This window comes from Plecotus auritus, assembly GCF_963455305.1.
Source record: "Plecotus auritus genome assembly, chromosome: 7".
NCBI lineage: Eukaryota > Metazoa > Chordata > Mammalia > Chiroptera > Vespertilionidae > Plecotus > Plecotus auritus.
Window position 1 is genome coordinate 121,000,400 of NC_137774.1, and position 144,179 is coordinate 121,144,578.

General features: G+C 41.3%; 1 protein-coding gene across 1 annotated transcript; it reads left to right on the plus strand.

Annotated features, from left to right (window-relative positions):
* The first annotated feature begins 15,295 nt into the window (after positions 1-15,295).
* On the plus strand, positions 15,296-108,623 carry ELL2 (elongation factor for RNA polymerase II 2). The gene is made up of 12 exons (XM_080682706.1): positions 15,296-15,603; positions 38,154-38,201; positions 75,641-75,762; positions 81,948-82,111; positions 88,121-88,380; positions 92,489-92,613; positions 92,759-92,846; positions 94,744-95,311; positions 100,245-100,311; positions 103,269-103,440; positions 107,858-107,902; positions 107,995-108,623. Exons 1-12 carry the CDS (start codon positions 15,457-15,459, stop codon positions 108,109-108,111), a joined length of 1,923 nt encoding a protein of 640 aa, XP_080538832.1. The 5' UTR covers positions 15,296-15,456; the 3' UTR covers positions 108,112-108,623.
* Positions 108,624-144,179: the final 35,556 nt, after the last annotated feature.

Sequence of the window (144,179 nt, forward strand, 5' to 3'; positions counted from 1 at the left end):
CACCATGCACGAATTTTGTGCACCAGGCCTCTAGTCTACACTAATAAAAGAGAAAGATGCAAATTGACCATACCTTCGTGACACCCACCAGCCAATCAGGAGTGAGTATGCAAATTAACCGAACAAAGCTGGAAGGTTAATTTGCACACACAGGTGCCAAGCGGCCGGGGGTGGGATGCTTGCATCGTTGCCATGGTGATGATGCACCACCCCAGCTGCTCAGGGCCATGTTCTGCACCACCCCAGCCACTCAGGGCCTCTGGGAAGTATGGGAAGGCAGAAAGGCGGCTCCAGCCAGAGTGAAGGCGGTGCCGGCAGCCAGGGGAAGGAAGGCTCATTCTTTTTTTTTTTTTTTTTTTTTTAATATATTTTATTGATTTTTTTACAGAGAGGAAGGGAGAGGGACAGAGAGTTAGAAACATCGATGGGAGAGAAACATCGATCAGCTGCCTCCTGCACACCTCCCACTGGGGATGTGCCCGCAACCAAGGTACATGCCCCTGACCGGAATCGAACCTGAGACCCCTCAGTCCGCAGGCCGACGCTCTATCCACTGAGCCAAACCGGTTTCGGCGGAAGGCTCATTCTTGCACAAATTTTCGTGCATTGGGCCTCTAGTCCTATTAATAAAAGCCTAATATGCTAAGTGTCTGGTTGTCAGGTCGGCCATTCAACCAATCAAAGTGTAATATGCTAATGATATGCTAAGGCTGCTCAACCTCTCACTATGACGTGCACTGACCACCAGGGGGAAGACACTCCGACCGGTAGGTTAGCTTGCTGATCTGGACTGATCCAGACAGATCAGACATGCCCTGGAGCCCTCCCATGGTCCCTCCCCGGCTGGCCAACCTCCCGCATCCCTCCCTGGCCCCAATTGTACACCAGTGGGGTCCCCTGGCCTGGCCTGCATCCTCTCACAATCAGGGCTAAGGGACCCCCCACCCCAGCCGAGTGCACGAATTTTGTGCACCAGGCTTCTAGTGTAAACATAATTATCACACATGTACACACGTGTATTCATATGCAAATTTTGAGATAGTATTTTTAAGGTAACACATGATTATGAAGAAAATTCAAATAATATAGAAACATAAAAAATGGAATGATTGATATTCACATACAGTTTTTGTGGGGGTATTTGAAAGTAAAGTTAACACATGGTTATAGAGAAAACACAAATTTTGGTAAAATACAAATTGTAAAATCTAAAGTGAAATCTTCCTTATTCCACATTCCCACTACCCAAAAGTGACAACAAATGTCCAAAGATCTTTTGTATATGAGTGTGTATCCTTTGTAAAATTGGCTATGAATGCAGAGATTATATATCTGCTTAATCCTACATAATAAAAACCTAATATGAAAATTATCCCATCAGGCAGTCATATGACCAGGAGTTCGACCAACTCACTATGATGTGTTCTGACCACCAGGGGGCAGTGCAGAACATGGCGGGTGTTGGCGATGCGATGCTGGCAGCAGGTAGCAGTGGAGGCGCTGTCAGCCCCAATGGACCCCGACAAGAGCGGGACCACATCGGGATGGTGGAGCAGGTGAGCGGGCGGTGCCAGGCTAAGGTTGGTGCAAGCGGGGGCTGATTGCCCTGCCGATCACCCCACAGATGGCAACCACTTATGTGACAGAACATTTTTAAAAAAGTGAGACTTTGGAATAAGTCTGGAAAGAAAAAGAAAGGATTTAAAATTTTAGGAACCATGTTTATATTCCTACTAGAGGCCCGGTGCATGAAATTCATGCACGGATAGGGTCCCTAGGCCTGGCTGGTGATCAGGGCCGATCTGTGGGGCATCCAGCGGGGCAATTGGGGCCCCCATTCACACCCACCTTGGCCTGCTGCCGCCCACCCACCTGCTCCACCATCCCGCCGTGGTCCCGCTCTCAGGGCCCATTGGGGCCAGCAGCGCCTCCACTGCCACCCACGGCCAGCGGCTTGTCGCCAACGCCCGCCATGCTCCACGTCACCCCTGGTGGTCAGCACACATCTAACTCCCTGTGGTCGAACTGTCGCCCGTGGGGACAATTTGCATGTTTTATTATATAGGATGTATTTAGCGCTTCCTTAATCCATTCCTACACTAATTATTCATTGAGCCACTCCCAAAAAGATTACTGGTGAACTTAACCCAGTTTTCTCTGAAGCAGCTTTAAGATCCTACACTTTTTCTATATTTTAAATCTCTGCCTTTCTCAACTCTTTCCCATAAATAATTTATTATTGACTAAAAAATTACACAGATTATTTATTCTTCATTGCTTGTTTCTCTACCTTGAGTAATGTCAATCATCCTTTTATTTACATCCTTTATCTTGAATTTATCAATATTTAGCTTATCTCATGTATAACTGAGGAGAAAGCAAAAGTGTAAAAGTTATTTTGTCTTGCAAGGTGCTCTCAGTGAGTTTGTTTAATGGGATAAATACAAAGTTTTATCTGTACTATGACCCCATTTTAATCTCATTAACATATAGGGCAGTGGTTCTCAACCTTTCTAATGCCGCAACCCTTTAATACAGTTCCTCATGTTGTGGTGACCCCCAACCACAAAATTATTTTCGTTGCTACTTCATAACTGTAATTTTGCTACTGTTATGAATCGTAATGTAAACATCTGTGTTTTCTGATGGTCTTAGGAGACCCTGCTAGCGGTTCTCAACCTGTGGGTCGCGATCCACAGGTTAAGAGCCACTGTTGTAGAGCCTAAGACCATCAGCATTAGGAAGGTTGAGAAACACTGATATAGGGTGTCCCCAAAAATGTATACACTCACTTTGAATAATTATTAAGGCAGTGTTTATTAAAATACATTTCAAAATTGAGCTATCAGCTGTTAAAGTACATATACATTTTTTGGGGGGACACCCTGTATATAATTGTGGCTAGGATTAGCTAATACATAAAGTTCTTAGTATTGGTTGTTTTAGGGAATGGAATTATGGGTGATTTTTGTTTACTTCTGTTTCTCTATACTTTCCTAGTTTGTCCACAGTGAATATTAAGGGGACATTAGCAACATTATATGATAGGGCCCTAATGCCTCTGATACTCATTATTCTTTAGTATGAACTACTTGGATTTTTTTCAGAAATGTAAATATATATATGTAATTTCAGAAAGGAAGGGAGAGGGAGAGATAGAAACATCAATGATGAGAGAGAATCATTCATCAGCTGCCTCTTGCATGCCTCCGACTAGGGATGGAGCCCACAACCGGGGCATGTGCCCTTGACCAGAATCGAACCTGGGACCCTTCAGTCCGCAGGCTGACGCTCTATCCACTGAGCCAAACCGGTTTCAGCGGCTAGGGCTAATTTGATCTTTTGGATACTGCTACCAGTTCACTGACAAGATTGATAAAGCCAAGTGTGAACTTCCCACATTTAAGGGGTGTTAATTCATTCAATAACCCAATTAAGTAACTACCTGATAAGCCAATTCATTAGAACGTATCAGATTCAAAACACATGCAATTAATTTACTCTTCTGCTCTACATGAGCATACATATCCTGTCTTTGTTAACTGAATCATGAAGTTTGATATATATTGATTTCAGAGAAGAAGGGAGAGGAAGACAGACAGAAGCATCAATGATCTGACAAAAAATATAGGTATAATTTTGATTACTTCACACCAGACAGCTATTGTTGTATCAGCTGTTGTCATCTTTTAATTTGACAATCTAAGGGGAAAATGGTCAGTGTTCCTGACTAAATAGTCAGGTATTGCTTATTTTAAAAAATTCTTTCGGTATACCGGTTGACATTGCTGATCTAGTCTAGTGGTTCTCAATCCTTACTGCACATGAGAGTCCTGTAGAGAGGTTTTTTTTCCCCCTCCAAATTACAAGGAAAATTTATTTAGAAAGTTACAGAGGTAGTAGAAGTGAGCCAACTGGGCTGTGTAGGCTTAGGAAACAAGTTACAGAAGCAAAAGAAAGGTCCTCTGAGCTGAGGAGAGAGAAAGGCAAAGGTAAAGAGCCTGAGGGGAAGAAGGGGAAGGGAAAGGCGAGAGCTTACTCCCCAGAGGGAGAGCTCTAGAGTTCTTTAAATATACTGAAGCCTGAGCCCCACCCAGATCAATTAAATCAGAATGTTAGGGTGGGGCTTGGGCATGGTATCTATTTTATGTATTAGTCACCATCCTGAGTGCCTTTACATATGTTAAATCATTTAATACTATACCTCATGACAAGTACTATTATTTTCTATGTTTTACCTGTAAGGAATTGAGGTTTATTGAGGTAAGTTGAAGTAAGTGGCAGATCTAGGATCACACCAGGCTGCATCACAGCCTGTATAATGATATACAATCTCACAACCCTTCAAACTATCATTCCAGAGCCTGCCATACAATTATTGGTACTGCAGAATTCTACTGGACAAGATATAGCCAGGAATAAATAATGCACAGAATGCAGACTGGTTTTAGGGAGAGCTAACGGCACCAATGCAAATTGGAGAGATGACAGCAATCTTGTAAGATATACTGAAATTGTTAAAATTAAGATAGCATGGTCAGGCTGGTGATGATAAGGTCATGCTATCATTTGTTGAGTGCTATTTTATAGAAAAGAAAACTAAGGCACAGAGAGGTTAAGTAACTTGCCCAGGGCCACATAACTAGTAAGTGAGTGACAGACAGGGCAAACATCTGAACTGAGGAAATGTGACAGCCAAACCTATGCAACTGGAAAATAGCGAATGAGAAAAGATCTGCCAACTTGACAATCAAATTCCCCAATCTTTACTTAGGTAAAGTCAACGTAAGAAACGTCCAAATCTGCAGAGAATTTTTATGCGTTTATTTGAGCCAAACTGATGATATATGCTGGGAAGCAAGATCTCAGATGCACCAGAGAATAACAGTTATGTACTTTCTTTTATGCATTTAAAATTAGGAAGGAACTAAGAAAGATTACATGAGGGTAGGAGAAATGGAGGTGGGGATCAGATTACAGGGTAGTTAAGGTTATGTGCTCTATGCTTTAGAAGGAGGGGTCTGAAAGGGGGCATTTCAACAGTATGTTAACCTAGGTGCACAGATGGGGCTTGCTTAAGACAAAGATAAGCCTTTTATAAAGAAGTTATATGCCTGGGGCATGACTACCACCATGACAAGTCCCATTAGGAATTTATGATCAAATCACTCTGAGTTTACCATCCATGGAACCCCTTTTGTTGTCCACAATCAATTATGCAAAATAAAGCCATCTTCCTAAAGAAACTGAACTTTATTAGTATAATCTTATGGTAATTAAAAAATGCATATTAGTAATATAGAAATAGCTGACAATTAAGTGAGAGAGTTAAAGTAGAAGCAAGATGAGATTTAAAAATTAGGTAAGTGGCCCTGGCAGGGTGGCTCAGTTGGTTGGAGCATCATCCTGTATATCAAAAGGTTTCAGGTTTGATTCCCAATCAGGGCACATACCTAGTATGTGAATTAGATCCTGGTTGGGGCACATATGGGAGATAACTGGTCTATGTTTCTCTCTCACATCAATGTTTTGCTCTCAAATCAATAAACATATCCTCAGGTGAGGATTTTAAAAATATTAGATAAGTGGTGAGATTGGATGTTCTTTAAAGTACCTTCCAACTCTGGCAGATTCTATGAATGTCTTTGCTTTGTCAAGTTTTGCTTTGAAAAGTTAGAAAAGTTTCATAAGGTACATACATGAACCACCAGCACAAGACTTCCAAGGAGGGAAAAATAACCTCTGCCCTAGCTTGTGTGGCTCAGTTGGTTGTGTGTTATCCTGTGCACTGAAAGGTTGCCAGTCCCATTCCCGGTCAGGGCTCATGACTAGGTTGTGGGCTTGATCCCTGATAGGGTGCGTGCAGGAGGCAGCTGATTAATGTTCCTCTCTTTTCCCCTCTTCTTTCCTCGATCTCTAAAAATTTAAAAGTAATCTGTCTTGGGTGTTCTAATTCTGCAAGCTTCAGAACTTTGTCTGAATTTGAACACTAGGTCAATTAATCTTATTTCCTTTGTTCCATACAGGAAAGCCAATTTACATCCTATCATTTTCATTTATGGAGCTGCTCTGTGTCCAGAAACTAGAAAAGCTCCATTTACCTAAGTATCAACAAAAAGAAGGAGAAACTCTTGTTCAAAATATATTTAAGCTATTGGTGTGGACAGATCTACAGAATACCTGGAGGAGAATCTGGATTTGATTATTTGCATTTGATGGGATTTTTAGATTACATTTAAAAGTAGGTCATAAGTGCCTGCCTAAATCAGAGAACTCTCTAGGGACTCCTGTTGTCCTAGAGAGAAATCTCTTAAGAAATCTCCTTTGGAACACAGGTGTCTTGTCCTCAGACAGGAAAGTACCCTTTGAAGATTACAGGCAACAATTTCTATCTTGTCTCCAATATGACCAGAATGGAATGAAGCTACAGGATTAGACACTCCTTGGCTATTGTCAAGGGATCAATTACAGCTAACTTAATGGGATCCTGAGTAACATCATTAAGGGCACAGCAGGCTATAAATGATTATAAAGAACCTCGAAAAATTCCCCAGGTATCTATGCCTAGTCCACCTCCCTTATCTAATACCATCTGTGGCATAGATGACCTGGAAATGGAAATTGTGTAACTAATAACTTCTAATTGAAAGAAATCTAACTTAAGTCTCTGTATACTGCTCATTGCATAAATATCTTAGTTAGATACCTTTGGTATCTAAACTATTTATTGCTAACCTCTTTGGAACTCTGAAGCTCAATCATCATTAAGTTTAATAACACCTACTTGTGCTAAGTGAAATAGTATTTTAAAAATTCAGTTGAGAGACAACAGTTTTTGTTTGGAGAATTCTGCAACTTCTTTAGAGATGACTCAGGGTCTGAAGTGAAGTTGTTATTAAAATGCAGATTCTTGGCCATTCACTACTAGACCTACTAAATCCAAACCTTTTAGGGCTGAAGCCCAGGGACCTATATTTTAACAAGCTCCCCAGGGGATTCTTATGTACTTTTGAGAACTTTTGCACTAGAATATCACAAACCCAAACCTAAAAATTACTTGTTATTACCAAATGTTATAAAATGTTCAACTTCTGCCCACCTGTTGTGGTACAGTGAGCACTGACATAGGAACCAGGAGGTCATGGTACCATTCCCGGTCAGGACACATGCCCAGGTTGCAGGCTTGATCCCCAGTGGGGAGTGTGCAGGAGGAGGCTGATTAATGATTCTCTCTCATTACTGATGTATCTATCTCTCTCTCCCTCTCTCTATGAAATCAATAAAAATATATATTTTAAAAAATCAATAGAAATATTTAAATTTTTTTCTTATATTGTTCTTTCTAGTGTATTTATTGACTGATTGGCACAAAAACTTGTCCTGATAGTTGCAAACTTCTTTGATCTCCTAACAGATATTCTGCTTTGAAGTAATATTCATAAGTCTGTCTGAACTAACATAATTGCAAAAAAAGTGTGTGTGTATGTGTGGGGGGGGGGGGGTGGCAAGGTGAAATTGGCTTCAACAGCCCAAGAGAAAGACCATATCCCTAAGGTATAGGAGGTAAGGCTATCCTCTCAGGTGCTCGAGAACCCTTCACCAAATCCAAAATGGAATAAGTCATAAATATTTTGGTCAGAGAATATTTCAGCTTATAAAACTATTAAAGAATTGGTATTTCAGGAACTTTTTTTTTTATAAGTTTCCATGCATATTTGTTTTTCAGGAAGAAGTAACAGCCAGTACAAACACTTGATGAAAACAACATTTATATATCTAATTGAGCTGACACAGACACTGGAAATTGGAACATACTGGTTAAAAATGAAAAGTCCAATTGCTGAAGCACTAGAAATCTTTCAAAAAGGAAATTCTCCCAACCAGACACAATTCGGACTGGCTTTATTAGCATCACTTCTCAAAAGGCAGCAATCTGAAGTGGGATGAATCATAACATCTCTAGTTAAATGCCATAGTTCACAGGGATCCCTTTCTACCCAGAGCTATGGCCCATTCTGAGTTTATAATCAATATGTAAATTGAATAAAGATAGAAGACATTAAAATTGTTGAGAAATAATACATTTGCTTGGATAAGAAGATTGAAAAGGAAATTGACTAGACTGCCATAGAGAACTTGTTTCTACCAGAGATGTTTAAAGTTAATTCTACTCTAAAGCTATAATAATCATGACAATGTGCATTATTAGTGAAAGGATAGACACAAAAATCTTCTATGTTCATATGTGTGACATGTTTATTTTCTACTTTTTGCCATATCATGTTTTAGAAACCATGTTATAAAGTGAGTGGTATTTTCCCATGGGAACGAATACTCATTATCAAATAAATCATAGATATAAACAACATGCAATAAAAGCAAAGTTACAACTGTAAACCCTTATAATTTAAAGTGATATGGACATTTTCAAATGGGCATCTCTGACTGTATATGTGTTATATCAAGCATTCTAATATATCATAAATTATCTATGCCACCTATAAAAATAAAATTAGCTTTCATAAATCTCACTAAAGTCAATATGCTAGCTATAATAAACCAGTGCTGAATGGATGGTTTTATTTGCCTTCTTATTATTTAATTGTATATCTGATGTTTGTGTAGAGGAAGTGATTCAAATGACTTTAGTCTGGCTTTCAACACCGACAATAAACCAACTCCCAAGCTGCCCAAAAAGATAGAACCAACCATTTCCTCTTTATTAATTTTACTGTGACAACCTGACATGTTCGGTATAATTTCTCAGAACTTAGAGCCATGTTCAAAGATAGAAGGGCTACATGGGGAAAAGGAAATCTTAGGATCTGACTACACTCTGTCACCAATGGGTGATATAAAGCCTCTGTGAGCCTCATTTACCGCAAAGGTAAAATGAGTACAAAACAATGGCCACCTCACAGAGAGAACATTCAAGGAGACATGTGACTTGATTGCTTTTAAACTGCAAAACCCCATAAAGAATAAGCTATTATTAATTACCAATGTTATTCTTGATGTTGGAGTTTGACCCACTATTGATATATTTAAAAGTGAAAAGCTGGAGTTGAAAAGTCATTTTGCCCCCTTTTAGTCTTCCTACCTTCTCAGTTTATTCAGAAATACATGTGCTCCTTTTCAGTACAAAACAACATGGAAATAATAAAAGTTGTAAAGTCACTCTTTATCATTCTTCTCATTCTCAGAGTTTGACACTTTTCAAGGCACTTTGCAATATGCTAAAAAGCCATAAAAACAATTATATGGGAGAAAAGGCCACTTTGGTCACTATATTGTGCAATTCTGTAGACCGGATATTTTTTCAGCCTTTTCAAATTACTGTGGTGGACTCATAAATATAGAGAATAAATTGAGGGGCTCCAGACGCCGAGGGAGGTTGGGGGGATGAGTGAAAAAGATAAAAAAGGATTAAGAAATACAAATGACCAATTATAAAAATAGTCACGGAGATGTAAAGTACAGCATAGGGAATATAGTCAATAATATTGTAATAATCATGTTATGATGTCCTGTCTTACTGGGGTGATCACTTCATAAGGTATATAAATGTCTAACCGTTAAGTTGTACTGATATAATATTGTATGTTAACTGTAACTGTAAAAGAAAAGAAACAAAAAAGAAAAGAAACCTTAAAGGAAAAAGGGGATTTGAACTGGAGGTAGGGGAATGTCAGGAGGATGGAGGGTACTTTACTTACTCCCAGATCACATTATTTGAAATGAACCAGACTGTTCCTAAGAGGGGGAAAGCACTTTGGATATTAAAGAGTACAGAGGTGGAAGTATAAGGGTAGGATAGTTTCCCCCAAAATTGGAAAGGGGCAGAAACTGCCAATCCCAGGAAGGGTGCAGCCCAAGCTCACTGTCCTTTCAGCTCCTCAAGAAAACACACATCTGAAACTGGTGATTGGACCTGGTATCGCAATGCTGCCAGTCTCAGCAAAGTTCTCAGATGAGCTATACCTTTCAAGAAATCATGTAGACCATCCTCACGTATGTTTTGGTGCCAATAGTGGCTAGGGAGAGTTTCAGCCTCCCTTCTCATAATCCCTATCAGTTCTACCCTCAATCCCACCACCAAATAAATGTACAATCTAAGTAAAGCTGGTATGTTTGCTATACAAACCCAGTTTCAATTCAGATGGTCTGGTTCCTTCCATCTAAATTGTACCCAATTCCAAACCCTTCCTAAAGAGAAATTCTTGAACTTCTAATGGATTAAAGCAGCAGTGATGGGCATAGATCAGAGAGACCTCCCCATCTAGGACCTTTGTAAGAACTGTGGATTTATTGTTCTACTACACAGTGAGATGGGAGGGGAGGGGATTCCTCAGAGCCAGATTTAGCAATGGTGATGATGATGATAATGTGATATTTCTTACACTTAAATGGAGAAGAATAAAAATAATAGCCATACATAATGCAAAAATTGTACAGCTTAAAATTTGTGTGTAGGCAGCATATATTTATGTGCCTCCTATAGATATTTCACTTTTACTCTCTGTAACCACTTGGTGAAGTTTTTGTTTGTTTGTTTGTTTGTTTGTTTGTTAATCCTCACCCAAGGATATTTTTTCCATTGATTTTTAGAGAGAGTGGAAGCGAGAGGGAGGGAGGGAGACAGAAAGAGAGAGAGATCTGATGTGAGAGAAATACATCGATTGGTTGCTTCCTGAAAGATAGAAGACTGGGATCAAACCCGAAACCCAGGTATGTGCCCTTAACTAGAAATCTAACACCTAGCAACACCAGCCAGGGCTTTAGTGAAGTTCTTTTAAAACTATCAAGCTCCTACTTCAGTTGTGTATAAGGAAAGAAGATTTTTGCACAGAACTGAGCAAAGTCTTGACAGGAGAGCAGTGTAATGGTGTGGAATCAAACACAATGGGGCAGGGGGCATTAGGGAAAATTCTAAGGGAAAAAAGTTTCCACCTGGAAATTCTTCTTCCAGAGAGCTTCTGTGCTATCCTATATAATAAAACCCTAATATGCAAAGCGACGCGTGTTAGAACAACCAGCGGAATGACCAGTTGCTATAACATGCACTGATCACCAGGGGGGCAATTGCTCAATGCAAGAGGGAGCACCGCTCAGCCAGAAGCTGGGCTAATGGCTGGCTAGCACAGCGGCAGTGGTGGGAGCCTCTCCCGCCACAGCTGCTGGTGGGTGGTAAGGAGCGAGGGGTCCCGGACTGTGAGAAGGATGTCTGACTGCTGGCTTAGGCCCTAAGCCAGCAGGTGGGCATCCCCCAAGGGGTCCTGAACTGCAAGAGGGTACAGGCCGGGCTGAAGGACCCTCCCTTCCACCCCACCCCACCCCCACCGCCTTCCAGTGCACGAATTTCATGCACTGGGCCTCTAGTAACTCTATATAACTGTGTTTTCTTATCATAACAGAGGCCATTGCCTTGTATTAAGACATTAGTACAAACTTTTTTATAAGTGGCTTTAAGAACTAACTCACAAAACTATTAAGACCAGTATAAGACAGAATGACCTTTTGTACTGGACATTGCTAAAGTAAAGGTTGAAAACTAGAAAGCTGTGGGCTAACTAGGCCCAAAAACTTTTAATGCCCACAAAATGTTTATTGAAACTTTTAGTTAGCCAATGAATAAGAATCAAATAAATCTGTAATTCCCAGCTTTTCTTGAAAAATGAGAAGATTGGACAACACTGGACCCCTGCATCTTCTTCTGGCAACAATCAGTTACACCTGAAAACCACTGAGCCCTTCAAACATCTCCAGTTCACAGTCCAGCACCCTCTGTTCTTGAGGCATTGTGTATGGCCTGCTTCAATCACTTTGGGTACCTACTGGCCTCTAAAGGCATCTGAATTGGTGACCTCAGCTCCAAAGGATAAGTGAGAAATGGTCTATAAGTATGTAGCAACCAGGAATGAGGGGTGGCCCAGCATTTGAAGGCCAGCAAAGGCCTTGATGTTCACACATCCTCCTGCCTTCATTGTCTACTAAACATCAGAGATAGAACAGGCCCTGCATCAGATTACTTGTTTTTTGCCTTTTCCTTGCATTGAATTACTATGTAAGACATATTTTTCTCAGTTATTAAATCCAAATAGCAGCCACTCGGTTAATATAGTGACTAGAAGGACACTTAAACAGCTGATTTAGACTCTACCTCTCCTGGTTGTAATAAGTTATGTAGTATGAAAATGAATGGAGAAAACATTCAAATTGGAGTCAGGAAAGTATGAAGGGAGAGCTCTGATACACTAACACTCATGGAAGCTTAAATAGCCAGCAAGATGAAAGATTTCTTCCCTGCTTGCCTCAGCATCAGTAACTGCTCTCCACTTGCTGCTAATAAAAAACTGCCACGACCTTGAATTCTCCTTTTCCACCAATAGGCTCCTGTTCAAAACAACTCTCCCTAATTTGAAACCCAATAAAAGCTGACCTCCATTATCTCTTTGTACTTGCCTATGGTTCGCCATAGTTTGTAAGTCCCAAATTGCAATTCCTTTGCTATTCTCAAATAAACTCACTCGCTGCTTGAATAACCTTTGCTATTTAAATTTAAAGTTTGACAACTAGTTGCTTTTAAATTAATGGTGTCTCAATTTCCTCATTCAAAACATGAATGGGTTCACTTAGGATGACCATTAAGATCAATTTTAGTTGGCCTCTCCCCATCTATACCACCTCCACTTATCTAGAATCTACTCTGCACTTGAGAGATGTTTAAGTTTCACCACCTCCAAAAAACCTCTCCAGACTTCTCTTTTCTTTGAATTTTTGAGCTTATCACCATTACCACCCATATTAGCATTTACTAATTCTCTACTTGCTTTGCTTTGAGTATTTTCATTCATTGGCTATATTAAACAGAAAATTACTTTAAATAAAAGACTACATCATTTTAAAAAGACTATATCATTTAATTTTTAACACCTACAGCATTTTACAATTAATTGGCATTCAATCATTATTTGTTAATTATTTAAACTGAATAATAATACAGAAAATATCTACAACATGGCGAGCTTCCCAAAGAGCAACTTTCATTAGCCCTCTCAAAAGGAATTATCCTTGTATCTCAACTTGACCATCTGATTCAGGCAGTTATAATGTGTACTATGCAACACTACTAGATTATCGTATGACTTTGTATATGATCATTGCTTCCTTCCATAGTGGAAAAGCTCAAAAGAGGAAAACTACAAACAATAACCTCCGACAATAATTTATTACCCAATGAAAGATTGTTACCCGTAAAATAGGGAATGATATGAGAAAATTTCTTCTACTAAAATTAAGAAAATAAAATCAATTACTAGAAAGTGACTGCAGGTCAGACATTTGAAAACTGCAGTGAAAACCACCCTTGCTCCTCCCCCACCCCGGATGTCATCAGAAGTTCTGAGAAACAGAAGGCCATATTAAGATGCCATGTGGGAGGGGATTTACCCACCCTCACAGGAAAAGCAGTGGGATACAGGTTTTACTTGTTCTGGTCAAACTCCTCCCCCTGACAAATAATTAAGGCTTTAGATTTGTCAAAGTAAATAGTTGCCTACCAAAGTAAAGCAAACACAAGAAAAAAATTCGAGTATAAACTTATTTTTTAAATTTTTTTTCTGATTCCCTTAATTTCTCTATTCAATGAATTTAAGATCATTAACACTCTAGTAAACTAAATCAACAAGTGCCAGTCATGTCTTAACAGCTAGCCAATGCTAGTGGTTTGAAATTAAGTCAATTTTTAAAATGCTCTCCTGTGATGTAACCAACACTTAATACGGGTGTTTCTACTTAACCCATACTCTATAAATGAAGAATTAGTTCTGTAATTCATATTGTACACATACAATGCTTGAGATTCTGAATCAAGAGGTAGTGTACCTGTGGGCTGAGGAAGGAATTTATTCAGGTACGGGGACGGGGAGCGAGGGGACTGGGGCGGTAAATCATGAAAAATTCCCACTTGGACCTTTGTGGAAAATCTAGCCCTATCCAATTTAAAAGGACGGGAAACACTGCCTGTAAATTTTTCTGGGGAATCCCTGTAAAACGCAACAAGGTTTTACAATCTGAGAGAAACAACAAGCGTCCCAATATTTTTTTTTTTCAGAAGTAATCTTTAGAAACTGCTTCTCAACATTTCCAAGCCTTTCAATGGTTTGTTTTTTTTATCTGGTGTTTCTGATCACCCTGTTAATTCATCCTCTGACGCGAAGCCTGTCAGTCTATCCACACACAGCCTCAAGAGGGCTCCTCATTAGGTTCCTCCTCTAGCCACGCCCACACACGGAGCGGCGTGAGGAATGGAAAATATGCCCGGCCTTCGCACACCCTCACACCCCATCTTCCCTACTTCACTTCAACAGCTTAAACCCCAGCTAGGCTTTCCCACACCCCTGTCAAATAAGATGGACAGAACTCAAAGCCGGATCATGAGAGGTGTCCAAGTTTCTTTTGATTTAGGTGGAGGCTAGTTCTCCTCTTCCAGGATCCTTTAAAAGGAGGTAACCACCCCAGCCAAGAACACCCGCCCCCCCGCCCCGTGAAAAGGCACACACAACCCTGCCCCCCACGGCGAGCTCCAGAGGCACGGAACATGTTCCTATGGGATCCCAAGCGGGCATGGCGTGGGAAAGACACTGAAGTTCTATTTTCTGTAATTCTATACCCACCACACCGAAGGCATTTAAGCCTTAGTCATGATATTGTACTTAAGCTGTTCCACACAGTCTAACACAAACCTGAAGTCTAGGGTCGACTCTCGAATTTCAAGTTGAGAGTGAAAAGTCTAAGAAAGCGTCCTCCCCAATTCCATCTGCTCCACAGTGCCAAACTGAGTTTTGAGGAGTAGCCCTCCAGTGACTCCGCCCACTGCATCCTCCCTCAAACGTACACACACCCCAATCTCGAAAAGCTTCCCGTGGCCGTCGGGGGACCAAGTCCTTACTCAGGCACACTTTTGGGGTTGAGGGCCCTCCTCTCTCAGGACTCTGACTCCAAGTAAACGGACCAGGCTACTTGGACACCCAATTAGCAAGGGACCCCCAATCCAGCCTGCCCAATCGTGGCCGAGGAGCCTAGACAACCAGACGTGACGTAAGATGTGATTAAGTTTGCGCGTCACCTCGACGTCAGCCTCTCACCTCTTGGATGTCCCGTCCTGCGAGCAAAACTCCAGCGACTTTGGGCTCCGCCCCTGTGAGGGTGGCGGCCAATGAGGGCGGCTCTGCGGGGAACCGGGCCAGTGAGACTAGCTGGGGGCGGGGCCCGGGGCAGGAGGTGGGGCGGCGGCGGCGGTGGCAGCCCGAGGTCTAGCTGCGCGCAGTATATGACAGTACGTCAGCTGCGGGATGGCCGTAGCTGTGGCGGCGGCTGCAGAAGCCCGAGCAGCCGCGGCCGCAGTGGAGACTAGAGCCGGAGCGGCGTCGGCGGCGGCACCCCGGGGAGTTTAAGATGGCGGCAGGGGGGGCGGCGGGCCTGCGGGAAGAGCAGCGCTATGGACTGTCGTGCGGACGGCTGGGGCAGGACAACATCACCGTACTGCATGTGAAGCTCACCGAGACGGCGATCCGGGCGCTCGAGACCTACCAGAGCCACAAGGTGAGCTGGCCGGGCTCGGGGAGGGAGAGGGCGCCCCTCACAGCCTGGCCGCGCCTCCCCCCGCCCCCGGCTCCCGTCGCGGGACTGGGGGCGCTGTGACTCGCCGCCGCTGCCGTCAGCGCCCGTGGCGGCAGGGCCGGGCAGGGTCGCAGAAGACGCCGTCCTGGGCCAGCCGGGCGCTGGGGCGTTGAGAGGCAGGCGGGCGGGCGGCCCCTGGCGGCGGGGCCGAGGCAACCGCTGCTCTACCTTGGCTGCGCCGCCGCTGCGGGACTTTCCGACGGCGCCCGCGGGTTTCCTGGCTTTTTCTGTCCCAGTGAGGGAGCGAGGTACCAGGAGTCAAGTGAGGAAACCACATTGCTTACGGCCGGGGGTGGGAGTGGGGGTGGGGGTGGGGGTGGGGGTGGGGTGGGTGCAGCGTAATGAACTCCTGAGGACCCGCGGGCACAAGCCGTCTGCGTTTGGGGGTAACAGGCACCGTAGACCCGTAGAGACAGGACATAGGCGGTCCGCTTATGGAGATGGGACACACCTTGTACTCGCAGGGACTTGGGGACATAGGCGCTTCGTGTATGGCGGGGCACACCGCGTACTCGCAGAGATGGGGGCACAGGCACTCCGCATATGCGGGGTGGGGGGGAAGACATACATCCTGTACTCGCAAAGGCTGGGACACAGGCGCTCCACGTACGAGTGGGGAGGGGAACACATTCGTGCCCTGCACTCCCAGGGACTTGGGGACAAGGCGCTTTGGGTTCCCGAGACGCACGAACACCGCGATCCAGGGAGCTACACACCCAGCGCTCTCCCAGGAGCTAGGCATCGGTTACTGGGGACAGATTCGTGGAGGCTCCTCGTACCCGAAAGATGCCCCGCATCTCCGGGGGGAGGAAGGGGGCTCAAGGACGCAGAGACCGAGCGAGATTAAGGGTGGGGGGAGGATATACCGCATCCAGTGTCTTACCCCGCACCGAGTTCTGTACACAACTCGAGTACAGCGAAGGCTCTTGTAGACACACACGCCGCAATTGGAGTACAAATCTCACGTTAAAAAAAAAAAAAGTGAGGGACAGAGAAGAGACACTGCAATCTGGGTGCATGGAGAAGCCGTTTATGGACATGTGTGGATGAGGGAGACCGGAGTGGACACATCGCATAAGGGGAGGTATCTACCATATGTGGACGGGTAACACTTACTCCCAGAGGAGAGACAGTTGGAGGGAGATATAACTCACAGCGCATCCTAACAAATAGCTCAGTCCAACAAATAGCTCAGTCCATTATCAAGGAAACACGCTCTAGTTAACTGATGTCATAAAACAGGCACAGAAGGACACTCAGATGCAGACTCAGTTATTCAGATAAAAGTGGAAATTGAACATCTGTTGAGCTCCCACTAGTGCCAGGCACTTTAAATGCATACAAGGAAGACAGAGGTAGAGAGCCACAGGAGAGGTGTGAACCCTGATTCTCCGGGAGCATGTGAACCTGAGCCAAGGGAGACTTACATTCAGAGAGGCCCCCTACATAAACATGCACACAGCGGGAGGTATTCAATTGTGCACTGCTTGGGGAGTACATGAACTCACACGACAGTGTAGGTGTAAATATCAGGAGAGAGAGAGGTGAGCATGGTCTCAGGAGGGCACTCACAGAATTGACACATGGATGTACACATCAGGGCACATATGTTACCCTCCAGAGAGGCATAAAATGAGAAACACTCAGACTTGGGAGGGGCGGGAGGAGTGCATGCAGAGCGAGAAAGTTACCTTTACCATGAAATCTCAGGGAAAATGTCTGTGTGGCTGAGAGGTCAGTGTACACCCAGCAATAGGAATGCAATGAGAGACAAGAAATACAATACTGCATGTGTTAGTAGCTACTCCCAGACAGGTGCACCTGCAGAGAATAGACCAGCACCAGCATGGAGTGTGGAGGCCTATATGGGGGAAGCCAGATAGGCAGGCTGAGGGACAGAGGCAGGCAGACAGGAGAGAGAAACTCAGCCCTGCAAGATGGAGATAAGCTTGCCTGTTCCGAGGGGAGGACGTGGGAAGGAATGACAGTGGGAAGAAGGTAGGTCAGGGGATGTAAAGAGAAAAACACAAAGGCCGGAGACGAAGAAGCCAGCAGGAAGAGGCTAACCTCCAGTCAGAAACAGATCCAGGGAGCAAAGAAAGACTGACACACAGGGTGGAGAGGCATCTCTGGGGACAGTTGATCAACTTTGGGAGAACAACAGGTAAACTATACAGTTGATTACAGCAAGACTGACAGACATTATACACTTGGCAAGGATGAGGTGCATGAGGAGGCCCATAGGGGAAAGGGATGATATCCAAGGAGAGTGAGGTGACAGGCCCTCAATGCTCACTGATGTGTATGACCACTGGGGCTCAGGAAGGGGATGAGAATGTTAATTCCTAATGGTTGAAAAGTAGGAAGAAACTGGAGAAAAAGAAATGAGGGACCCTTCAGGTGACTATCATCCTGTTGGTACTATTGCAGGGTCCTCTGGCACGTTCAGATAACAGTTGCCAGCATTAGGCTTCAGGCTGAGCTTTTATCATCCAGTAGAAGGATACTTATTTGGTATTTTACACCTTCCACCCTTATCAGAAGAAGGGCTCTTGACTTTAAATTGTAGCTGCTGTTTGGAAATATGTTGGCATGTGTTAGGTAATTGGGAAGAAGTTTCTGATGATCAAGCCTATTCTCTCGGGGGGGTGGGAGAGTGGGGGGAGGGCGGGAATGACTTTAATTTCTTACATAAAACTGCCCTTATTATTCCTGTGTTTGGGAAGGTTCATAATGCTTGACAAGTGGCCTCCAAGTGGCTTTGGCCTGTACAAGATTATCACTATTACTCCTCTTCTAATGACTTTCTGAGAGCCAGAAATTTCAACAGGTTAATTTCCTAAATTAAGCATCAGAGAGTTATTTTTATCCAGATTATTTTTGTCCATTGGGTTTTGTATTCTAAATTAATCCACTGACCTAAGGTTTCAGGGAGGTACATTCAGGAATTTTAGGAAACTGTGTTTTAGACAAAATACAGTAGTTCTTTAGATATAATTGAGCAAGTATATGAAATTATTAAGGTTCATGAAAACAATCTTTAATTGGAAACAAAACAAACAAACCTAATTGACCTTCATTATTTAAGTTTTCTATTTTCAGACAAGAAATGAAGAATGCTAATTTGGGAACCTTTTTAAGTAGGGATTGGGGTGGGGGAGAGAGACATTATGAGTGCAGGAATGGTAGCTACAGTTGGAGTAACTATCTCCTAAAGGTTGTTTTTCCACTCAGTTTGAATACAGAAATAGTTTCAAATTGATTTTATATAAAACATGTTAACTGGAACATTATTTTCATAGTTTGCAGAATAAATTTAGACATACTGATACTGATGTGGATATATTGCAGTTACTTTCTTTTTTTACTATAGATTATTTTGGATGAAGGAACAAGTTGCTATAAAAAAATAAATAAAATCACAAATTATAACTTTATAGTCATCCTAAATTGATGTCTGTGATTGTGTGGTCTATATAAGTTCTACATTTTTAAAATGAGCATATATTACTGTAATTACATATTTCTCCAAAACGTATCCTAAAACTATAGTTAAAATTAAAACCTAAAATTCTAAAATATATCTTAGCTAAATTTTTTCAGTAATGTAGCTGGCTTTATTTTGACATTTGAGTAACTTATTGGTAGTAATATAAATCTTATCAAGATAGTCTAAGAAGATTCTAACATCACTGAGCCTGTCAATGTATTTTTTTTTATGTTTACCTAAAGCTTCAAATGTGGTGGTTAAAATAATATCATGTTTATCCAACTATTACATAAAAAAAATCTTGCATAGATGCATTAGAGGATAGGGGCTTGACCATTCATTCTCTGTGTCTGAGTATCAGAAAGTAAATGCCTTTAATAAGGATTCTGTTAACACATTCTCTTGTCAACTCTATTGGCTTAGTTTTCTTGCCTTGATTAGTGTCTTTTAGGAAAATAATCGTGTTTTTGAAAGTTCCTACAAAAATACTTACATTTAATTTTGCATGAGGAACTCAATCTCTCTCAGTTGCCAGATACTATTATTTACTATCAAAGCATAAAGTCTTATTTAAACCTTCATAGTAATGTCCTTCATAGTACCTCCCTTTAATGTGTTACTTGATCTTTTAAAATCACTGATCTCACAGATCATGGGGGGTAGGTGATTTCCTCTCCTTAGCCTTTCATTCTACCAGGATAACTTTTGAACATTTCATTAATTGTGGTTTAAGGCAGAGAAAAGACTCATACCTTATTTTCCCCTTACCTCTTCCTTTTTTCGCTTGTCCTCAATTGTGTGTGTATGTGTGTTGTGTGTTCAATAATCTACCTTATAAATACTACAGAAGACCCTGTTCTCCCAAAGGCACCATTCTAGCATCCGGACCTGCCAGCACAGAGCTGCCACTGTCATCTGACATGTAATTAATTAAAACAATGAGGCCTGCATTAGCACATTCCTTTTGTTGCACTTTTTAAATGTAGCCAGGTTTAATTTAAATAAGTTAATCTTACTGACTTTTAACTTAGACCTATCTTCAAGCTGAACTTGATCTTAAAATGCTTTTTATCAAGTAAAGTCAAGTTTGTGCCCCATGTTGCAGTATGATTGAAAGTTTATTCAAATGATCAGGTGCTCAGGGCAAAGGAGGGGCCCCCTCCCAGTGAAAAGCAGTAGCCAGATTGACTAAAAAGATAGACTGGGGATCTTGGCACCAGAGTTGGGAGAAGAAAGAAAGAACATATGTGAAGGATTGGAACATGTTCAAGAAAAGAATTTAAAAGGAAAGGGGCGTAGAATTCTTGGAATGATTTACAGAAAAGCTTACTGGAGGACAATCACCAGATCTGCCTTTCCATTTGCTTTGTTTGCACTGTGGAAGTTGTGCTCAGAGCACGTATTAGGTAATTTGTGATAAAGCCAGCAGAGGGAGGAAAATGAGAATTTCAGCTAAACCAATGCTGGGTCATTTTTAATAATTGGCAGACCACAGTGAGGCTCAGACCTGGCACCAGAGTTTAATCACACTTATTTGCCAGTTTGGGCCAAATATATTTGGAGTACTTGAGAAGATGTCCCTAAAATGTGCTTTTGGGGGCATTTATGCATATAAGATGAGCTAAATTTTAGAATAAAGAAAACAATATATATATAACCCCACATTTGACTCTCCTGCATACCTTTAACTCCATATGACATTTCCTATGACTTAAGCAAAAATCTAGAAAAATGGGCCTGGAATAGAATACAATAATTTAATGGCCGTGTCTCCATAGCCAAATTGAAGCTGAAATCAATACATGGCATAACTCAGGTTAAATTTACAAGAATTGTTCTGTTGTTGTTTTTTTTTCTTTTCCTCCCTCCCTCCCTTCTAGTTTATTTACCTATCTATAAATATACTTGCTCAATTATATCTAAATTAATTAGGATATGCTCCTTAAAGATTCATGAATCAAATTACCGCCTTGAATAGTCTCTACAGTCAGAGCTTTTGGCTACTAGTTGCATAGAGCTAGATTGTTAGACAAATGCCATAGTTTGTTTCCTTTGGGGGATCCTGTATGTTATTGGTCTACAGATCTGGGGTCTTAAAGGATTTTATTTTAGCAAGATTTCAGCAGGCAGAGACTAGATGGGGGACCACATTTCCAACAAAGGGAATGGCACAAGCATGGAAAAGCTATAACAGACTTCGAGAATTGTAAGGAAGACCCTGTTCCACTTAATCTGGAGAGAAGGAGAAAAATGTAATTGGATTTAAAGAGGAAAGGCAGATTGGAGCAGGTTAGATTTTATTTTGTCAAGACTGGGGTGACTGAGTAGAAATTTAAGGTGATTTGAGCTATGCTTTCAGATTATTCTAGCCTCAGTGTACATGATGAATATAAGGTAAATCTGGAAGGAAATAGACAAGTTATAAACAAGTATGTGGTTCAGACCAGAGATAATTTTGGTCTAAAGTAGATGCTTGTGGGAGGCATTAGAGATAAATAGAATCTATAGAATTTAACAACAGGTTTTAAAGGAATAGGGTTGAATTGAGATTTCTAGCCATCAGCACTAGCAGGAGTAGGTACCCTTAGTAGAAAAAGGAAAATCAGAAGCAGTTGGGAGAGTAGGGTGGGGTTGGAGATAAAAAGATGATGTGTACCAGGTTAATGAACATTCACCCTGTATTTTGTTTGGTGATTAAGAGACTTAGGTTTGATTAGATGTTTTATATTTGAGAAGTATATTTCAGGGTTTGAGGCTAGTCTAGAACAATACTATATTGTTTACATGTTTTATATAAACTTACATTGGATGAAAATTTGAGGGAAAATTGGAATTATTATGTGGAAGAAATTTATGGTTTTAAGCAGGAATTTTTAAAGTTTTGTTTGTATTTTTATGGACTTCCTTTATTCAATAACCTTCTCTATAAATTGCACTTAAAACCATCATAGAACACAGATAATATGAAAAGCAAATTTGATTTTAACGTGAAGATCAGACCTGTGGTTTCTGTCCCTGTCGATTATTGAAATGTTAACTAACTCTCTATAATATACCTGGATGTACATTTCAAGCATCATTTTGAAATGATTTCTAAAGGTTTTGAAAGGGTCAATGTTTTCCCTTCACTATTTCTACATTAACTCCATTTCTGTTTTAGTGTTTTCATTATCTTCTTTCTTTTTTGATTGGCAGTTTCATTGTGAAAAACAAAATGAAAGATCATCATGAATACATAATACTTTTGTCATACATACACATTGTCATGGACTAGTTATGGGTGCTTGGTTCATGGTCCATGAGATAATCTTGGCTAGAAGACTTTTTCACTGAACAGTGAGCTTGTTCAAGGGTGAAGCCAGGCTTGTCCTTTCTAATAAGATTCACTGAGATACATTAGAATCTAAATATGCTTACCTGGAAACTTAAGTGTTAGCATATTTTAGAATAACATTTACTTAGTATCATTGCTTTTGGTTTCAATTATTGGAAATCCTTTTGCCTCAGAGAACCAGAAAACATGTCCTGTAATAAAAACTCAGGTGCGTATTTTAAGATGTTTTTTCTTTAATAAAAGATTAAGAGGTAGGAGTCAGAATTATAACTACCAAATACTCATTGATTCATTTAGTAAACATTTATTAATCTTCTGACATGTGCCAGGCATAGAACTAGGCACTGGAGATGTAAAGATTAATGTTATGGGCAGTCCCTGCCATCAAGAAAGTATAGACATATGGAAAAAAATTCAATAAACTCTTTCCTCAAGGGGGACATCTATAAAGAGAATAATTATGTTTGAGGATGTGCCTGAGAAGCAGTGTCTGCTTCTTCACTTCCCATCCTCTGCTCAGCCCACTCCAGTTGGGTTGTCTCCACCACACTCCTAAGACTGCAACTGACTAGGTCCCGTGTTACCAAGTACGATGTCATCTTTCTGTGCCTGTCTTACCCAACCTCAGCAGTATTCCATCCTGTTGTCCAACCTCTCCAGTTAGAAACTATCCTGATTTTCCTCCTACCTCCTAGCCCAATCTCTCTCACTCTGTTCTGCTGACTAGCCTCTGCTTGACTAGCCCCTGAATGCTAGAGGTTCCAGCTCCCTTCTCTTTATTCACTCTCCTTAAGTAAGCTCATCTAGCCCTATGAATTTAAATGCATTTATGTTAATGATTTCCAAATACTATCTCTAACTCTGATCTCCCTCCAACTCCAGGCATTTACTTCCAACACCTCATCTCCTTATTAAAGTTTAATAGGTACCCCAGACTTAGCAGATCCAAACACAAGTCTTGATTTCACTGCTCAAACTTATATTTTCCTGAGTGTTTCGCATTTTTGTAAGTGGGATTAACTAGTAATCCTTTTGTGTCTCTTTTTTGACTGATCCATCCGCAAGTCCTGTCAGTCTTCAGTCATCTAAAATCTAACTCCATCATCCCCATCACCAAGCAAATGAAGACCAGCTTCTTAGCCTAATATACTGCCCCTTATATTCAGGCTCCTGCCTTCTAGACACAGCTCTCATTAAGTTCCTCAGAGCACATTGTACTCCAGTTCTAACCAATTATAACCATGTTGTTTTGTATTTCTGCCCTTTTTCAATGTGCTCTATACCAGAAATGTCTTTCCCCCAAACTAGCCCACACTCATATCTGACTGTTGTCTGCTTGGCAAATTCCTACTTATCTTTCAGATCTCACTCACTCCCCAAAACGAATTGACTACCCCGTTCTTTTCTCATGACACTAAATCACTTCATTGTAATTGCTTGCTTACATATCTGCCTCTTCCTTACCCAATTAAATTTTATTTTTTTAATTTGTGGTTGCACACCATCTGACATTTTGCCTGGCACATAGTATATATACTCGATAAATGTTTGTGGAATAAAAAAAATAAAAATAAAATAAATAAAACCTAACTCCATCAATCACCACCACTCACATCCCAGGCACCATCATTTCTCTTGAGGACCACTGCCATAGACTTCCAGCTAGTTTCCAAGTTTCCACTCTTCCTCCCATAATTTGTTCTCCACACAGGAACCAGAGTGATCTTTTTAAAACATTAAGTGTAATTATGTAGTTTTCTGATTTTTACCTTTCTAACAGCTCCCTTGTAAAAGTGTTTTTAATGCTTCATTTTAGAAACTTCCAGTATTTTAATAATAATCTCCATCTTTGAATCCAAGCTTATTTTATTACTCCTCCTTAACACTTCTGCTCTAGAGATTATGATCCCAGGGGATAAATCTTCATTTACATTTATAGTCAGATTTGACATGTAAGGTTATTATACAATTACTAGAGGCCCAGTGTACAAAATTTGTGCATGGCGGGGCGGGGGGTGGGGAGGCGGGCGCCTCAGCCTGGCCTGCACGCAATCCAGAACCCCTCAGGGGGTATCGGGCCTAAACTGGCCGTCAGACATCCTTCTCTCAATCCCGGGCACTGCATGCAGCAGTGACCGTACTTTTCATACAGGTGAAAGGCATCTTGCTGTTGTATGGACAGCTACATTTTTTTTTTTTTTTGCCCTCATTATAAAAAGTAGTAGATAACATGATCCTTCTGAGGCAGTTGTACCATTTTCCCCATCTTATGGGTGGAAAAACTGAAGCAGAGAGAAGTTAAGTAATTGGCTTTATCACACAGTTATAAGTGTCAGAATCAGGGCTGACCACAAAATGTGCAAGCCAGAGTCCATGCATGTCATCGCTGCATCATCCTGTTTTTTCAGTGTTAGAGTAGCCTTGCCAGGTTTTAATTTTTAAATCTAAGAGACTGTTCCCAATATATAGCATAGGGTCCCTAGGCCTGGCTGGCGATCAGGGCCATCTGTTGGGCAACCGACGGGCGGGGTGATAGGGCGGTTCCCACTGGCACCCATGTTGGCTGGCGGCCTGACGCCGCCCACTGTCCGGCCCCACCCCCCGCCACCACTGCGAGTCGTAGCCTCACTCTGCAGGCAACTGGCGGGTGGGGCCATGGGGGGGAGGGGGCCCTGGCACTCACTTTGGCTGGCGACCTGGTGCCCCCACTGTACGGCTCTGCCCCCCTGATTGCCGCCGCTGGTCACCTCCCTCTTGGAGGGCAGACGCTCAGTGCTCTTGCATTGAGCGACCGGTCGTTCTGCCATTAGGTCGATTTGCATGTTAGGGTTTTATTATATACTAGAGGCCCAGTGCACGAAATTCGTGTATGGGGGGTCTGTGTGTGTGTCCCTCAAGCCAGCCTGCACCCTCTCCAATCTGGGACCCCTTGAGGGATGTCCGACTGCCCGGGATTGGGCCTAAATGGGCAGTCGGACATACCTCTCACAATCCAGGACTGCTGGCTCCCAACCGCTCACCTGCCTGCCTGCCTGATTGCCCCTAACCACTTCTGCCTCCCAGCCTGATCACCCCTAACCACTCCCCTGCCAGCCTGATTGATGCCTAACTGCTCCCTGCCAGCCCGATTGTCCCTAACTGCCCTCCCCTACCAGCCTGGTCGCCCCTAACTGTCCTCCCCTGCAGACCCGGTAACCCCTAATTGCTCTCCCTTCCCAGCCTGGTTGCCCCTAACTGCCCTCCCCTGCAGGCCTGGTCACCCCCAACTGCCCTCCCCTGTAGGCCTGGTCCCTCCCAACTTCCCTCCCCTGCAGGCCTGGTTGCCCCCAACTGCCCTCCCCTGCAGGCCTGGGTCCCCCCCCAACTGTCCTCCCCTGCAGGCCTGGTCACCCCCAACTGCCCTCCTCTGCCAGCCCAGTCACCACTAACTGCCCTCCCCTGCAGGCCTGATCACCCCCAACTGCCCTCCCCTATAGGCCTGGTCCCTCCCAACTTCCCTCCCCTGCAGGCCTGGTTGCCCCCAACTGCCCTCCCCTGCAGGCCTGGGTCCCCCCCCAACTGTCCTCCCCTGCAGGCCTGGTCACCCCCAACTGCCCTCCTCTGCCAGCCCAGTCACCCCTAACTGCCCTCTCTTGCAGGCCTGGTCCCTCCCAACTGCCCTCCCCTGCTGGCCTGATCACCCACAACTGCCCTCCCCTGCCAGCCATCTTGTGTCCACATGGGGGCATTCATCTTTGACCACATTGGGGCGGCCATCTTGTGTGTTTGAGTGATAGTCAATTTGCATATTACTCTTTTATTAGATAGGAGGATAAAGCCCACATTAAGCTCTGTTTTGGAAAAAAAGTGATAGGATGTTATACTTCAAGTATTATTGGTTTAAAGTCTGGTTCACAGTAACTAACTTTTTAGCTGGTTATTCAGATTAGATTTTTGCCTTCTATGTTCCTTTAAGAGCTATTTGAAATAGAAAGATTTAAGACATCAGTAATGTTTGTAAAAATTTGGCCTGCATCAGCTACAGTTTGCCAGAAGCTATCTTTCGAAACAAGGATTGTGTTAACTATATTAAGTTTTTGACCTCTTCTCACTACTGTTTTGGTAAGCCTTTTTATATTTCACTCTTTTCAATGCTATGATGGCCAGAAAAAGTTTAGATTGACTCACAAAGCAAAATACTAGATTTTGTGGAGCTTAATGACTCTTTTTTAGGGGATGGGTATCTAATAAAAGATTGGGGGCACAGAAGGAGGCAGCCTTTATTAAGGCAGCTTTGGATTATCTCTAAATTTCACATCCATGCTATCATTCTAAACATATTACCAGTTTCTGACAAGAGCTGAGTATATTTGATTTCTTCATGAACAACAATCTGATTTTCTGTGCTGTTTCCTGCTTTAGCTCCAATTTTCTTTCTCTTCTCTCCCTACCTAGATTATTTTTTGTTGTTGTTATAGCAGTTAAAATATAATAATTGTGTAGTTTTTGCTTTCTCTATCAGGAGATATTTTAAATAACAGAATAAAATAACTTTTTAATAAGTAATAAGACATAAGCATAAGTTATTAAAATGGTATTGTACTTCTTTTAGGAAAGAAATATAGTCTATCTTATACAAATTGTATACCAGGGAAATAAATACTTTTTGCTGTTTACTTGCACAGGTGGAAACAAATTTAGGTGTCTGATATTTTCCTTAAGCTATAGTGCAAAACCAAAACAAGTGATCCCCTCAAAGGCTCTCAGTTCTCATCTGTTATTAATATCCAGCTTTCAGATGTTTCACTTTTTATTTTTATTTTTTAAAATACATTTTTATTGGTTTCAGAGAGGAAGAGAGAGGGAGAGAAAGATAGAAACATCAGTGATGAGAGAGAATCATTGATTGGCTGCCACCTGTATGCCCTTTATGGAGCTGGAACCTGCAACCTAGGCATGTGCCCTGACCGGGAATCAAACTGAGACTTTCTGGTTCATAGGTTGATACTCAACCACTGAGCTACACTGGGCGGTTAGATCTTTCACATTTTATATAACTGCTAGTGGCCCAGTGCATGAATTCGTGCACATTGAAAGGAAATTAATGAGAAGAAATATTTTAATATTGCTATTTGCCGTTTCTCTATAGTAGAAGTGTTAACCAAATTCACGATCGACAATGACAGATTGAAACACACGCGTGTGATTGGTGCCAGTGAGAGCTTTATATGTATCACGCATGTGCGAGTCAACTTAGCCTTTTATATATATAGAATGAACTTGCTTAATTAGACCTGCTTTCTAATCTAGATAAACTTTTTCCAGCCCATTGAAGCACCCCAACTTCTTTTTCAGGTAATTGTCAGCAACACAGCAGTAAATATCAATATGAAGCAAATTATTATTGTAGATCACGCAGGGAGAACAAAGGGTAAAATATTTAACTGCAGCAGTGTTTGACTATATTCTGCACAGTGAGAAAACCTGAAGTCATTTTCAAGGTACACCATTTCTTACTCTTTTCAGTTTCTAAGCTTTCTAAATCTCCATTTTCTGGCTAATGAAAAGAAAATAGGATTCCATCGAATCTCCTATCTACCTACTCCAGGACTTCTGTGAGGATCAAATGAGATGAGGCATGGGAAAACGCTTCACAGACATTTAGTTAAAGTGTGAAATGTTTGTACCTGGCAATAAAGCAAACCGTGTTCCTGGGCTGAAGAAACTCCAAGGAGGCTAGTCGCTATGGAGAGGAAGCCAGGCCTTGCTACCTGACGTCATTACCCGGCACCCACAGCCACCGTTTCAGGGCTGGACTGGGCTGTGGGCCTCATTTTGCGCCATGGGGTCTCAGCAGCAGCAACTGCAATTTCATGGTGTGTCGATCCGGGGTGGTGGTGGGACCTGTGTCCACTTGGTGGAAGCTGAGTGTTGCTTTGTGGGCGCCAGGTCCACGTTGCCGTTTCTCTGTAAATGGCCAGTGCACATCATGGCAGCTCCTGCATTGAGCATCTGCCTCCTGGTGGTCAGTGCACATCATAGCGACTGGTTGGATGGACACTTAGCATATTAGCATTTTTTATGTATAGATATTAACTATTTTAAGGAGGGGCAAGAGAGGCTAGCTGTATAAAGTGTGGGTGGAACACAGTTCTTAAAGTGAGACAGGCCAGGGTTTAAATCTCAGGTAACTTATTAGCTATGTAACCTCTGGTAATTCATTAGATTTACCCAAGAAGTGGAAATAATAGTATCTACCCCATAAGAGTGTTCTGAGAATTCCCAGAAGTGTTAATAAAAAATGATTGTAGTGCCTGGCACATTTTAAGCCCTCAATAAATATGACTAGGTAGCTATAATTGTTTCTTAAAACAACCCCACTTAATGCACTCACTATTTATAGAGTTTTCTGGTTTTGGTAAAGTTCCAAAACTATTTTTGACTTTGGAATTTTTTTTAGCACTGTCTTTATCATAACTTATAAGGCAGTTTAAGTATTCAGGTAAATATTCGATATTTACTAGTAATAGATGCTTGTTTGTTGATTTGAAATAATTTAAGAATTCTTAATTAGTTCAAGAATAATTCAAGAGTTAACTGAGTTAAGACAAAGTTCCATGATGGGTTCAAAAGGGATGTGGAAGGTATTTTGAGTACATCTCTAACCTTAAGAAATAAAGTTAGAAAAAATCTCTATAATGATTTTCTTAGAGAAATCATGCTTTTTTAGACCAAGAATGCCATTTCTTATGTTTGTATATTCACAAAAACAATGGTAGTTGATAGAGTAAAAGTAACCATAGATTTAATTTGTCTACATGTAAGTAATATATAAACAAACAAGAGATGGTTATAACAACTTTTATAGGATAACTTTCTTTTGTTCAACTCCAAAGAAACCTGAGCTTTGCTCCTACTCTTTCACCCTAAAAGAATTATGTCAGAAATTAATATTACTCAGTAAAATTAAGATTACTTAGCAAATTACTTACTATTTTTATAGTCCTGATATATTTGAGGAATAGTCCCTGAAAATAAGTGGACATAGAACAATTTTTTGTTGCAGTGGAATTGGCTTGTAACAGCACATGTCAAGAGTATAATCAAACTTTTGAGCATTTTAGCATTGCCTACACCAAGCATGTCAAACTTGTGGCCTGTGGGCCGCATGTGGCCCACAACGAATATTTTTGCAGCCCAGCCAATATAAAGATATGTAAGAAACATTTTAATAAAAATTTTGTAACTTAATTTTTACAATATCCTGTTATACATAATTATTAATAACGAACTACAACATTTGCTAATGACTGATTACTGTAATTGTGTTGCATTCTTTACCCTTACATGCCTTACGCGCAGGCGAACCATTTCTCTCCATTAATACTAGCAGCGAATATTTTAGAGCCGATTGCCATGCCATTAGTCTTGGACTGACTTGTTTGGTATGTGCAACAGGAAATATTTTGCTTTCGGGGAACAAGAAAAATAGATTTATTTGCATTACGCTTATTTGTGCGGTTATTCAGTGTCTGGTAAGCTAATGGTCACGAAAAAATTAATTTTTATTAAAATGTTCTATTATTTTATGTTAATGATAACTCATTTATTTCAGCCCTTTGTACTCTGCATGTCTCTATCGAAATAAACCTACGTTTCTATGAAAATTGAAGCTTTTGTTTTTTTGCAGCCCACATAAACTTAAACTTGTTTATTTGGCCCATGTTAGCCTTTGGACTAAGAACTTAACAGACCTTTTGATTGCAAAACATCACCTTTATCAGGTTATTGAAGCATTTGTCAAAAAGAGTTTCCCTAGCTAGTTCCAGTTTTGCATTGTTTCTTGGCTGGATGAAGATACCTAATCACAATCTTACTTAGATTATAAGTTGACTACTATTCAGTTAAACACTAGAGTTACTTGATTTTTAAAAGAGCTATTTGGTGTCAATATTTAATTAAGGCTGAAAAATCAAAAGTTGAAGCCCTGTTGAAATTTATTTGTAATGCGAATGTACTTAGTGAGTTAAACATTATTTTAAAACATGCCATATCATATTTGGCCACCTATATTTACATGATCATTTAAAAAATGTACAGTGAATTCAGGTTATGTTTGTGCAGTTAGGCTTAAAAACATTTAGATTAAAATTTAACTGCTTGAATAATTTGTTTTTTGACTTTTAGAACTTATTCCTGGCCAAGACCGGTTTGGCTCAGTGGATAGAGCGTCGGCCTGCGGACTCAAGGGTCCCAGGTTCGATTCCGGTCAAGGGCATGTACCTTGGTTGCGGGCACATCCCCAGTGGGGGGCGTGCAGGAGGCAGCTGATCGATGTTTCTCTCTCATCGATGTTTCTAACTCTCTATCCCTCCTCTCCCTTCCACTCTGTAAAAAATCAATAAAATATATTAAAAAAAAAAAAAAAAAAGAACTTATTCCTGGTAGCTATCCCATTAACACACTGGTCAGATGCATAAGTGGCATAGAGTTCTAGCTGCCTTTTGCATTTCTTAAAATCTAAAATTGGGGTTAAAATCAATAAAGCGTTTGAGATTCTCTTATGTATTTTTCTTTTCTAGGTTGTCAGATATCTTAAGGGAGTTTTTTAGTAACAGTAATCAGTTTTTCCAATTTGGATAAGCACACAACTATTTTTATTTTTTTATAAATGAAAAATGCTAGCACAAATATTTACTATACATGGTCCTTATAGCAAAAAACCCTATTATTTTTTTTTAATCCTCACTGGAGGATATTTTTTTCCACTAATTTTTAGATAGAGTGTGGAAGAGAGGGAGGAGGGAGGAAGAGAAGGAGAGAGAAGCATCCACGTGAGAGACTCATCGATTGGTTGCCTCCCCCATGCACCCTGATCAGGGCCAGGAATTGAACTGAAACTGAGTATGTGCCCTTGACTGGGAATTGAACCAGAGACCCTTCAGTCCTCTGGCCGATCCTCTAACCATTGAGCCAAACCAGCCAGGACCAAAACCATTTTTTAATAAGAAACTGAACTTTAGAAATTGTAGTGGTTTCATGAAATTCATTTTCTTTGGAAACAAAATGCCAGAATAACTGAATGAGCATATGGGCTTTTAAATACTCAGCACTATGAGATAACCGGCTATAGAGGCAAGAAAAAGAAAGGGATTCAGGTGGCTGGATTTGAGGACCAGCTCTGCTAATCATTAGTTTGATGACCCTATGCAACACACTTTACCTGCTGGAGACTCATTTATCTCCTCCTCTGAAATGGGGAATAATGATACCTTCTTACCACCCAGGTTTGGTTTTAGGGGGCTCATTTGAAACAATGGGTATAAAAATGCTCTGTGCATTACAAAACTATGTAAACAGAATTATCATTTTTGTTGAGGAATCAGCAATACAAATAGAACAATAAGCATATCAGGAGGTTAGGTTCTAAATTCAGTGATAAGGCAAAAAAACCTGGATAAAGTAAAAATTACTCTTAAAAGTTTCTAAATTGATGTAAAGCATAGTTGTATTGTTTTGTCTATACAACCCTGAATAGTAATCTGTAAGGTATACAAGTATATCGTGTGTACCACATATATAAAGAGAACATGGCCAAATAATTTTATAATATTTTTTAGCTGGGCATAATGCATAATGAATACTTGTAAGCTAAATATGTGTTTGATTCCTCTCTTTCATTATAACTAGGAGTAAGACAATCTATGAAAAAATACACCCCCCAATGTAGTAGAATCGTAGACACAGGCATCTGAAAAAACAACAGCTAACAGGAGTTAATTCAAAGTGGGTATAGGTCAGAATTAGCAAAATGGTGGCAGCAGTGTTTTATTTGGCCTGAAAAAGATTTAACTTTTAAAAATTTGAATCCTCTCTAGGTTGGACATTTATTCTTCAGGTGCTCACTACTCCTTATTGCTTTACACCCTGTCTCACATTTACTGCCTTGTGTTATTAAACACATTAAGTCTTCCATTCCTGATGTATCCAAAAGAAGGCTTAGGTGAGGAAAGTAATCTTAAACTTGAATGTTAAGTGAGTGATTAACATGGATTGGCAAAATGTGTTTGGGAAGGTATGCCAGGTTGAAGGAACAGGAATAAGGTAGAATAATAGAAAAGAAAATGTTCACAAAACAAACAAACAGACAAAAAGGTTAGCATGGCTGAACCACAGTTTAGAGGAAGTGTAGCATGAAATTGGTTGATTCTGTAGATGGCTCTATGTGGAGAAGTTTGCTTTGCTTTGATGGAACCCATTGTAGGCTGTGAAACATACTGAGAGTGGTGTCTGAGATAGCTTCTGCTAGCTATTTGAATGATGAGCAGCATTTGGAAGGAATTGAAGGTAGGGAGGAAGGCCTTTATCTAGATCAAGGGTAGGGAACGTCCCCTTCCTCGAAATCATTTGGTCTGGTCCTACCTAGGCATTAGAGGTGAGTTAATTAAATGTTTGCCCAAATACAGCGGGCTAATTTTTAAGTTGGTAATTCTGCATGGCCTGCGAATGATGTTATAAGTATCCAAATGGCCCTTGACAGAAAAAAGGTTCACCACCCCTGATCTAGGTACTTGGTGATATGGGCTTAAAATAGACAGAGGCTTTCAAAGGTGAGACTAAGAGCTTAATTTGAGGAAGTTTGGAGCTAACTGGCCAGAGATGATGATTGGGACCCCTGGAGCTACCTTCACTTCATTTTTCTTTGGTGCCTGGTAGTCAAGCTTTCAGCACATTTTATCTTTCTTCCATCAGAATGCTTGCTCCAGATGAAGTAATACTAACTTAGGCCCTTATCACCAGAGTATCTCTAAAGTATCCCCTGGAGCTAATCCTTTATCCTAACCCCAAACCGTCCATCTCCATCTTTCTTACACATGACTGAAGGGACTACTTTCCCTGAAACACTTCTTTCAGCAACTCCCTCTCTTGTTCCAAAATTTAGATGAATCTCCAATTAGTTATCAGGTCTAAGGCCCTGCCTGAGAGGGTCATGGAGAGGATTAGGGTGGGGTTATTTCACAGGGTGATAAATCTTTTGAAATCCCAGAGGTCTGAAATTTAAATTACTGTATGTCCTATTTATTCTGTAGTGGATAGAAGCAAAACTGAAGACAAATTTTGAGCCCAAGGAAAGATGAGACAGAGATTTCCAGGTCCAGTTCTTACCCTTTGTGTAGTGTTTCAAGTATGAAAGAACTCTACACAGAGACACACTTGTCCTCTGCCCACATAGTACTCATTCCTATCTTCTCGCTTTTCTATTCAGGCAGAGCACTTCTCCCTGGAGTTAGTCTTTTCTAAATTGCTACCCAAGATCCACCCTTTCCACAAGATCTTTGGCTTTTCTAGTATATCTTATAACCCATAATCTTCCTTCCTTTTTGAGAGTCCTTACTACACCTCCTGGTAGTACTTAGCCTAGTATTTAATCATTTTCTAATATTCCCTAACTAAAATGTAAACTGTCTGGCATGAAGGAATAGACCCCCACACTCTTGAATCTCACATAGCAGATGTGTGTGGAACACAACGTAGTAGAAGAAAAGCAGCATGACAAAATAGGAGGATTGAGTCCTGAGTTCTGGTCCCAGCTTAGTTAGTAATGGGACACATTGCTTAAGGGGGATGGGCATTAACTATATTATCCCTAGATTCAGAATTATGTGATTCTAGTGGCCTGCAGTTGACTGATAGAATATGGTGGGGGTGAGGAGAGAGAAGACTATAAATTTAAGGCTGTGATCCCAGAGAACCAAACAGATAGTAGTACCCTTGATAAAAAAGTAGGAAAGAGGTGCCAATTTGGGGGGTGAAGTGGGGTGGTTTAGTGTTTGCCAGTTTTGCTGTCATTGAGTAAAGGAGGAAAGTGTAACCAGCTTCAGAGATGTTCAATGTTTGTGATTTAAAAGGAGAGCCATGAGGTAGGACTGATGGAAATATTGTGAAAACTGGAGCCTAGACCTGTGTTACCCAAATTGTAAGGCAACTTCTATGGAAGAAAGGCTTCCTTAGGCTTCTGCAGGCTCACTGCTATTAGTTCAGGAAGAAGTTTAGCTCTGAAAGGTAGGTTTGGGTAGGGTTTTCTTTCTCTAAGGAAATTCTAGCATTAATCTATAATTTATATATTCATAAAAGACCACGACTTAGAATGAATCACTATTAAAAATTATTTTACAGTTTCAATCATTACCCTTTTATCTCCCCTTTAAAAAAAAACACCCACTTCTCACACACCAAAAAATGAATTTTTTACAAGTAGTACTTTGAGCCTGCTGATAAGTCTGAAGTTTAGTGATCATTTTAGGGTAGTGAAACAATTATAATAGTATCTATTATAATGTTTTTTTCCACAAAGTTTATCCATTTATATAAATAATAATAGAATGGTTAATGCTACCATGTGCTTTTATATTTAGATAATCTATCTTTTAAGAAATACTCATCATTTCATCTAGCTCTTTAGTTTATTGTAATGAAGCATCCATCTTATATAAAAACTAGAGGCCCGGTGCATGAAATTCGTGCACGGGAGTGTGTGTCCCTCAACCCAGCCTACACCCTCTCCAATCTGGGACCCCTCGAGGAATGTCCGACTGCCCATTTAGGCCCGATCCCAGCCTGCATCCCTCTCACAATCCAGGACTGCTGACTCCCAACTGCTCGCCTGCCTGCCTTCCTGATTGCCCCTAACCGCTTCTGCCTGCCAGCCTGATCACCCCCTAACCACTCCCCTGCCAGCCTGATTGATGCCTAACTGCTCCCCTGCCAGCCTGTTTTCCCCTAACTGCCCTCCCCTGCAGGCCTTGTCCTTCCCAACTGCTCTCCCTTGCAGGCCTGGGTCCCCCCCCAACTGCCCTCCCCTGTAGGCCTGGTCACCCCTAGCTGCCCTCCCCTGCAGGCCTAGTCCCCCCCAACTGCTCTCCCCTGCAGGCCTGGGTCCCTCCCAACTGCCTTTCTCTACAGGCTTGGTTGCCCCCAACTTCCCTCCTCTGCTGGCTTGGTCACCCCTAACTGCCCTCCCCTGCAGGCTTGATTGCCCCCAACTGCCCTCCCTTGCAGGCCTGGTCCCTCCAAACTGCCCTCCCCTGCTGGCCTGATCGCCCACAACTGCCCTCCCTTGCAGGCCTGGTCCCTCCCAACTGCCCTCCCTTGCAGGCCTGGTCTCTCCCAACTGCCTTCCCCTGCTGGCCCTCTTGTGGCGGCCATCTTGTGTCCACATGGGGGCAGTCACCTTTGACCATATGGGGCAGCCATCTTGTGTGTTGGAGTGATGGTCAATTTGCATATTACTTTTTTATTAGATAGGATAGAGGCCTGGTGAATGGGTGGGGGCCAGCTGGTTTTCCCTGAAGGGTGTCCTGGATCAGGGTGGGGGTTCCCTTGGGGCATGGGGTGGCCTGGGCGAGGGGCCTGTGGTGGTTTGCAGGCTAGCCACACCCCCTGGTGACCCAAGTGGAGGCCCTGGTATCTGGGGTTTATTTATCTTCCACAATTGAAACTTTGTAGCCTGGAGCAGAGCCAAGCCTTCTGCTTGCTCCGTGGTGGCAGCCATTTCATTGGGATTTATTTATCTTCTACAATTGAAACTTTGTAGCCTGGAGCGGAGCCAAGCCTTCTGCTTGCTCCATGGCGGCAGCCATTTTTGGGGGGATTTATGTATCTTCTATAATTGAAACTTTGTAGCCTTAAGCAAGGACTGGGCCGGCCAGGGTGTTCGGAAAGCTTGGCTTCCTCCATCGCCGGGGGCAACCCTAGCCTCCTGCTCTTTCCAGCTCCGTGGCTGCTGCCATTTCTGTTTGGGTTTATGTATCTTCTATCATTGAAACTTTGTAGCCTTGAGTGGAGGCCTAGGCTGGCAGGGGCAGGCGGAAAGCTTGGCTTCCTCCATTGCCGGGGAAACCCAAGCCTCCCTCCTGCTCTCTGTGGCCATAGCCATCTTGGTTGGGTTTATTTGCATATTCACTCCTGATTGGCTGGTGGGCGTGGCTTGTGGGCATGGCTTGTGGGTGTAGTGGAGTGATGGTTAATTTGCATATTACTCTTTTATTAGATAGGACTGCTGTTTGAAATTTTAACCCTGCTATTTTGGCTTCTGTAAACACTTGCTTGCTTAAATAAGGAAAATAAGACTACTCCCATTCCAGAGAGGCCATAAACTATGCCCCAGACAGAGTTGTCAGTGCTGGCACCAAGCCAGGCCTTGAGATATGGTCTCATGGCCCCTTCCTGCACACAGGCCTTCTTTCTTAGAAGGCCTGGAAGTCTCATTACAAATTTGGGAGACAAAGACCTAGAAAAAGCATAGATAGAAAAAGTTTCCTCCATGTTGGGGGGCTCAGTATTTGAAAGACACATTTTTCTCTAGGCCTGCGCATAATTATAATGAAATGTAACTCCCCTTTCTCTAAGCATTGCTTGGTTTTTCCAGTCTTCTGTAACAGTAATACTGATTAATAAACTTTTAAATCTGCAGAGCAGTTTTGGAAAGTAACTGAAAGTAGTAGGTAATGTGCCGTGGCTGAAGGGAGGGGCACCATGGGTGCCTGGCTCTATTTTTATTGGAGATCAAGATGAGACTAGAAACTACTGTTTCTGTTTTTGTGTATTGTATTTGGATGTAAGGATATAAGGAATAGTTTTCAGGTTGATATGTTATTATTAAATGTTACCCATATCTGATTTCCTTGTAAATTTCTGTTAAAAATTTAGAAAAGCATTCCCATAGAAAAACATTCCGGTAACTGTAGATATAGGATATCATGCCTGAGACTATAGTAGATAATTATAATTACAGATTTTCTTAAAATATTAAAGCTATGAGAATTCATTATAAAACAAAATATTGTTGTAGAAATTATAGTATTCTCCTAGTGAGCATCTTGTGAGAAAATTGGTAACCTGTTTGACCCTTAATTAAAAACTGATCTCTGGTAAAATGTGAGAAAATAGAAATAATCATTCAATCTCAAATACTTTAATTTTATATTTCTTTTAATTTTTAATATTTCTTTAATTTTATATTTCTAGTGTCCTATTCGAGTTTTGCAAAGTTCCTCCAGTTATCGTTCCTATTACCACCTCTTTTAAAAACATATGAAGAGCCCTAGCCAGTTTGGCTGCATGGATAGAGCATTGGCCTGCAGACTGAAATGTTTCAGGTTCTATTCTGGTCAAGGGCACATGCCCGGGGTTTCGAGCTTGATCCCCAGTAGGGGGCATGCAGGAGGCAGCCGATCAATGATCAATGATTCTCCTTCATCACTGATGTTTCTCTCTCTCTCTCTCCCTCTCCCTTCCTCTCTGAAATCAATAAAAATGTATTTTAAAAAATATGAAGAAACTAAGCCAGAGTATGATTTTTCTGTGTACTAGTAAAATTGAATCTGTATACTAATCATATTTTTACCAAACTGTATCAGTCATTTAAAAAAACCTGATCAGCTATACTACCAAAAGATACCTTTGGTTGTGTTATTCAGAGAAATGTCAATAGTGTGCTTCTGTTTATCAAGGCATCTTAATAAAATGACGTGTAAACCTATGTACATAATGAAAAGGTATTTTCACAGACTATACCACTGACCAAATGCAGATTTAAAATTTAAACATTTAATTCTGTGTCACAGTAATCAAGTTTGACCTGTTTGTTTTTCATGTTTCTTTTAACAGAACTTAATTCCTTTTCGACCTTCAATTCAGTTCCAAGGGCTCCAAGGGGTGAGTACTCATTGATTTAGCAAGAAAATCTATTTTTCTCATACATTGTTTTACCTAAGTCTTAAAATTTGTTTTCACCTGTGCCTCTTAATGTACTGTCACTCATATTTTATGAACTTTGTGACTAAATGTAAACTTCTGACACCTTTACAACACTTGAATTATCTTCTTTTTAGTTAAAAAATAGTTAAGATATAGTTATTGACAATAGATTTTTGCAAGTCATGGGTTATTGCATTTTTTAACTATTTTATTGCAGTATAACATACAAAGTATTATGAGAATGTCTTGTTTACCACAATTAAGTTATAAGGAGTTATTAATTTTAGGAAAATTCTGATTATGTGATATTGTTTTTATTAACTATTCTATTTTATTTCTTTGATTGTACATACTAGGAAATTAAATGTATAAATAGAAAATTGAGTTTTTCCAGTACACAGAATAAACAAAGGGTTCTATTTTATTGCACATTTAAAAACATAATAAATGATAACTCCTAATAAAATGCACCTATGAATTTTCTGTTTATAATAGATGATAGACTTTACAGTACTGTCAGTATTATTTATTACTATTATTATTTAATATTAAATAAATAGACACAGTCATTCCTTCATCTAAATTAACATGCATTTCTGAATTTGTCTCTGTATAGGATAGTATGGAGAGTTGGAATATCTGTAAATAGAGTTTAGCCTATAGAGAAAAGGCAAGTTGGGAAAGCGGGGAGCTTATATTTCTGCTTACTATAAATCTACATACTTATGACTTTTTATCATGTCACAAAATGCAAAATTCAATGTAAATAAATCCAATCTTTCTAAAGTTTATAAGTTGAAAACATTTCAAGAGTCAAGAGATTAATTATATCATTCAACACCAAGTAGAAGTACTTTTAAATTTTGTGTAATGCTGACTTGAAAGAGATGTTTGTGTATAGATGTCAGAGCTTTACATGATAGCTTAATAAGAACATCCTTTTTTTCTCCCAAGTTACCGAGTGATTGTAATTGGAACAAGGTTCTCCTGAATTTTGTTTATAGCTTTTTAGGTTGTCTTTAGTGCATGCTGATTCTGGGTGTTTTTTTTTTGTTTTTTTTTTGTTTTTTTTTTTTAATATATTTCTTTATTGATTTCAGAGAGGAAGGGAGAAAGAGAGAGAGATAGAAACATCAATGATGAGAGAGAATCATTGATCAGTTGCCTCCCGCACACCTCCTACTGGGGATCGAGCCTGCAACCCAGGCATGTGCCCCTGGCCAGAACCGAACCCGGGACCCTTCAGTCCGTAGGCCGATGCTCTATCCACTGAGCCAAGCCCGCCAGGGCTGGGTGTGTTTTTTTGTTGTGTTGTTTTTTGTTTTTGTTTTTTTTCTAGTTGTTTACTCAAGGCTTCTTGAGTTTTCTGGAAAATTTTAATGGTATTAGTTATATCTGAAGAGATGTCCCAGAGGCAGGCCTGAGTCCATGAACCCTGGAGGGCTCCACAGAAACAGTAAAGGGTTATGTTGACACAAGAAACACCCAGGCCCTAGCCGGCTTGGCTCAGTGGATAGAGTGTCGGTCTGCGGACCGAAGGGTCCCAGGTTCGATTCCGGCCAAGGGCACATGCCTGGGTTGCGGGCTCGATCCCCAGTGGGGGGCGTGCAGGAGGCAGCCGATCAATGATTCTCTCTCATCATTGATGTTTCTATCTCTCTCTCCTTCTCCCTTCCTCTCTGAAATCAATAAAGAAATATATTTAAAAAAAAAAAAAAGGAACACCCAGACCTGTAAGAATTTTTATTTGAGCCAAACTGAGGACAATTGCCAGGAAGCAAAATCTCAATGGATTAAGAAAATGCTCTGGAAAAATGGCAGGTTTTTTGTTTTGTTTTGTTGGGTTTTTTTAGTGTGTGTTTATTAAACCTGGGAACAGTGAAAGGTTTAGGATAGAAGAAGCAACTGGTAAGAGCCTAGGTGGGGCTTCTTGGCTCACTGGGAAGTCAGAGGAAAGGGGGCCTTGAAGACAGGTTCAGTGGGTTAGCCCAGGGCAAGCTGGCACTGCCTTTTGCTCCCCTGATTGTAAGTCTCGTGGGTACCCTTAGAGTTTAGAGATGCACACCTGGGAGGGAAGAAAGGCATGGGCATGCTCCCAGGAGGGAGAGCTCATCTAGTTTTAGCACTTATTGTATACATCGGAATCAAAGGGGGAGATGTAGATGGGTTACATGAAATTTGCTGGTGATTAGGGAAACTAGAGAAAACAAAGCAGGAAATCTCTGGGTTTGGATAAAAAGTAAAAGGAATGGACATACACATCTTTTACATAGGTGGATATAGGATAGTTAACAATTAACACAGTAAGAGTAACAATGAGGAGCTCTGTAGTCTCCTGCTCTGGTGGGAAATAGTGCCCTACCAGTTGCCCTCAGACTGTAGGAATCATTGCAAAGCAGGCAGTTTATATTTGAAACCTTGGACATCCTTTTCTGAATTCTACTTCTCCCAAGCTTTTCTGTCTCAGCTTCCCCAGTTTATCTATGCAAGCCCCATTCTCTCTCCCTATTCCATCCTCACCTGAATATAATTCATGATAAAAGTAATTTGGATATAAATGACTGATAGGTTTAAATTTTAATAGGTGTTTTCATTTTAGCAGATAAGCTTTTTAACTCAAATGAATGGTTATTGGATTTTGTAGAGTAGAAGGTGGAGGAGTGGAAGGGGAGGAAGTTGCAGACTGACAACTGTGGGATACGTGGCCCAATCTTGCTTATTCTGGGTTCTGTCTCCTTGTCCCCTCCACCCCAACTGCTGTCCACTTTTTATTCTAACTGGGAACAAAATATATGGACTCAGCATTGTTTCAGAGCCTGCAGCTGCATTCCATCCACCCCTCCCCCCTTCTCTTTGCTTAGCTCTCACCAGCCTTTTGGGACTTAGTGGAAACAAAGAGTCATTAAGGGGGAGAGAGTGGGTTGGCACTGCCCACAGGGAATACACAGGGCCACAAGTGTGAGGGTCTCTGTACAGTGCTCCTCTGTTTGTCAGGAGAGGCATGATAATTTAACAATGCCTATGCTGCTTGCTCTAGAAACTCTTGGATGTACACTGACAGTTTTCCTATGTGGAAAATGTTTAGGACTTTAAATGGAAGGTTTAAATTTAGGTTTCCCACAAAAGACACGTTTCCTTAATGAGAAATTTTAGTTCTTTTTTACTACAGCGTTTCAGAAACTTTGAAAATGTTTCTAGAGAGGATTTAGCAAATCTAACAAATTTACAGTTTTTACATCAAATGTGATTGAAAATATACAACTATCATGATAATGTCATATGTAGGCATATTTGAAGCATAACTGAAGCATTGTTAAAATATCATTTTAAAAGTGAACATTTACTGTTAAAAATATATCCTGATGCTGAGCACTGCATAGTTATATTGTGCCTTGTTACTAATATAGGATTTCCCCCCACTCAGTATTGTCTTTAGAAGGTCAGAATTTGAGTTTTGGAAGGTTAGCTTTTAAGCATATTTACTTTTGTGCCTGAATATGTTCTCTTAGGTTGAAATTTTCTTCTAAAAAAAAATGCAGAGTGTTAAAGTATAGCAATATACTGTTACAGAGTAAAAATTCTGAGAGTCATTGATTACCTGGATTTTTATAATCACAGCTGGGCAGCAATTTTTATAGCATAAAAAATGTAAATTGTATCTTTCACAATTCATCTCACCCCTTTCCTTTAACAGGGGTGAGGAACGTCAAGGTGGGGAAATCATTTGGTCTAGCCCTGCCAAGGCATTAGGGGTGAGTTAATTAAATGTTTGACCAAATATAGCAGGCTACTTTTTTTTTTTTTTTAAATATTCTTTTTGCTCTTTTATTGAAGTTTTTTGTTTTTTTTAAAATATATTTTATTGATTTTTTACAGAGAGGAAGGGAGAGGGATAGAGAGCTAGAAACATCGATGAGAGAGAAACATCGATCAGCTGCCTCCTGCACACCCCCTACTGGGGATGTACCCGCAACCAACGTACATGCCCTTGACCGGAATCGAACCTGGGACCTTTCAGTCCGCAGGCTGACGCTCTATCCACTGAGCCAAACCGGTTTCGGCAGCAGGCTACTTTTTAAGTTGATAATTTTGTATGGCCCTCGAATGATGTTATAAATATCCTTGGCAGAAAAAAGGTTCTCCACCCCTGCTTTAGAGGAAGAGGGTGCTCAGGAAATTGAATGGTCATTGAAGGCATTTTATGGATTCAGAAAGAGGAGGAAATATCTGTAGGAGCAGTTGATTGTGATTTCTAAACTCGTGATTATCAGGAGCTACATATATCAGCCACAAAAGTCTTGTTGACTTCCCTGAAGAATATGAGTCAACTAATTATCCTCAAAGTTTTAATCCATACCTATGATGCTCACTAACTAAAGGTTTCCTAGAATTATACATCCTGTAGACCATTTCAATTAAACAGAAAAAGTATCTGGTAAGATTTACGTGGGCTACAGTATTGAGGTATTCAGGTTACAACATTCAGAGGAAAATGCTACATCTTTATTGTCAGGTAAGCTTTATATAAATCAGCATAGTTCTGTCTCTTATATTTTAACGGAAATATACTGAAATTGTAATAGGTGAAAATTTTCTCAAAACGTGTGTCTCAGTACAGTTTTAAGAACTAAACCCTGTATTTTTTTTGTTGTTGAACGTTTCTTGTCTAAAGACACAGATATGGAGGCATACCTGTAACTGTACTGTAGGTCTCCACATCGCCAGGGGAAAGTTCTCCTCGCTATTACTGCAAAGTTTTAAAAGGAGAGGTACCAGAAGCAAATTAAGTCAGTGTTTTAAAGTAATGGCAGTTGTAACTGATGAAGTTATCTACTAACATAATTATTTTTCACAATAAACTGTCATCAGTGGATGTGCTAATAGTTTTATTGTTCTGCTTGTTTCTTACTTTAGGGCACATTCTTTTAGCCCCTATAGTTCCACATACTCTGCTAAGTGTTTAGTGTGCAAAGATACAGGGGTGGGTAAGACATGGGCTCCGCCCTCAGGGCAATCCTTCTGACAAACATACAGACTAATACTCAGAAAAGAATAATAAGGTAGAGCATATCCAGAACCCTCCACTGGGCACTTCTATAGAAATAGGGGACTGTCAGGAACGAGGCTTATGTGTATATTTCTGATTGATATGAATCAGCATTTTAAACAAAGGTTTCAGTAGATGCAAAATACTATATCTTGGCCTAAGTATGTAAAATTCCAGAAGGCTCCTTTAAATCCATCTGCACACATACACAAAAAGGTAGATCTGTGGTATGTTTATAATTTGGACAAAATCTGAAATGGCAAGGTTTTTTGCAGAAAATAAAGGCCACATCCCCTCTGGTATGCGGCAGCCTTGCAGAGTGGACTTGCCTGCTGCCTCAGGGACTCAGGTGCACAGGGAATGATTGCCACAGGGCAATGAGAAACAGTGTCAACATTGTCACAGCAAATGGGATCCCAAACTCCTATACTAACTCAGTATTTGCTATGAGAATGTTGTTCCAAATTCTTTCTAATTTAACTGCTTACTTCAGACTCAGCAATCCCAGAGGCTTTAAAAAACAGAAGTTAGGTTTGCATACATGATTTAGAAATTACTTGTAAGACTGAAAAATAGAAAATATTTTCTATAAGTACCATGTAGGGTCTCCTATAAAATATGGAGTCACACACACTTTTCCAAGAATAAACAAGGAATAGCCAGCCAAACAAGTTTTAAATGTATGTTTTCCTAAAAGGCATAGTGACTTGAAGATTAATCAGCATTTAACTGTTAACTTTAAAGGCTTGAATAGTGCTATAAAATTCTTGCAGTAGAGTCATTGATGCTAAAGAACAGAGGTTGAATTTTTCTTCTCTCTCTTTTTTTTTTTAACTTCCAAACTTAGCAAAGTGCTTCAAGTTTTGTTTTTTTTAATTGTTTATTTTCCTTTGGCAGGCTGGGGAGAAGATTGGGTCTGAAAAACTCAATTACACAGTATTTGAAATTAGTAGGCAATTTCAGCCCACCTACAAAGGCTTCCTGAACACTATCCTCTCTAACCTACTTGATACCTGGGAAGCAAAGACAACTTTCCACTTGAAATAGCAACAGGGATAAAAATAAATCCCCAACACTGCCATTCGTTCTTAGATGATATGCCTGCACTCTGACTGCTTTCCCTGCTGATTTTGGTTTGGCTAGCCCACTGGTTTTGCCAACAGTTGTGTTTATTCAGTTTGCTCAAAGGTTGTTGACTAACAGCTACCTTTATACACCCTGCTCTGAATATAATTAATACTAGAAGGATGCTAAAGTTATATCCTTTTGTAATGATAGTTCTGTTTTATTTTTTTAATACTAACTGGCTGACGTGTAAATAACATTTTAATATTTGCATTGAATTATAGCTCTTTAACCACATGTTAATTTACTAAGGTATTAATACCATAGAAAATTATCTAATTGGAAAGAGTTAACTTTGATATATATCAAAGGTTATATTATATAGTATATATTATAATTGTATGTATAATATGTAATATATCTATACTAATAAAAGGGTAATATGCTAATTAGGGTGGATGTCTTCCAGACATCCATCCAGACAAAGCCACAGCAGCTGTAAGGCCCAGGGCTCAGGCCTCACAGCCGCTGTAGCCAGCAGTGGCAGCAGCAGTGGGGTGATGGGGGCGGCACCTTCCCCTGATCAGCCCGGTCGCCTCCCACAGAAGGAGGTCAGACTGCGGCTTAGGCCCGCTCCCCCACGGTAGGGCATCAGTAGGACATCCCCTGAGGGCTCCCCACGGTAGGCCATCAGTAGGACATCCCCTGAGGGCTCCCGGACTGTGAGAGGGGACAGGCCAGGCTGAGGGTCCCCCCTAGTGCATGAATTTTTCGTGCACCAGACCTCTAGTAAATGTATAATTATACATGTATATGTAGAATCTCATATTTGGCCAGGGGAATGGTCTGACATTCTGGAAACTCATATTATTTCAAACAATAATTGAATCATAGTTTGAAGTTATTGTAAATTGACCAACTTCTCTATTTTATGTTGCCATACTCCTCTGCCCTCTTCTTTCTGTATAAGAACTAGCCATAGGGTTTCTTAAGGAGAGTAGTGAGCTAAATTCACTGTCTGTATCTTCACAACTCAGCCAGGTACCACTACAGGCACCAGTGGCATAAGGGGGACCTAGCCCACCTCCTGCCCTGGAAGAGTGGAGAATGGTGGAGTGTGGGAGGGTAATTTTGTGTGTTTGTGGTACCCGGGGAAACTGTTTTAAAGTACTCATGGACCACAGCCTCACACAGGCTCCGTGTGGACTACAGCAGATCAAGCTTCCCAAAACATGATCAGGAACAGGAGTTGAAGGTGAAACCATCCTGCTCTGCCCTTCACTAAACTGTAATCACTTTGGAAAGCAGCAGCTGAAACTATTATTGAAATCTACAGCTGCCACAAATACCATAAATTACATTCTTAGCAGTGAGTTAAGCTTACTATCATCATTCAGTAAGCATTTATGCATTCTCCCACACACCATAGTAGACAATGTATAGACAAAGGTAACTGGGACCCTGAAATACTAGCTCTTGTTTCTAATTGACATCAACTGTTTGTCAATAAAATCTGCCATGATGGCTTTGCTTTCTTGTTTCCTACCGAAAACTGAAACTTATGAAGTTGAGTCACCTATGATATAGACATTGTCACTTTAATATCACTAATTTAAGCTTAGAAAATAATCTTTTTATCATTCTACAAGAGGCCTGATGCATGAAGATTCGTGCAAGAATAGGCCTTCCTTCCCCTGGCTGCTGGCACCACCTTCTGCCTCTTGCCTTGTTGCATCCATTTGCATATTCCATCCTTATCGGCTGTGGGTGCTGCCATCTTTTGTCATGGAGTTATGGTCAATTTGCATATTCCATCTTTATTAATAGGATAACATCTGTGGTTCTTACAGCTAAACCACCCTTAAATTTAAATCATGAGCATTATTTAAATATCTTTTGACCTCTTACTATGTGTATGGCCCTATCCTAGGCACACAAGATGAGCTTATAAGAGCTTTCTTAAAAGGGAGTCAAAATTTAAAGCAGGAAAAACAATTTAGCATAATATGTCCAAACCCAAGATCTTATTTCAAACAATACTTAACCCACACACATACACACAAAATACTATATGCTATTGATTTCAAGGTGTGTTTTATTTTTAACATTGAATGTCTTTGGAATTGGAATGCTTCTCATTATCAGTGGCATCTTAGTATTGTGTCATAGTTTGTCAGCATTTTATACAGTGGTGCATAAAATCATGAATTGTTTTACAATTGCTGGCATCTTAGATTTAATTAACTGTAGTCATGCAGTGGAAGTAGAGTTCCTATGTTCTGCAATAAGAGTTTATCTAAATAGAGTATCTTCAATAGTTTTATTTCCTGCCCTAACCGGTTTGGCTCAGTGGATAGAGCGTTGGCCTGCGGACTCAAGGGTCCCAGGTTCAATTCTGGTCAAGGGCATGTATCTTGGTTGTGGGCACATACCCAGTAGGGAGTGTGCAGGAGGCAACTGATCAATGTTTCTCTCTCATCGATGTTTCTAACTATCCCTCTCCGTTTCTCTCTGTAAAAAATTAATAAAATATATCTTAAAAAAAATAGTTTTATTTCCTGACCTCCCCTACCCCCAACCCTCTTGACTAGCTTTCTTCTTAGCTCAATATGTTAAATAATCTGGAGAATTTATAGGGAAGGTATATTTTTATAACCATTCTTGAATTGTGATGTAAACTGTAAGGAACAAAAGTATATAATTAAAATGTTCTCAAATTTGTGTTTTTGGCTAAAAACCTTAACTATAAAAGTTACTTGTTTTGAAAACAAGTTTAGAAGAAAAAAGTTATTGACTTAAAGACTTGAAAAGCCCATAGTCTTGCTTTGAGGCTAATGAATTTGCCCTTATTAGGCTAAGAATTTTTAAATCTCTCTTATCATAAATGCACAATTATCTATTCTATTACTTTGTATATAGTTCCAATTATTTTTCTTTCTTTAAAAAAAATTTTTTTATTGATTTCCAAGAGGAAGGGAGAGGGAAAGATAGAAACATCAATGATAAGAGAGAATCATTGATCAGCTGCCTCCTGCACACCCCCTACTGGGGATCAAGCTCACAACCTGGCATGTGCCCTTGACTGGAATCAAACTTGGGACCCTTCAGTCCACAGGCTAACGCTCTATCCACTGAGGCAAACCAGCTAGGGCTCAATTATTTTTCAATAATTACAGCTAAAATTTATTAAATACTAGAGGCCCGGTGCACAAATTCGTGCACAGGTGGGGTTCCAGTGAGTCATGTGGTTAGATTTGCAATTTAACATGCTTATTCAATAGCTACCTTGACTTAGTTATTCTTTATATATGGGAAGGAAGGAAAAGGAGGAGTCAAGGATGGCTCCATATATATATGACGAGCATTTGGTTAGATAGTGAGGCCACTATTCAAGATCTGAAATAGATGAAAGAACAGATTAAGGCAGGAGACATAGGGTGTGTTTGGTTTGGGACATGCTGTACAGGTGTTCAGATAATACACCACACCTCATTTTATCAAGATAGAGCTGTCCAGAAGGCATGGGGATTTAGAACAAAAAGGGTTTTCAAGAAGCAACCCCAAAAGGACATTTAATAGGATTTAATTATATTTGGAGGCCCAGTAATTAGAAGGAAAAAAGGTGTATTTACAGATGGAATAAAATCATAGTTAAGGGTGTTGTTGTTTTCAACTGTGAAGAATACTGGCTTATTTGTGAACACTTTTAGGAGTGTTGATATTTTAAATTACTGACACTTAAGGGAATTTCCAACTCCTGTTGTGAAATTTTGTTCACACTAATTAAGAACAATGGTAAGCTAATAGAGATAAACCGTGACATATTGATGCAGTGGAAAAGTACACAATAGTGAAAGACAGTGATTTACTAGTAGACTCTAAATTTTAGAGTATACAACATGGCAGTGAAAGCCCTAAGTGGGCAGAAGACTACATTTGGTGTGACACCATTTTTTTTAAATATATATTTTTATTGATTTCAGAGAGGAAGAGAGAGGGAGAGAGAGATAGAAACATCAATGATGAGAGAATCATTGATTGGCTGCCACCTGCTCACCCCGCACTGGGGATCAAGCCCACAACTGGGGCATGTGCCCTGACTGGGAATTGAACCGTGACCTCCTGGTTCACAGGTCGATGCTCAACCACTGAGCCACGCTGGCTGGGCTGGTGTGACACCATTTTTATAAAGTTCAATAAGAGACAAAAATCAAACAATATGTTGTATATGTATATGCACATATGATACTATTAAAAATAAAGAATGATAATCGCAAAAGGTAGAAAAGTTACTACCTCTTGTAGAGAAAGGCAGGCAGAAAGGCCAGGAGAAGAGCAGATGGGTAGATACATTATTGCTAACTAGTGGCCCGGTGCACGAAATTCATTCATGGGAGGGGGGGTGTTCCCTCAGCCCAGCCTGCACCCTCTCCAATCGGGGACTCCTTGGGGGATGTCTGACCGCAATCTGGGACCACTGGCTTCTAACCGCTCGCCTGCTTGCCTGCCTGATAGCCCCTAACTGCACTCCCCTGCCAGCCTGATCTCGCTCCCAACAGCCCTCCCCTACTGGCTTGATCTCACCCCCAACTGTCTCTGCCTGCCTGATCACCCTAACTGCCCTCCCCTGCTGGCCTGGTCTCACCCCCAACTGCCCTCCTCTGGTGGCCTGGTTGCCCCAACTGCCCTCTCCTGCCAGCCTGATCTCGCCCCCAAATGCCCTCCCCTGCAGGCCTGATCTCGCCCCTAACTGCTCTCCCCTGCTGGCCTGATTGCTCCTAACTGCCCTTCTCTGCTGGCCTGATTTCACCCCAACTGCCCTCCCCTGCTGGCCTGGTTGCCCCCAACTACCCTCCCCTGCTGGCCTGGTTGCCCCCAACTGCCCTCCCCTGCCGGCCTGATCTCGCCCCCAACAGCCCTCCGCTGCTGGCCTGATCTTGCCCCCAACTACTCTCCCCTGCTGGCCTGATTGCCCCTAACTACCTCTGCCTGCCTGATGTCCCTAACTGCCCTCCCCTGCCAGCCTGATCTTGCCCCCAACAGCCCTCCCCTGCCGGCCTGATCTCGCCTCCAACGGCCCTCCCCTGCCGGCCTGATCTTGCCCCCAACGGCCCTCCCCTGCCAGCCTGATTGCCTCTAATGTCCTCTGCCTGCCTGATCGTCCCTAACTGCCCTCCCCTGCCAGCCTGCTCTTGCCCCCAATGGCCCTCCCCTGCCGGCCTGATCTCGCCTCCAATGGCCCTCCCCTGCTGGCCTGATCTTGCCCCCCAACTGCCCTCTTCTGCTGGCCTGATTGCCCCTAATGTCCTCTGCCTTGGGCCCCACCACCTTGGCTTTGTCCAGAAGGAAATCGGACATCCGGAAGATGGATGGTCGACCCCGTCTAATTAGCATATTACCCTTTTGGTAGTATAGATTATGTAGGATAGGATTGCTTAAATGGGCGGCGGGGGGGAGATGCTCTTGGCAGACAAAAATACATAATCCCTATATCTGGGCTGATATCCAGCCATATGCACTATACTGCCAAACTGGTCATTAAAAAATTGAACCGCTTTCTTACACCTTACACCAAACAGCTGTTGTCCTTAAAATCCCTCTCAGGCCCCACCTTAGGTTCTGCCTTCACAGTTCACCCAGATTAGGTTCTGATTGGTCGGTTTCTATGCCAGTCAGTGTCAAAAAGCTCCACCTCCTAGGCAGCCATTGGCTCCTCGCACTTCACCCAGATTTGGTTCTGATTGGTCAGTTTCTATGCCAGTCAGCGTCTCCGGGCCTATCAACAGGCCTGGTCAGAGAGGTGGGGCTGATCAACAGCACCAGTGGAGGCCCGAGAGAAAGAGAGGCGTGGCTGCTGGCCAGGCCCCGAGAGAAAGAGAGAGGCAAGGACTGATCAACAGCTGCCACAGAGGCTACAGATCAGACCCTGCTTCTGTCTCCAGACCTATCTTTGGGCCTGATCTGCAGCCCCCTCGGCAGTCAGTGCTGGGTCATGGCACCCGCAGCAGTGGGCAGTCAGTATTGGGTCGCCACGGCAACCCAGCACTGACTTCTAGTTGGTTGAGCCTTCGGTCATTTTGGATGTTATGGACCTTGGGTTTTTATATATTAGAATGTTCTATTTCTTAAGTTGGGAGGTGAGTTCACAGGCGCTCATTATGTCATCAAGCTTCTTAACTATCAAGCTGTATTTGTTTTGTAGAAACAAATATTACATAAATAAGTTTGTTTTCATTATGATTAACTTTAAATATAATTTGTCATCTTCATGGATTAAATGGGGGGGGGGATTATTTCAATAGATGCCAAAAAAGGCATTTGATAAAAAATTGGTATTAAATCTGGATTAAAACTTTAGGTAAGTAACAGAAAGAATAATTCTTCCTTAACATGATGAAAAATATCTTTGTCAAACTAATAGCCAGTTACCATACTTAGTGATAAGACAATATAAATAGTCTTATTAATGTTAGCAATAAAATACAAATGCTCACTATCATCTCATAGTTTAACATTGTTCTGAGGATGTTCAGTAATGTCATGGAAAGGAAATGAAATAAAAGCTATGGATAATAGATAAGTGGGAGCAAATTTGCCAGTATCTGCAGATAACCCAAGTAACCAGGTTAAAAACTTACAAGATTTTCTTCAGTAAGGTGGTCAGTTCAGAAATAACTGTTGGAAAAAAAACTAGCAGCCTAATAGTGGGAGGGTAGAATGAAGAGAAGTCTCTTTTTAAAATGGGAGGAATATATATATATATGTAATTAAATATATTTTTATTTACTGCAGAGAGGAAGGAAGAGGGAGAGAGAGATAGAAACATCAGTGATGAGATAGTATCATTAACTGGCTGCCTCCTGCATGCCCCCTACTGGGGATCAAGCCTGCAACCTAGGCATGTGCCCTGACCAGGAATCAAACCATGACCTCCTGGTTCATAGGTCAATGCTCAACCACTGAGCCACACCAATTGGGCTAAATTATATACTTATATTCATTCCACATAAAAAGATACGATATTTATCTTTCTCTGTCTGATTTATTTCACTCAGTATAATGCCCTTGAGGTCCATTCATGATGTATGTGTACACATGTACACATATACACACACACCACAATTCCTTTATCTACTCATTTATTAAGGGACACTTAGGTTGTTTTCATATCTTGGCTATTGTAAAAAATTCTACAATCAATGTAGGGGATGCAGGTTCTTTTTAAATTAGTGTTTTCATTTCCTTTGGATAAATACCCAGAAGTGGAATTGCTGGATCATATGATAGTTCTATTTTTAATTTTTTGAGGAACCTCCATCCTATTTTCTGTAGGATGGGAATGTTTTATATAGTGGCTGCACCAATTTATTTTCTCCCCAGCAGTGCACAAGAGTTCCCTTTTCTCCACATCCTCGTCAAAACATGTTATTTCTTGTCTTTTTTTATAATAGCCATTTATTTAACACGTGTGAAAGTGACATCTCATTGTGGTGTTGATTTTAATTTCCCTGATGATTTATAATGTAGAGCATCTTTTCATGTACCTATTGGCCATCTGTATATCTTTGGGAAAATGTCTATTCAGATTCCATGACCATTTTTAAATTAGATTTAGTCTTTTGCTATAGCATTGTATGAGTTCTTTATATATCTTGGATATTAACCCATTATCAGATTCATGATTTGCAAATATTTTCTCACATTCAATAGGTTGCCTATTAATTTTGATGATGGTTTCCTTTTCTGTGCAGAAGATTTTTATTTTGATGTAGTCCCACTTGCTTTTGCTTTTGGTATTAGATTGAAAAAAATTACCAAGACCTATGTCAAGGAGCTTACCACCTATATTTTCTACAAGAAGTTTTATAGTTTTAGTTTTTACATTCAAGTCTTTAATCCATTGAGTTCATTTTTATGTTTGGTATAAGATAGTGGTCCAGTTCCATTCTTTTGCATGTTACTCTCCAATCTTTCCATTATTTATTGAAGAGACTATCCTTTCCCCACTGTATATTCTTGGCTCCTTTGTCATAAATAAATTGACCATATATGCATGGGTTTGTTTCTGTGCTCTCTATTCTGTTCCATTGACACCTATCTATCTGTTTTCATGCCAGTAACATGCTGTTTCAGTTATAGCTAGTATGTGATACAGTTTGCAACCAGAGAGCATGATGACTCCAGCTTTGTTTTTTTTCTTTTGAATTGCTTTAGCTATTTGTTGTTGTTTTAATAAATCTTTATTGCTCAGATCATTACAATTGTTCCTCTTTTTTCCCCCCATAGCTCCCCTCCACCCGGTTCCCACCCCACCCTCTGCCTTTACCCCGCCACCCACTGTCCTCATCCATAGGTGTACGATTTTTGTCCAGTCTCTTCCCGCACCCCTCACACCCCTTTCTCCCCTAGAATTGTCAGTCCACTCCCTTTCTATGCCCCTGATTCTATTATATTCACCAGTTTATTCTATTCATCAGATTTTTTTATTCACTTGATTTTTAGATTCACTTGTTGATAGATATGTATTTGTTGTTCATAATATTTATCTTTACCTTTTTCTTCTTCTTCCCCTTCTTAAAGAATACCTTTCAGCATTTCCTATAATACTGGTTTGGCAGTGATGAACTCCTTTTGCTTTTTCTTATATGTGAAGCTCTTTATCTGCCCTTCAATTATGAATGATAGCTTTGCTGGGTAAAGTAATCTTGGTTGTAGGTTCTTGCTATTCATCACTTTGAATATTTCTTGCCACTCCCGTCTAGCCTGTATAGTTTCTATTGAGAAATCAGCTGACAGTTGTATGGGTACTCCCTTGTAGGTAACTAACTGTTTTTCTCTTGCTGCTTTTAAGATTCTCTCTTTGTCTTTTGCTCTTGGCATTTTAATTATGATGTGTCTTGGTGTGGTCCTCTTTGGATTCCTTTTGTTTGGGGTTCTCTGCGCTTCCTGGACTTGTAAGTCTATTTCTTTCACCAGGTGGGGGAAGTTTTCGATCACTATTTCTTCAAATAGGTTTTCAGTATCTTGCTCTCTCTCTTCTTCTGGCACTCCCATAATTCGGATGTTGATACACTTGAAGTTGGCCAAAGGCTCCTTACACTATCTTCATATTTTTGGATTCTTTTTTTTTTTTTTTTGCTTTTCCGGTTGAGTGTTTTTTGCTTCTTTGTATTTCAAATCTTTGACTTGATTCTTGCAGTCCTCTAGTCTGCTGTTAGATCTCTGTATATTATTTTTTATTTCAGTCAGTGTATGCTTAATTTATAGTTGGTCCTTTTTCATATCCTCGAGGGTCTCTCTAAATTTATCAGCCTTTTCTAGAAAATTCTTGAAAGACCTTATAACTGTGGTTTTGAACTCTATATTTAGTTATTGGCTTTCCTCCATTTCTTTCATTTGTGATCTGTTTCTTTGTCTCCGCATTTTGGTTGCTTCCCTGAGTTGATAGAGTGGCTTTGTGTGCTAGGTGTCCTATAAGGCCCAGTGGCTCAGCCTCCCCAGTTACCTGAGGTGGACACTCTTGGTGTACCCCTTTGTGGGCTGTGTGCACAGTCTTGTTGTAGTTAGCCTTGATTATTGTTGGTATCACTAGGAGGAATTGACCTCCAGGCCAGTTGGCTGTGAGGATAAGCTGTGTCTATGATGGGAAAACCTCTGTGCTGGAGACACCCTTATGAGACAAGACTTGCTTCAGTGGGGATTTGGTGCTCATTGAGTCTGCCTCCTGAGTGTGTCCCTTATGGATCTGAGGAGTTGTAATCTGGGTGGTTCCACTCTGACCCCTGGGTACACTGGCTCTTGGATCTCCAAGGAGGTGCTAATTTAGCCTCTGCCCGAGGCCACCCAGCAGGAGCTATGGAGAGATCTGTAGATTCCTCTTCTTTGTTTGGGTTTTGGAGGTGCCCAGATGAGGCCCAGTTGTGAAGCAATGCAAGCTGCTGTGGGGCCTTGGGCCTTCTTTTGGATGTTCTGCGTCTCACTGACTCAGCTGCAGTTTGTTAGGTAAGTTTAGAATTCAAAGGACTAGGCCATTCATATGCAAAAGCCTCTGGGCTCAGCTTGGATGGGATGGAGTCTCAGGGCGGAGCAAACTGCAATAGCTTCGTGGTGGGGGGAATCTCAGGGCAGAGCAAACATCAGTGGCTTCCCATCAGCCCTGCCCTATGAGGCCCCTGGGTCTCAGTGTCCCGCGGCAATCGCTGTAAGCACCTCTGAGAGAAAGCCGCCCTCGAGTTTTGCCCGCTGTCAGACAGTCCAGTTTCTCCCCGTATGAGTCTGGGTCCCCAGAGTCTTGCCCGGAACTGGAGTTCAGAGCAGTCGGGAGCTTTTTCCTCCCTCCCAATTGAGAAAGCCAGCCGCGTACTCAGTTGCCAGCCCTCTCCGCACGCGCGCCTCCGTACCTCTGCCTTTCGTAGCTCCTGTGAGTCTCAGTGTGCTTTTCTTTTTCCTTCTAGTTGTAGAATTTCCACTCAGCCAGGCTTCCTGTGGTTCTGGATGAGTCCATTTTGTCTTTTAGTTGTAGTTTTGAAATTGTTGTGCGAGGCAGCAGTTCAGGTGTTTACCTATGTCGCTATCTTGGTTTCTCCCTCTATTTGTTGTTGTTTTTTAATGTTCCATACAAATTTTAGTATTTGCTTAATTTCTGTGGAAAATGCCATTGGAATTTTGATAGAGATACTTTGAATCTGTATTGCTTTCAGTAGTATGTGCATTTGACAATATTAATTCTTCCAGTCCTTGAGCATGGAATATCTTTTTTTTCATTTGTGTCTTCTTCAATTTATTTCCTTAATTTCCTTTTCCTTAATGTCTTCTTCAATCAAAGACATAGAGTGGCTGAATGAATTAAAAAACAAGACCAGTATGTATGCTGCCTACAGGAAACTCAGGTCATATATAAGAACATACAGAGACTGAAAGTAAATGGATAGAAAAAGATATTCCATGCAAATGGAACCAAAAGAAAGCTGGAATAGCTATACTTAGAGAAAACAGACTTTAAAACAAAGACTATAATTAAGAGACAAAGAAGAGCATTATGTAATGACAAAGGGACGAATCCAATATGAAGATTCCTGGAGCCTTCCCGTGGTCCCTCTCCGGCTGCTCAACCTCCTGTGTCCCTCCCTGGCCCCAATCATGCACCAATGGGGTCCCTTGGCGTGGCCTGCACTCTCTCGCATTCTGGGACCCTTCGGGTGATGTCAGAGAGTCAGTTTTGGCCTGATCCCGCAGGCCAGGCCAAGAGACACCCCCCCCCCGGTGCACAAATTCGTTCACCGGGCCTCTAGTTTGTAAATATTTACCCAGTATAGGAACACCTAAATATTAAAATAGATAAGGGAGCAATAGACAGCAATATAATAATAGTAAGGGGTCTTTAATAACCCATTTACATCAATGGATAGATCATCCATATGGAATTCAATTAAGAAACAGCAGCCTTAAAGAACACATTAGACCAGTGGTCGGCAAACTCATTAGTTAGCAGAGCGGCAAACCGCGGCTCATAAGCCACATGTGGCTCGCGAGCCACAGTTTGCCGACCACTGCATTAGACCAAGTTTACTTAACAGATATTTACAGAACATTCCATCTTAAAGCAACAGAATACACATTCTTTTCAAGTGTACATGGAACATTTTCCAAAATAGATCACATGTTAGGCCACAAACAAGTCCTAATAAATTTAAGAAGATTGAAATCATGCAAAGCGTCTTTTCCAACCCCAATGGTATGAAACTAGAAATTAATTCATGGAAAAAAAAAAAAGAAAATTCACTAATATGTGGAGGTTAAACAGCATGCTACTGAACAACTAATTGGCCAAAGAAGGAATCAAAAGAAAAAAAAATACCTGGAGACTAATGAAAATGTAAATACAACATAACAAAATTTATGTGAGACAGTGGTTCTAAGAGGGAAGTTAATAGCAATAAATGCCTACCTCAAGAAACAAACAAAAAAAATGTTTCTCATAAGCAACCTAATCTTATACCTGAAGGAACTAAACAAACAAACAAAATCCCAAAATTAGTGTAAGAAAATAACAAAGCTTAGAGCAGAAATAAATGCAATAGAGACTAAAAATACAATAGAAAAGATCAATGAAACTAAGAGCTTGTATTTGAAATGATAAACAAGACAAACCATTAGCCAGACTCACCTGGAAAAAAAGAGAGAAGACTCAAATCAGAAATGAAATACATGTTACATTCAATATCACAAAAATACAAAATATCATAAGAGACTACTGTGAACAACTGTATATTAACAAATTGGATAAGCTAGAAGAAAGGAATAAATTCCTAGAAATATACAACCTACCAAGATTGAATCAATAATCAAAAACCTCCTGACAAACAAAAGTACATAGCCAGATGGCTTCACTGGTGAATTCTACCAAACATCCAATGAAGAATTAATACCAGTCTTTCTCATACTCTACCCAAAAATACAAACTCATTTTGAGGCCAACATTACCCTGATACTAAAACTTGACAAGTATGCCACAAGAAAATAAAATTATAGGCCCATGTCCCTGATGAATAAAGATGCAAAAGTCTTCAACAAAATATTAGCAAACTGAATTCAACAATACAGTAGAAGGATCAAATATCATAGTCAAGTAAAATTTATTCCAGGGATGCAAGATGATTTTTAACATCTCCCAATTAGTCAGTGTGATATAACAGATTAACAAAATGAAGGATAAAAATCATATGATCATTTCAGTAGATGCAGAAAAGGCATTTGACAAAATTCAACATCTATTTGTGATTTCAAAAAACAACAACTCTCAACAAGACACAGAGGGAATGTTCCTCAACATAATAAAGGCTATGTATAGGCCAATCCACAGTTGACATCACACTCACAGTGAAAAGCTGAAAGCCTTTTCTCCAAAATCAGGAACAAGATAAGGAGACCCATTCTCACCACTTTTATTCAACATAGTTTTGGAAGTCCTAGCCAGAACAATTGGCAAGAAAAAGAAATAAAAGACATCTAAATTGGAAAGAAAGAATTAAAACTGTCACTATTTGAAGATGACATGATATATACAGAAAACTCTAAAGATTCCATTAAAAAAACAAAACTGTTAGAAGTAATAAATGAATTCAGTAAAGTTGCAGGATACAAAGTCAATATACAAAAGTCTGTTGTGTTTCTATACACTAATAGAAAAATTAAAAAACAATTCCATTTACAGTTGTATCAAAAATAATAAAATGTCTAGGAAATAAATTTAACCAAGGAGCTGTAAGACCTGTATACCAAATGCTGTATACAAAATGTCATAGATGGTGATTTATAATACATATATCTATATTTACTATATATCTATATATTTCCTAATTGTTCTAATTACATAAAAGAAATTTTTGAGATGTCAAGTTTAAATATGGCAAGAGTCCAGAAAAAAGGCTTAATGAATATTCAAGGTTTAAAAAACAGGTTGACAAGGAAAATGGAAAAGGTAGGTCTTGAGAAGTTATCTATAGCTAGACACCAGCTAAATATTTTGCTATTCAACTACTTGATAGAGTTGTTTTGTCATCTATCAGTGGAGAAAGAAAATGTTCTCCCCATCTTGATCTTTCTCCCAAGTAGAAGGAAAGGAAAGTACAGGCAGGAGTGCTGGTATTATCAGTGGCTTGGAACAAAAGGCTACTTTCCTTTCTGAGTTAACAGTTGACATTTGGAGCAAGAGTATTGTGAAGTCCCCTGGGATGGGTCAGATCTAGAAAGGTCAGATTGTAGGAATGAAAAGTAGTAGTCAGTCTGAATTTTAAAAGATAAGGTTTTTAAGGACCTTTGGGTAATAAAACTCAGAATGCAGTGGAGAGCTGATTGAGAATTAAGTTTGGGCCCACAATATTAGTTGAATTGATACTTAAAGCAGCCATAGTAAAAGGACAGTCTTTTAAGATACTTAGAGGGTTTAATAATCACTCAGTTATACAGGGGATATCTTATTTTAGAGTGAGAATATAAGGCATAGCCACATTGATTTATATATTAACTAGTGGCCTGGTGCATGAAATTCGTGCACATTAAAAGGGGATTAATTAGAGGAAATAATTTAATATTGCTATTTGCCTTTTCTCTATAACAGAAGTGTCAGAGATGAAAGAAAATCAGTAAAATGTATATGAAAACCTTCCTCTGTCAGAATCTGGAGCACACCACGGGACCCAGAGTCAAGTCCCCGCCCACCCACATGTGCCTCAAAATCGCATGAGACCCAGACCTGGCCCGCCCGCCCCCCCCATTGGGATAGATCCAGACCTGGCAAGTCCCACCCTGGTCAAGCCCCGCCGGGCAGGGAATGTAGCCTCTGGTCCCCTGGCCTGGCGCCAGGAGGGGGGGGCGTGGCCTGAGGTCCCCCAGCCCAGATCGGGGTGGGGAGGCATGCCTTGAGGTCCCCGGTCAAGCCCCGCCAGGTGTGAGATATGGCCTGAGATCCCCCGTCAAGCCCCGCCAGGCGGGGGGGGGGGGGGGCGGGGCGCAGCCTCAGGTCCCCCAGCCCAGCATCGGAGGGGGGAACAGCCTCAGATCCCCTGTCAAGCCCCATCGGCTGGGGGGTGCAGCCTCAGGTCCCCCCTGGGCGGGGGGCGCAGCCTGAGTTCCCCCGACCCAGCACTGGGGGTGCACCTTGAGGTCCCCTGTCAAGCCCCGCCAGGCAGGGGGGCGCAGCCTCAGGTCCCCTGGCTTGGTGCTGGGGCGGGGGGGGGGTGGCCTGAGGTCCCCTGGCCTGGTGCCGGGGTGGGGGGCACAGCCTGAAGTCCCTGTCAAGCCCCACCAGGTGGGGGCACGGCCTGAGGTCCCCCAGTCTGGCACTGGGGCGGGGGAAGCAGCCTGAGGTCCCCTAGCCCAGCACCAGGACGGGAAGTGAACCTTGAGGTCCCCTGTCAAGCCCTGCCGGGTGGGGGGTGTGGCCTGAAGTCCCCTGTCAAGCCCCACCTGGTGGGGGAAGCAGCCTGAGGTCCCCCAGCCCAGCACCAGAATGGGAAGCACACCTTGAGGTCCCCTGTCAAGCCCCATGGGGGCGGGGGAGGGAGTAGCCTCAGGTCCCTGCTGATTGTTAAGGCTCCTTATGGGAACTTGGCCTCAGCTGTGGGTGCAACCATCTTTGTGATGGAGTGATGGTTAATTAGCATATTCCCTCTTTATTAGATAAGATAGTCTATTAATACTAAGAAATTCTTTCTAATGACTAATCTGAATTCCTTTTAGTTTTCTCTTAATCTAATTGTTTTAGTAATTCATTAAAGTCAATCTTTACAGATTAAGGAGGAGGGAAGGTACTTGAAAGTGTTCCATTTCCACTAAACAATAAAGATGTTGCTGACATATTTCCACAGATGTTTGAGAGTTTTGTATTTGACTAAAGAAAAACCTCCTACTAGGGATGTTTGTTGTTTGTTTTTCCTTTTTGTTTTTTAAGGAAGATAGTGTTCTGTCCCTTCTTCAGAGAACTTGAATAAGAATTATGAGTCAGGATTAATTTTGGATAGTCTTCTAGTATTTCACAATTTCTGAGTCTGTAAAAGTAATTTTTTCAAAAACATTTAAGGTGATTAAGTCATGAAGAGCAAATGTCATAGTGAAAACTTAAATTCTAAGTATTTTTTAAAGCAGAATTTATTGTTTTTCTGATAGAAAAACAAATGAATGCACATTTGAGAATTATAAAAGTACATACAAGGATAAAGATGAGTAATAAATGTCTCTAACAATGAAAAACATTTAGTGTTGGATTTCTTCTAGTTTTTTTTCCCCACATTCATACATACCTTTTAAAAAACTGCATTCACAGTGTACTTACTGCTTTTTTATATCCTGATTTTTTCATTTAACATATGTCATCAGAATTTTCCTGACATTAAATAGTAAAAGTTACTTTTAAATAGCTACCTAACATTTTATTTTATAGCTGCACTAGTATTTCTTTAGCCATTACCTATTACTTAATAGTTTCTATATAACAGTAAGGGTATGATGAACAAACAAAATCTTTACTTCCATTTCTAATTGTATCTTCAGGCTAGATTCCTAGATGTCGCATTACTAGGTCAGAAGGTATGAATGCTTTTAAAGTTATTTATAACTGTCTCCCAGTTGCCCACCCCACTGCCACCTCCACCTCAACCCCAGAAAGCTGCTGCTGCTATTTTCACCGCTGTTTTAAGTGCCTGTCAGGAAGTGTTTCCCCTGGCCAATATTGAATACATGTTTTTTAAATTTCAAAAGTAATTATTTGATAATGTTTAAAAACTAATAGTATGATTTATTTAAAACTATCTGGCATGGGTAACATGAAGTATCATCAAATGTGTCGTCTCCATATGATATTGTTAGGAGTGGTTTTGAGTTTTTAATTTCTTTCTTTGTTTCTCCCATTATAGTGGGGAGAAGTTTTTATTAATTCATGGACTTTCTTTGAAATACTTTATCTCTCTAAGTTTTTTAAATAGTTATTCTATTTCTCTAACTTTTTACATGTTTTGCTATATTGTCATTCTATTTCTCTTTACATTGTTTATGGTCCTAATAATTTAATGCTTTTGAATTTCCACCCTTACCTTTAAATACCTGTTTTTCTTTTCCTTTAATTTTTTTTAATTTCATAAATCTTGATTGTTCAGATTATTACAATTGTTCCCCTTTTTCCCCCCCATAGCTCCCCTCAACCCGGTTCCCACCCCACCTCTGCCCTTACCCCCCCCACCACCACTGTCCTCATCCATAGGTGTACGATTTTTGTCCAGTCTCTTCCCACACCCTCGACACCCCTTTCCCCCCAAGAATTGTCCACTCCCTTTCTATGCCCCTGATTCTATTATATTCACCAGTTTATTCTGTTCATCAGATTTTTTATTCACTTGATTTTTAGATTCGCTTGTTGATAGATATGTATTTGTTGTTCATAATTTTTATCTTTACCTTTTTCTTCTTCTTCCCCTTCTTAAAGAATACCTTTCAGCATTTCCTATAATACTGGTTTGGTGTTGATGAACTCCTTTAGCTTTTTCTTATCTGTGAAGCTCTTTATCTGCCCTTCAATTCTGAATTTTAGCTTTGTTGGGGAGAGTAATTTTGGTAGTAGGTTCTTGCTATTCATCACTTTGAATATTTCTTGCCACTCCCATCTGGCCTGCATAGTTTCTGTTGAGAAATCAGCTGACAATCGTATGGGTCCTCCCTTGTAGGTAACTAACTGTTTTTCTCTTGCTGCTTTTAATATTCTCTCTTTGTCTTTTGCTCTTGGCATTTTAATTATGATGTGTCTTGGTGTGGTCCTCTTTGGGTTCCTTTTGTTTGGGGTTCTCTGCGCTTCCTGGACTTGTAAGTCTATTTCTTTCACCAGGTGGGGGAAGTTTTCGGTCACTATTTCTTCAAATAGGTTTTCAGTATCTTGCTCTCTCTCTTCTTCTGGCACCCCCATAATTCGGATGTTGGTACGCTTGAAGTTGGCCAAAGGCTCCTTACACTATCTTCTAATTTTTGGATTCTTTTTTCTTTTTGCTTTTCCGGTTGAGTGTTTTTTGCTTCTTTGTATTTCAAATCTTTGACTTGATTCTTGCAGTCCTCTAGTCTGCTGTTAGGTCTCTGTATAATATTTTTTATTTCAGTTAGTGTATGTTTAATTTATAGTTGGTCCTTTTTCATATCCTCAAGGGTCTCACTAAATTTATCGGCCTTTTCTAGGAAATTCTTGAAAAACCTTATAACCGTGGTTTTGAACTCTACATCCAGTCTTTTTCTTTCCTCCATTTCTTTCATTTGTGATCTGTTTCTTTGTCTCCGCATTTTTTGCTGCTTCCCTGAGTTGATAGAGTGGCTTTGTGTGCTAGGTTTCCTATAGGGCCCAGTGGCTCAGCCTCCCCAGTTACCTGAGGTGGACACTCTTGGTGCACAGCCTTGTAGTTAAGCCTTGATTGTTGTTGGTATCACTGGGAGGAATTGACCTCCAGGCCAATTGGCTGTGAGGATCAGCTATGTGGACTGTGTGCACAGCCTTGTTGTAGTTAAGCCTTGATTGTTGTTGGTATCACTGGGAGGAATTGACCTCCAGGCCAATTGGCTGGAGGATCAGCTATGTCTACACTGGGAGAACCTCTGTGCTGGAGACACCCTATGAGACAAGACTCGCAAAATTGCAAAAGCCTCTGTGCTCAGCTTGGATGAGGCAGAGCAGACAGCCTTGGCTTCCCGTCAACCCTGCCCTATGAGGCCCTGGGTCCCATTGTCCCTCGGTAATCGCTGCAAGCACCTCTGAGAGAAGGCTGCCCTCGAGTTTCGCCCGCTGCCAGACAGTCCAGATCCCCCCCGAATGAGTCTCGTTCCCAGAGTCTCATCCGGTACTGGAGTTCAGCGCAGTCAGGGCCTTCCGTCTCCCTCCTGCTTGAGAAAGCCAGCCACGCACTCAGATGCCAGTCCTCTCCATGCTCGCGTCTCCCTACCTCAGCCTTTTGCAGCTCCTCTGAGTCTCAATGTGCTTTTCTCTTTCTTTCTAGTTTTAGAATTTCCACTCAGCCAGCTTTCCTGTGGTTCTGGATGATGTCCGTTCTGTCTTTTAGTTGTAGTTTTGAAATTGTTGTGCGAGGCAGCAGTTTAGGTTTCTCCCCGCCCCTCTTTTCCTTTAATTTTTTATTTGCTTGATTTTAGAGAGAGAGAGAGAAGAGAAATATCGATCTATTGTTCCACTTATTTATGCATTCATTGGTTGATTCTTGTATATGCCCTGACCAGGGATCAAACCCATAACTCTGGAGTATCAGGATTAACACACTAACCAAATGAGCTACCTGGCCAGGGCTGTCTTTCTTTCTTAACAGAACATCACAAACTTCTCATGAACCCATCTTTTTTATGGGCAATGAAGTGAGTTACTGGCAAGTGGATAAAATGTTTTGCTACCTCATATAGTTACATTGTTCTAGAGCAGGGGTCCTCAAACTATGGCCCGCGGGCCACATGTGGCCCGCCGAGGACATTTATCTGGCCCGCCGGGTGCTGCTCCCTGCCCTGCTTAGCAGCCGACTCGTCCCGGGCCTGCAGTGCACATAGGAATTTGTTCATAGTTTTTTTTTTTTAACTATAGTCCGGCCCTCCAACGGTCTGAGGGACAGTGAACTGGCCCCCTGTTTAAAAAGTTTGAGGACCCCTCTTCTAGAGGAACATTGGTGTGTATGAATCTGCCTTCTAACAGAATTAAATAATTATCTAAAAGATAATCAAGCAGCCGTAACCAGTTTGGCTCAGTGGATAGAGCATTGGCCTGTGGACTCAAGGGTCCCAGGTTCGATTCCGGTCAAGGGCATGTACCTTGTTTGCGGGCACATCCCCAATAGGGGGTGTGCGGGAGGCAGCTGATCAATGTTTCTCTCTCATCGATGTTTCTAACTCTCTATCTCTCCCCCTTCCTCTCTGTAAATAATCAATAAAATATTTTTTTAAAAAGATACTAAAAGATAATCAAGCAAATGCTTTACTATATGAATTATCCAAATACAGTAATTACATTAGCTGTCTAAATGTAAACCATTGTCCTTTGCCAACATACTTCTTTCTCTATTTGAAGACATAGCTTTGATGGGTTTACCAACAGCTTAAGCATACTATTCTTAAAAATGAATATTTTTAGTTCTGTATTTATTACAGTCATAAAGCAGTTGATCTAAGAGACTTGACAGGCCCTTTTATTTACATTAGAAGGACCAATTCTCTTAGAAATCAGAACTGCTGGTTTGTTTGTTTATTTCCTTTTCAGTTTTCTAACTGTAACCCTAATACTGTGTGTCCAACAATATTTGCTTTATAGTTGCTCCTTGGTTGGGTGCATAAATGTTTACAAGAGTTATATCCTCTTATCATTATGAAATGTCTTTTTTTTTTCTTATAGTTTTTGTTTTAAAGTCTAGTTTTGTCTGGTATAAGTATTGTTACTCAGCTTTTTTTTTTCCCATTCCTTTAATTTTAGTCGGTGTGTGTTATTTGATCTGATTTGTGTCTCTTACAGACAATACTAGAGGCCCGGGTAGAGTCCCTAGGCCTGGCCAATGATCAGGTCCGATCTGTGGGGCAATCGGTGGGGCGATCAGGGAGCTACCACTGGCACACGCCTTGGCCAGCCTGGCACTGCCTGTTCGCCGGTTCCGCCCTTCACCGCTGCCGGTTGCCTCCCTCTTTGGGGCAACCAGCGGGGCGATCAGGGAGCCCCCCACTGGCACCCGCCTTGGCTGGCCTGGGACCTGCAGGCTGGGGGCAGCTCCTGCATTGAGCATCTACCCCCTGATGGTCAGTGCACATCATAGCAACCGGATGTTCCACAGGTCGTTCTACCAGTCGGTCTATTTGCATATTAGGTTTTTATTATACTAGTGGCCTGGTGCACAGAATTTATGCACTTTAGAGGAGAATTAATTAGAGGAAATATTTTAATATTTCTATTTGCCCTTTCTCTATAATAGAAGTGTCCAGCTGGCTCCACCCCCATTGAGCGACACCAAGACCTGGCTGGCCCCACCCCATCAAGCCTTACTAGGCAGGGAACACAGCCTCACGTCCTGGCGCTGGGGCGGGGAGGCACGGCATTAGGTCCCCCTGCCCTGGTGCCGGGGCGGGAGGCGTGGCCTAAGGGGACCCCCGGCCTCACCCCACGGAGCTGGAGGCACCGGGACCTGTCACCAGGTCTCCACATGCATGCAGCCTCCTGGTGATGGACTGTGATGGCGCGAGGGCATCATGGTGTGAGGGTATGACGACCATTTGCATATTAGCTCTTTATTATATAGGATAAATGTGGATCTTGTTTTCTTATCCATTCAGCTATTCTATATATTTTTTATTGGGCATTTAATCCTTTTACATTTAAAGTGCTTATTGTTAAATATGTAGTTATTGTCATTTTATTATTTATATTTATGTTCCTTTATTTCCCTTTTTACTAAAGAAGTCCCTGTAACATTTCTTGTAGTATTGGTTTGGTGGTGATGAACTCCTTTAGCTTTTTCTGTTTGGGTCAGAACTGCAATTTTTGTCTGGGTTAGAACTGTGTGTATCAATAGCTTTATACATGTAAAATCAGAAATAGTTTTACTTCTTTTATAGTCTTGAAGGATATTGGCACGTGAAAACTGACTAGAATTACATTTTATGAAATGAACCTTCCCTAAGGAACATATTTCCAGGATAGATGTTTTGAAAGAGATTTATAAAATATACTGTAGGCTTTGACACAAGCAAAGAAACACAACCCTTAAAATATTGTTTGCATTTGTGAATATTGAATGCTGTAGTCACAAAGTTGTGTTTCCCATGAGAATCCTTAATTCTATTTTCTTTGTTTCTTTGTTGTACTGTAGCTAGTCTCTGGGGCTCTAAAAGCAGCGTTTTCTTTTTCTGGATAGGGCTCATGGGAAGCAGTGTTTACTACCCTTCTAGAGTAGCAGCAGGCACCTGCGATTTTTCAGCCTTGCATAAACATCTGTTGTGACTTACTCATTCTTGTATCTTTTCTCTCTGAGTTTAGAACAATTAGAAACATTGCTAGTCTTTTGGTTTGTTTGCCCACATAACTTCTTCTGGCTTCTGTTTAAGCTAATCCTTAAGTTATGACCTTGAAGGTTTCCAGCCCCTTACTTTAGTAAATACCAAGTATTCAGAGTAAGTGTTGTCAACTTTTAAGTACCCACAAGGCACTTATTACCATTTGAAAATTACTTTAAAAATCAAAAGCATCATTATGTTAAGGAAGGCATGTGTGTGCTTGAATCAAACAGGCTGAAATCAGAGAGTGAGCGCCCTAATACTGTCTTTACATCATCAGAGCAAAAAATTTCTCCCCGAGAATTGTCAGTCCACTCCCTTTCTATGCCCCTGATTCTATTATATTCACCAGTTTATTCTGTTCATTAGATTTTTTTATTCACTTGATTTTTAGATTCACTTGTTGATAGATATGTATTTGTTGTTCATAATTTTTTTAAATATATTTTATTGATTTTTTACAGAGAGGAAGGAAGAAGGATAGATAGTCAGAAACATCGATGAGAGAGAAACATCGATCAGCTGCCTCTTGCACACCTCCTACTGCGGATGTGCCCGCAACCAAGTTACATGCCCTTGACCAGAATCGAACCCGGGACCTTTCAGTCCGCAGGCCGACGCTCTATCCACTGAGCCAAACCGGTTTTGGCTGTTGTTCATAATTTTTATCTTTACCTTTTTCTTCTTCTTCCTCTTCTTAAAGAATACCTTTCAGCATTTCCTATAATACTGGTTTGGTGGTGATGAACTCCTTTAGCTTTTTCTTATCTGTGAAGCTCTTTATCTGCCCTTCAATTCTGAATGATAGCTTTGCTGGGTAGAGTAATCTTGGTTGTAGGTTCTTGCTATTCATCACTTTGAATATTTCTTGCACTCCCATCTTTTATTACTAAGCTATAATTGACATATAACATTATCTTAGTTTCAGGTATACAACATAATGATTTGATATTTGTATATATTGGAAGTGATCACCACAATAAGTTTAACATTTATCACTATACATGATTAGTTCTGATTCAATCAGAGAGAATGGTGGTGAGATAGGTTCATCTTTTTAAATTTCACAACAACCATACAAAGTAATATCAATACAATCACATTGTACTGATGAGGAAACAGGATTAAAGAGGTTAAGTTACAAGTAATGCAGATAAGAGACTCTGGAGTCAGACTTGGAAACTGGACAATTTGCTGCAGAGCTCATGACCTAGCACACTGGTTGTAGTCTATTTGCACTTCCCCCTTTCATGTGTGTGTAAAAGAGTTCTTACTTTTTTCTTCTCATAACATTGAGGGAAACCCACCTTTGAACTGGAAATACAAGCTGACCCAATAATAAAGAAAACATTTTTAAAAGCAAAGAGAACAAGGCAGTAGGACACCGTTTCCTATCTTTGGAATCCTTCAAGTATTTGGCACTAATTAGCATAAAAAAGGCACAGAAGAGTTCATATTTTGTAAACAATCTGTCATGTTTGTCATTTAAGATGTGACTAAAATTTAATTAATACAGTTATATCCCCTGGCTATGGTACATCTTATGGCTATTTCTTTTTCCTTAGTGTAGAGCCGTGGTTTTGTGACTTTGGTCCCGAGCCTGGAGATTTTGTGATGTTATCATTGAGGCTGCCTTAGCATTTCCAGTCACTCACTATTCCTTTCCTCACCCAGATCAGCTCTGATTCTGTTTGTAATACGTGGTTGGTTTCCCATAAGATTTTGTTTTTTTAATATATTTTTATTGATTTCAGAGAGGAAGGGAGAGAGAGAGAAACATCAGTGATGGGAGAGAATCATTGATTGGCTGCCTCCTGCACGCCCCCTACTGGGGATCCAGGTGGCAACCTCGGCATGTGCCCTTGACTGGAATAAATCAGTCCGCAGGCTGACACTCTATCCACTGAGCCAAACCAGCTAGGGCATCCCCATAAGATTTTTTAAAAATGTTATTCTATAGCTTTTAAAAAGGTTTGGCTATTATTGTTGTTGAAAAATGGAGAATTAAGAGTTAAGTATACTTCCAAGTCTGTATAGAAATAGTCTTCAGACTTAAATATTACTTATGTTAGTAAATTTAAAAGTTTTTGTGGTAACATTGAGTTGGGGTGAAACCATGTGTATTGCAAAATCTAGGGCCTTGGTCACTTTCAGCAACTTAATCTTGAGGGTCACAACTGTCAAGTATCAGTCTCTCTCCTAGACCAGTGGTCAGCAAACTCATTGGTCAACAGAGCGGCAAACCGCGGCTCGCGAGCCACATGTGGCTCGCGAGCCGCAGTTTGCTGACCACTGCCCTAGACTTACACAACTGTCTCTGACTGCCATGGGCCATTTTCTTCCCTCCGATGTTTCTGTAGCATTTCCTTCCTGGTATGACAGAAAAAGAGCTTTCCTCAAGACTCCAAGAGAGCAAGAAAAGGAGAAGATTTGCAATGAATTTGGAAATTGACAAACACACTTAAGATATTTTTCCTCGTAGAATTCAGGTTTGGGTTTTGTTTTGAAGAAATAAATCATTTTTAAAACAAAAGTCTGCTTCCTGCTTGACCAGGAGAATTACTAAATTGATAATTACTTACTGTGGTCTCCCTAAATTAAAATATAAAGTGGCTTAAAGATGCTGGATCATTATTTTTGAATGGAATTTGGGGAGGCCAGAATATTTTGTGAGTGTTTAACAAATATACTTAAAAAAAATAAAACTTACAAATTTAAGTTCAACAAACCCAGAAAGCCACTTGGTCTAGGTTTTAGGGCTAAATATAGCACAAGAGAAGTCAGAAACATTCTCATCCTGATATTTGTACAACACAGCAGGCAACTGTGTGGGATTTTTTTTCCTCTCCTTTCATTTTGTTATTTATTTTTGCCTGCTCTGAAAGATCTGGTTTTCCACGGAATCTTAAGTGATCTATTTCAGCTACATCTCTACTTTTTTAGTGTCCTTATCATATGGCTTCTTCTGAGTGAACTTAATCTAGACCCAAGTTTCTTCACATGAATCCAATATATTTTTATTAGGTATTTACTGTGTCCCAATTACATGTGAAAGTAAGACTATGGTCCTTGCCCCCAAAGAACTCGAAGTCTGGTGGGGAGGATGACACCTAAACAGATACTTGGCATGCAGTCTAGTGAAGGCAACCATAGAGATGGACCCAGAGGGCTGTGGGAACCCTGACAGGGGACTTGCTCCCTGAGGGAAGGGTTTATGAAATGAGTCTTAAATAAAGGATAAGTTAGCACAAGCCAAGACAAGAAGTGGGGACATTAAATATAAGCGGAGAGTCAGGCCCTTCTATTGAGAAGGAACCTCATATGTTCTATTAAGGAGCTTAGACTATATGGTATATATGTAGTAGGGAACCATGAAGAAATAAATTATTCTTGGGACTGACATGGGCATTTTATGAGACTAGTTTGGGCAGCTGAATGATTAGAGGATTGGGACCAAGAACAGGCAGAAGTGGAGATTGAAAGACCATTGTCCAAGCAAGAGGTGATATTGACCCAAAGCAGAGGAAGGAGATGAGAACATACATTTGAGAGATCATTTAGGAAGTAAAAGCAATAGGGCTATGGTTATCTGGATGTTGAGGAGTGTTCAGTGGTGTCAGAGAAGAGTCCAGTTGACTCCCCAGGATGCCAGTAACCTCAGTCACTAGGTAAACAGCAGTTTATGAACTGGGAGATGGATGATGTGGGAGGGTGGGCAGATTTAGGGATAAGATGGGAATTCCTTTCTATATATAAGCATTGATTCTAAGGAATATACTTAAGTTTTAGAAGGGACTGATTAATAAAATGAAAATGAAAAGCAGTTTTATGATAGTTACAGAACTGAATGAGAGGTTTTAGTTTTTGCTATCAAAGAAAGACTTGTGGATTAATAGCCATGAAGTTTGAACAGACTTCAGTGGCTTTCTCACTTTCCTTCTAAAAGCTACTTTAGCGCTTATATCAGTTTTACAGTAATTTTCAAATACAGATTTTCTATTCTCTCATGCTTCATAATCCGTATACCTTTCCCTTGATACAGTATCTCTAGTATTTGCTATTTGCATATTTCCTCTGCCAATAACTGTCAAACACACACCCACCTTCTTTTTTTTTTTTCCTGGAAATACCCAGCTACCAACCAAAAGACCCAACCACCTGGTCTTTTCTAAATAATTTTTAGCCATGACACTACAAAATGAGTCATAACAGAACTTACTTTGAAGCCCTCTTTTTAGCTGGTGAAACCAGCATTGGTCATTTGTATTTTAATGTACTTACCTAGTATGGATTGATTTAGTTATATTAATACTTATCATATTCAAGATACTATATACACATATATAGACACATAAATATATTTGTATATACACACACAACTCCATTCTTTTAAGGGAAAACACATTAGTGTTATCCTTGATTTCTCTCTTTCTTACATTCCTCACATTCAGTATGTCTAGGAATCTTGCAGATTGTATCCCAAATCCATCTACTTCTCCCCATTTCCTGGTCCAAGTCACCATCATCTCACTCCTGGATTTCTATACATATGTGCCTAAATGCAGGGATCTTTGTCAGTTTTATTTATTAATGTATCTCAGAAACTAGAATAGTGCCTGACATAGTGGGCACTCAGTTAATATTTATGAAATAAATGAATTAAATGAACAAACCCATCAATGTCATCTTATTAGATACATTTATAAGGCTGATTTCATATTAACAGAGCCAAAAATTACTCAAGGGAGTTGTTTTTTGTGTGTGTTTTTGCTTTTTGTTTTTAGTTTTAATTATATAGTAACTTGGGTGTATTTGACTTTTAAAAATTAGCACTTTATTTCTATAAATGTTATTGCTTATTCATAACCAATTAAAATTAGTTTTGAAATATTGCCATCAATGGTTTCTCCAAAATGGCCATGAATTTGAAAGAATATATTAGGGGTGAAAATACAATTCTCAAAAAATGATTTTTCTAATAAGCCATATACTCTATAGAAGTAACATAACCAAGAAAGCTCAATATTAGCTTATTCTATCCTTTCATCAAGAACTTTGTAAGAAATTTTAATAACTGGATCTAAAGAAGTTATGTGAAGGATAATAGGGAAAGATATTGTACTTCACTTTTTTCTTTAAAACACATCTTGCTAAAGACAAAGAATATAAGGAAATAAATGGGCTTACTTTTTCCTGAATTATACATATTCATTGCTACATGGCCTGAATTTTTTTATAACTGCCAGTATTTTCTCTTTGTGCTAGAAAATTTAGCATTTTGCACTAGTTGTCTCAGTAAAGTATCATGTGGAAATTTCAGGTATTTCTAGCATGTATGGGACCCTATCTACCCCTGCCATTCTCTGTCAGTGGGAATATTTATTTCTTATTGATTTCTGTAATGCTACTTAATGTTTTCTATTGCCAGTGAAAGATACCCTGCCTTTTCTGCTCTCCCAAACCCACCCCTTTCGTTTCCACATCTGGGCTGATCTGAGAAGCCTTTTTGTTTTCCTTCCTAAACCCATAATGTTAGGCCTTAAGTCATAACTACAGCTCTAGTTTGAAAAATAGGACTTGTGGCTTTCAGGTTGAGGTTTCTGTTTTCTGTTCTGATTCTAGATGTTTTATGCTGCCCCTAAACTCTGACACCTGAACAGTACATGCAAATGCACTCCTCTAGCTAAACTGACACAATCATTAAAAGTGTGGAAAGGATTTGAGAACAATAAGGAATTCTAAAGTTTAAATGTTTATAGCAATCTTTATCTATATCCAAAGTAAGATATATAGTGTATATGTAGCAAAATAATAGATATCGTAGTCAAATAATTCTAAGAGCCAAGCTGGCCTCCTGAAATATCAGAGGAGATGGGTTCTGAGGTCATACAAACTGGGAAACGACTAATTTGAAAGAACTTACAGCAAAGAAAGTTGTTTAGTGTAACCAGGCATTTCCCAAATTTATTTGAAGATAGAACCCTTTTTTTATATAAGGAAACTTTTCAACATGCTTTGGAAATACTGGTGGAAAGAGAGCAGACACATTAGTTGTTCTAGAACTGGCTCAGGCATTAATCAGCATTTTCATTCATTCAACAAACATGTATGGAATGACTACTTTGTACCACACATTGTTCAAGATGCTGGTGATATATACAGGGAACAAACCAGGCAAAAGTCTCCATCTTTCTAAGGACTATATTATAGTCAAGGGAAAAAGAGAATAAACATACTTTGTGATTTAGTGCAGGTACTAAGTGCTCTAGACAAATATGGGGGCAGGGTTAGGAGGTCAGGAGTAAGGAGTTGCAATTTTAAATAGAGTCATAACCCTTGAGCAAGTCACTGAAACTCTCTCTGTTCCTTTTCTATGAAATGAAGAAATTCAGTTAGATGATTTCTAAGGCCTGTCAGCACGATGAGTCTGCTTTAAAGACCAAGCATTATCATATCAAGCTGTGGTACTGCTAGGTCACAAGCATCTCATTGTGTGTTTATAGTCACCTTAGCAGGAAAGGCTCGATATTAAAACTCACAGAATTACTGTCCAAGAAAAGCTTCTGTAAGTTTAAATCATTTGTAACACCCACAAAAGATTAAAGCATTTATTTTAAATAAATGTTAAAGAAAAACCTGATGGTCTTATTTTTAATCTAGTGTGTTACCTCAATCTAATATTGAGTAGAAAGTATTTGACTTAAGGGTAAGTAACCCCTGCAAATAAAGGTACCAATGGCTTTTAAGCAGAAGTTAGCACACCCATGTGAGAAATTTGCAGTAGTGTGCACATTGCATTTCTGCCCTACATCCTTATGTAAATAGGAGATCTGTGACTTGATGTTGAAATGACCTTTCAGACAGTATTCCATTGCCACATGCCTGAGCTTGAATCTCGGAATAATTAGAAGCCTTGACTTACAAATCTCAGTATACAGTGTTTATGTTAATTATAAATGTCTGAAAGTTTCCTGAAACTTTTTCTTCAGAGCTTTTTATCAAAGACAGGCTGGAGTTTGGGAGGAGGGTTGTGGAATGTGGTCCTAAATCTTTGATTTTCAATCTTTCATTTTTGGAATGTAATTTAAAATCTACTTTTCCAGTTACCTAGAACATGGTGGTATATTTTTATATTCTTCATCTTGAATAAGAAGCTGTTTGGAATCATAGTCTTTGATACTTTTAAAATATTTCATTCTTAAGGCATTTAGCTAAAAATTTCAAGCTGACCATATTTAGAATATCTAAATATAAAGTTATTCCCACTTACCTATAGAAAAAGCTTAAAACACTATAATTAATTGTGAAGTTCCTATCACTGAAGGGATACTCTTCCAAGATGGCTTCTAAATCAGACTTCAGAATTTCTTTTCCCATGGTGGCTAGCCCAGTCCCTAGAAGTTGACCCTAGGCCTACCAATAACAGTAATTTCATTTTCATCTCCCTTTCATATTCCGTAAATTCAAAGGCCAGTTGATAAGAAAATGCCTTGTGACCATTCTGGAAGAAAGGACTGACTCCTATTTCACTGTGGAATAGACTCCTATATGTCAGAGAGATGAGTGATGAATATTCGCAAGTTTCCTCATGTCTAGTCTCTGAAATGTCTCATTTATTGCCCTTGATTAGACAAGCTCTCAAATCCCACCTTAGCTGTGGCCTTAACAGTTCCACAGTTCCCTCTGAGGTCCCCTTGGTTTAGTTCTGAAGTCTCCATTCCCCCCATCCTACCCCACCCCTGCCTGCCCAAATTGTCATGCACAACCTGCTCTTTCCACTAAGTCAGTCTCCTATTTTACTCCCCATGGGACCAAACTGTTATGCAGACTTACCAGCTATAAACATTAGTAGTCCTTTGTATATCCATTTTATTTGTAAGAGTATATTTAGATATTGATACAAATAAAATTTGAATCTAATTTGTACCATCTTCAGGAAATTAGATACACTACATCTATAGACCATGTAATTTAAGCTTTTGAAATTTTGAAGATATAAAGATCACTTGATGACATCTTATTCAGATCTTTTCCAGCAAGTGCCTGAGATTAGGTCAGTCTGTACCATCTGCATTGCTGCAGCTCTAAAAACCACTGATGTAGAGGTCATACATACTTATGCTTACTAGCACATTTTTGAGTGTTTGTATGTGTATGTGTATGTGTATGTGTATGTGTATGTGTATGTGTATGTGTATGTGTGTGCATGCACACACACCCGGCAGCCAGTTAACTCTGAGTCTTAATCTTCCAATCATGGAAAGGAGAGATGCAGGGAGAAGAATGAGAATTATACAACACTTTCCCCTCCCAGTTTTGAACTAAATTACTAAGACTATGTGTATTTGGGGGCTGGATGGCAGGATGTCATATTTTACATTTGTGCCAACAAATCCTTTTTGTAATTGTCCCCATGGTGGCCCCTGCAGACCCAAGGGAAGAAAGGTTTCGGGAGCTGGAAAGGGTGGAACAGTTTAAAGACAGTGAGAATGTTCCAGTTAATTTGTTCACAGATGTTTATGAAGCTTCTATCATGTGCCAGGAATATGATCCTGGTGCAGGGGCTCAGTTATCCCTAGAGCAGTCCTATCCCTTCCCTCATCTAGTAGAGAAACCAGACTTTGAGCAGGAGCATGGAAAACATACCCTGTTTCACAGTGTTGCCTGGGGCTCAGCCTCAGAGTGCCTTGCAAAATCATCTCAGTAGGCTGCTGACCCTGTTCTATGAGCATAAGGATGAATGAGGGGTTCGTTTTGCTATGAATGTAATTATGGCATTCACCTTATGCTGCTAGATATTCTTCAAAAATATTACTCAAAGTAGCAAGATTTAAATTAAATATGTATATGTAATAAGAGAGCAAAAGATTGGGACATGGACTTTATCTTAGAAAGCATTTAAATGTGTTTTTAAAAACTGATTTTAGAAGGAGAGGAAAGGAGAGGGAGAAACATCAATGTGAGAGAAACATTGATTGCATCCCCAGTGGAGACTGAACCTGCAACCTGGGCATGTGGCCTGGCCAGTAATCGGACCAGCGACCTTTAAATGCATGGGATGACTCTCAACCAACTAAGCCACACAGGCCACAGCTATCTTAGAGAGCATTTATTTTTTTTTTAATATTTTTTATTGATTTTTTTACAGAGTGGAAGGGAGAGGGATAGAGAGTTAGAAACATCGATGAGAGAGAAACATCGATCAGCTGCCTCTTGCACACCCTCTATTGGGGATGTGCTCGCAACCAAGGTACATGCCCTTGACCGGAATCGAACCTGGGACCCTTGAGTCCGCAGGCCGATGCTCTATCCACTGAGCCAAACCAGTTAGGGATTAGAGAGCATTTAAATATCCAGAAGCTATTCAGCAAGGGGTCATATCAGCCAAACAGATCCTGTGTAACTCAAAAGAGGATGAACTTTTTGGCCAATTCACTAGTAACTCTTTCATGTGAACTATAATTATTTGCTTATTTGCAATGAAGAGGGTTCCTCTCATAAACTAATTGATGGGTAGAAGTTATTACTGGCACTTTAGGGTAAAAAGTGAACACAAGAATATGGTGAGTTATAGATATACTTGCCAGATTTCTTAGATGATTGGGTAACTTAAATGCAAATAGGGCTCGGGTATAAAGTGAACATTACTTGAAAGATAGTCAGCCATCAGATCATTTTATAGAAAATTTATAATTTGAGGTGTTTTTCTCTTTTTCTCTCCTTTTAGCTTGTCAAAATTCCCAGAAATGATCCCATCAATGAAGTGCATACATTTAACTTCTATTTGTCAAATGTGGGTAAAGACAACCCTCAGGGCAGCTTTGACTGCATTCAGCAGAGATTCTCCAGGTAAGTACATTTCAGGGTATGCTAAGGGGAAAATCATTCTTCTCTGAGGGTTTTTTAAAAATTAAACAATAAAATACATAGTAGTTATTTATAAATATTTATTGAATTGAATGGCAAAGCTCATTTATTTACAGTATTTGAGAAATATTGAGCACCTACTCTGTACTAGAAATTATATTTGTCACTGTGGGCAACGATTACAAAAATTTTAACATTCTTACTCTCGAGGGATTTTTAAAGTAAAGATTTTTTTTAACCTATAAAACATGGTTTATTTGCTTGTTTTATTAAAGACAAGTTTGGGGATTTAAAAAAAGTTTATATTTATTGCATTTAAATAAGAGTGCCTTTTATAGTACACTCAAGACTAGTATTTAGGGATAAAGGAGGAAAAAATCCTATATACCTTGCATATTCTTTTTCTTCTTCCCCATGCAAGCCTTATTTTAAAGTAGATTTTTAAAAATCTTTATTCTGCAGCAGAATGAAAACAAGAAATTAACCCCAGCATAGTAGTCATTTCTGATTTTTTTTTTTTTTTTTTTAAGAAAGAAGATAAGAATACACACCCACATCCCAGGGTACCATGGAACTCTTATCTATTTAGATTCTCTATACAATAAGCTACTTGTTTCACTCTTCTTTGCTGTGGTTGTTTCTGATTAAAGAATGGGCCCCTTGAGTAGGGGGAGTTGTTCCGCCTGTGGATAAAGACAAGGCCTTAGAGTCCCCAGCCTTCCAGGAGTCACTGATATTGGCCCAAAGTGCCCTGGGCCATCCATCCCTATCCTGTCTGCACTGCACTTGAAGCTGTGTTTAGGCTTGCTGTGCATGAGAGAAAGATGAAGGGAAAGGTGTGTTTCAAGTGAGCACAGTAGGCAGAGATATAAAATAAGACACATCACTGAAAGAGTTTAAATTTTTCCTCTCATTTAAGGTGACTACCTTTTAATCTGCCTTTCCCCCTGAGTATATGTTAATTTTGCTTTCTAAAAATTGCCCACCTCCAAACTTACATTTTTGGTATAAATTGCATGTTATAAATTTTATAGACCTTTCTGCACTATTCACTGGGATAGCTACTGAGCACATGTGGCTATTTACATCTCAATTGATAAAAGTGAAATAAAATTTAAAACTTTTACTTCTTCACCTAGACTAACCACACACTACAGGCTCTATAACAAGGTGTCTGGTTGCTATCAGAGTGGACAGCAAAGATATTAATCATTTTCACCATTGCAGAAAGTTCTATGGGACAGTATTACAATCAATTATAGAATCACCAAGTATAAGGGTCCTTGGTAATTGTTCAACCCCATCTTTTTACAGGTTACTTCCCACAATTACATAACTGTTTAGATAATGACTGGGCTGAATGAGAACTGAGTTCTCCTAATTTCAGTCCAGTGTTTATTGCATACCACACTGCATACTGATTTCTAATTGTGGTGCATTCACCTAGAATGCTTGTCTTTAGAGAATTATTATATTACTAGAGGCCCAGTGCACGATTTCGTGCACCTTGAAGGGAACTGTGGGCTAAGAGGCTGCGGTGGGCACAGGGGTGGGTCTAGGCTAATCCTCCGCGCCCTCGCCCAGCCTCTCCTGCCATGGCCTGGGTCCCCTGTCTGTTTACAGCCCTGCTCCCACTGCCACCGCTCCCATGTGCTGACGGCACTGGCCCCACTCGTACCCCCTGATGGCGTGGAGTGTTTGGTGCTGGCACCAGCAGAGGGTGCAAGTGGGACCGGCACCATCAGCAGGTGCGAGCGGTGGCTGCTACCCTGATCGCCCCTCAGGAGCAGGGGGAGGTGGAGAAGCCCTCAGGGGTGTTCGGGGCTTGCAGACACCGCTTGCACCCTCTGACAGTGCTGAGCGATCGGGGCCAGTGCTGGGCACCAGCAGCAGGTATGAGCAGCGGCTCTGGTACCAGCTGCGGGTGCAAGAGGGGCCATCACTGACAGCAGGTGCGAGAGGCAGCTGCCAGCCCCGATCGCCCCTCAGGAGCAGGGGGAGGTTGAGAAACCCTGAGGGGTGATCGGGCTGGCAGCCGCCACTCACACCCACTGATGGCGCCAAGCAATCAGGGCCAGCACTGGGTGCTGGCAGTGGGTGTGAGCGGGGCTGGTGCCAGCAGCAAGTGCGAGTGCCGGGCATGACCATGGCACACGGGAGCAAAGAATTTTCAGTAACCACCAGAGGCTCTCCCTGATGACAGGAACCGGCACCCCACCTTGGTCTGGCGCCCCCACTCACCTGCTCTACCATCCCACCACAGCCAACACCTGCCATGTTCAGTGCTCTGCCGCCTGCTGCCAACGCCCGCCATGTTCCGCGTGCGCCTCCTGGTGGTCAGCACACGTCATAGCGACTGGTTGGTTGGTTGGTTGGTTGTTCCGCTAATCAGTCTATTTAGCCTTTTATTATATAGGATAGGATAGGATAAGATAGTGCTATCATTTTTACATCAAATTGAACTATGTCCCCTTAGGAATTTTATTAAAGAACTTAATTCCCTTTTCAATACCAGTCATATCATCATAGGTGATATGGTTCTCCCTGACATCACAAATATCCTGTGTGCTTATTTCTACTTTGCTTGTTTGGAGAAGGATTTAAGGTCACTTAAAACTATACATGATGCAGCAAGAGAAAAGAAATAGTTATTGTGAAAAAATTTGGGACAAATGCTATGCTATGATCCAAGTGTGCTGTATAAAAAGTGTGATCCAAGTATAAAAGTCTGATTCAAAGTGCTTTATAAAATGGTGTGGTATGGTATAAATTGAAATTTGCCACTAAAAAAATCAAAAGTACTCAAACTTTCAGTTCTCAACCTGGCAAGCAAACCTTTTTATCTGTATCCACCTTTCTATTCAATTTAATTTTATTTTTCCAATGGATCCTGTCTTTCATGCAATTGTGCAAGCTCCTCAAAGACAGGGGCTTTCTTATACCCTTTTTCTAGTCTTACAATGCTGGTGGAGCTCAAATTAAATACTTAATAAATAGATGGCCAAAAACTAGATATTAACTAGTCTCCTTTCTTGTCTTTCTTTATAAATCTCCTTAAATCACACTTTCTCCTATGTAAAATGGAGGAAATCCTAAAGTCAAATTTACTTTTCAAAAATTCCTTAAATTTGCTCATTCACAGACCTGGTGAAAATACATAGTTTGGGGCACTCAAGTATGGGAAACAGTGAGCTAGGTTAGAGAAAGACCACAGGATGTTTACATACATACTAGAGGCCTGGTGCACGAATTCGTGCACCAGTGGGGTCCCCCAGTCTGGCCTGTGGGATCGGGCTGAAACCAGTTCTCCGACACCCCCCAAGGGGTCCCGGATTGTGAGAGGGCACAGACCAGGCTGAGGGACCCCACCGATGCACGACTGGGGCCGGAGAGGGATGCGGGAGGTTGGCCAGCCAAGGAGGGACCGAGGGAGGGCTCCAGGGTGTCCAGTCCATCTCACTCAGTCCCAATCGAGCGGACACCAGCAGCAAGCTAACCTACCAGTCAGAGCGTCTGGCCCCTGGTGGTCAGTGCATGTCATAGCGACTGGTTGACTGACTCCTGGTGGTCAGTGCACGTCATAGCGAGTGGTTGAGCGGCCTTAGCATATCATTAGCATATTATGCTTTGATTGGTTGAACAGACGAGCGGACGATCAGACACTTAGCATATTAGGCTTTTATTATATAGGATAGGATGTCAGCATATTTGAACTTTTAAGGTACCTCAATTGAAAAGGGATGAATGGAGAATTCTAGAGAGTACCTTCTTGCCTGCAGGGTTTAGTTTTCATGTAAAGATCTGTTTCTTGATCTTGAATTGTGCAAGTTGAGAAAGTTGTATTTCAAGTGAGCACAGTAGGCAGAGATATAAAATAAGACACATCACTGAAAGAGTTCTAACTTGATCTTGAATTGTGCAAACTAAAATTTCATTGTGATTGACAACATGTTCAGCTTATTCTCACTATGTAAATTACATAGTAAGTAGTGGGAGATCTTGGAATTCAAACTTCTTGCCACCTGTGGTCTTTTCTGTACTCTACTGCAATCTTCCATTCCTCTTTTTCTTCTCCATACTGATTCCCCTGAGGCTTAAATCTCTCCCTCCCTCTCTCATTCCCCTCTTTTTATCAGTTTCTCAGCATTCATACATGCTCAGGTGAGTCTCATTAAAAAAGAAAATAAAGACAAACAACCTCATTTGCAGTCACTTCTGGAAAGCCTGGCGTCAGTCTCCACCATTCCACTGAAACTGCTCCATCATGGGAGTCCTTGAACTCCTTGCCCTGAATCCAGTGAATGCTTATTAGTTTCTTATTACTCTAGACTTGTTGCCAGCATTTCACACTGTTGACCACTCTGATTCTTGAAGCATTCTGTATCAGTGGCTTCCATGACACACTGCTTTTCTGGTTTCCTTGGCTTACCTTTTCAGTCTCCTGTGGTCTTTTCATCTTCTTATTGCTTATTCTAAATATTAGTATTCTTCACAATTGGTTCCCTCTTGAGATGTCTCCTCATTTTTTCAGTCACCATGTCCAACATAAAACTTATTTTCTCTCTTCCAACACCACCCCAGTGTCTCCATAAGTGTCAGCACTTGGTAACCTGGGCATGATCTTTAACTTCTATTCCCCACTCTCTTCCTTTATGGCCAATGACTGACCAAATCCTATCAATGCTGCCTCCTCACTATCTCTGGAATCTGTTTACTATTTTGCATTCACACCACCCTACACCGGTTCAAGTCATCACTTCTTGCCTGTAGTTCTTTAGTAGCCTCCTAACTGCTTTCCTATCTTCTTCCTCCCAATCTGTTCTTTATCCAAATTGATCTTTCTACAATACAAAGGAGATATTTTCAGCTTCTGTTATTCTTGGGATAAAGTCCAAAATCCATACCAGGGCCTCAAAGCCCTGTGTATTGTACTTCTCATGCCCTCTTCAGCCTCATCTCTAATTGTCCTTTACAACTCTATTTGGCTTAACTGAAAAACTCTTCCTTGTTCCTCTTGGGTCTGCACAGATTGCTTATCCTCCTAGAACATTTCTGTCCTTCTTCCCCTTTGTCTGATCATCCCTCTAGGTCACTTGGGCATCACTTCTTTCAGGAAGCCTTTGCCTCTCCCTTCTCCCACACGTCCAGATGCAGCACTTCCTGGGAGTTCCCTACCCATTGCATTTATCACATTGTGTCATAATTTCCAGTTTGCTCATCCTTGTCACCCATTCGACAGAGAGCTCCTTGGAAGAGGGACCACATCTGTCTCAGTCCTTGTAATAGCCTGTGTACTCACACATTGCTGGCATGCAGTCCCTGCTCCATAAATATTTATGAGATGAATGAACCGATTTTTGAAAGTATTTGTACAGTTATTAGCAATTTACAAAATTTTTATTAACTTATTTTTTAGCTTTATAGCAAAGCTATTTCCAAATAAGTTTGGAAATCGAGTATCAGAGCTGCAATGGCATTTTCCTTACTTTTATAGTCCAATCTGTTTTAAGGCCATGCTAATTATTTCTGACAAAATCTCTTATCCAGTATTTTCTTCAATATTTGCTATATAAATAGGTCAAGCTTATATAGAGATTTAACAACGCATTAAATATAAATTCTACAAATGTTTAGAATCTTTGGGCTAATACTAATAAAGTAAGTTTTAATGTGGCAGTATTTTAGCTTTAAAATTAATATCTTATTAATAATCAAAAGAATTGTGGTGTGTTTGTTTCATCTAGTCTTTCTATCAACCATGTATATTATGGTTCCACTAAAAGTGAACTTTTAACGTTTCTCGTATCAGTGGTAGCTAATTCTTAAAATTTTTTGACTGTTAAATGAAAGAACTATAGTGCCTATCAAGATTCTGGTATTCACTCCAAATGCTCATTTTCCCAAAAAATTTCATGGATTTGATCTCTGAGAGCTCACTTCATCCACTCTATTCACAATAATAATAATTTTTTTAAAAGTGACATGAAATGAAGAAGAGAAACTCAAATATTTTAAATAATCTTTACAGTTAAAAATTACTAATATTAGTTATTTTAGGATTTCAGTTCTTATTTGGGCTGCTGATTTTAGGATTGTACAATTCTTTCTTGTACTTTATTGTACAAAATGAGGGGCATGTCTAACAAAGCCATCGCCTTACTTGACAGCTCTGGAGCCTCCCAGCTCGATTGCCTGGGATTTATACAAGATAAAATTACAGTGTGTGCAACAAACGACTCGTATCAGATGACACGAGAAAGAATGACCCAGGCAGAGGAGGAATCCCGCAACCGAAGCACAAAAGTTATTAAACCTGGTGGACCATATGTAGGTTTGTATAGATATCTTTCTTCTTCTCGCTGATTGATGGGAATATTGCAAGATCACTGTAGGTAAATACTGGTAATATTAATTTCATGAAAACACAAAAATTAGTTTTCAGTACATTTTAGATAACATGGTCAAAAATCATTTGTTCTCTTCAGACTACTGGTTAATTGAAGAACTTTTATTTCTTTCATAAATCTGAATTCTACGTTGGCTATTGGTTACTATTTTATAATATTGGGATCTGGTCAAGTTATTTTACTATGTGAGGTTGTAAGAATGGTACCATTGTGTTTTCTTTGTCATTGGATGATGTAATTTCAATGGTGGATGGTATGGTTTTTATTTTGTACTTTTGTAAGATTATTTTTACAAAAATCTTTTGGTAGGAATTATGAATTGATAATCTTTTTGTTGTAGCTTTTGCTTCCATTTTCAGAGGATCTTTGCATAATAGTGAATTTTATTGCAAAAGTATAAGATGTGCTTATATTAAGCATTAGGGTTATGCCTCCTTCGTACCTCAATTGTGATGTCATTTATAGATCCACATCCTCATCCATTAATTAAGAGCCTGCCCCACTTCCATTATGTTTATCATCAGTTCACTCAGATGCATCAGATTGAAGGGAAGGAAGACCAGACCAACAAGATGAGTCTCTCCTTTATGAGCAGTGACCCTAACAATTTTAGGGTTCATTCACAGTGACTGTTAACAGTAATAAAGGGAATTGTCAAGAGTGAGAATGAACTCTTTGAGGCTTTGGTCAGTTTAGTAACATAAGTCACTGGATAGTAAATGATGAAAGGATATTAATTTGGAAACATAAATGCTCACAAAAATAGTCTCTTGAAGAACCAAATCTCTTAATCAATATCTTTCCATAGTTTGTTAGAATCCTGCTTCTGTAATTTTCCCATTGCTGACCTAACTACAATACAATCAGCTTTGAGAAGCTCCACTAGTGACTTTAATAAGTATTTCTTTGGAACAAAGCCAGTGCTCTTGGGACCTGGTGCTTAGCTTAGATATATTTAGTTTGGTTTAACAACAATTCATATCTATACCCACGGGGTCCAGTTCCCTGCCCAGTAAGTTACCAGCAATGAGATTTTTTACTTTCCCTTTGTTGCTGAGTGAGGTAGCAACTTCCAACCCCCTTTCTTTCTCTTTTATCCTTACTTAACTTCCTGTACTAGTAGGCTAAATCCCAAATTATTTTTAAAATGCACAAGATCTGCTGCATTTATATTTAAGTACAAACTATGAATTTGCTATCCCTGTCACTTTAAATATATATATATATTTTTTTACTGTCCACTACCACCATTTTAGAAATAGTGAGACAAATTGGTGTGTTTGACAAAGGAATAGAAGACTCAAGCCATCAAAATCAGTTTTTCCCTCCCAGTATAACTAGCTGAAAACCCTTATGTTGATTTATTCCAAAGCTTGAAAGTCAGCAATGATTACTACACTTTTCCATTGAATGATCCTTGGGTGCCCCCTATGTCCATGTGTTTTTGTTTGTTTTGATAGGGTCAGGTACAGTTCATTTGCAGTTTACACAACAGACTTTTTAACACCCGGAATCCCATAGACCATTTACTCCATAATGGTATAGGGATTTTAGAATTTGCAAGGTTTCTTACGGGCACTACAAATGATTTATATTTTTGGGAGTGACCCACATAAGATTTGAGGTTACCTAAGTTTTAATCGGAACCACATTACATCTACGCCTTTTGAAGAAGAGCTGGCACCTCTCTTTGCACACATGTTCCCACATTGGAGCCCTGCAATGGCCTCTGCCAGGCCGAGTGCTCTGTCAAGTCTTCTCCTCTGTGCTGTGTCCTCAGTGCCCCAGCCACTCACCATCACAGCACAGTATTTTTCTCTGGTCTTGAATCTTGTCATTAACCTCTTCAGCCTTTTATTCTCTAGGTCAAATAACCCCAGCTCCTTTTAACTTTTCTTAATATGGCCTGTATCCCAACCCTTTAATTATTTTTATTGCTCTCCTCTGTACTACCTCCAATTCTTCACCTCAAAGTTCAAAACTGGACAAGCTACTCTTAAGAAAAGTCTCATCAACTCTGAACTGAGGGGAGCAAAAGACTAGTATCCAGATGGGCTTTTCAGTTATTGTTTTTTTATATATTTTTTTTACTATTCTTTGTTATCCCATGTTTTGATTTTTTTTCTTTTAACTTTACCCATCATCAGTCCTTTACCATGTTTCTTTCCTTCTATGTATCTCAATGTATATCCTTCTGCTTTTTTCAGTATCTCAAAACTATCTGACTCATTCAGCTCTCTAAAATGCAATCAGTCACCCTTCAATATTAATATTACCCAGCCCTTATTGAGTACTTGTGATGCTTAAGGCACTGGTTAGCATTTTACATATCTCAACCACCCTATGAAGTAGATTATGATTACCTCTCCACCTCTCCTTTTATATATCAAGTTGTTGGTATCAGCAAGTAGCAAATGATATGAATTTGGCCTAACATGTTATTTTCTTAAGACAATAGGAGATACTTCTTTAATTCATAATTGAATATATCATATAAAATGATACCAAAAGTTCACTTATGCCAACTTAGGGGTACCTGAAGAATAAGGTTTCTTTCAACAGGGTCAGCCTAGCTAGAGGATAAATGGGAATAATGCTGGTCCCACTGTAGGATTATGGTGGCATAATGCCAGGCCAGGCCTCTGTCGGTTGAATTAGGGCACAGGCCAAGTTTAAGGGAATGTATTCCTAGGGGTCACCTGGCTTAGTCAACCAAGAATATGAGCTTTGAAAGCCTCTTGAGGGCTGAAAAGAACTAAAACCTATTTTGCCTGGAGAAGTGCAGTAGAAAATATTATTTCTTCAGTCAAATTTCTACTTCGAGTCATGGCATTTATATCAGTGGTGAGCACTGTTGTGTTATAATCCTTCTGTTTGTTAAAAAGGAAAAAAAAAATCACTACCATTGCTTCAGGTTTACTAGTATCTTAAGTCTGCTCAGTGACTCCTACCAAAATTCTAGAATTGTACTGAATTACAAATTTTTATAATGCTAATATTTATTTAGGTATAGAAAACAACCCAACCAATCTAATTTTTTAGGTTCTGTTCCCAATGTTCCTAACTTCTGCCCCCATCCTCCTCATTTCTTATGAGTTAATGCATGTTTGAGTGACCTTGGACAAATCACTTCACCTCTGTGGACCTTAATTTTCTCAAATAATAATTATGGGGATTTGAACTACATACATCTAGGTTCTTTGTAGTTCTAACCATTTGTATCTGTTGTGTAAATATATTTTGATAGTAAACCCTTTGAAAAGTGATCATAAATGCCACATGGTGGAGATGGATTCCACTGCAGTGGAGTATGTATTTAACTATGACAGTCACACCATCATCAAAGTCCTAACAGTGTTTTTAAAGTCTTGGGTCAGTGTTGTCAGGGCTTCTGGTCAGGTTCCACAGAGCAGAAAAACAACTGCAGGAAATGGCTACAATCCCTGCTGTCTTTCTGATGTACTGTTTTAAGATTTACCTTCCGATTTACTCAGCCATTAGATGAAGGGATAGATACTTCTATCATCTCATTAAATGGAGAAGCTAGAAGTGGACCCCTTGTTATGAAACAACAGTTTAGATATAGTCCTAGATTACCCAACCCTATTAGGCCTACTGCTGCTGTTTATGTAAGGAGCCCAGGGAATTGATTAGCGGTTGCGTCTGGGAAGAGAATTAGGTTCTCCCATAGGCTTTATTAAAAGGGCTTTTCTGAGGCAAATGTAAGAAATAAAAATAAAGCCTTTCTACCGTCCACTTTGACCCTGACATTTTCCAGCTTTATTTTTTTTCATTTTCTTTAGCATCTGAACTCTTTACTTACAGCACTAATCTGTAGGCTCTCTAACCTTAACCTTCCTAGTTGAATAGGCACAAATTGATCGGGAGTCAGTGAGCAAGTAATTTTTGCATAAAACTAATTGGCCCAGTGTGGCTGGATTTTTCTTTCAGCATTTGAAAGAAATGGGTTACCTCATGACTGGCAATTTAAAAGAAAAATGAAGAGATTCATGGACTGATGGATGACAGTCTCACATTAGGCCCTAGGTGACTCTAACACTGTCATATCCCTGTCCAGATTCTATTTTCTATTCAAACATGCTTACACCCCTCTTAAGGGCAGAGTGAGCCTCATTTGTCTGCTCTATGTCTGCTTCAGGGAGGGGTGCGGGTAAACTCAGGAGACCTTGGGGTTCTCCTGAGACTGAAGATCAGAGGTAGGATCAGACGTACAGAAGAGTAATACAACCCAGAACACAGAGGTAGTACTGTCACTTTGTGTTTTCAATTTTATTTGCCTGTCTTGTGGCTTGAATTAATTCTAAATGACCAGTCATGGTGTGTTGAGCTTAACTAAACATTCTCTGCCCACCTCCCTCCCTAGGGAATTGGGGTGGGGGTACCCCACAGTAATCTTGTTTGGGTCAGAGTCAGTTAAAAAGGTTTCAAGGGGAAGGGAGTTTGAAATTTATAGCATTTCCTAAACTATTGTGACCCCAATTCTTTCTCTCCCCCCCTCCCCCAAATCTCTATTAAAAATTCAGGGAATAGTACTGTTTGTTAACACTATTGCAACTGAGAAATGGTGGATTGGGAGGTTTGCATTTGCCATTTTAGAAATTTCAATGTCTTTCCATTCTGGCAGTCTGGCAGTGTGGGAATACACACCGTTTTGATTCTGGCTTCTCTACTATCTAATTGTTCTCTTGCTGTCTTCACTTTGACACTTTGTTAGTCTTTCACTTTGCTAGCCATTACATTCTGAATCAAGGTCTGCTGAGGGACAAAGCAGCCACAGCCCTGCCTGCATGGAGCTTGCAGCCTAACATGAAGCAACAGTGGACATTAGGCATTTGTCCATGAAACCTTTCCACAAAGAAGTACAAGTAGAAAAACTTGGGTATTTATCATAGAACCCTCCAGATGCTAAGAGAGCACTTTATCCCATTGAGCTTATCCCATTGAAAGCAGTGCCCTTCCCAACACATAATTGGTACATGATCACTAGTTTGTTCCCAGCCCATCTGACATTGATCTAGCTGTCTCTAAATTAAGAAAAATTCAGCAGTGCAGATGCAAGAAAAAAGAGTCCTCACGCTTTCTGTCTGTCTGATTGTGGCAGCCAAGATTGAATGGGGGAATACAGTGAAAAAAAAAAAAAAATTCAGAAACGAGATATAAATCTAATTCCAAAACTCTAATTGCACCCTAATTTAACAGCTTTTCTTATTGTGGGACAATATCCCTTTAATGTTGAATTCCTTAGTTGTTCAGTATTTTGATCTGATATTTAAAATTAGTTAAGTCCAGATAGTAAAGAACAATAAGAGCTAGTGACATATTCATCCTTTCCCCTTTACCTTCGGTAGGATGGTTTCAAACAGCCCCTCTGGCCAGGCCTCCGGAGCCTAGTATGGACAGAATTATTCAGTAAATCTCCTGCCCCATTAAGCCAGCCATTTTCACCCTAGACCATAGCACTTAAATGACTGCTTTTACTTAGTCATTATTTCTAGTTGCTAAACTTGTACCTAAAGCGTTGCCCCTCATTGTATGTCACTACCAGTTGTTTCCGTTCTTTAACCAGTGTGAGCAGTTAGGGGCTTAGAGTATGTTAAATGAGTTATAAGATTACACCTCAGACATTATAAAATGAGGTTTCATTCTAATTTTCCTTTTCTAGGTATAATTTTAGGAATAATATGTAAAATGTTTAAGTTCTGTAAATTTCCATTTAACATCAAATACCTACATCCTTAAAATTTCCACTTTGTTGCTATGATGTGTGTCACTAATTATTACCAATGCATAGCTAAGTGGCCAAAATACTTTTATAATAAATATTTATTTCAATAAATGATTTCATCAAAAAATTCCTAATTCATATTATTACCCACAAATGTGTAACAAATGTCGTTTCCACTGGACTGTAGGGAAAAGAGTGCAGATTCGGAAAGCACCTCAAGCTCTTTCAGATGCAGTGCCTGAGAGGAAAAGGTCAACCCCCATGAACCCTGCAAATACGATTCGAAAGACACACGGCAGCAGCAGTGTTTCTCAGCGGCCATATAGGGACAGGGTGATTCACTTACTGGCACTGAAGACCTACAAGAAACCTGAGCTGCTGGCTCGACTGCAGAAAGATGGTGTCAATCAAAAAGACAAGAACTCTCTTGGAGCAATTCTGCAACAGGTAAGAACAGCAGGAGAGAGTTCCTTCCACCTACCTTCTTATTAAGAAGCTCATTTAAGAAGGCTTGTTTTTGCTGTAACCATTATTATTATTGAGGTAGAGAAAGTTCAGGATCATTTTTGCTACATGAAATATAACTCCTGAATATTACCCCAATTCTTTCTCTGGATTGTTCTTTCAGCATTTGAAAGAAATGGGTTACCTCATGACAGATGTTAAAGCATTTGTTTAAACAATTAAAAACTAATTGAAATGTAGGCATTTATACTAGGATTTATAAGTTAGAGGCTTCTGAGTTGTTAAACAATTAAAGTTTTGAGTCATTATCTTCCTTTGGGTTAAATAAACTTGACCTTGAAATTTCATTTTAAAAAAGTAAGCAAGACTCTCTCATTGTCTGTTTTTAATATTGAATCACCTAAATGATTGTCACAATTTTTATTGGTTTATACTAGAGGCCCAGTGCACGAAATTAGTGCACGGGGGGGTGGGGGGGGGCACTGTCCCTCAGCCCAGCCTGCACCCTCTCCAATCTGGGACCCCTCTAGGAATGTCCGACTGCCCATTGAGGCCCGGTAGGATCGGGCCTAAACGGGCAGTCAGACATCCCTCTCACAATCCAGGACTGCTGGCTCCCAACTGCTCGCCTGCCTGCCTGCCTGCCTGCCTGATTGCCCCTAACCACTTCTGCCTGCCAGCCTGATCATCCCCTAACCACTCCCCTGCCAGCCTGATTGATGCCTAACTGCTCCCCTGCCAGCTTGTTTGCCCCCAACTTCCCTCCTCTGCCGGCCTGGTCACCCTAAACTGCCCTCCCCTGCAGGCTTGATCACCCCCAACTGCCCTCCCTTGCAGGCCTGGTCCCTCCAAACTGCCCTCCCCTGCTGGGCAGATCACCCACAACTGCCCTCCCTTGCAGGCCTGGTCCCCCCCAACTGCCCTCCCCTGCAGGCCTGGGTCCCCCCCCCAACTGCTCTCCCCTGCAGGCCTGGGTCCCTCCCAACTGCCTTTCCCTGCAGGCCTGGTCACCCCCATCTTACCTCCTCTGCAGGCTTGGTCACCCCTAACTGCCCTCCCCTGCAGGCTAAATCGCCCCCAACTGCCCTCCCTTGCAGGACTGGTCCCTCCCAACTGCCCTCCCCTGCAGGCCTGATTGCCCACAACTGCCCTCCCTTGCAGGCCTGGTCCCTCCCAACTGCCCTCCCTTGCTGGCCATCTTGTGTCCACTTGGGGGCAGGATCTTTGACCACATGGGGGCAGCCATCTTGTGTGTTGGAGTGATGGTCAATCTGCATATTACTCTTATTAGATAGGATAGAGGCCTGGTGCACGGGTTGGGGCCAGCTGGTTTGCCCTGAAGGATGTCCCGGATCAGGGTGGGGGTTCCCTTGGGGCGTGGGGTGGCCTGGGCGAGGGGCCTGTGGTGGTTTGCAGGCTGGCCACGCCCCCCGGTGACCCAAGTGGAGGCCCTGGTATCTGGGGTTTATTTATCTTCTACAATTGAAACTTTGTAGCCTGGAGCGGAGCCAAGCCTTCTGCTTGCTCTGTGGTGGCAGCATTTTTGGGGGGATTTATGTATCTTCTATAATTGAAACTTTGTAGCCTTAAGCAGAGGCCTGGGCTGGCCAGGGTGTGCGGAAAGCTTGGCTTCCTCCATCACTGGGGGCAACCCTAGCCTCCTGCTCTTTCCAGCTCAGTGGCTGCCACCATTTCTGTTTGGATTTATATATCTTCTATCATCGAAACTTTGTAGCCTTGAGTGGAGGCCTAGGCCAGCAAGGGCGGGTGGAAAGCTTGGCTTCCTCCATTGCCAGAGAAACCCAAGCCTCCCTCCTGCTCTCTGTGGCTGTAGCCATCTTGGTTGGGTTTATTTGCATATTCGCTCCTGATTGGCTGGTGGGCGTGGCTTGTGGGTGTAGCGGAGTGATGGTTAATTTGCATATTACTCTTTTATTAGATAGGAAGCTTAATTGTAAAAGTGGGTCATAAATTTAGTTAAAGTTAATGGTTTGGAACTTCCTATATTTTTTATACTGACTTTGGGTCATAAATGTTGATTAGCATTCAAATCCACCATAGATGGTAGTCCATATGTGATCTTTTTTTCTAAAGTGGAAACATTTCCAAAGTTGTTCTTAAATTTCATCGTTAAAAAAAAACACAAAAAAACCCCTGCAGGTTTTCATTTATTATTCAAAGAATAACACTTTTAAGTCTATTTTTATCTATTCTCTCTTACATTAAAGGCATGATACTAACTCTTATAAGAGAGTAAAAGCATAATCTCTAGTTTTGGGGTGTTATTAGCATGTGTAGTACCCCAAATAATAGGAACTCTAAGGATTGTTATATCACTTTGGGAAGTCTGATTGTATCTCATGTCAGTTTATTTGCAAATTTAAATTTTAAGATAAGCCTACCATTATCTACTTTGTGACAATATTAACATATTAGTACTAGTGCCTTGGTGCACGAAATTCATGCACGGGGTGGGGGGTTCCCTCATCCCAGCCTGCACCCTCTCCAATCGGGGATGTCCAACTGCTGGTTTAGGCCCGATTCCTGACATCCCTCTCGCAATCTGGTACTGCTGGCTCCTAACCGCTCACCTGCCTGCCTGCCTGATCACCCCTAACTGCCTCTGCCTGATTGCCCCTAACCTCTCTGCCTGCCTGCCTGATCGCCCCTAACTGCCTCTGCCTGCCTGCCTGATTGCCCCTAACTGCCCTTCCCTGCCAGCCTGATCTTGCCCCCAACTGCCCTCCCCTGCCAGCCAATTTGGTTCTAATTGGTCGATTTCTATGCCAGTCAGTGTCAAAAGCTTCGCCTCCTAGGCAGCCATTGGCTCTTCACAGTTCACCCAGATTTGGTTCTGATTGGTCGGTTTCTATGCCAGTAAGCATCTCCGGGCCTATCTCTGGCCTCATCAGAGAGGCAGGGCTGATCAGCAGCTCCCGCAGAGGCGCAGAGAGAAACAGAGGTGCAGCTGCTGGCAAAGCCCGGAGAGAAAGAGAGAGGCAATGGCTGATCCACAGCTGCCATGGAGGCTACAGATCAGACCCTGCCTCTCTCTTCTGGCCTCTCTTTGGGCCTGATCTGCAGCCCCCTTGGCAGTCAGTGCTAGGTCGCTGTGCTCGCACCGGCAGCAGTCAGTGCTGGGTCACCATAGCAAACCAGCACTGACTGCAGGACTGACTTCTGGTGTTCAGTTGAGCCTTCGGTCGGTCTTTACAGACCCTGGGTTTTTATATATTAGGATTCTGCCGAGCTGTGAGGAAAGCATATACTATCCTACTATATTTAATAGTACTTACAGAACTCAAGTTATTAAAAAGAAGACCTTTCCAGTAGGAATTGACAAGAGGAATACTTTTCTGACAGCCTTAAAAATGACTCTCGGTTTGATTCCTCAATCAATACATTTGTGTTGTTAATAGAATCTAGGCCTGGACACTCTAGGAATTGTAGTTAGGGGATAAGAAAAGATTACACTTGGGAATAAACTGGCAGACTAATAACAGTAATTGTATGTCATTTGAGGGTTATTTTGGTTTGTTTCCATTTTTTTGAATTTCAAAGACTTTTAATAAGTGGTTTTTATTATCCAAGAAAATGACAAAGTTGTCAAAAATTGATACTATTTATGGAGATAATTTCTGTTGATTACTGAAGGGAAAGTTTGTAACCTGACATTTGGGCACCACTTGGTTTCTACTTAATACAAGTGACTAAGGAATCAAAGTAGATAATGATAACAATGATGTTGATAATATAACTGTTTTTGGATTTCTTTGACTAGAAAAAATTTATTTTAAAAAATCTTCCTCTACTTTTTGCCTAATGTGGGCTTACTATTTGATTAGAAATATGACAAGTGCAGTGGCCATTTAGGGGGGAAATTTTTTTAGCTATTTACATAAAGTTTTAATTTTTATTTAAAATAAAGTTGAACAGCATTTACTGAGATCAGGTATATGCAAAACGAGCAGTCCCTCTGTGGCCAATTGATGCAGTTATTTTCAATATAACTCCAAAAGGTTACCTGTTTTAGGTTAGGAAAGAGCAAAAGAATCTTAATGTTCTGTTCTATTTTCACACCATGTATCAGGTAGCTAATCTGAATCCTAAGGACCTCTCCTATACACTAAAGGATTATGTTTTCAAAGAGCTTCAGAGAGATTGGCCTGGATACAGTGAAACTGACAGACGTTCATTAGAGTTCGTGCTTTCAAAGTAAGTTTCTTTTCCTTTAAAAATTATGCATATAAGATTATTTTAGTCACTGTTATTTTAGTATTGAGCTGGGAAAAGAAAAGCAAGGGTAAGCTTTCTATCATGAAAATTCTCTCCATAACTGGAACATGTGTGTCCTTTACAGAAAACTAAATCCATCTCAGAATGCTGCCAGCACCAGGCGTTCAGAATCTCCTGTATGTTCCAGTAGAGACATTGCGTCTTCTCCTCAGGTATTGCAGAGAATTACAGTCATAGTCCTAAGCGGACCTTGGGGCATCTAGTTCAGTTCCTCTATTTTTATGTGAGGGAAGTGAGGCCACAGAAGATGATTAGCTTGTCTGCCCAAACTCACATTGCTAGTTTATGGCAGAACTCAGTCTGGAATTCAGGTACCAGCTCTCAGCCCAGAACTCTTCTCCACTGTACTACAGTTCTTGTCAAAGTACTTAATGTTTACCTTGCTTTTCCATTTTTAAAGCTTACATTTTGTTATAAGATTATCTACTTTTCCATTTGGTCACTAACTTGAAGACCTATCCAATCCTATATATAGTCTCTTATTATATAGAAAATTGAAAATATTTAATTTTATCTGAAACATGTTCCAGAAAAAATATTCTTGGGGAAAAGTTTTTAAAATAAGCAAGCAAAAAATTCTTGCCATTTTTATTTTCTGAAAACAATTTCAATTAGATCCCAATCAGAATGCTGCAATTAGAATTTAATCTGGCTTGGTTTCCCCTAAGCAATTCAATTTGTCTTGGAAAAAGGTACAGAGATCCTGGATAGTATTAGAGTTCAAGTCTGCTTGGTTCTCAGAGGGCCTGGCCAGCCTTGAACTCTGTTTCCCAGGTCTTTGGGACTGACAGTGGGACAGACCTCTTTATCCCAGTACTGCTGGCAGAGTGCTCCTCTCTCTGCACTCCCCTCCCAAGGATTAGAGAGGCAGGACAGATGTGTGACAAGCTGTAATCATGCTCTGGGTAAAGGCTATTCGTGTCAGAAAATATTAGCTGCCTGTTGTGAGGAACAGAGGAGGAACAAAATAAAAGCATTTCTGACCTTGCATGTACATTATCTATAGAAGCATCAATTGTAATGCCACTTACCACGAAGCTGCTGCTATTTCTGATCTGATTATATACTGGGTGCCAAATCAATGGTGCTAAATTGAAAACAGATTAAATTAATGGGGTTATTAACTTATTTTATCTCAAGCTTCAGTTTAAGCCACAGTATTTCATTGGATGTATGCTTTATACTTTTCAACTGTCTGAATTTTCTTTTTAATTTAAATACTATTGTTGCTGCTGAATTGGGCTAATCTTAGTGTGTTTTTTAAATGTTTGAAACAGTAATTCCATATCATTTTTATGGACCAGTTATTAAGACATTTTCTAATCCAGTGAAGGGGAAAAAATGACTATTTCAACAATGAATAGTATTTCAGAGATACTTGGAGAAATTACTCTGAAGGTGCTGGCTGTTCCCATCTTCAGACAGGTGAAATAATAAATGACAGTCAAAATATTCATAACTGGAGCATCTTACATTAGAGATTAAGTGTAGGCTTATTGTCTTTTACCAACTCTGTTCTGACAGAGTGAAATGGTACAAACTGCGTCGTCCTCTCATTTATTATAAGTAGGTCAGGAGGCCACTTCTGTTTAGTATTTTCCTGAGTGGTGTAATTCACATAAATTGCAATAGTCTCTCAAAGAACTTCAGGTGAGGCTGTATGATAAAAAAGATATGAACTCCAACAAACATATACAGGGGTGGACAAAAGTAGGTTTATAGTTGTTCATATGAAAAAAGACATGCAGGTTATGATTATTACAATAGCTTTATTAACTCAAGAATGTCACCATGGCACAGTAAACCTGTTTTTGCCTACCCCTGTATTTGCCAGATTCTACTTCTTTACATTAGACATAAGAATTTATGTCACTTATGTTTTTGTGGCTTGTTTGTTTGTTCTTACTTAAGTTTGGAGAAAGGTTTAACTCGACACCAGTGATAAACTTAAATATGAATAGTTATTTAGTTGTTCTTATGGTAACCAAGGATGCATATATTGAATTTTAGTGCAAACTGGCTCATATTTTTTTCTGTTCCCCCCTCCAGAAACGGCTTTTAGAGTCAGATTTCATTGATCCTTTAATGAATAAAAAAGCTCGAATATCTCACCTGACAAATAGAGTGCCGCCAACATTAAATGGTCATTTGAATTCCACCAGTGAAAAATCTGCAGGCCTCCTGCCGCCCCCTGCAGCTGCTGCCATCCCCACCGCTCCACCACTGCCTTCAAACCACCTGCCCGCCTCCAACCCTCCTCAGACTGTAGATTCTAACTCCAATTCCCCTAGCACTCCAGAAGGCCGGGGGACTCAAGACCTACCTGTTGACAGTTTTAGTCAAAACAGTAGTAACTGTGAGGACCAGCAAGACAAATATACCTCTAGGACTTCTCTGGAAACCTTACCCTCTGATTCAGTTCTACTAAAGTGTCCAAAGCCTATGGAAGAAAACCATTCAATGTCTCACAAAAAGTCCAAAAAGAAGTCTAAAAAACACAAGGAAAAGGACCAAGTAAAGACACACGACATTGAGATGAATGAGGAAAAGGAAGAGGACCTTAAAGGAGATGAGGAAATTGCCAAGCTGAACAACTCCAGTCCAGATTCCAATGAAGGTATTTTATACTTGTAAAAACCAACTACACATGTAAATTAACGGGAAAGGAGACTGTCATAGTGTGAGGTTATGCTGTTTATAATAGTATCAAAGGAGCTTCCATTTAGTTATTAATCTTAGTATTGAGGTTTTGAGGAGGCTTTTTTTGGTCTTTTTTTTACACCTATTAAATATGGTTTCTATATCTATCTATCTATATAAAAAGCCAGCGACTGTAACAGCATCATGATCAGAACCACCAGAGACCAGAACACTGTGACTTCTCACCCAGGCCGGCCTGCTCCCCAGCGGGGACCCCCCCGAGTCGGGAGTGTGGCAGGCCTGCAACCCCCTGGTGGCCCCTTGCCCCGGCTGGCCCTACCCTCCAGCAGGGACCCCTCACCCAGATCCGGGGCACCAATTAGGGCAGGCCAGCCAGTCGCCACCGGTGCACCAGGTCTCTATTCCTATATAATAAAAGGGTAATATGCAAATTGACCCTAATGGCAGAACGATCACAATGACCTCTGGCCCAGTCACTATGAGGCGCACTGACCACCTCTTTGTCTCTTTCCCCAGCCGGCAGGCTCTGATTGCCTAATGGTGAACGGGGAACTGTGGGTGGGTGGCGGGGGATGCGGGCAGCACCAGGCCAAGGCCCCCGCCCCGCCAGTCACCCCACACACAGAGGGTGACCTGCAGCAGGGGTGGAGCAAGTGAGCGGACGGGAACAACCGACCTCTCAGACCTTTCCCCCCGCTGTCAGGCACCGATCACCTGATGGCGAAAGGGGAACCCGAGGTGGGTGGTGGCGGGGGGCGGGGCCAGCCGTGGGAAGCCAGGGAAGATGGCCTTGATCACAGGCCAGGCCTAGGGACTGTACCCATGCACAAATTTCGTGTGCTGGGCCTCTAGTCCTATCTAATAAAAGAGTAATATGCAAATTGGCTGTCATTCCAACACACAAGATGGCCACCCCCATGTGGACACAAGATGGCCGCCACAAGATGGCAAGCAGGGGAAGGCAGTTGTGGGCGATCAGGCCAGCAGGGGAGGGCAGTTGGGAGGGACCGGGCATGCAAGGGAGGGCAGTTGAGGGTGACCAGGCCTGCAGGGGAGGGCAATTGGGGGGGACCAGGCCAGCAGGGGAGAGCAGTTAGGGGCAACCAGGCTGGCAGGGGAGGGTAGTAGGGGGGGGGACCAGGCCTTCAGGGGAGGGCAGTTGGGGGGGACCAGGCCTGCAGAGGAGGGCAGTTGGGGGGGACCAGGCCTGAAGGGGAGGGCAGTTGGGGGCAAACAGGCCTGCAGGGGAGGGCAGGTAGGGGCAATTGGGCCGGCAGGGGAGCAGTTAGGCATTAATCAGGCTGGCAGGGGAGTGGTTAGGGGGTGATCAGGCTGGCAGGCAGAAGCAGTTAGGGGCAATCAGGCAGGCAGGCAGGTGAGTGGTTGGGAGCCAGCAGTCCTGGATTGTGAGAGGGATGTCCGACTGCCCATTTAAATGGGCAGTCGGACATTTCTAGAGGGGTCCCAGATTGGAGAGGGTGCAGGCTGGGCTGAGGGACATACACCCTCCGTACACGAATTTCGTGCACCGGGCCTCTAGTATATATATAAAAAGCCAGCAATCAGAACACTGGAACGACTGGTAGCTATGATACCCACTGTGGCCAGCAAACCACCTGATTAGGGGGTGGGGCCAGCCAGCCAACCTCCCACGGCCCCTCCCCCTGGCCAGCCCGCCCCTGACCAGACTCTCCCACCCCGATCAACAACCCCCCCACAGCCCTTCCCCCCAATTGGCCTGCCCCCGATTGGCCCGCCCCACCCCGATTGGCCCGCAGCCCCTCCCCCTGGCCAGCCCCACCCCCAATGGGCCCCCACCACCCTGATTGGCCCATAGCCCCTCTCCCTGGCCAGCCCCGCCCCTGATGGACCCCCCCACCCCAATAGGCAGCGGGGCCTGCCAGCCAACCTCTGGCAGCTCCTCCCCCCACCCAGCCCCACCCCAGGTCGGCCCCCCCACCCCAATCGGGGGTGGGGCCCACTGGCCAATCACCTTTCGCCCCTCCCCTCAGCTGGCCCAGCCCTTATTGGGCCCCAATCAGGGAAGGCCAGCCGGCCAACCTCCCACCATCTCCTCTTTCCAACAGGCCTGACCCCGATCCACCCCAATTGGGGCCAGACCAGCCGGACCCACCCATGCACGAATTCATGCACTGAGCCCCTAGTTTGTTAATAAGATGGTGAATAACATTTGGAAATGACCCTGTCATACTCAAGACCCCTTTAAAGAAGGGGGACTTTGCTGCCCTTTTCTATACTGTGATGGTGTTATGCAACCTCAACATGACCTATTATATGCCATTCTTGAACTGATTTAGCCAGGCACACAATTAGCAATAAAAATATTCATTTCCTTCTATGCCAAAGAAACAGGGTCACCCTTGCTTTAATTAATATTAGCACAGGGGAAATAAATTCTTTATAGAACAGACAAGGTAAAATTACATTTACAGATTCATAAAATCATCTTCATTCAGAGTAAAAGCAATTTGAGTATACTACCATCAGTTGTTATTAGTAAAATTAATCATTTCAAGATTTGGAGCTTTAAAAGCCAAATATCTAGAGACCCAAAGAAGCTTAACATAATGCTTTACCTCTAAAGAAAAGCTAACCAATAGGACTGCTTACCTGGGATATAGTGATTTTTAAAACCTAATAACAAAATTGGATTCTTTTTTTAAGAGTTGTCCTCTAAAGCATAATGTTGTACATGCCAGCACATATAAGACCCCAAACCCATCATTTAGCATTGCTGCTCATTTTAAACCCAACATAACTAAGGCAAAATTCCCCAGGAAAATACAACTTTAGAAAAATTATTTTAATGAATAGAGTTTAAGGAGTATTGTCTTTCTGTAACTTGCCCTCAATATTGAAAGTATATAATCCTTAGATTTAACTACTGGTTTTACCATGTGAGAAGTTTGATTATAGAATAGTATGCTATAATGCCTTTATTGACCTGGATTGAATATATTGCATGTCATGGTATATCTGTTGAAATATTGGCATCATTATCATACAATATAGTGGGCTAAGAGATAGGTGTAAGCTTTTTTCCTCAAACACTGTCGTATGGACACAGGTCAGGAAAGGCAAGAGGTAATACAACCTCCTGTTCAGAGTTAGTACATCAGATCCCTGAGTATGCCCCACTCTCTACAATCCCCACCCTCAGGTGGTGATCCTGAGTCAGAGGTTAGTGCTGGGGGGACTGTGTCCCAGGATATAGAAACCTTCTTAAATTTGGAGGCCTGGAGAAGCAGACTTAGTCTTTCTGAATCATTCAATGAGGATATGGCATCTTTCAAAGACATTTGAGATTATCATAAACTGAGGAAAGGTCAGACCCACATCCCCTTGTTGGAACTTAGTTGGTGTCTGTGTCAAAGGAGAAGCCAGGTGACATGCACTTGATGCCTTTTCCTTTAAGACTAAGGCTGTTGTAAAAACAAGCTCTTTCACCCTGTGAATCAAATATACAGTAGTCCCCTTTATCTACAGTTTTGTTTTCTGTGGTTTCAGTTATCTATTGTCAACCTTGATACAAAAAATATTAAATGCAAAATTGCAGAAATAAACAGTTCATAAGTTTTAAATTGTGTGCCATTCTGAGTAGTGTGATAAAATCTCATACTGTCTCCCTTTGTACCAACCAGGAGGTGAATCACCCCTTTGTCTAGTGTCTCCACCCTGTATACACTACCTGCCTGACAGTCACTTAGAGTTGGCTGGGTTATCAGATCGACTGTCTGTATTACAGGGCTTGTGTTCACGTAACCCTTATTTTACTTAATAATGGCCCCACAACACAGAAGTAGTGATGCTGGCAATTCAAATATGCCAAAGTGAAGCTGTAAAGTGTGTGCATGTATAGGAAAAAACAGTATATGTGGGATTTGGTACTATCAGGGGTTTTAGGCACCCACTGGGGGTCTTGGAACATATCACCTATGTTTAATGGGGGACTACTATATATATATCTGTATATGTACATGTACATGAACAATAAGTCCACAGAGTTTGCATAATTTGTTTAATATACTTTGTCCTTTAAAATATTAAACAAAAAACTTATCAAATATTCACTTTAGTTTTATATTGAACATGTATGTTTTGCCAGCAGGCAGGGTTATGGCTTGAGTTATTACTTTAATTCTACTTTGAATGATAAAAAATTACTCAAGTAAAAAGTATAAACATACCTTCTGGAAATGGTGCATTCAAACAAATGAAATACTGAGGGATTTTATACACTTCATAGCATAGTTCTGAGTGACTAGCACTTTATCTATTTGTCCTTTTAAAAAACAAATCTGTTATGAGGGTTAGTGATTAGAGGAGTGTAAGTTGGTGTTAAGTAATAACTTATTTTAAATTACTTTAAAGCGATGGGAAATTTTCCTACCCAATTCCACTGTCTGCATACAAAAAGGGTAGCAGTAAAAATACAGTGACCGAAGCAGTCTGCTACCTGACTTCACTGTTTCATCTGCCTTGTTTGAATCCTATGAAAAGTAGATGTTGATGTAAAATTTTATCTCCCATTGTCTGGCTGCATCTGCCACCACAGTCTTTGAATTGCTGGGCAGATGCCACAACTGTTGCTGAAAGAATAGGAGATTGACCTTGGGTTAAGATGGAATTCCTTTATTGTGCAGACACTGCAGTAGCCAGGGTGCTTTCAATGCCTGGCGTCGGTTCTGCTGGCGCTGGTCATAGGCCTCTATTGTTCGTGTTCAATTGTATTCCTTGCTCACTGTTGCTTATTGAGATGGAAGAAGAGAATTTGAGGAAAAGTGTTCCAGATGTTTCTGATCTATTTTAGAAATATAGGCATTTTATAACCATACTGTTGGTGAACACTTGAATTTTTTTCTTCGTAGGAGTTAAAGAGGGTTGCACTGCCTCCATGGAGCCTTCTTCAACAATTGAACTCCCAGATTATTTGATGTAAGTTCAGATGTCTGCCATTGAGAGAGAACTGTTTAATTTTAGAAAGTTTGCAAATTCTTTTCCCATAATTTGCAAATGAGAAAAGTAAGAAGTTCCAGAAATAGTGTCCTGGAGCCACCCCTGCAATTGAAAGGCTGCCATTTAAGCCTGCTTGTCCCAAATCCACCAGTCGGCTTCAGCAGGTTGTGCCTCCCCCTGCTCAGAGCTCTGCTCGGGGGCTTTAAGTATAGAGAAGCCTGTCCTTTGTTCCGGGGCCAGGCCAAGCTTTTGATTATGGAAGATTTCAGGGATCGGACTCTTCAAAGCTGACAGTCTATCAATGCACAGACCTTCTCTGCATGTGTTACTGATAAAGTGCTTAAACCTCTGCAGTTAATACAAAGTAGAGATAGATTGATTTTGTTTAAACAAAGCTATGCTATCAAATTAATTTTAAGAGAATAGTAAAATTTGATCATCTCACTTTACTACAGGCTATAATGTTTTTCTTGTTGTGGCAACAAGTTGCTAAACGCTGAGCTGGGGACATTTTTGTAACTGGCTATCACAGAAATTATAACTTGGACACATAATTCTAGCTTTTTTACAGACTCAAAGGCTTCATAAGAAGAAAATAATTAAGTTGCAAGAGCCTGGGAAAATGGAGAGTGAAAGAGCAAACAGGTCTGACTGTCGATAGCTTAAAAAATGAACAAATGTGCAAAATAGCTTGAATGTAGAATAGAAAATGGAATCTGGGCTGTATGAATAGTTTCTCTCAATTTAGTATCATCTCATGATGGACAAAGTTGAATTATGCTATTTAGCCCTCAATGTCCCATGAAATGTTCATTTTCAGAGTAGAGAATATTTTATACATAAATGTGTTATTTTTTGCTAAACAGTAGTGTGAAAGCTATATTTATTGTCGAATGATACAGCAGGACACCATAAGACTGGTTATCATCTCTTCTTAACTAAAAAGAAGCCATATTTAGTACTCTCTCATCTGAATTAGTGTATGGTTTTGGATTCTGTGCAGGAGCTTTGAAAAGCAGGCACCACTGAGTTGGCCCAGGAAGGGTCAGTTGGGGGACAGCACCTGTCTCCACCAATGATGGAGGGTTCATTTCTCCAACTGCAAACCCATTTCTTCTTAAGAGTGCTATGAAAGTTGTCACCCCCCCCCCACCCCAAATAACAACTGTAGTACTGTGCTCTCATTCTCTCGTGATGGATTTTGAATTTCTCTTTTTTGCCCTAGTGATATATACTTATTATATATGACAGATCATGTAGGGAGACTGAAAAATAATTCTGACCTTCACCCCATTGAGTAAGGCTGTGTTTTTTCAACTTAATCAGTTAATTCTATATTTAAAAAAATTTTTTTTAACTTACTGATGTATCTGCCTCATCAGTGCATTTCTGTACCCTTATCATGTTTTTAGCTCTTTAAAAATGACAAAAATACATAAGCTATGTGATTGCTTGCTTTATTTAAGTAAAGGCAATTTATTTAAACAAAAAACTAAATCTTGTATGTATACAAAAAAAAAATTCTAAAAATGATGAGAAACATGAATTTTCAGAAAAATTACCAAAACTATAAAAATTAAACTTAACTTGCTTTCATAAGAAATTGAAAGATCATACTATAAAACCTTAATGGTCAACTTCTGAATAATGCATACTTAATTACAGTATTCCTAATTTTTATATAATAAGAATACTTCTGCTACTTCTGGTTGTGAATTGTCCAAACTGTTTAAAATTTTATTCCATTCCTGCATTAAGAACCAACTGTAGAACTCATACTTTTTGATAAAAATAGTAAAATGCTTTTTGTTAAAATGCCAGTAAAATCAAATAATCTTCTATAATAGCAACACAGCTGTTGGTAGGTTTGTAATTTTCCTAAGGAATTTATTAAATGAAATATTGAGAGTGTGGTTTTGAGAAAGCAGAATGAGTATTTTGCATAACAGATTGAACCTGAGTTTAGCCATCTCCTCACATGCTGTCCCGGGAACTGTCTCCCTAGTGGGCTCCCTCTGCAGTGCGGTGAGGACATCCCCATCTGGAAAGGATTGCTTCCTTGCTAGGCTGGCAGTGTTCCTTTTACAGCACAGACACCAGCAGGGCAGCTTTAAAACAGCATACTGCTGTAGTCTCCATTACACTTAGAAAATTAAACCTCCACCCTAACTCAGCATGAATAAAAATATTAATGAGGACATTAAGGTTGCTCACTGCATTACTTTTCTCACATTTCCAACTAGGTATCTATGCTATTACATTTTAAATATAACTGGAAAGTTATCTGAAACCATTTTGGAGAGGATTGAACTCCAAGGTTTTCCCACAGTGAAGAGTATTATGCACCCCCTGGGGCTACCTGTTTGAAATTGCTTTGAAAATCTCAATTTTTATCTCAATAAAGTCAAGGGATTTTTGCATTCCACGACAGAAGCACAGAGTGCAAAGGACCCTGATGTGATCCCAGTCCCTGGGTCCACAAACAAATAATATGAATATTAAAATGCTGGTTTATTGACTTACCATTGAGTAAACTGACACTCTGTGGAAATGGTCTTCATTCACCAGGTCCCTAGAAGTGTTCATACCCCAAAGTAAAACAGCTTTATGGCATTTTTATTAAGAAAGTAAATTAGACTAATAGCACAACACTGCCTTTCTGTTACACAGGTTATACTGTGTCATTTTTTTAGGCAACTTCCCTTTTGTATTTTAAATATTTGCCTAATCAGAAAGGGAGAAAGGGGAGGAAGCCTGAGGCACCTTGGTGGCAGCAGGTGTGAAAGGTCTAAAGACAGATTCCCGCATAATTCCCTCATGTCTTTTTAAACTTATTCTCCTTCACTGAAGCTCTTAAGCTCTTCCGTGGGAGAATTTCACCTGGAAGGTCTTGGAAGGAGTGACATGGCTATCTTTTATACTGTTTGCCTTATTAGAAAATATATTGCTATCGTCTCCTATGAACAACGCCAGAATTACAAGGCTGACTTCAATGCGGAGTATGATGAATACAGGGCCTTGCATGCCAGAATGGAGACCGTAGCTAGAAGATTTATCAAACTGGATGCACAACGAAAGCGCCTTTCTCCAGGCTCAAAAGAGTATCAGGTAAATGCATTTGTTCATAGACGGGCTGACTTTCATGTTTTACTTTTTTTTTTTTAATATATTTTATTGATTTTTCACAGAGAGGAAGGGAGAGGGACAGATAGTCAGAAACATCGATGAGAGAGAAACATCGACCAGCTGCCTCCTGCACACCCCCCACCGGGGACGTGCCCGCAACTAAGTTACATGCCCTTGACCGGAATGGAACCTGGGACCCCTCAGTCCGCAGGCCGACGCTCCATCCACTGAGCCAAACCGGTTTTGGCTCATGTTTTACTTTTATCTCTGCCTGGCCCAACCCCCGGGCATCCTGTTAGCCTTCAGAGTAGGTCTTCTTGCTGACCAGCTTCTCTGCAGCTTTTAGCTTCCATTTAAAATTAGCTGGTAACTAAATATTTGAACTAGTGCTTCAACCTGTATTTCTGTCAGTGGAAAAAAATAACCTTCTATTTAACGTAATATATATAAAATATGTAATATATGCTTAATATATACAGTGCTGCAGCAATACATGTGTAGTGTATTGTGAAGAATACCAAACACAAATAAGTAGGAAAACAAGTTGGATTTTGGATTCATCAAAACATTTTATTGCATTGTCAGTTCAACTCAAGCTCCAGCTCCAGATCTGGCACTGTTCCCCAAAACTGCAATTCCAAGTCAATACTTTAAGTAATTTTTAAATAACCTCAGTCTGGCATAGAATATGGAAGATGTAGACATATTAACAAGGGGCTTAATACCACAGAAGTTTGGGGTTTAAGTGAAGAAAAACATGGTGCTTCCAGCTATTCCAGAGACAGACATTTGTTAGCAGGTAGTGATCACTTTTCACTTTCCTACTTTAAGTGGTAATATTACTACAGCTCAAAGAGCAGCAGAAGCCTGACCTAAATATTCTCATGGTGCTTAGCAAAAGGATTAATATAAACGAGTGTTTCCTTGCTTGCATAGACCAGATAACTTTGTCGCACTTCACAGGCATAGATGGTGCCGCCATCCCGGCCCACTGCCATTGTTTTGACAGGAACTGAGTGAGAGAATGGATGAGTTTTCCCACAGGGGAGCGCCTGTGCCCTAGATATCCATTATGTCTTCTATTAGGAGGCCTTACTATCTTAAACAAGCCGCCTAGAATTATATATTTTGCCAGAGGAGTTGGTGTTTGAGGATTCGAGAAGACGGTGATGTGTGGTTTCAGGTTTGTTTTCTATGTAGTTATTTACCAGCGTAGCATGATTATATTCCAAGGATTGTTTGGTGGTTAGGAGTAGCTCTAGAGCCAGATGCTGGGTTTGGTTCCAAGCTCCTACCATTTAATACTTTTGTGACCTTGGGCAAGTTATTTAACTTGCCTCAAAATCCCCGTCCATAAATTGAGGTGACTATAGATTTGTGCAAAATAAATGTCAGCATTTGGAACCTGCTTAGATCCATTGCACATCAGGTTATATGATACTTAAGGGTTAGCCATTTTCCCCAGCCACCCAGGTTTCCTCCCTAGAGATAATCAGTAGTGCTGGTTTCCAGTGTATTCTTTAAGAGGAGTGTGTGTGTGTGTGTGTGTGTGTGTGTGTGTGTGTGTGTGTGTGTGTGTCTGTGTGTGTGTGGTATATACACAAGCAAATTCACATAGATACCATATATAATTAAATCTAAGAGGTGTAATGATAAGATACACTATTGTGTTATGTTCAAGTAAGTTAAACTATGATACATTTTTATCTGATTTCATTAAGATGAGAATATGCATCTTGGAATTAATGAAATTCTTAGAATATAATATTCTGTTTCCTTTTTTTTTAATTTAATAAATCTTTATTGTTCAGATTATTACAATTGTTTCTCCTTTTCGCCCCCATAGCTCCCCTCCACCCGATTCCCACCCCACCCTCTGCCCTTACCCCCCCCACACACACTGTCCTCATCCATAGGTGTACAATTTTTGTCCAGTCTCTTCCTGCACCCCCATACCCCTTTCCCCCTGAGAATTATCAGTCCACTCCCTTTCTATACTCCTGATTCTATTATATTCACCAGTTTATTATGTTCCTCAGATTTTTAATTCACTTGATTTTTAGGTTCAGTTGTTGATAGATATGTATTTGTTGTTCATAATTTTTATCTTTACCTTTTTCTTCTTCTTCCTCTTCTTAAAGAGTACCTTTCAGCATTTCATATAATACTGGTTTGGTGGTGGTGAACTCCTTTAGCTTTTTCTTATCTGTGAAGCTCTTTATCTGACCTTCCATTCTGAATGATAACTTTGCTGGGTAAAGTAATCTTGGTTGTAGGTTCTTGCTATTCATCACTTTGAATATTTCTTGCCACTCCCATCTGGCCTGCATAGTTTCTGTTGAGAAATAAGCTGACAATCGTATGGGTGCTCCCTTGTAGGTAATTCACTGTTTTTCTCTTGCTGCTTTTAATATTCTCTCTTTGTCTTTTGCTCTTGGCATTTTAATTATGATGTGTCTTGGTGTGGTCCTCTTTGGATTCCTTTTGTTTGGGGTTCTGTGCACTTCCTGGACTTGTAAGTCTATTTCTTTAACCAGGTGGGGGAAATTTTCAGTCATTATTTCTTCAAATAGGTTTTCAGTATCTTGCTCTCTCTCTTCTTCTGGCACCCCCATAATTTGGATGTTGGTACGTTTGAGGTTGTCCCAGAGGCTCCATACACTATCTTCAAATTTTTAGATTCTTTTTTCATTTTGCTTTTCTGGTTGAGTGTTTTTTGCTTCTTTGTATTTCAAATCTTTGACTTGATTCTTGTGTTCCTCTAGTCTGTTTTTGGGTCTCTGTATAATATTTTTTATTTCAGTCAGTGTATGTTTAATTTCTAGTTGGTCCTTTTTCATATCTTCGAGGGTCTCGTTATATTTATCAGCCTTTTCTAGGATATTCTTGAAAAGCCTTATAACCGTGGTTTTGAATTCTATATCCAGTCGTTTGTTTTCCTCCATTTCTTTTGTTTGTGATCTGTTTCTTTGCCTCCACATTTTCACTGCTTCCCTGAGTTGGTAGGGCAGCTTTGTGTGCTAGGTTTCCTATAGGGCACAGTGGGTCAGCCTCCCCAGTTAACCTGAGGTGGACAATCTTGGTGCACCCCTTTGTGGACTGTGTGTACAGCCTTGTTGTAGTTAAGTCTTGATTGTTGTTGGTATCACTGGGAGGAATTGACCTCCAGGCCAGTTGGCTGTGAGGATGAGCTGTGTCTATGCTGGGAGAAGTTCAGTGCTGGAGACAGCCTTATAGAATCAGACTTGCAAAATTGCAAAAGCCTGTGTGCTAAGCTTGGATGGGGCGGAGTCTCAGGGCGGAGCAGACAGTCTTGGCTTCCCGTGCCCTTGTGCACACGCCTCCAGACCTCTGCCTTCCGCGGCTCCCCTGAGTTTCCGCCTGACAGTCCAGATTCCCCCCGTAAGAGTGTGGGTCCCCAGGGGCTCGCCCGGAACTGGGGTTCAGTGCAGTCAGGAGCTTCCGACTCCCTTCCACTAGGGAAAGCCTGCGGCAACCTCCACATTCAGTCTTCTCTGCGAGCACTCATGCGTGCGCGCCTCCCAACCCCTGCCCACCACAGCTCCCCCAAGTCTTCGAGTCTCTGTGTGCCTTTCTCTCTACCTGACAGTCCAGACTCCCCCTGTATGAGCCTGGGTCCATGGGGTTTTGCCCGGAACTGGGGTTCAGTGCAGTTGGGGGCTTCCTTCCCCCTCCCGCCAGAGAAAGTCAGCCAGGCACTCAGCCACCCTTCCTCTCTGCGCACATGTCTCCGTAACTCAGCCCTTTGCCACTCCTCTGCTTCTCCGTGAGCTTTTCTCTTTCCTTCTAGTTGTAGAATTTCCACTCAGCCAGCCTTCCTGTGGTTCTGGATGATGTCCATTCTGTCTTTTAGTTGTGGTTTTGAAATTGTGGTGTGAGGCAGCAGTTTAGGTGCTTACCTATGCCGCCATCTTGGTTTCCTCTCTGTTTCCTTCTTTTAAACAGATGATGTCAATTGTATAAATTGTTCTGCACTTTGCTTTTTTAACTGAACAATACAATGCATCTTAGAGAATTTTTAAATATAAGTACATAAACACTTCTCCTTGTTTAATGCTCTCCTTAGTATTCATTTGCATGGATTAATGGACACTTAGATGTTGTTTACTATCTTTTGCTTTACAAGCAGTGCTGCAGCAAGTGACCTTCCACACACATCATTTCACTTAGACACCAGTAAATCGGAAAGAAAGTCTAAATGCCAAGCCAGTTTTGCATTTGCTGTATTGATAACAGTTGCCAAATTACCTTCCTTAGTAATTGTACTGATTTACGTTCCCATCATCAATATTTCCCCACACCCTTTCAAATGTGTATTAACTATATATATTGAAAACAAAAAAAGTTCTCTTCTGATTTCTAATTTTTAATTTTGTAGAATGTTCATGAAGAAGTCTTACAAGAATATCAAAAGATCAAGCAGGTAGGTATCATCACTGTTGGTTTTCTGACATGAAGTTGGGAAGTAATTACAAATTATGTAACCTGATTCCTCCTGTTCTTTTCCATCCACAGTCTAGTCCCAATTATCATGAAGAAAAATACAGATGCGAGTATCTTCATAACAAGCTGGCTCATATCAAAAGACTGATAGGTGAATTTGACCAACAGCAAGCAGAGGCATGGCACTAGAGCTCTGCTTGGACCAGAAGATGTGAATAAACTTAAGCTTATTTATTTAAAATTCCAAATAAGTTGCTCTAAGATTCTAAAAAAGGAAACTTTGCCTGTCGAAAGTTTCAGTATTTGTAAACTTGAGTTAACTATTTTTTTCTTTCTGTCCCCGTCCCCACAACCCTCAATTTCTTTGCTTCCCTGCAATTTTGAAGCTGCTTTTTCTGGTCTTTTTTTCCCCCTCAAGATTTGTGTTTGTCAATAGAAGTAAATTTTTTTTAGATATTGGGGATCCAGTATCTATACTTTAAATCAGTTTTTTTTTCTTATAAACTTGTTTGTAATTAGCAATGATTTTTTTTTTTTTTAGATATTGGGGATCCAGTGTCCACACGTCAAAGTTATGTGTGTTAAAAAACAAACCAGTAATGTGCAAGGTGAAATGCGTTTGGATAAACATAAGCCTATTTTCTGACCTTTCTTAATGCAAACTCTTTGCCTTAAATGGTAGAATATTTAGAAATTTGCACAAAATACAAAAAAATTAAAACATTGTATTGGAGGGTTAAGAAAGAAAAAGGTCTATGAATATGTATATGTGTGTAGCTATATATATATATATATATATATATATATATATATATATATATATACAGGCTGACTTGATCTAGAACGGTAAAGTGCCCTGCAAGTTAACCCCCCATTGCAATGGTTGCCTTAAGGTGTTTGCTAGTTACGTATATAGTGTGGTTAATCATTAGCTACACTGCTTCCCACCTGATTGGAGCAACGGGAAGCACACTGTGGCCTACCAGCGTCTGAAAGCGTGTGCGCGACCTGTGTGTGTGCGGAGGTGGTATGGATGTGAGCGTGCATGAAGGAAAAAAAGCTGCTACTCTTAGTAGGCCAAACGCTCAGGTTAAACAACTGACGAGTGTTACTGTAGGTTTTTGTTTTTGTTTTTTTTGTTTTGTTTTGTTTTTTTGTCAAATTGCTACTTCTATTGTGAAAGACAAAAGCATTTCCATTTCAACTGTTTGTCAGCTTTGTCGTTGGGCAAAATTGGTATGTTATGAAAATGAAATGAATCTATAGTTTTGGGGCAAAATTATAAAATTAAATATGTAGGTAACCTATTTATATACTGCTATAAAGTATTTTTTGAGGAGAGATGTGCAAAGAAGTTATTACCTACATGAAATGTATATTTAAAGATTTTTTTCTTCATCCTGGGTGCCAGGAATATAAAAAAGAGTGGATATATTTAACAATAGCATACTGTGATTCATCAAACAGCACAAACTTTCAGTTCATGGAGTTTATCTGTTGACGTTGATTTAAACTATCACTTGTTTTATCATGTGGGAACATAAGTTATGTCAAAATGTAAGGATTTTGAACTAATGTTGATTCAAGTTATGTTGTCTTACCGTATTGTCTTTTCAAAGTGCTGCCAGTTAAAAAGGGAAGCATTATGTTTACAAATCTGTTTTGAAATGTTTGCCAAATTTTGGTAGTATCTTTAATAAAGATGTTTGTCTCCAGCATCCAAAAAATAAATAAATAACTTCGTTGTGTATCACTATAAACCAGAAAAATGTTATTATCTAGAAAACCTGAGAGAGCATGTAGATGAACTTTCTCTTTGGAGTTCTTCTAAAACATTAACTGGCAAGAGTAGATAATGTAGTAAAAGTACACAAACTATACCAAGACTAAAACAAGCCCCTCTACACTATACCTCTATAACATTATTGCAGAAACTTAATTTCTATGTAGCATGGACCTCCTAGGGAATTCGATTTCTTTTAGCATCGAGATCCCTGGTGCTCTTCCTTTTTCCTAAGAATTGGTACAATCATTAGTAAATGTTCATTGATTTCAAACTTTCAGTTGCAAAAAAGATAGGAAAGGAAACTTAATTGGGGGTAAATTTGGTCCTCATATTATTATGGTGGAGTCTGCTGAGGGATTTGTCTGTAGATAATGACCTCATTGGTGTTTAATCAAAGATTGTGTGCTGCTATTGCTATGAGTGGTGTTTCTCAAAAATAAGGTGCTTGGACCACTTACATCACCCAAATTAGAATCTCTGGGTGTAGGGCCCAGGAGGTCATCCACATTTTCCTAAGTATCCTCCAGGTGACTTGCAAGCTATAGTATGAGAACCATTGGCTTGGATGTAGTGCTAAACCTTAGGTCTCTAAATCTCAATCTTGAAATGAAGTTCAACTGTTGCCGTTGTGTTGTGTTTTTTTAAACTATCTCTATCAGCAGGCACACATCACTTTTTTTCCTCTACAAGATGAGAGGCACCTTCTCAATTGTTTTACTGCCAACTCTTATTTCAGAACTTGTTTACAGACAAGTCTTCTAGTTGGTTAATTGTTAGCTCTTGGAGTTCCTACCCACCTACATCAGCACATCTTCGGGTTTACAAATTGGGTAATAGAAGCTGGAGATGCTTCACAAAAATCCAGCACTGTATACCCATAGACGTGACCACCAACCTATAAAAGCCTTAAATTAGACATTTGTTGTGTACCATGGGCAGATCCTTATAAAATGTGTATCTATCAGTTATAAATCTCTGACTCTGCTGCTGCCTGAGGCTGCATCTCTTTTGAAGATGGGCATAAGCCTATTAAAATACTTATATCATTTTTCATGTCCTACTGTTAGATTTTTAGATACTTCCAAGTCATTGCTGCAGGAATGTGTGGTCACTTAGTTACTTTGGTCGAAGAATCTATTTAGTTTTTTTGAAAGACACAGTGTAAAAGAGCATTGTCAAGATGAGAGAGTTATGTTTTATCACATTTCATCTAAAATAATTTGAAGCATTCTTGAAGATTTTTACCAACACTCATAAATTGATTCTAAATTGAATGAGCAGCTAATTTAATATAAACCAAAAAGAACATTAATTAGATGTGGTTTTGTTTTTTATGTGGGAATTTCATTTTCTATCTTGTTGGGTTTTATTTCTCATGAAGTAATTTAGAGGGTTAACTTTCACCTCTAGTGGTAGATGTTAGGACTGGCTCTCTCAAAAGTAATTGGCGTGGTCCGTTTCTATCATTGCTCTATTCATGGATTCCAAAAATTCAGTATTAATTTGCGTTCATCTCTGATGGATCTTTTAACTGTTAGAGGAGTTTTCTTTTCCCTTAAAGTATTTCACTTTATTATGAAAATAAATGCATACTTGCATGTTGGAAGCAAGATGTTGAAATGAGGTTTAGCCACAAATGGTCCATTAGTTCCAACACTGCTTGGTTGCCTTACCTCTTGCATTACTTTATTCTTTGCTTCTGGGACTTGCCTGAAACGCTTTAGCCAGTTCATTGTCTTTCTGGCAGGGTGAGTGTTGTCATGTGTGCTTGGTATATGCCTTTACTACTTCTGAAGTTCTTACAGTTTATTACTTCCCCAAGTGTTACTAATCCTTTTATTACATGTACCAGACTGGGGGAAACTTATAACCAGCACTTTGAGAGAAACATTTTGGGAAAGGATATTTAATGGACACTATTAAAAGGAGGCAACAGGAGATATTATCCACTTTCTATGTAACCTAAAAAACTGAACAAGGCTGTGAGGCTCATTTCAAAATATTTTGAAGTGTTAAAAACTATATATATACTATATACGCTGTTTCTCAATTCCATCCAAACCATGTTAGGACTCTCGAAGGTAAAATGTCACAGGGACTTTTCAGTTGTTACTGAGCTCAGCAGCTATGGTGGCCCCTGTTGTTCTACACCAATTTCAGTTCAATAAAAAAGTTAACATTGCACTTCTTGTATTTGTTTTGCCTTTGTGTCATTTCAAGCCCTTAACCCTTAACTTTGTCTTAAAAAACAACAACAAAAAATTCCCCACACCAAAGTGCTCTCTGATGCCCTAATGTAAATGATCTTCCTAGGACAGATATTATTTATTGGTGACTCTAGAAAGTGGGAGCAGGGTGTCCATCTGCTCCGGGACCCTGACTGTTTATAAGTTTAAGACATACCCTCCACAGGCAACATCTCCTAGGCAGTGGTTCTCAACCTTGCTAATGCCGCGACCCTTTAATTCAGTTCCTCATGTTGTGGTGACCCCCAACCATAAATTTATTTTCGTTGCTACTTCATAACTGTAATTTTGCTACTGTTATTGAATTGTAATGAAAATATCTGTGTTTTCCGATGGTCTTAGGCGACAGTTCTCAACTTGTAGGTCGCGAACCACAGGTTGAGAACCGCTGCTGTAGAGCCTAAGACCATCGGAAAACGCAGATATTTTCATTACGATTCATTAACAGTAGCAAAATTACAGTTATGAAGTAGCAACGAAAATAATTTTATGGTTGGGGGTCACCACAACATGAGGAACTGTATTAAAGGGTCGCGGCATTAGGAAGGTTGAGAACCACTGTCCTAGGGGAACAGTAATAATAGTTAGCATTTGTTGAGGGTTTTCCTGTGGGATGCATACCCTTTTGCATCCATTGTCCCATTTCTCCTCACCACAGCCCTGTTATACCCATTTTGTTGGTGAGTAAACTAAGGTTTAGAGAAGTTAAGAAACTTGCCCATCACCCAGCTAATAAACAGTGGAGCCTAAGAAACCTGATCCCCTCATCTGTGTTCTTAACCACTTCTCCATGCTACCCCTCATATGTTGGTACCGGTTTAGGGTTAGAGTAATCTTCACAAAGTGATCATTCTAGTAACATCGGACAGGCTAGAAAAATGTTTTGATTCAAAGGAGAATAGAATGTGAGTGTGATGTCTACTGGATTATTCTCAGTAGGTTGATTTTATCAGAACTGATAAATTTGAAGGAAGGCCAGAATACTTTTTAAGAAAAGATGTTTCTTTTCTTCATGGCTGTGTGTAGTCTTAACGAGGCTGTTTGAAGGAGACTAGGCAGTGAAGATAGACACAGGAGGCAGGAGTATGGCCTTGGAATCACACCATTTTCTCTTCATATGAAAAGGCTGTCTCCCTAACAACAGGCCAGCTCTAGGATCCCCGTCTGAATTAGTCATAAGGACATTCTCCTGGCTGGATCCTTATCCTCCAGTTTCTATCAGTTTTCTGTAGGAATAATGGAAGATGAAAGGAAGAAAGTCTCAATTAAGCACTGGTGTTAAAAACCTAGAATGTTTAGTGCCAGCAGTGATTCTGGTTAGGTTTACAAGGAGCCTCACAGATTAATGAGATTCCTAAGGTGATTGTGGCAGCAGCCCTCTCCTACCAGACATTTAACGTTTGCTTGTCTTTTAATTCCTTTCCTCAGCTGTAAAGTGGAAATACACCTTCTTACTGGGTATGAAAGAAGCTTAATTACTGTTTATAAAGCACTTAGGTGTTCCATGAAAACAGCTATCTAAATTATATATTGTCTGCTGAGTGCATAGGGAGACTTGGGAGCATTATTTTCCAGGTGACAATGGGTCCATTTTGACTGATGGCAAAGGGGACAAAGGCAGAGAGAAGAGAGAGGCTTGAGGTTTCTAGGTGAGTGCTTGGGGTTTGTTTTATTGAATGCCAGGCCTTCACGTACCTGCTCCACTGGTTTTACCTTTCTGACACGGACAGGAGGTAGCAGTGGCAAGAGATGGCTCTGATATTTTATGATTGCTTAATTGTCATGTTGGGGTCAGATGATTCTGCTGTGTGTGACTGGAGATGCGTCATTCACAACTCCTGCCTGCTTAATTCAACTGGCCAGCCAGGCTGGTTTGTCTTATGTAATTAGACACTTGGTACAATGTGGGCATTTGTAGATGAACGATAAAAATTCCATATCTGGGTCTGTGAAATGTAGGAGAATGCTTCCTAAAGATAAGCTCACAGAATTAGCCACCAAATCTGAGTTCTAAAGCTGGGGCTTGTAGGGGAATGGCTGGCTGCCTTTCTATACTCAGGATCCCAGTGGGCTTACAGAATTCTAGACAGGCAGTGGGAGCCAATTTGCCAGTCTCGTCTCCTGCTACACTCACTCTCTGCCACCAGTCACACAGGCCTACCCACAGGTTTTTCTATCTCAGGCCCTTACGGTCACTTGCTGTTTCTTCTGCACCACCAGCCTTATTTTCCAGCCCTTCCTCACTTAGCTCATTCCTCCTTACCCTGAAGATCTCTGTTTGAACATCACTTCTTTCCAGAAAGCCTCCCCTGACCCCCTCAGACAAACAGGTCACCATGGTATATGCTCTCATTTTATACTTCTCCTTTAGGGCATTTATTATAATTGTAACTAAATGCTAATTTTATTATTACTAATTAAATAAGTTTCATGGAAGTAAAGACTGTCTTGCTCACTAGGGTATCCCCAGCTCCTGGCCTAGTGCCTGGCATACAGAAAATACTCAGTAATAATGGATTGAAAGAATGAATGAAGCAGGCTATTCATATATGTCACACAAAGTTAACGTTACAGAGGACTTGGACCACTGCGAGAGTCTGCTGTGTCATTCGCTGTGCCCTGCCACCTCTTGCCCTGAAGTCATGATTGAGGAAAGGCTCACTGACCTGACTTTGGGAATCCCTTTGCCATGGTTAACTAACTGGACACCATGTTGGATTCACCCCTCCAGTCACCTTTGGAATATGAGCATCTGCATTCGTCTATCATGGTTTGGAATATAAAATAAAATGGTTTTTGAAAGTTACTTTTATTATAAATGACATATTCTGATTCACTTCCTAATTACTTTTTTCAATAGTTTTTCTCTCACTTCTCAACGATGTGGGAGAGGACAGCCGTCTTAAGATAGTGTTGCATATCATTTTTCCATCTTCATTAAAGCATGCCCAGCCTGATGTTTCCTTAAAGTCAACATGTGCTTTTATTGAAACTTATTTTATGCCCAACACTTCTGGAACCTCCCAAGCGGTATGCATGTAAAGGATTATCCAAGGGTTTGGGGTTCCTGTAATGACAGAGCTAACAGAGCCCATCAACAGTATTCGGGACGACTGCCTTTCCTTCACAGATGATGAGATGGAGGTGTTTGAATGACAGCCCCTGGCAGAGCCAGGTGACCCCAGGAGCTTACACTCTTCCTAGAGGCTGGCAAAGTGCCCAACAAGATGTGCCACTCACGCAGTTCAGAAAATCAAGCCAGAAAGCCTGAGTCGGAGTCCAGGGTCTGCCACTCCCAAACTACACACATGGGCAAGCTTATACAGCTCTCCAGCCTCAGTTTCCCACCCATGAATGGGACAGTGCCCACCTCAGAGGGTTGCTGTGATAACATATGTAGAATGGTACATGGCACCTAATAAGTTTCCTATATGTACTTTTATGGTTTATTTTCTAATGATTTCTTTCCTTTTATTTTGATTTGGACAGTTTTTAGCAATATACCTGATTAATAAGCAGCCAGCCAGAACTGGAAACCCTATTGGGCTAATTAAGATTTTTGTATAACAGTAATGGAGCCTGTATGTTAGATCAACACATCCCAGATCATTTCAAGAGTCTCTGCTCCCAATTTCTCTATGAAATAAGTTTTCTCTGTGAATCTATTCAAGTGCCACATTAGTGGCCCTAAACAGCATGGATACCAGTAACTTGGTTATAGTGCTGATGCATTTGTTCAAACTTGAACATAACTCTCTATTAATCCTTTTTTCCAGTTGTCTTCATAGGGGAGAGTTTGTAAAAGAGCCTTGTTTTCTGTAAGTTTAAGTGCTTCTTGCCCCTTCATTACTAGAGGGGGTTGACACAGTTCATTTCAGGTAGGATGCATTGCGAAAAAGTCTGCCGTGAACATGACTCTGTCCTACACCTGTAAGCTTTTCTTTCTCTCAAGGATCGAGTTCATTTAAGTCAACTTTGCCAACGGAGTGCCAAGAGGGTCTCCAGGGGTCTCAGGCCACCTGAGCTACAGAACTCTGCAGCTGAGAACAGCTATAAAAGGACACTGGGGACTGGTGCGAAGCCATCTCCTATCTACCCTCATCCTCCCTGCCTCTCTCTCTGCCCCAGTTGACACGTTTTTATTGCTGTGGTAGCCAATTAGTACCACCCCACCTGCTCCTCCCTTCTCAACTCACTATTCTCACCTGAATGAACTATGAAGGCTCCTCCCTTCCGTTAATGTGCACATCTTATCATTTTCCCTCTGTCTTTGGTTACAGATGACTTGGCTTAGAGATAGTGAGAAGGCCAGTTCAGAACCAGGGACCTACAAGCAAGACACAAAAAGTTTGGGAAGTAAAGTTGAAAATGCTTTGCAATGGAGAGGGCAAAGAATGGAACATGCAGTCCTACACCTGGGTCTCAGTCCTACACCTGGGTCTTGAGATGTACCAAACTGTGACGCAGGGCAATTTGTCTAAACCCCTGAATCTTCCTTCCACCATCTCTTATAAACTAGGATAATTCCTACATACCATGGCTAAGTGAAGATTAGATTGTTGCATTCAACTAAAGGGACTGGGTAGGGCACTCATAAAGCAACACTGTTTATTCTCACATGTGTCCCTAAAAACCCACATTCGTGGCTGTTTCTCTACCCTCAGCAATAAAATCTAGGCCAGGTCTTATAATTTCTCCAGGACAACTCTAATATGATAAGTCCTGTGGTCCATTTTAGCATAGGTCCCATTTCAGTAACTAAAAAGACTAGTCTTATATAGAAGCCAAAACTCTGAAATGCAATTAAAATGAAAGCTGTTCCACTCTTCCAGCTTAGGCCTGCTTTAGGCGGGGAGCCAAGTGCTTCTTGCCATCCTCCCACCACGCACTGCCCCAGGTTGAAGGAACAGAAGGTAGGGCGAAGAGATAAGGGGCAGGGGAGTCTGGCCTTGGCTTCCTGTAAGCATTGTCAGAGCCTGTCCTGACACTTGTACCCTTTGACCATCACCTCCCCATCTCCCACACTCCTCTAGCCCCTACTGATCACCTTCTACTCTACTCCTATGAGTTTAACTATTTTATATTCCACACATAAGTGAGAAAAAAATAGTATTTGTCTTCCCCTGATCTATTTTATTTACCATAACATACTCCAGTTTCATTCATATTGTTGCAAATGGTAGGATTTCTTTTTTTAGGCTGAATATTAGTCCAGTGTGTGTGTGTGTGTGTGTGTGTGTGTGTGTGTGTGTGTGTCACATTTTCTTTATTCATCCATAAGTGGACATTTACGTTGCTTCCATATTTTGACAATTGTGAATATATTGCAATAAACATGGGAGTGCAGGTATCTCTTTGAGGACTTAATTTCAATTCCTTTGGATAAATATTCAGAAGTGGAATTTTTGGATCATATGGTAGTCCTATTTTTAATCTTTTAAGTAACTTCCATACTGTTTTCCATTGTGGCTGCCCCAATATACATTCCCACCAACAGTGTACAATGGCTTCCTTTTCTCCACATCCTCACTGACATCTAAGTGGTCTTCAGAAAGTCGCTCTCATTAGCCTGTGGTAAGGACAAGCACACTCCCTGCTCTATAGAAACCCTCTGACTTCCCACATCAGTGACTTCTCCACTTCAATCCCTTATGCCAGTGAGAAGCCAGAAGCTAAAGGGAGCAAACCTGTTTTTTCCCACAACCTCCTATGGAAGCCCTGCATGTGTGGTCCGCACCTTGCTTTATATTGTGGGGGTAGGTGGCATTCATTGTCTGTGACTTCAACCAAAGCTGTCAGAGTCCTGTGTTAAACCCTGTTAATGGCATTGTGAATTTTAAGGTATAGCATTTGTACATTCAGCCGACAAATATTTATGTGTTCCTAGGCATTGTGCTCGTTGGTGGGAATACAGCAAGACAAATGTGAATGATGTGGTAAATGCTGCAAAATAAAAGGGTAGCCATGAGAATGGATGATAACAGGACACAGGACAGTGAGGGAATGGGGCAAGGCCTCCCTGGGGAAATGGCATGAAACTAATACTTGAGGGATGAATAGGAGGTAGCTGAGAAGAGAGTGTACCAGAAAGAGAGAATGTGTTGGAAAGGCCTTGAGAAGAAGGCCTTTAGCACTCACTGAATACATGTTTATCCAAATCACTTCTCGTTTACAAAAACCATTTAGGGTCTTGCTTTTGTGTTGAACTTGTTCCCTCCATTGCTGCTTTGGAGGCATGAAGCCTAGACACGATTTCCTCTTGAGATCCAGGCACTTGGGTTATTGCTTATCAGAGACATCTTGGTACTTAGGGTTCTTATCTGGTGGCCATCTGATGTTGCCAATAAGTTCTGAGGAAAGTTTCCAAAATAGAGGGATGTCAATTTAGTGGCATACTGACCTCAAACTAATCTGTGAACTTTCACATGGAGAAGAACTGGGGAGAAACAGTGACTGCCTTTCCCAGGAATTGGTGAGCCCATCGTCTCCCCGTTGGAGGCTGGTGCAGAATGAGTGCAGAGAGCCAAGATGGGCAGGTGCCCTCCATTGGTGGGGTATCTAGGGTTATAGTAAGAAATCTTGGCCACATTGATAGAGCCCTATCAGCCAGAGATAGTTTCTCTGAGAAAAACAATCAAACAATCAAAAACATCTGTACTATTAAAATTACCAACCAGCTCTCTGTTGTCAGCAGCCAGGCAAATCTGTATGTTGAGGCTCTAACAAGGTAATTGGTGGGCAAGCAGCAAACCAAAACAAGAGTGGTGAGAGAAAGATGCCAGATGGTCCAAGAAGCTGCAAAAGAGCACTTCTGAGAATAAAAATGAGCAAAAGTAGGGGAGTGAGGTGGATACTTTCTTATATACAAGTTTACAATGTACAATGTTTTATGCTGTTTTCAAGCATTTTCACAGATGTTCTTAATTGATCCTCCCTTTAACCCCTTTACAACAGGGGTGGGGAACCTTTTTTTCTGCCAAGAGCCATTTGGATATTTGTAAAATCATACACATGCCATACAAAATTATCAACTTAAAAATTAGCCTGCTAGTCCTAAGAGGGAAGTTTATAGCTCTACAGGCCTACCTCAAAATACAAGAAAAAAATGATGATAAATTATCTAACTCTACAACATAAAGAATTAGAATGAAAGCAACAAGAAAATCCCAGAGTGAGCAGAAGGAAGGAGATAACAAAGATAAGATATGAAATAAATGACTTAGAGACCAAAAAAACAAAAACAAACAAAAAAAATACAATATAAAAGATAAATGAAACCCAGAGCTGGTTCTTTGAAAGGATAAACAAGATTGATGAACCTCTAGCCAGGCTCACCAAGAAGCAAAGAGAGAGGAACCAAATAAACAAAATCAGAAACGAAAGAGGTGAAATAACAACAGACCCCACAGAAATACAAAGGATTGTAAAAAATAAAAATAAAAAAATACTATGAACAACTCTATTCCAACAAACTAGACAACCTAGAGGAAATGGACATATTCATAGAAAAATACAACCTTCCAAAACTCAATCAGGAAGAATCTAAAAATCTCCATAGGCTGATAACTATGAAGGAAATTGAAACAGTCATCAAAAAACTTCCAGCAAACAAAAGCCCGGGGCCAGATGGCTTCACAAGGAGTTTTACCAAACATTCAAAGAAGAACTAAAACCTATTCTCCTCAGACTATTCCAAAAAGTTCAAGAGGAAGGAACACTTCCAAGCTCATTCTATGAAGCCATCATTACCCTAATCTCAAAACCAGATAAAGACACCACAAAAAAAAAAAGAGAGAGAACTACAGACCAATATCCCTCATGAAGATAGATGCCAAAATCCTCAACAAAATTCTAGCAAATCAGATCCAGCATTACATCAGAAAGATCATCCACCATGACTAAGTAGGATTCATCCTGAGGATGCAAGGATGGTACAATATCCGCAGATCAATAAACGTGATACATCACATAAACAAATTGAAAGATAAAAATCCATAGTCACATCAATTGATGCAGAAAAAGCATTTGACAAAATCCAACACCCTTTCTTGATAAAAGCCCTCAGCAAAGTGGGAATAGAGGGATCATACCTCAACATAATAAAAGCCTTATATGACAAACCTACAGCCAACATCATATTCAATGGGCAAAAACTAAAACCATTTCCCCTAAGAACAGGAACAAGGCAGGGATGCCCACTCTCACCACTCCTGTTCAACATAGTACTGGAAGTATTAGCCATTGCAATTAGACAAGAAGAAGAAATAAAAGATATCCAAAGTGGAAAAGAAGATGTAAAACAGTCATTTGCAGATGACATGATACTATACATAGAAAACTCTAAAGACTCCATCAAAAAATTATTAGACTTAATAAATGAATTAGACAAATGTAGCAGGATACAAAATTAATGCCCAGAAATTTATGGCATTTTTATACACCAATAGTGAACTTACAGAAAGAGAGGTTTAAAAAACAATCCCAGCCGAAACCAGTTTGGCTCAGTGGATAGAGCGTCGGCCTGCGGACTGAAGGGTCCTGGGTTTGATTCCGGTGAAGGGCATGTACCTGGGTTGTGGGCACATCCCCAGTGGGAGGTGTGCAGGAGGCAGCTGATCGATGTTTCTCTCTCATCGATGTTTCTAACTCTCTATCCCTCTCTCTTCCTCTCTGTAAAAAAAAGCAATAAAATATATTTAAAAAAAAAAAACAATCCCATTTACTATTGCACCAAGAAAATTAAGATACCTAGGAATAAACTTAACTAAGGAGGTAAAAGACTTGTACTCGGAACACTACAGGACACTGAAAAAAGAGATAGAGGAAGACATAAACAGATAGAAGAACATACCATGTTCATGGATTGGTAGAATCAACATCATTAAAATGTCCATACTACCCAAAGCAATCTGTAGATTCAATGCACTCCCCATTAAAATACCAATGGCATATTTCACAGACCTAGAAAGAACTCTCCAAAAATTCATTTGGAATAAAAAAAGACTCCAAATAGCTGCAGCAATCCTGAGAAAGAAGAACAAAGTAGGAAGGATCTCAATACCAGATATCAAGCTGTATTACAAAGCCACTGTTCTCAAAACTGCCTGGTACTGGCACAAGAACAGAAAACTCCCTGGTACTGGCACAAGAACAGACATATAGACCAATGGAATAGAATAGAGAACCCAGAAATCGACCCAAACCACTATGCTCAATTGATATTTGACAAAGGAGGCATGAACATACAATGGAGTCAAGACAGTCTCTTCAATAAATGGTGTTGGGAAAATTGGACAGATACATGAAAAGAAATGAAACTAGACCACCAACATACACCATACACAAAAATAAACTCAAAATGGGTAAAGAGCTTAAATGTAAGATGAGAAACCATAAAAATCTTAGAGGAATCCACAGGCAGCAAAATCTCAGACATACGCCGAAGCAATATCTTCACCGATACAGCTCCTATGGCAATGGAAACTAAAGAGAAAATAAACAAATGGGACTATATCAAAATAAAAAGCTTTTGCACAGCAAAAGAAACCATCAACAAAACAACAAGAAAGCCCACTGCATGGGAGAACATATTTGCCAATGTTATCTCCGATAAGGGTTTTATCTCCAACATTTACAGAGAACTCATACAACTTAAAAGGAAGATAAACAACCCAATCAAAAAATGGGCAACAGACATAAATAGATACTTTTTGAAAGAGGACATTCAGAAAGCCAAGAGACATGAAAATATGCTCAAAGTCACTAATCATCTCAGAGATGCAAATCAAAACAACATTGAGGTACCATCTCACACCTGTCAGAATGGCTATCATCAACAAATCAAAAAATGACAAGTGCTGGTGAGGATGCGGAGAAAAAGGAACCCTTGTGCACTGCTGGTGGGAATGCAGACTGGTGCAGCCACTTTGGAGAACAGTATGGAGTTTCCTCAAAAAACTGAAAATGGAACTCCCATTTGACCCAGTGATCCCACTTCTAGGAATATATCCCACGAAACTAAAAACACCAATCAGAAAGGATATATACACCCCTATGTTCATAGCAGCACAATTTATAATAGCTAAGATTTGGAAACAGCCTAAGTTCCCATCAGCAGATGAGTGGATTAAAAAACCGTGGTACATCTACACAATGGAATACTACACTGCTGTAAAAAAAAGAAGTTCTTACCATTTGCAACAGTATGGATGGAACTGGAGAGCATTATGCTAAGCGAAATAAATCAGTCAGAGAAAGATAAATATCATATGATCTCACTCATTTGTGGAATATAATGAACAACATAAACTGATGAACAAAAACAGATCCAGAGACAAAGAAGCATGGATCAGACTGTCAAACCTCAGAGGGAAGGCAGGGGAGGGTGTGGGGAAGGGGGAGAGATCAACCAAAGTACTTGTATGCATGCATATAAGCATAACCAATGGACACAGACACTGGGGGGAGGGGGAGGGCATGAGCGGGGGGATGGGGGACAATGGGGGGATAAGAACATGTATGTAATACCTTAATCAATAAAGAAAATAAATTAATTAAAAAACAAATTAGCCTGCTATATTTGGTCAAACATTTAATTAACTCACTCCTAATGCCCTGGCAGGGCCAGACCAAATTATTTCTCGGGCCTTATACAGCTGTTAGACCCGAGGTTCCCACCCCTGCTTTACAGCATGAGGTGGGACAGCCTACCAAGGAGTAACAGGCCCGGGGGTGGGGGTGGGGGGGGTCACATGGTATCTGCACAGGAACAAGAATAAAAATCTTGTCACTCTACTGCACCCTGCTTCCTGCCATTGTGCCTCGGGAACTCACCATCTTGGACTTGGTGCTGATCCCCAAGACTTACCTGGTGACTGAGGGAACCCAGAACAGTCTCCTCACAGCACACTCACACTGTGCCTCCATGAAATTTAGTTTTCCTCTAAGAGTATTAAAGTAAACTCCTACTTAGAGGAGGTAAAACTTCCATTCCCTTTCCCATGCTCTAAGCCGGGTATTCTTTATTGCCCTGGCCTCTGCAACCAGCTAAACACCTCTGTGGGCTATGAAAATGCCTCTTTTTCTGCTACCTCCATCCTGAGTCCAGACCAGCCTTCCCAGGCTCCCATCACTATTGTAACCATCGCCTCCTGCTGTCTTCTGCCCGAAGGTGGAATGTACTCCATCATGGCCAGACTGAGTTTCCACCTGGCAGTGGGAACAGAATGTTCAAGGCCACTCCCAAGCAAATCAGTTTCACCAGATGATCTTTCTGACTCACCAACCAGGACTATTATGGCCATCCAATAAAAAATTAAAGTTTGTCCTTTGTCCTTTTCTTAATCTGTTGTAAAAAAAGAAAGTCATTTCTGCTCTAAGAAAAAATTTCAAATAGTAAATAAAAGAAAAAGCAGAAGTCCCCTGTTCTCATTCACATACCTCAAGCTCCAAAAGTAAGCACTAAGAATACATATCCATGTACAGTTTTCTCTTTTTTTAAAAATATATTTGTTTTTATTGATTTCAGAGAGGAAGGGAGAAGGAAGAGATGGAAACATCAATAAGAGAGAATCATTGATTGGCTGCCTCTTGCACCCCCCACACTGAGAATAGAACCTGAAACCCAGGCATGTGACCTGACTGGGAATCGAACCATGACCTCCTGGGTCATAGGTCGATGCTCAACCACTGAGCCATGCCAGCCAGGTTACAGTTTTCTCTTTTGTTCAAAAAGGTATCAAAGTAGATATGCAGCTTAATTTTTTATTTAACAACACTACTTGAACATCATCCATCTAAGTCCCTGTTGACTTAGTTCATTCTTCTTACCAGCTGCATGGTATTTCATTGTTTATAACATGAACAATAGCAGACATATTATCCCTACTTAATTTTTATTTATTTGGGTTTTTCCCCTGTACATGCTATTTTGTTCTCTTTAATTTCCTACTTTAATCACGCTGATTGAGATTCAGAGTACTCCTAATACTGAAAAACTGAAATCATCACCAACATGACCAGATACATTCTCTTAACCAAGTGGTTTAACATTTTCATCACTGTCCCTACTGACAATCTCTACCTTTCCAAGTCCTCTTAATGAACGAGAAAACCATAAAAATATAAAGACTGTTTAGAGGATGTTCAGAAATCATTTACAAATCCAAAACTTTTAAATACTGTACATCAATTTCTTTAAGTTACCAAGTACATTTTGTTTCTTGAATTCAGAAAACTTTGATCATAGCTATGGCTCCATGCTATGAATGAGGAGAGAAGAAAAAAAGCTAATTTCCTTACTGATGATTTTGGATTATTATATGTTTATGTTATTTTTTACGTTTAGGATTTATAATAGTTGCACTCTATTCTTTAACTGTAACTTTTCATGCATTTGGTTAATTTTATAATTAAATGGACTCAAGGCTCCAACTCAGTCCTGTGACACTAAGCCTTTCACCTTTCTTCAGACTTTATTTTGATTCATCTCATAGTTGTCTACGTTTTTCTCTAACTGAATTTCTTTATTGAGAAATCTGAGGTCAGCCTGCTCTTTTCCCTCTCAGGAAATATGCTTTTTCTGCCTACAGGCCCATGGGATTCTTCTATTGGCCTTCAGGTTACTTGACTTACTATGTGTCTTCGTGTGGATTCTTCTGTTATCAGGTTTCTTTCCTCTGGAATCTCTTTCAATCTGCAGATCTATTTTATTTTAGTGGAGTTTAATTTTATTTTTGACATTTTTATTTCCTGCCCTATTTGTTCTGTTCTCTATTTCGAGGATATAATTATTCCATACACTGACTGCCTGTTGGCTGTTTTTAATAACGGACATATTCTCCCTACTTAATTTTTATTTATTTGGGTTTTTCCCCTGTAAATGCTATTTTGTTCTCTTTAGTCTGACTTCTACATCATGACTATGTTTTCAACAATATCTGTCCTAATGTGATTTTCATTTCTAGGATGGTTTTATCCTCAATTTTTTTTTTTATCACTCTTAGCTTACTTTATCTTCTTTGGCCTATTCTGGTTTGATCTCTTATATTTTATTTATACATTATTCTACAAAGACATGTATTTTTAAAATTCCTTTGGGAGTGGAGCTAAATTTGCATCTTCAGATATTTATTTGTTTACAGGAATTATTCTTTTTAAGAATATTATTCTTCATCTGCCTTCTGATTGTTGGATTTCTTTCCTCCTTTGTTTTTGTCTTTGGTTTTACTTGCTTTTGGTGTTATTAATATGCCTAGATGCTCATGAAAATATGCATCTGTTCTGAAGGGAAAGTGGTTCTCTCCTGGAGTGGAGAGAATTGTGGAGAGGAGTCAAGGGGTAAGCCGGGCAGCTGCAGGCTTCAGATGGGATCTGATTGCTCACAGTAGCTTCAGCCACCTTTGCCATAGTCTCTGACCTTTCGAGAGAGTGGATCACCCAAGCAAGATGTCAGTGAGGGTCGTGGTGGTGATGCCCACTCTCCAATCGTTTGTTTGTTATTTGTGCTTATTTGTAGCTGCTTGTTTGAATCTGATCAACTCCTGCAAAGCTGGTTGCCACTGCTACTTATTCATCCTCCCTGCCTTGCCTCGTAAATAGAAATTCTACTTTGAGGGAAAATAAGTATATTTTGCCCAATAACTTCCTTCCATCTGTCTGACCATCCTCTCTTCTACGCAATGTAGAACAACCCTCCAGAGGGAGGTTCTGTATTTCTCATGTCCCACCCAAACCTTTAGTCCTTGCTCTAAGTAAAAGATCCTAACTTAGGCCCCTATAGCAACTACTTTTAGAGATACCGGAGTTGTAGTTGGAACCCAGAAAGTGTGTTTCAGCTCCCTGTAGCCTCCCTTGAGTCAGTCCAGATTTGCCATATTTGGCAGATAATGTAATTTGAGATTTTAGCTATTTCCTAGTTTCATTGCAGATGGACTTTTCCTATCAAAATTTCATCCTTTTTAATTTTATCCATTTAGTAGGTTTTATAAAAGAGGGTAAAGAAAACATGACTTTATTATTTTTTCAATATATTTTTATTTCAGAGGGAGAGATAGAAACATCAATGATGAGAGAGAATCATTGATTGGCTGCCTCCTGAACGTCCCCCCCGCCCCCCACCACCGCTGGGGATTGAGCCAGCGACCCAGGCATATGCCCTTGACCAGAATTGAACCCGGGACCCTTCAGTCCACAGGCCGACGCTCTATCCACTGAGCCAAACCAGCTAGGCATACATGACTTTACACCACCATCTTTTAGCTAGAACTTCCCCCCCTCCCAAACTCTCTAGTTAAAAGGTTCCCTGGATTATAAGCATTTTGCTTCACATAGTTTCACTCAAAAGTTTTATTGAGCAGATATTAGGTACAGTACAGTATGTAAAATGTTGCTTAAGATATAAAAACGAGTAAGACTCGAGACCTACTTTCAAGGAACATGTGGCATAGCATAGGTAAGAGGGGGAATCTAAGAGTAAGATGTATTAAGTGGGGTCTATGAATCATCACCATAATGGTGGTAATGCTGACAGGAGCTATGGAGAGTGTGATCACCTCCAATCAAAGGAATGATAAAAGTTAAAAGGAAAAAGAAGAAATGGCAGGCAATATTCATCCTGAGTAACTTGAGGTAGGGTGGTTTGAAGGCAAGACAATGGGCTTTGGAGCTACACAGACATGGGCTTCCCGCTCAGATCATGCCATTACTATATGCCCTCAGTGAAACCAGGCCTCTCTGAGTGTCAATTCTTTTCTTTGGTAAAATACCTAGTATGCCAACCTGTTGTAAGGCTCAAGTGGAATAATGCATGTCAATATCCTTGCATAGTGCCTGGCTCTTAGTAGGTATTTCATAAATGTTTATTTTCTTTCTGAATTAACTGTGCTTGTTTATCATACGTTAGCCCTTATTTGCCATATCTGTTGTGTTAACTATTTAAACACATAGGACGTTTTTCTTCTTTAAGATGAGTGTTCTTGCCCCTTGTTAATTATATATTTATACTAGAGGCCCGGTGCACAAAAATTCGTGCGCTGGGGGGCAGGAGGGAGGTCCCTCAGCCCGGCCTGCACCCTCTCGCAGTCTGGGAGCCCTTGGGGGATGTCCGACTGTGGCTTAGGCCCGCTCCCGGGGCAGCTGCAGTCAGACATCCTTAGCGCTGCACTGGCCAGACTTCATCCCGGCTTGTGGCTGAGTGGTGCTCCCCCTGCGGGAGCACACTGACCACCAGGAGGCAGCTCCGGGCCCAGCCCCCATCGTCCCACCACCACCACTGGTCGCCACCACCACCCCGATTGCCGTCCCCTCCCTCTGCCCACTAGCACCTGCCTTGGCTGGCCTGGTGCTGCCCGCTCGCTGGCCCTGCCCCATGCCAACCTGTCATTCTGCCGTTTGGTCGATTTGCATATTCGGCTTTTATTATATAGGGTAATTGTATAACTCGACTATATCATTGCTCTATTACCCTTATCTCTAAAACACCAAATGAGACGATCATGAAAGTGCTCCTCAAACTGTCAGTTAAAAGGTGGTGTGAGGAGATGGTATTATCATTATGTACGCCTTATCTTATGTCCTATCCTTTAAAAAGAAATCTCAGCACCTCCTTTGAACGGAAGACACCTTTCACAGGTTTTAACTGGGTTTTACCCTGGTGTGCACTTAGACAATTTCTCTACTGATAGAAGGCCATTTATCTGAGACTATTTAGAGTCTGCTTGAGGCTGGCTTGCGACCTTGCCAGTATTTTCAAGAGAGGTGCAATATTATACACACAGGAGGAAAATAGGTCAGAATCTCCTGTAGTGTGCTGCCTGGCTCCTGAGCTAAAGGTCATTCTTAATCCTCCCACAGGTCCCAGAGCTTGTTTTGTTTGCAATGTTCCAGGAAGGAAATGGCATCTATAAAGAAAAGCAGGGAATAAAATTTTCTTGGGAGCAAGGGACCCCAAATGCTTCACAATTGTACTTAAGACAAAAAGACGAATTCTAGAGAAACTTCATGGTGGTGCTTTTCCTATAGTTAAATTTTGAAGCTGCACCCCCGGATAGAACCACGGCTGGGACTTGCACCACAAACCTGCTGTGGACGGGAATGGGTAGATGAGAGGATTCTGTGAGCCAGTGTCAGCACACATGTGTGCAGAGGACGGTGTTAGCCCGGCCGCAGACTGTCCACTAAGCCTAGTGACCTCTGAGCCGAGGCCAAAGCAAGACCATACTGCTTTCAGAAACATCGAGATCAAAAGATAGCAAAAGAAACTGTGAGAATGGCTTGGGGCATGCTCAGATTGCTGTGAAAATCAAGGCACTAAACAGAGCGCACAGATAACAAGGAGACGACCTGGAAAGCTGCCTCCTGCCCCCTCGCATTGCCACTCCACAGGGAGCAGCAGCCGCTCCCAACCTCTGCCGTCAGCCAACCAAGGCCACTTTCCTGAGACACTGGCAGTTCCCCCATTTTGGAAAAGTGCTTATTTTAAAAGTAAATTTGAACCTGTGGTCCATCTACACAATGGAATACTACGCTGCTGTAAAAAAGAAAGAACTCTTACCATTTGCAACAGCATGGAAGGACCTGGAGAGTATTATGCTAAGTGAAATAAGCCAGTCGGAGAAAGAAAAATATCATATGATCTCACTCATTTGTGGAATATAATGAACAACAGAAACTGATGAACAAAAATAGATTCAGAGACAGAGAAGCATCAAACAGTCCATCAATCTTCAGAGGGAAGGCAGGGGAGGGTGGGAGTAGAGGGTAAGAGATCAACCAAAGGACTTGTATGCATGCATATAAGCATAACCAATGGACACAGATACTAGGGGGGTTGGGGCATGTGCTGGGGGGAGGGGGTGGCCAATGGGGGAAAAGGAGACATATGTTGTTCTCTCTAAATGATCTCATTTCCACATTTCCTAAAACTACCACACAACTTGAATTCCCTTTTTTCTATTCATAGCCGTTTCCTCATCCAGTTTCGTCTCAGCCTTTAACAAAGCATGTGTCACTCCCTTAGACATTTGTCTGGAAATACTGTGTGCGTGACTGACTCAGGAGCAACCAAGTAAGTAGACGTGAGCACTTCTGGGTCATCCCTTTGGTTTACTATCCTTTATTTTCTAAAAGTGATGCTTTATCCAGGTATTAGCCAATAACACATGTGAAAAACTATACATATACACATACAGATGCACATGTATACATACATATATAATGCATATTTTATAAATATGCATGTATATCAAATTTGGCTGATGCCAACATAATGCACTGCAAACATTATATATATTAAAAGAAAAATATTATAGCAACATCTCCTTTAAAAATATCCAAATTTATTTATTAATATAACATGAGGGAAAGGGATAATTTTCTTTTTTATTTTTTAAAATCTCTATTGTTGAAAATATTACATCTGTCCCCTTTTTTCTTCCATTGACCCCTTCTAGCCTGCCCCCACCCCACCGGGCCCCCCCGCCCCGCCCCAGGCCTCTACCACCCTATTGTCTGTATCCATGGGATATGCATATATGTATACAAGTTCTTTGGTTGATCTCTTCCCACCTGCCCACCCTATCCCACCTTTCTTGTTTTATACTTTTAAGAACATCATTCCAAGAAATGGTCCATAGGCTCTACCCAAATTCCAAAGGGGGCTATGGCTTAAAATCAAAGTTTGAAACTCTGCACTAGGGTCTCAGGGATGAATTTGACTATGTATAAACATATTAATTACAATAGGAACATGGCATATGATAATGATGAATGCTTAAGGAATATGATCTAGGCATCTGTTTCTAACAGGTGTTCAACCCTGCTGGGTCAAGAAACTTCAATGAAAGGTTTGGGAGAAAGAGAAACTATTGTCAGCAAGCTCTCAGAACTGCAAGGCCAGCCATTGCATAACTACAGGCTTGATTCACTGGCTGGCCTCCTTTAGTCAGCTTGCTGAGACTAGGATATTCTTGTCTTCAAGGATGATTATTGGTTCCTGGGCCTGCAGGTTTAAAACTGCCCTCTGCAGCTATTTGTAAATTTTTCTGACTCTCTACACATTGCCTATTGAGTTCCCTGGTTCTTTGCCCTAGAATTCCTAGCTTTTTACTTTGAGAGTTTTGTTTACAACTTTACAATGCAAAGAAGCTTCTTTGTCTTCAACAGAAGTTGACTCCATCAAGTCAGGTCCTACTGGACTTGAGATGATTCTTCCCTTTCAGCTGATTCATATTCTCTATGGCTGACTCAGAATCATGACTCAGTGATGACATTATTTTATACTTATAAAATTTGAAGAGAACCGTGGACAGAAATAGAAGAGGGAAATGTAAAATGGATGATAGGATAAAAGAAATACCAAATTAGTGACTACCTTTGTCTTGGAATAAAATAGAAATTTTACTAATAATAGCACATAATTTAAATTTGAGTAATGCTTTTAGCATCATTATTTTGTTTGGTGTTCAAAACTACTCTGTAAACAGTTACAAAAGCTTATCTCATAGATATCACATGATCTCACTCATTTGTGTAATATAATGAACATAAACTGATGAACAAAAACAGATCCAGAGACAGAGAAGCATCGATCAGATCATCAAACCTCAGAGGGAAGGTAGGGGAGGGTGGGGGGAAGTGGGAGAGATCAACCAAAGGACTTGTATGCATGCATATAAGCCTAACCAATGGACACAGATACTAGGGGGATGAGGGCATGAGCGGGGAGGGCGGAGTAGGAGGCAATGGGGGAATAAGGACACATATGTAATACTTTAATCAATACAGGAAATTAAAAAGTATTTTTAAAAGTTTATCTCAGAGAACCTAAAGGACTAGTCATAGGCCCAAGACTAGAAGTGGGGCACCAGCCAGAGTAGGGGGCTAGGCTTCCTGCTCTCAGGACATGGGCTTCTTTTCACAACAAAATCTGAAGAGTCCAGAGCCCTTGCAAGTGCTGCTTGAGGAAAACTAATAAAACAAACAAGAACTATGTGCTGATTGAAACCTAAATGAGATTCAGGAGCAAAGCAGTAAACAGAGGTACAATTCACATGTTTTCTGAGAGAGACAATTTGTAATGTTTGTAACACCCTCTGAAGATAGAAAAGAATAGAGAAGCATTATTAGCCCTTCTAAGCCAGAAGGAAGGAAGGAAGGGAGGAAGGAAGGAAGGGAGGAAGGAAGGAAGGAAGGAAGGAAGGAAGGAAGGAAGGAAGGAAGGAAAATATACACAGAAGATAGGATCCAGCAAAAGAAACTGAAGGTCAGAAACAATTGAGAATCTACTTTAAGTTATATTTCCAATTTTTAAGAAAGTTATTGCTGATCTACTCATAGATTTGGTTTATTTATATATATATATATATAGCATTACCCACTAGGTAGCATGATCTATGATACAAATCATGTCTTGAATGGCTTTTAAATATATTTACTATACAGTTTTCTGAATAGTAATGTCCAACAAAAATATTATGTAATGTTTTTTATTATTATTCAAAAATAAATAACTTCGGCTTTTGCTTATTCTTGTTTTATTTGTTTTTAAATGATCTCTTTCCAACTTCCAGGGAAACCTTAGTGCTCATAAAAGAAAGAAAAAAAGAAAGAAACAGGATGGAGGGACCTGGCTGGTCTCTAAGCATTGTGCATGCAAGCGGTTGCTACACAAGCTTCCAGATCCTGAATTGAATCTCAGGGGCCAGAGCTGTGTGTGTTCCACAAAAGGCCCTTTGAAACTCCTTTCCCTTCCTGGGCTGACAAAGCCTGAGATGGCTGACCTTGAGGGACAGACACACTGGTTTGGCTTGGCCTCTGATCTCCCATGAAGGACGGTGAGCTATGCTCATCTGTCTAGAGTCTGCTGCCTCCATTATATTTAGCTCTTTGGTTGTTTTCCTAGTGAACTGTCTGTTTGCTTCCAGCCTTCCAGCCAGAAAATGAATGTGTGCAAATCATCAGCTAAGTACTCAGTGCTTGGGACCTACAAAGAGCTGTTTTATACATTTTGAAACCCACCCACTCCAGAGCTCGGGCTCGGTCTGTCTGCACTCCATTTGCCCTGTGGCTGGACAGGTGCAACTCTAGCTAGAGCTATCTGCGGCCTTGCACCTCCATGCTCTCCAGCGACCACCCCCATAACTGTCCTTCTCCACCTTGCTAAGTTTGCTAAGGTAGCTAACAAGCAGACTAAACATGTTCTTAGGGCAGCAGCAATTCAGAGAGAAAGTAAAAATAAAAAGTATTTGAATTAACCAGGTAGCCACCCTGTGAGAATTTTTTACATTTATATTGTGGCGTCCAATAATCTTTATTTTGAATTACACATGGTGGTGTGGGGACACATGAATCTTAATATTTATGACTCATGGGGACTCTAATGTCATCATCAGGCCCTGCTCTCTAGTGTCCTACAGCTTGGATTTTGCCATTCCCCGCTCCCCAGTGAAACATCCACCCAGAGTGAAAGGAACTCAGAGAGGCCAATTCTGCTAGAATCTGGGACACATTGAGCCTCCATTTGCATGAGTATGAACCATTTAGCTCCTATGTTTCAACCTTGCATGGCCCCAATTACCTTAGGAAATTGTTTAAAAGTTAGTACTTTCAGTCTTTAGAGCCAAAATGATAAAACCAAATGATAATTTGGTGATGGTTTGGAATATTTCTTTTCATAGAGTTAATGAGCCCCAAAATATATATGCTTATCTTTTCACACATGTAAATACTGCAGGACTCCTACCTCTCAAATCTTCTAAAGAACTTATGTGCATATTTTAATTAGGTCCCACAAGACCCACTATATAAAAAGGACATTGATTATTTGTTATTTTAAGACCTAGGAGGTGCTATGTAACCAAGCTCTCCCTGAACTATGAAGAGCAGTTTGCACATCAAGGTGGGAAAGCCCACCATCAATATGTCCCTGGGCGTGCACTTGGAGGGGCAGCCGCTGTGTGTGTGGTTTTCTGTTTAAGGCAGCACCAAAGGGCGAAAAACCCTTGAAAAGGTCTGGGGGTGGTTTGGCTGCTGGTAGATATCATCAAATACTGCATGAGTGCTTGATTTTAAATACCTTTGATATATCAAAAATATATAAATTTGCACACAAAAATAAACCAGGTGGAGAGTGTGCATCTTTTAGAGGATTCCCAACAACACTCCTTTAAAGAAAAAAACCATACATTGCCTAGAGCATTTAAAATATAGCTTAGGTTTTATGTTTTAATTTATATATGGCTTTTATGAATAATTTTGGGGAAAAAATAAAACTATATGCAGAAGACCTAATGATTTGGTTTGCAGTGAGAATTTTAAAATAATATTTTCAGAGTTCAAACAACCAGTACATGCCCTCACCCCCAACACCCCACCTTTACATATGCTTTCCCCGTCAACTTTGTGCTGGGCAGGCACGAAGGGACAGAAGTCGCGAGGTCTACTGACATTATGTGCCTCCTTCTCCTCCTGCCCTGGCAGGAAGACATCATGGGGCCTGGAATTTTGTAAACATGAGGTTCTTGCTCAATGCCCTAGGGAAGGTAAACCCGAGCCCTGGCCGAGAGAAGACTCCTCCCAGTTTCCAAAACTGGACAGTCAGGCCTAGTTTGAACCACAGGATCCAGCTGTCCCAGCGTAAGCCTGGGTGGCCACACTGTGGCCACATCAAAGCAAAACACACAAGCAGTTTGGGGACATTGCTCCTGCAAGTTTTGGATGGAAATGTGAGTGGGAGGAAAGGCTGTGATGGCCCCAACCCTTACCCTCCAGGTTCCTGGTCACCTTAGGGTTCCAGGATAAACTGCCCCCCCCCCACCCCTCTCTGTGGTTTCAAATTCACTTTTGGAGACAAAGGGTGTGTTCAGCTTCATGCATGAATGAAGAGCATATGGAGAAGCAAGCCTCACTGACCGCTGGGAGCCTCACTTCCCCAAGCGATTTCTCTCCCACGCCCCTCACAGAGAGCCCTCCACCGAAAAATCAATCTCCTGGTCTTTAAATCAGAGGTTGCCAAGCATGAGGCATGACGGGGGCTCCAATCAGCAAACAGGGCCTGAGCAACCGGAAGGAGAGAGCTGCTCTTTAAAAGCTTTTAAATGCTGTTATATTTTTAAAACCACTTACTGAAGAGGTGAGTTATTTCCTACTCCTCCTTCCCCAGAAGCACAGCCATTAAGGTTACCTGGAAACCTGTCCAGGAAGCATGTGGCAAACAGCAACCATGCAACAGAAACATCCCCATCCGTCCTCTAACAGGAGATGCTATCGGCAAGGTCACATGTGGGGAGAGGTGGGACAGGGCTGTTCATCAGCGCGCCTGGCCTGGCTGTCCGGCTTCTTGTGCATTTGGGAGGCGGCTTGGTTCCTAGCTCGGCGGGGGGCACCTGGTTGGTCTGAGTTGGAAATGAGAGAGAGAGCTGAGATTCGGCGCCTCTCACACTGAAGACCACCCCGTGGGAGAGGAGTAAAGCGGCTGAGAAGGCACTGCCTCTGCTCTGGGGGAGCTTCTGGTCTGGTGGGCACGTGGTACACTCAGACAATAACCCCACAACCATTTTTTTTTTTTTTTTAAGTTTCAGAAGCACAATAATGTACCATGAAGAAATGTGTAGTAGGGGGACAAAAAGATTTCACAGTGAAGGTAATTTTGAATAAGGTCTTGAGAGACCATGAGAACAGCAAAGAGGACACGAAACAAAATAACTAGAAGATACGTGTTGGTAGGGTGGGAAATTTAGTGTTGTTTATTTTGATATTTTAAGTTGTATGACTGTACGAGTGGGAAGGGGAGATGACTTCTCTGTTCTCTTCATTACCTTAGCTCCAGACTTTTGAAAAACAAAAAAAACAAAAAACCCTGCATGTTATGAAAGCATTTTCTGCTGGATTTGCTTTTTTTTTTTTTTTCCTGTTTCTAATGTGTATTTCCAACCAACACCCTTTCTATGTCCGACGAGGTGATAAACTTTGTAATTATAGAGGAGATGCAAAGCTGTGACTCAGCTGTTTCTCCGGCAGCTCTGCCACAGACCAGGGCTTTCGGGCTCCAGCTGGCATGGAAAAGCAGCCAGGAGAGAAAACGGTGCACGAATATTTGCTGCGCCCATTCCCTTTTGCTTTACCCCAGAATACATCCTTTTCCCGATTCAGCACAAAGAAAGGTAACTAATGAAACACCTGTAATTCTGGAAGATAAGCTATCTGCAAAACTTGTGAAAATCAGCTGCAGCCAATAAGACACTCGGGGACAATTCCCGGGCTTTCCACGCCAGCTGCTTTCCACTCAACAGTCATCAGTCCTATCGGGAGCATCGGGGCGTCTGCGTGAGTCAGTGAAACATGGTCACAGATACTTGAGCAAACATGGAGAATTAGACACTAAAAATATCGACAGGAAATCGCCACAATGCAAACAACCCCCAGGAAGGGAAGAGGGGTGTGTGATAAAGCCTGGCTGACATGCCAGACTCCTCTCAAATTACGTAAAACCAACACTGTCAACTGAGAATATTGAGCAATATTCTAGCCAGTCTCCCTGCCTGCGTGTTTCACAATTGCTGGATTCATCAGGCACCACCACCCCGGAAGCACACTCACCTGAGCACTGGGGATCGTGCCGTGGTCTTGGCAAGCCTTCTCGAACTGTAGGAGGTACTCGACCTGAGCATCTCTGAAAATGGAATAAGGCATTTATCAGACCTGCACCTGATCTTTCCCAGTCACCTCATCAAGGATAAGAGGCAGGAGTTTCAAGACATGAATTGAAGTCAAAAGTCTTAGTTGCACCCCTGACATACTATGGTCTCAAAATTTACTGAAGTCCTCTGTGAGTCTCAGTTTCCCCATCTCCAAAATGATGTAAATCTGCCTTAACTATTCTACAAAGTCAGATATTAAAAGTGCCACACCAAAGCAAGTTTCCTCGTGTACTAGTGTCATGTATAGATAACAGTTTGTGTGTGTGTGTGTGGGGGGGGGGGAGTTGTTCTTTCTGGGGGTTTGGCCTCACGGTCCCCTACCACCCTCATGCATTGGGTTCAACCAGGGCCTGTTACTTAGCAAAGTTTCCGTTTGCATTTGTTTCCTCTCTCACATAAAACATATTACACACAAAAACATACACACTCATAAAGAAGCAGAATTGTTTTCTGTAATCTCTGTGTTTCTCCAAGTGAGGAAGAAGAGGATAGAATTTACATCACAAGCCAAGAATTACTCATAACATTTCATACATCCACGAGGATATATTGCACATATGAGCACCATTCTCCCTGTGTGACCTGAGGGGTGGGGATGGGGATGGGGATGAGTTTAGTGGGACAAAGCTAAACTCTGCTAGACATGGTTTTCGAAGTGTTTGGGGGTTTTTGTTTCTTTGTTTACTTGCTCAGTCGCCTGAAACGTCCCTATCCTTGTGTCTGAAAGGTACTCCGTGCATGTACTCACGTCCGTCCTGCTGGCCCCCATCCAATTCCACTAAAGCGAGAGGTCAGCGGGGCAGCTGGAGATCAACCCCCACCCTGGGCCTGGAAGGAAAAGAGGCCACAAACAGTTTCCTCCCATCCCTTCTTCAGGGCCAAAACCAAAAAAGAAATGAAAGCACAAAACATTCAAGCAGGCGTTGGGATTTCTGTAGGAGAACTTGGAGGGGACAAGATCTGAGATTTCACACGGTGAGAGAGGGTGTTGGCCATCAGTGGAAAGAAATCCTGGGGAAGCAATTAGCTGAAACTAGGAATGGGAATGCAGGGAGCGGCCCGGTACCGGTTTCCCTCTAACCGTGGTAGAGAAGAGTCAGGAGCAGCACACCAGGCAAAGGCAGGTCAGAGAATCACCTTGTCGTGGGTGGCCCAGGGACGCTCCCCATGTGCCTGCCAGCTCAGGCCAGCGCCACTCTCCTTCTTCTCTGCGGAGGGACCAAGAGCATTCCCAGCCCCCTTCCTCCTCCCAAGTGAATGCTCTTCAGGGGCGCCAGCTGATGTGCATCCAGGTCTATTCAGGCTCCGCTTGCTCACTCGCTCAAACCCCTCCAAACCCTCCTAGGACCGCTCAAACCCTCCTGGGACCGCTCAAACCCTCCTGGGACTGCTCAAACCCCTCCAAACCCTCCTGGGACCGTTCAAACCCCTCCAAACCCTCCTGGGACCGCTCAAACCCTTCCAAACCCTCCTGGGACCGCTCAAACCCCTCCAAACCCTCCTGGGACCGCTCAAACCCCTCCAAACCCTCCTAGGACCGCTCAAACCCCTCCAAACCCTCCTGGGACCGCTCAAACCCCTCCAAACCCTCCTGGGACCGCTCAAACCCTCCTGGGACCGCTCAAACCCTTCCAAACCCTCCTGGGACCGCTCAAACCCCTCCAAACCCTCCTGGGACCGCTCAAACCCTTCCAAACCCTCCTGGGACCGCTCAAACCCTTCCAAACCCTCCTGGGACCGCTCAAACCCCTCCAAACCCTCCTGGGACCGCTCAAACCCTTCCAAACCCTCCTGGGACCGCTCAAACCCCTCCAAACCCTCCTGGGACCGCTCAAACCCCTCCAAACCCTCCTGGGACCGCTCAAACCCCTCCAAACCCTCCTGGGACCGCTCAAACCCCTCCAAACCCTCCTGGGACCGCTCAAACCCCTCCAAACCCTCCTGGGACCGCTCAAACCCCTCCAAACCCTCCTGGGACCGCTCAAACCCTTCCAAACCCTCCTGGGACCGCTCAAACCCCTCCAAACCCTCCTGGGACCGCTCAAACCCTTCCAAACCCTCCTAGGACCCTTGTTTCTTTCTAATTCTAACTCCACCGCATCTTCTCCCCCCGATATCAAAATTTTGACATAATTCTCAGAACAGATCGACTCCGGTCACCTACAATTTTTTTTCTTTTTTCTGTGTATAAAAGACTCTGGGCCTGGGCCGGTCTCCGTTCACTTCCTCTTCGCCTTCATTTCTTGCTCCCATGACTGGTCCAGTCATCCTTTCCATGAATAATCCCCTCCGAGGCTTCCTGCCAGAAAAGTATTTTACAAGTTTCACTTGTAAAAAAAAAAAAATGTTTCTACACGGCATAGGTTTAAACATGTACATAATACATACGGTGAACCAGTTTTTATAGCCAAGCGTGGCAAAAATCTCAAGGAATAAATCTGTCCCCAGGTGCTCACGGAATGCTCCAGCCCCTGCCGTTAGCACACATACATCGGGTGCCCTGAAAGTTCGAGTAATGGGCCACAGTGAGGGGAAGTGTAATGTTGACTCTGGTTTACAGAAAGTGGATCTGAGTCATGGCAAAATCCTGAAATTCCACATGAACTCATTCTGCCTGTAAATGCCCCAGATTCAGTGGTGAGGAAACGCGAACTCTCCAGGCAGGCAGGAGCACTCTGCTTTCCACGGCGCGGTGACGCCAGAGCCCCGCCGCTTCCGACAAAGACGCCCGGCGAGCTGGTGAGTCACCGTGTGCGTCCGCCTGGCCACGGCTCCGCGGGGGTGCGCGCAGACCCACTTCCCGGCTTCCCAGCAACCGGCCTCCGAGGGGACAAAGACCGAGGGGCCCGGTCCACGTGGGGGCGCAGCGCCACCTGCTGGACGCCGCGCGATCGAGCAGCCGCCTGGAGTTGACCTCGGAGACCAGAAGTCCCAACAGTGTGCCCTGTTTGCTTTCAGGCAACACCCAGGCCTGACTGGAAGAACAAAAACACTGGCAGAAATATGCATCCGTTATCCAAACCCATCCTCAGCGCCACACGCGACCATTTCCTCACCACAGAACGCCGTGTGGTGTGTGTGCACGTGCATGTGGGTGGAGGTGGTTGTGCATCTGGGTGTGTCTGTATGTAACCTCTCAAAGGTAGGAAAAGTGATGCCCTTGTCATCCTCCTTGTTGGATGGGTAAGGAATTCTACAGTTGACAGACTTTTGCATCAATTATGCCACTGAATTAAACCCCCACTACTCTGTCCAAGTAGAGAAAACAGCCTCAACCAAATGAACTGGCAGCCCCTTAGCTCTCCCAGAAGAATTACTCATAACCTACCCACCTTTGAAAATGACAGCTAACTAATGAACTTCCTCCCTTTTCAAAAGACTTCACCCACATGGAAACAGAGACTGTCACACCCCCAGCCAGGCAGACGGGCCATCAGTGTGGAGACTAAGGCTGTGTCTGAGATGAAGACAACGCCAGCCAGCTGTGGGAAGAGAAGTCTGAAATCAAACCTCGGTGGCTTCCAAGCAGCTGGTAGTGGGTTCAGAGAGCACACGAGCAGGCAAGTGTCAGTATTTGCCAGAACTTCCTTGGCTCTTTGGAGAGGAGCTCACGTACGTCACAATCACGAGGTGACGTGCCCTGCCTGAGAGGCTACTAACCTACCACCAGGAACATTTGCTGAAGCAAGAGGCCCAGGAGACAAGGCACAGCGGTTCAGTGAGAGGCACCACCGCTTTGTCCACGTGGAAGTGTTTGCTGACAGTTCTAGGAACACCAGTGACCAACAGATGGATGCTTTTGGATTTTCCTGATGACTGAATAATAAAAACTACCATATGGTGAGGGCTTACTTTGCCAGGCAGTAGGCTAAGTGCTTTACCCTTTTCTTTTTTTCATGTAATTCTCCCAACTGCTCTATAAGATATGCACTATGATCAGCCTTCTTTACAGATGAGGAAACTATAGCCCAGAGAGGTTAAGTGGCCTGCCTAAGGATACACAGCTCAGAGGAATACAACTAGGACTCAAGCCCAGGTCTCTTTGGCCCAAAGACTGTGCTCCTAATGTGTACTGCTTCCCAGTTGTTTGTACCCTGCTAGGCCCTGAACGATGGTATATTTTACTGTTTATTTCAGAGCCAAAGTGACTCATCAGCCACATGACACCAGTTATTTTCACTGACCCCCTGAGTATGAAAGCAAGGCTTAAGGACAGAGCTTTCGTTCACTTTGTTTTGAGCTAGGACAACAGACTGGGGAGTGGTTGGAACAAATAGTTCTGGGTCAGAGGTCAGGGGACAGCCTGGACAATGACAGCAAAAACAAACAAGACCTGTCACAGTAACTCTCAGCGCTGTGTGGGACCCACAGGCTGAGGCTGGTGCACATGTCTCTGAACGGGACGGCTAGGTCTGAGGGCGGCCTGGCCCATTCGTGGGCAGCTGGGGAGGATGAGGAAAGCACTGTGCTGGGTTCAGCTTCCGGTTCTGCCACATGCCAGCTGTGGAACTGTGGGCAGATGCAGGAAGCAGCCGACAGCAGCGTCATCTCTGAGATGGCAGGGCTTCTCCCTGCAAAGTGGCAAAAATGACACCTACTGCGCTGAACTGTTGTGGGCAGCGTGAACCGTCGTAGGAGAAAGTGCTGCCATGCTGCTGGGCTCTGTAGAGATTGAGCTTCATGGAGATCAGTTCCACGGAGAATAAAGGTGCTACGATCCTCTTTAATTCTGGGCTGCACTCACATGAGACACGACAAGGGGATATTATCCTTTCAGTCTTGCCTCTCGTGAACGCTTTCTCGACAGATTTGCATAGTTTGAAGACTCCACGAGGCAGTTGACCTGAGCGGGTAGTCAGTGACACGCTCATCACAGCTGTCCTGCCAGCCCAAAGACACATTCACCTACACCAGCGCTCTTCTCCCCATTAAGCCAGCCGGTCCTGAGGGCAAAGGAAACTCCAGGAGCGCCCGTGGTCCCTGGGGGGCAGGTTCCCAGTGGATCCCTGAAACCACAAATAGTACTGCACCTTGTACAAGGGAGGGCACAAGTAGGCTTACAGTTGGATGTGAAACACAGTTATTTCTTATATTCTTATTTAATTATTGTATTATTTCCATAGGAACAACTTTAAACCTAGTTTCGCCCCACCCTGTAGATACTGTTTTTCCTATACATACGTATCTTCGATAAAGTTTAATATGTGAGGCACAGTAAAAGATTAACAGCAATAACTAATAATAAGATACAACAATTATAACAATATGCTGTAATAAAAATGATGAGAGAGGTCTCTCTCTCTCTCAAAATATCTTACTTTACTATATTCATCCTTGTGATGTGAGATGACTGAGTGTCCCTGTGATGAGACGTAGCGAGGCGAATGCCGGAGGATTGTGACCTAGCGTTAGGCAACTATGGGGGTGACTTGACCAAGCAGTCCAATGACACCTGACTGTCTCCTAACCAGGGTGGCCCCGACGTGACTAACAGGTCGGGAACACACACAGCATGGACACGCCAACACAGGGATGACTCAGGTCATGGGCAGGATGGAGTAAGATTTCATCAGGCTACTGTGACCAGCACACAACTTAAAACTGACAAATTGTGCATTTCTGGAATTCTTTTTCGTTTACTGATTTTCAGACCATGGTTGACCAAGGGTAACGGAAACCTCAGAACATGAAACTGCAGAGAAGGGGGGCTGCTGTCGTGCCTCTAAGGCTCTGAGGGGCACTGGATGGATGTGCGTCAGCAGGAGTCTCCCTGTAGGAGCAGAGAAGCTGCACCCCAGCCAGCCTCTCCGCTCCCTCCCCCTCACCCCCTCACCCCCCCCCCCCCCAGAGCCCAGCCCCTGCTTTGGGGGCAGGCCCAGGGAAATTGGCACTTGCTGGGTGACACAGGCCTCAGCCTTCAGACAAAAGCCTTTTGTCTGGGAGGTGCTGGGGGACACCACATGCTGCTTCTTCCTAAACTGGTTTTTTTCTTAATGCCATCTAGATCCTGGACAGCTATTTCAACTGATTTTAAAATATCCCATATGACAAGTGAAAAAACAGCCAGTAGTATGAATGTCCATCATCAGGGCAATGGTCAAGTATAGGCTAGAGTATCTATGATGCTCATGAGTTTGCCAGCACGTGCAGGAAGAGAGCAGTAACGTAAAGGAAGGCTTGTGTGAGGCTTTGGCGTGAAAAATAGAGATGACAGCTGCATGCTGAAGTGTGTTATGGTAGGATCTGACAATATAAAAGATGAATGGTAACCCTAATCGGTATGACACTGTAATGGTGGATGCATGGTCTTATTTAGGCATTTGTCAAAACCTACAGAACTATACCACACAAAGAGTGAACCTTAATATAAATGATGAACTTTAGTTAACAATAGTGTTTCGATATTGATTCATCAATTGTAACAACTGTACCAACAAATGCAGGATCTTAATAACAGGGGAAACTGTGTGCAGGAAATGAGGACATATGACTAATATTTGTATTGTCTGCTCAATTTCTCTATAAACCCAAAACTGTTCTAAAATATGAAGTTTATTACTTTTGTTAACTAAAAATAAATAAAACAGGAGGAAATAAATCAAAATGTTAATAGTACTATTTTTGGATGATGAGATTATGGCTAATTTTTTTCACTCTTTCAATTTTCTACATTTTAATTTTGTTTATATTTATGTGTCAATCAGATCAAACAAGTGCACAGTTTATGTATATATTTTAAAATTTTTAAATATATTTTTATTGATTTCAGAGAGGAAGTTTGAGGGAGAGAGAGAGAGAAACATCAATGAGAGAGAACATTGATCAGCTGCCTCCTTCACACTCCTACTGGGGATCAAGCCCACAACCCAGGCATGTGCCCTGACTGGGAATCAAACCCGGTTTATGGATTGATGCTCAACCATTGAGCCACACCAGCTGGGCAAATGTACAGTTTTAAAATCTTGTCTGGGTGACTATTCTCTGGGGCAAAAACTGTATATGCTCAAAGTGGTCAGCTGTCTAGTCCGTTACATACAGTAGGAACTTAATAAATTTGGGGAAGAAAACAGCACCTTTAAATGTCTTCAACTCCTAGCCTGAAAATTAATTTTCTCATGGCTCCGGTGAAGGCAGCAGATTAAAGTAATAATTGTGAGAGGAAGGAAACAGAGCCTTCGAGGAGCAGCTGGTGCATCACTATAAATTCAAAAATCTTTTCTTAAGCAGAGGCCTATGTGAGCACCTTGACAAGCATGTATGAAATGGCATCGATAGGCAGAGGGTGATGGGTGCTGACATAAAATAAAAAGCATTGCTTCTACTGTGTTCTACTGTGAAAAGGTTGCAGTAGTAGAGCTGGTTTGAGAATTGGGGATGATTATGCCAGAAAAACTTTTAACTGCATTCTCGATTATCGGTAAACCAGTCAATAAATGAATTCTGATATCTGAGAGCATTAAAAGACGTTGGTATATCCTATTTTAGTATTAATCCTTCATATTATGGTTGTTTTGCATTTTACAATGCATCTTCGCATTGATTTCATGTACTGCTTTCATTGGTTTGCTGGTCATGTAACCTATGTGACTATGAGCATCTTGAAGACAAGGTCTTACTTACTTTTGTATTTCCCACTTCTGTGTATGCCTGTCCCATAGTTGGTTCTTCTGGTGGATAAAAGATAGCTGCAAATTCTTTGACACTTCCTATCAAGAGGTGGAGTCTATTTTCCCCTCCTTTGGAATCTGGACTGGCCTTTGACTGCTTTGACCAACTGAGTACAGGGCGAAGTCATATTATGCCAGCTCCAAGTTCAGCCTTAAGGTTCTGAGAGCCCTGAGCTTTCATGTAAGAACTCCAGGGGCCCTGCTGGAGAGTCCATGTGGGGAGGCCTGAGACCCCATGAGAAAGATGGGCCCAAGCTGAGCCCAGCCTTCTAGTCATCCCCACCAAAAACAGATAAATGAACCCTCCAGGTCAGATAAGCCACCATCTAAATGTCCCAAAGGACTCTAGTAGACTCCACATGGGGCAGAAGAGTCACTCAACTAAGCCCTTCCTAAATTATTGAGTTACAAAATCATGAGATATAATAAAACGGTTGTTTCAGCCACTAAGCTTTGGGGTGGTTTATTAGGAAACAATAGATAAGTAGAACAGCTCTCAATAAATGTTTGGGGCTGGTTGGATGGATGACTTAGAAGGGTCACTGTCTTTCCTGGAGGAATGATGCTCAGAGAGATAAAGCAACTTGCCAAAGCTACCTTAGCAGACATTTGTCATTCTCCTCCTCCCCCAGCATCTGAACCTGCTCCTTCTGGAGAATCCCCTACATCATACATATATCCACCCCACATTATAGAGGCTGGAAATGCCAAGTGCCCACTTCCCCAGTCTTCCTCCAAGCTAAGGTGCACATGATAGAAGATCCTGCAATCAGACACCCCTGCCCCAGACTGTGAGTCAGAAATGGGTGGAGTAAAGAAGCAAGGACTTCTCAGGCTTCCTCCCAGTGAGATGGGGGTGGTG

What these genes read in the sequence shown, in the direction of transcription:
- ELL2 (XM_080682706.1), top strand. Translation starts at nt 15,457, where the DNA reads ATGGCGGCAGGGGGGGCGGCGGGCCTGCGGGAAGAGCAGCGCTATGGA. An exon ending in CAGGCTCAAAAGAGTATCAG is followed by an intron (nt 103,441 to 107,857) that starts GTAAATGCATTT and finishes TTAATTTTGTAG; the next exon opens with AATGTTCATGAAGAAGTCTT. An exon ending in AATATCAAAAGATCAAGCAG is followed by an intron (nt 107,903 to 107,994) that starts GTAGGTATCATC and finishes TTCCATCCACAG; the next exon opens with TCTAGTCCCAATTATCATGA.